The sequence below is a fragment of the Equus asinus genome, chromosome 25 (assembly GCF_041296235.1).
Source record: "Equus asinus isolate D_3611 breed Donkey chromosome 25, EquAss-T2T_v2, whole genome shotgun sequence".
NCBI lineage: Eukaryota > Metazoa > Chordata > Mammalia > Perissodactyla > Equidae > Equus > Equus asinus.
The window spans coordinates 29,095,475-29,239,653 of NC_091814.1; the positions used below are offsets into that span (position 1 = coordinate 29,095,475).

At 45.3% G+C, this 144,179-nt stretch overlaps 3 protein-coding genes and 2 long non-coding RNA genes across 5 annotated transcripts; all 5 read right to left on the reverse strand.

The window, feature by feature from the left end:
• Window positions 1-14,604: 14,604 nt before the first annotated feature.
• On the reverse strand, window positions 14,605-23,823 carry LOC123280817 (NBPF family member NBPF6-like). The gene is made up of 4 exons (XM_070497758.1): window positions 22,266-23,823; window positions 18,672-18,908; window positions 18,193-18,367; window positions 14,605-15,835 (listed from the first exon to the last, which is right to left on the reverse strand). Exons 1-4 carry the CDS (start codon window positions 22,414-22,416, stop codon window positions 15,814-15,816), a joined length of 585 nt encoding a protein of 194 aa, XP_070353859.1. The 5' UTR covers window positions 22,417-23,823; the 3' UTR covers window positions 14,605-15,813.
• On the reverse strand, window positions 22,797-37,060 carry LOC139042110 (putative NBPF family member NBPF5). The gene is made up of 6 exons (XM_070498093.1): window positions 36,920-37,060; window positions 28,295-32,807; window positions 27,985-28,194; window positions 25,917-26,019; window positions 24,897-25,111; window positions 22,797-23,035 (listed from the first exon to the last, which is right to left on the reverse strand). The coding sequence occupies exons 3-6, from the start codon at window positions 28,160-28,162 to the stop codon at window positions 22,797-22,799; spliced, it is 735 nt and encodes a 244-aa protein (XP_070354194.1). The 5' UTR covers window positions 28,163-28,194; window positions 28,295-32,807; window positions 36,920-37,060.
• A 913-nt stretch (window positions 37,061-37,973) lies between these two features.
• On the reverse strand, window positions 37,974-41,994 carry LOC123280858 (uncharacterized). The gene is made up of 5 exons (XR_011498161.1): window positions 41,644-41,994; window positions 41,417-41,565; window positions 40,422-40,518; window positions 39,246-39,423; window positions 37,974-38,571 (listed from the first exon to the last, which is right to left on the reverse strand). It is a non-coding gene; the product is annotated as an uncharacterized lncRNA (long non-coding RNA).
• A 73,372-nt stretch (window positions 41,995-115,366) lies between these two features.
• LOC139042056 (uncharacterized) lies at window positions 115,367-118,943 on the reverse strand. Its single transcript, XR_011498266.1, has 3 exons — window positions 118,780-118,943; window positions 118,301-118,475; window positions 115,367-115,943 (listed from the first exon to the last, which is right to left on the reverse strand). It is a non-coding gene; the product is annotated as an uncharacterized lncRNA (long non-coding RNA).
• A 4,172-nt stretch (window positions 118,944-123,115) lies between these two features.
• LOC123275676 (putative NBPF family member NBPF5) lies at window positions 123,116-128,561 on the reverse strand. The gene is made up of 5 exons (XM_070497781.1): window positions 128,417-128,561; window positions 128,106-128,315; window positions 126,026-126,128; window positions 125,007-125,221; window positions 123,116-123,938 (listed from the first exon to the last, which is right to left on the reverse strand). The coding sequence occupies exons 2-5, from the start codon at window positions 128,281-128,283 to the stop codon at window positions 123,883-123,885; spliced, it is 552 nt and encodes a 183-aa protein (XP_070353882.1). The 5' UTR covers window positions 128,284-128,315; window positions 128,417-128,561; the 3' UTR covers window positions 123,116-123,882.
• Window positions 128,562-144,179: the final 15,618 nt, after the last annotated feature.

Here is a 144,179-nt window from a genome sequence, read left to right on the forward strand (position 1 = left end):
AAAATCAGTTGCATTTCTATACACTAACAATGAACAGCTTGAAAAGGAAATTAAGAAAACAATTCCATTTACAATAGCGTCAAAAAGAATAGAATACTTAGGAATTACTTGTACATTGAAAACTATAAAACATTTCTGAAAGAAATTGAGGAAGACATAAAGAAATAGAAGGACATCTTATGCTCACGGATCGGAAGACTTAATATTGTTAAGACGTCAATACCGCCCAAGGTGATCTGCAGATTTAATGCATTCCCTACCAAAATCCCAATGATATTTCTTTTTCAGAAATAGAAAAACCATCCCGAATTCATATGGAATCTCAAAGGACCCTGATGAGCCAAAAGAATCCTGAAAAAGAAGAAAACAGGAGGACTCACACTTCCTGATTTCAAAACATACTACAAAGCTACGATAATCAAAATAGTGTGATTCCCGGGGCTGGCCCCGTGGCCAAGTGGTTAAGTTCGCGCGCTCCGCTGCAGATGGCCCAGTGTTTCGTTGGTTCGAATCCTGGGCGTGGACATGGCACTGCTCATCAAACCACACTGAGGCAGCGTCCCACATGCCACAACTAGAAGGACCAACAATGAAGAATATACAACTATGTACCAGGGGGCTTTGGGGAGAAAAAGGAAAAAATAAAATCTTTAAAAAGAAAATAGTGTGATTCTGGCATAAAGACAGACATATAGACAAACAGAATAGAACAGTGAGCCTAGAAATAAACCCTTGCACATGTGGTGAAATGATTTAGACAAGGATGCCAAGACTATTCAATGGAGAAAGGACGAGTTTTTCAGTTAATGGTGTTGGGAAAACTGGATATTCACACGCCAAAGAATGAAGTTGGACCCTTACATTACATTATATTCAAAAATTAACTAAAAGTAGATCCATGACCTAAATGTAAGGCCTAAAACCATAAAACTCTTAGAAGAAAACAGAGGGAAAAATCTTCATGACGTTGAAATTGGCCATAGTATCTTGGAAATGACACCAAAGGCATAGGCAACAAAAGAAAAAGCAGACAAATTGTACTTCATGAAAATGGAAAAATTTTGTGCATCCAAAGACACTATTAGCAAAGAAAAAGACAACCTATGGAATGGTAGAAAATATTCGCAACTCATATATCTGATATGTGATTAAGATTCAGAATATACAGAGAACTCCTAAAACTCAGCAACAAAAATCCAAACAACTCAATTAAAAAATGGGAGAAAAAATTTGTATACAAATATACAAAAGGCCAATAAGCACATGAAAAGATGTTCTACACAAGGGGCTGGCCCCGTGGCCGAGTGGTTAAGTTCGCGCGCTCCGCTGCAGGCGGCCCACTGCTTCGTTGGTTCGAATCCTGGGCGCGGACATGGCACTGCTCATCAGACCACGCTGAGGCAGCGTCCCACATGCCACAACTAGAAGAACCCACAACGAAGAATACACAACTATGTACCGGGGGGCGTTGGGGAGAAAAAGGAAAAAATAAAATCTTTAAACAAAAAAGAAAAAAATGCCTTTAAAAAAAAAAAAAAAGATGTTCTACACCACTAATCACTAGATAAACGCAGGTACCACTTCACATCCATTTGGATGGTCATGATTAAAACATACAAAAAGCAAGTGTTGAAGAGGATGTGGAGAAAAACACGTGCACTGTTGGTAGGAATGTAAAATGGCACAGCTCCTGTGGGAAACAGTAAGGCAGTTCCTCAAAAAGTTAAAAGTAGAATGACCATATGACCCAGAAATTCCACTTTGGGGGTATATACCCAAAAGATTTCAAAGCATGTCTTGAAGAGGTATACTTGTGTACCCATGTTCATAGCAGCATTATTCACAACAGCTAAAAAGTGGATGCAACCCAATGTCCATTAATAAATGGATAAGCAAAATATGGTATATACATACAATAGAATATTTCTCAGCCTTAAAAAGCAAGGAAACTCTGACATATGCTACAACATGGATGAACCTTGAGGACGTTACGCTAAGTGAAGTAAGCCAGTCACAAAAAGACAAATACCGTATAATTCCACTAATATGAGGTACTTAGAGTAACGAAATCATAGAGATAGAAAGTAGAATGGTGGTTGCCGGGGCCTGGGGCGGGGGAGAATGGAGATTCACTGTTTAATAGGTATAGAGTTTCAGTGTTGCAAGATGAAAAGAGTTACAGAGATGGATGATGGTGACGGTTGCATAACAGTAAGAACTTACTTAATACCACTGAATGGTACACTTAAAAATGGTTAAGATGGTAAATTTTATGTCATGTGTAGTATACCAGAATGAAAAACGTTGAGAAAGAAGCCCACTGTGAATAAAGCTATGTCTGGTTCAACAGTTTCGGATTCCCATTTTTCAGAGTCCTTCCAGCTGCCCAAGAATAGGGAATTTCTTCAGACCAGTGGCTCTCAAGCTGTACCGTGCATCAGAATAATCTGGAAGGCTTATTAAAACACATTGCTGGAGCCCACTCCCAGAGTTCCCGATTCAGCAGATATAGAGAGGGACCCAGGAGTGTGCACTTCCAGCAAGTTCCTGGGTGATTCTAATGCTGCTGGTCTGGGAACCACAACTGAGAACCACTGTCCTAGAAGTTCTATTTTCCACTTAGGATCTTGTACTAGTTTGCTGGAGCTGCTGTAACAAAATACCACACAGTGGGTGGCTGAAACAACAGAAATTGGTGTCACAGTCCTGGAGGCTGGAAATCCGAGATCCAGGTGTCAGAAGGGCTGACTTCTGAGGGGTGTGAGGGGGAGTCTGTCCTCGGCTCGCCCCCAGCTTCTCGTTGTTCACTGGCAATCTTTGGCGTTCCTTCGCTTGTCGATGCAGCACCTGACCTCTGCCTTCATCCTCACATGACGGTCTGTCTCTGGGCCCAAATTTCCCCTTTTCACAAGGAGACCAGTTACACTGGATTAGGGCCCACCCTAATGACATCGTCTGAACTTCTCCTCGCCAGAGACCCTGTTTCCAAATAAGGTCATCTTCTGAGGTACTGGGCTTGGCAGTTCAACATCTTTTGGGGCTCGATTCAACTGATAACAAGTCCCTTAGATATTTTGGTCTCCACTCGGCTGAACAATTCACAAAGCAGCACACTGAGCATTATCACGGGCAATTCTGTCCTTTCCTTCTCTGCAGGCCTGGCCTGGCCTGGGCCACTTGAATTATCGGATGCCTTTGTTCTCCTTTATACCGTAGGCTTGCAGTGGACTTTGGCTTCTCGTTCCACTTTCTTGTAATTTTAGAGGAGAAACCCTTCCATCCTTGTACATCTGTTCCTGCCCCTTTAGCACCAAGAGCAAACCCATCACAGTGGGCCATGAGACGCAGCACATACAGAAATCAATAACTTTCTTATATACGTGAATAACAAGCTAGAAAACAGAATGGAAGAAAAGATTCCATTTACAATAACAATAAAAGATGAACTATTTGGAGATAAATTTAACAAGTAATGTGTGAGATCTAGACGACAACCTGCAAACACTGAAAGATTCTGAGGAGGGCAGTGGCGCAGACCTGGAACAACCAAGATGAAGGTGCCCACGAAGCACGCTGACAGACGTTACAGGGAGCCAGCCTGTCACAGACTCCACAGTTAAAGACCCAGGTCTTCTGAGACTGTTTCCTTTCACAACCAACTCGACCGCCCAGAACAATGATAATGCCGTGTGGGATTTCTAGGAGTTCTTTCTATGTTCTGGAGACAAGCCTTTTGCTATGTGTTACAAAATCTTTTCCCACTCTGTGGCTTGCTTTTTCACTCTCTTTATGTATCTTTGGTGAACAGAGGTTCTTAATTATGATGAATTGCAACTTATTGTTTCTTTTTCCTTTTGTGTCTTATTGAAGCTTTCCTTATTCTTAGGTCATGAAGATATTCAGCTATGTAATATTCTAGAAACACTATTGTTTTATGTTTCACATATAAATCTACAATCCACCTGTAATTAAGTTTTGTATTTATTATGAGGTAAGAGTTGTTTAATTTTCTTTCCTATATTGATTTCAAATTGTCCCAGCACCCCTGTGAAGGAAAACAGTTATTTTCCCCACTTCTCTGTACGTTCCTGCTAGGTGGTTTGGCGCCCTCTTACTTTTTCCTCTTATTTCCTCTCCACACCCTCATTTCCTCGGAGGGTCCTATCCTTGGACAGTCAGGCTGGGAAGAAGAGGATGTCACATGACTGGGTGTGAGAGGAGAGACCACTTAAAGGAGTAACAGTAGAAGACTCTACCAGAGGCTCAGAAATGATCTCCCCAGGTCTGAAGCCCGCGGCATGCTGAAGGGTTTCTGCAGCTCAGAGACATCCACTGCGACCCAGGGTAGACCCTGCTGCTGGGAATATCTTAGCACAGCTCTGTTACCTCTTCTCCATTGAACCACTAACAGAAAGGAATTGCTGCTCCTAAGAAAGTGACTCATGGGCACTGACCCCTCTCCTGGCTAGGAAGAAAAATAGCAGAGAACACAATCTGGTCATCGTCATTGAAAAGATAAAACCGAGATGCAGAAAGTCATTGTCCTAATGATCACTTTTTATTCCCCTTCGAGCATTAAACCCCAAAGAGAAAGGGATGGGAGACTTAATCATCGACTTGATCACAGCCCCTGAATTCTCCTTCCACAGGGGTATAGGAGCTTTCTCTTACTCCTCCCTTCTTCCTCCACTGCCTGGAATGAAAAATTCACTGCTATGTGGGGATCCTGGGCTTGTTTTTCAAACTCTCTGAGGATTGCTGCTGAGTCCTGTATGAGGAAAGCCCAGCGGTGTCCTCTGTCCACATTCTTTGCCCAAAGGAGATGAGAACTTCAGTTTTCTCAGGGATAGCCTAGGCTCAACACAGAATCCTAGACTTAGAACTTATCATCAAGTTCATTTCCTTCCGTGGGAAACAACATAAAGTTACAAAATTTTAAAATTAGCCAACTAGAGGTTAAAAAGCAAAAATCAAACATCTATTATCAATATCATTTCACATGAAAGATATTTCAATGACAACAAAATAGAAAGGACACAATCGCAGACTAATTATAGTCCTTTAGCTTGAATATATCTAGTTTCAAGGAAAAGCCACACTTTCATTCTTCTATTTTTTTGTTGTTGCCAACCACAGGAATGTGTCATGACGTGCTGCAACCTTTGGATGGCAATTTGGGAACCTTCCATTCAGTACAAACCCCTCTGATGATTAAAATCTTTGACATCATTCCTACCCTAGAGTTAACGAGTTCTGTAAGAAATATTTGCCTCCCTCTCCCAATAATAGAATCAACCATTTCTTCCTATGTATTTTCCTATTTTGGGGGAGAGCTTTTATTATGCAACTGATAACATTGCATTTCAAAGGTCTGTCTTTTTTAGAAAGTCTTAGGAAAAATTGGGTGACTTCCTAAGTTTCCTAAGCTAATATTTTTTATTTTGAGAATGTCAAGGAAATGTCACCCAAACACTAGCGAGACAGGCTAATGCAGAGAATGACAGCTCATTGGGAACAGAGCTGCTGGAGCCAGCAACTGTTAGGGACACTTAAATGGTAACTGACCAATTGCTGGATGCCGAGTGTGGAATAGTTGAGAGTTTAAAACTCCTGGGGGCCCAGACTTGGGGCTGAGTCCCCACACTTCTGTGAGTTTTATCTCCAGGTGCTTGAGCAGATTCTTATGATGGAGATCAGAAAAACCCCCAAAGGACTGACACTAGCAACTTCCAGACCTGCTAGAAAGCTACGGTTATCCAAACAGTGTGGAACTGGTGAAAACACAGAAAATAGGTGAATGGAACAAAATCAGAAATAGATCTACATAAATGCAGTCAATTAATGTTTGCAAAGGAGCAAAAGCAATTCAATGGAGAAAGTATAATGATAGTCTCTTCCACAAATGATGCTGGAGCAACTGGACACCTACATTGAAAAAACAAGAATCCAGACAGAGACCTTCTTCCTTTCACAAGGTGGATTATAGTCCTAAACGTAAGGTGTAAAAACCACAAAAATTATAGAAGATAACATGGAAGGATATCTAGGTGACTTTGGGTTTGGTGATGACGTTTTTGATATAACGCTAAAAGCACAATCCATGAAAGAAAAGATTGATAAGTTGGACTTCATTAAAATTAAAAACTTCTGCTCTGTGAAAGACACTGTTAAGCTAATTAAAGGCAAGCCACAGACTGGGAGAAAATCTTTGCAAAACACATATCTGATAAAGGACTGGTATCCTAAATATACAAAGAACTCTTAAAACTCAACAATGAGACAGCTAACTTCCCAATTAAAAAATGGACAAAAGATCTAAAAAGACACTTCACCAAAAAAAGAAATACAGATGGCAAAGAAACCTCAGAAAGATGCATAAAATCATTTGTCATTAGGGAACTGCAAATTAAAACGACAGTGAGATCTCTCTCTATACCCATTAGAATGACTCAAATTCAAAGCACTGATAACACCAAATGTCGGCAAGGATGTGGATCAATAGGACTCTCATTCATTAGTGATGGGAACACAAAAATGGCACAGCCACTTTAGAAGACAGTTTGGCAGTTTCTTACAAAACTAAACATACTCTTACATTTGATCCAACAATCACAGTCCTTGGTATTTCCCCAAATGAGATGAAAAGTTATGTTCCTACAAAAATCTGCAGATGAGTGCTTATAGCAGCTTTCTTCATAATTGTCAAAAAGTGGAAGGGACCGAGATGTCCTTCCTTAGGTGACTGGATAAACAAGCTGGGGTACATCTGTACAATGGAATGGTGTTCAGCAATAAAAAGAAACGAGCCATCAGGCTGTAAATGACGTGGAGGAACCTTAAACACATAGTGTTGAGTGAACAAAGCCAGTCTGAAAAGTCTACACACTGTATGATGCCAACTATAGGACATTCCGGAAAAGGCAAAATCACAGAGACAGTGGAAAGGTCTGTGGTTGCCGTGGGTTTGTGAGGAGGAGAGGAGGGGTGGACAAGGGAAGCACCGGGACTGGTGAGCAGTGAAACTATCCTGTATGACACTGTGCTGGTGGATTCGTGACACGATGCATCTGTCAAACCCCATAGAACTGTGTGACACAAAGAATGAACTCTAATGTAAACTATGGGCTTTAGTTAATAATAAAGTATCAACATTGGTTCATCAATTGTAACAAGTGTACCACAATAATGCAAGATGCCATCATAGTGGACATTGTGTGAGGGAGAACAGGGGGTATGTGAGAACTCTATACTATCTGCTCAATTTATCTGTCAACACAAAACTGTTCTAAACAGTAACGTCTATATAGTAAAGCTGCAGGGTCCAAGAGCAACAGACAAAAATCAGTTGTGTTTCTATACACTAACAATGAAATAGCAGAAAGAGAAATTAAGAATACAATCCCATTTACAATTGCAACAAAAAGAATAAAATAGCTAGGAATAAATTTAACCAAAAGGGCGAAAGACCTAGACAGTGAAAACTATAATACATTGTTCAAAGAAATCAAAGAAGACATAAAGAAATGCAAAGAAATTCCATGCTCATGGATTGGAAGAATTAACATAGTTATAATATCCATACTTCCTGAAGCAATCCACAGATTCAATGTAATCCGTATCAAAGTCCCAGACACTTTTTACAGAAATAGAACAAAGAATACCAAAATTTATAGAGAACAATGTAAAACCCTGAATAGCCAAAAGAATCTTGAGAAAAAAGAAAGATGCTGAAGGTGTCACATGCCCTGCTTTCAAAATATACTACAAAGATATAGTAATCAAAACAGCATGATACTGACACAAAAGCAGCACACAGATCAATGGGACAGAACTGAGCTCCCAGAAATAAACCTGCCCATCTATGGACAGCTACTTTTCAATAAGAGAGCCAAGAAAACACAATGGAGAAAGGAAAGTCTCTTCAATGAATGGTGTTGGGAGAACTGAACAGCCACATGCAAAAGAATGAAAGCAGACCATTATCTTACACCATGCACAAAAATTAACACAAAATGGATTAAAGGCTTGAATGTAAGACCTGAAGCCATAAAACTTCTAGAAGGAAACCTAGGCAGTACACTCTTTGACATCAAACTTAGCAGTATCTTTTTGAATAGCATGTCTGACCAAGCAAGGGAAACAAAAGAAAAATGAACAAATGGGACCAAACTAAAAAACTTCTGCACAGCAAAGGAAACCATCAACAAAACAAACAGACAAGCCACTAACTGGGAGAGGATATTTGCAAATCCTAGATCTGATATGAGGTTACTATCCAAAATATATAAAGAACTCATACAACTCAAACAAAGAAAAACAAACAACGCAATTAGAAAGTGGGCAAAGGATCGGAACAGACATTTTTCTAAAGAAGAAACACAGACAGTCAAAAGGACTTGACAAGATGTTCAACATTGCTAATTATTAAGGAAATGCAAATCAAAACTGCAATGAGATACCACCTCACACTCGTCAGAACGGCTCTAATTAACGACAAGAAATAACAAGTATTGGAGAGGACGTGGAACAAAGGGAACCCTCACACACTGCTGGTGGGAATGTAAACTGGTGTAGCCACCATGAAAAAGCATGGAGGTTCCTAAAACAATTAAGAATAGAACTACCATATGATCCAGCCACTCCGTTTCTTGGTATTTATCCAAAGAACATGAAAACACAAATGCAAAAAGATATTTATACCCCTATGTCCATTGCAGCATTCTTCACAATAGCCAAGACGTGGAAACAACCTAAGCGCCCATCAATGGATGAATGGGTAAAGATGTGGTATATATATACACAATGGAATACTACTCAGCTGTAAAAAATGATGCAATCTTGCCATTTGTGATAACATGGACGGAACCTGAGGGTATTATACTAAGAAAAATAAGTCAGACAGAGAAAGTCAAATACTGTATGATTACCAGAGGGGAGGAGGGAGAAAGGAGTAATAGGCCACATGTGTAGGGTGAAAGATGGTAGTTAGTCTTTGGGTGGTGAATATGATGTAGTGTACGCTGAAATCGAAATATAATGATGTATATCTTAAATTATGCAATATTATAAACCAGTTACCTCAATAAAAATGACTATTAATTAAAAAACAAAAGTAAGGATGCCACACCCACAAATCTACGTGTGGGTGGCATCCTGTAATGGTGTGGTTAATACTAGTGTTGAGTGGCACCAACCTGGAGTCTGAAGAGCTGGTGATTCGATGCTTGTGCCTTCAGCCACTGGCCCTGGTAGTTCCCCTGGAATCCAGATGTTTGCATCAGGCAGGTCAAGTTGGCTTCGGTGCCCCAAATGTTGCAGCGAGACCAATGGCATCTGATAAGGACCAGGAGAAAACGCCGCGCAGAGCAGAACTGGGTGACTATTCAGGGCTGAGATCCGGCCGCTGCCCCACCTGCGCCCACGGAGCAAGGGAGAGCGAGGGCAGGAAGTGAGAGACAAAGGATTTCAGGTTGCTGCCTGAAAGGTCAAAGCACCACCTCTGAAGCCGCCTCGCTTCAGCTGAGACCACAGCCTCTTGCGCCGAAGTCATCCATTTGCCATTCTTCCCTGCACTTCACCTGTCACGCTCACCTGGATTCCCCCCAGGCCCGGGGAAGGGGAAGACACACGTGGGAAGGACACCAGCGGGCTGTGCCGCCAAAGCGCTGTTGCCCTCTCCTGGCCTCCAGAGGACAGCTCCACGGGGCAGGGACTGGAGTTTGCTCAGCATGCAGCCCCTGGCCTGCAGGAGGGCCTGGCACCCAATACATGCTCAGTTAAGGAAGGCATTCGCCACAGGGTGCCGGGAGGGACCAAACATTTCACTGTGGACTACGTGTTTTTAGTCCTAGAGGAACCCCGGGACAGGAGGATGGGAAAGGCTTTCCAAAGTGGCCGTTGTTTAAAACTTTAATGCTGGCAGCTGAATCATAGAAATGTTCCGATTGCAGAAACATCTAGAGGGCACCACCTGCAACCGCACTGAGCTCCCACCCAGGACCCTGCAGGGCCTCAGTCTGGGGGATGCCGGTGGGCGCGAGTGGGGGTGAACCCGGAAATTGAAGAGGAGAAAGAAGGGGAGGGAGGGAAAGTGACGGGGGAGAGAGAGAAACAGAGACAGTGATGCAGATACAGCCACTACGGAAAGAGCCCAGAAGAAAACGCTGTCACCTGGGTACACCCAACCACACCGCCGCAGGTCGTGGGTGGCGCTGTGCTCCCGGCGCGAGGTGTAGGGGCTCTGGCAGCTTCCGTTCGAATCCCGAATCCCATTCACAGTAGAGGAGGGCTGTCTGTCTCAGACAGAAGCCGGCAATTCCGTGTGATTTTGCCCTTTGGACTGGGAGCTCTCCCTTGGGCAAGGCGGCTCTTGGCGCGCCACAGGAGGACGATTCAGCAGTCAGAGGCACTGAGACTCCGCCGGAGGTTCCCGTACCCGGGAGTCGGCAGCGCCCCCGCTCTGGAGACCAAGCTCCCAACACCGCCAGGAGGGCAGTTGGAGACAGTCTCTTGGTGAGCCCCTCTGTCCAAGCGGACCTTCTCCGTCTAAATGGGGCGCTAGGATGGGTTTTCTTTGGACCAGCCCTTGCAGCATCCTGGGCGAGGCGAATCCCAGCACGCCGTCCCTGCGGAGGCCACAAGGAGGCGCCGTGGTCTTTCCACCGGAAAGGCTGGCCGAGGACAAGGTCTCCCACTGGTTTCAATGTCCCTCAGAGGCTGCCTATTTAAATAGGGGTCACCCCAGGCACGGGGTCACCTTGGATCAGCCCGTCCTCCCCAGGCCTCGAGGACTGGCTGTGGACGCTCCGCCACTCAGCTGGGGCCACCTCACTCTGTCTTCCAGCAAGAACCCCCAGAGGGCCCTCACCAAGGAGACATGTATCCCTCATCGCCCTCTCAGCCTGTGGTGGTCTGTGGTGGCCCCTTCCTACCTTGGTTTGGACAGCGTGTGCGGTGGGGGCGCAGGGGCGGTGGATCAGGGAGGAGAGGGAAGAGGAGCAGAGGGAGGAGAGGAGAGGATGGAGAGAGTGAGGGAAAAATGGGTGGTGAGGAAGACAGCGAGGAAGGGCGGGCGAGGAATAGAAAGGGATGAGAAGGACGAGGAGGAGGGGGGGGAGGGGGAGGGGGAGGAGGAGGAGGAGAGGTACCATGGAGGAAGGAGAGGAGATGGAGGGAGCTGGAGAAAAGGGGTGGTGAGGGAGACAGCAAGGAAGACGCGGGGGGTGCGCGGGCGCCAAGAGGAGGAGGGAGAGGCACTTCTAGGAAGTCCCAAGTCGTGTTCTGGGGATCGTCAGAGCTCCCAGGGCAGTGGGAAGAGGGCAACTGCAAAGAAAAGGAAAGGAACTTTTTCTTTCCTGCCAGATAATTTACCGCAGAGCAGGAAACTCTAGTGATCCAGGCAGAGCAGGTGGATTTCGGGGAAGCCTAAAAGCCCTTCCCTGTCGCTATGATGGATTTTATCTCGTTCCCCGACGTGCGAACCCAGAGAGACGGCAGAGAGCACGGGAGTCAGGGCGACCCCTCCGTCGCGGAGGAACCGCACTGGGGCCGGGGGGAGGGCGGCGCCCGGAGGCGCGGGTCCCGGGCGCGGGGCCTGGAAAGGCCGTGCGCTCCCCGGGCGTCCGCTCGGTGCCTTCGCCGCGCGCACTCAGGACTCGGCCTCCAGCGACCCGAGGGCACATCTCAGCGGGACTGTCCCATCAGGCCGAGCCCCCGCCACTTTTCCTCCAGCGGCCCGCAGACAGAGGGTCCCCTGGAAAGCAAACTCGCGCCTTAGACGCGGAGGGAGGGGGACGCGGTGTCCCGCCCTGTGTCCCCCTCCCTCCTGCTTTCGGGAGAGGAAGGTTCCGTCTCGGGAAGGGAGCTCCGCGTGCCGCCGGCCGCTCTGGGTCCCCGCATCCCTTCTGCTTCTGCCGCCCTTTGCGCCTCCCAGCCATGTCCCGGCGCTCTTCCGCCTCTTCCTCAGGCGGCGGGGACGCGGGAGGCGGGTTCTCTCAGTGGCGCCGTCCACAGGGACAATGCAGGCATATCAGGGTGACCGGAGCCTGGGGTGCCCCTGCGGCCCTCGTGCAGCTCTGCCCAGCCGCTCAGCATCGGAGGCCTCTGCATCGCCATCAAGGGACCCAGCGACCGAGCCAGTGCCACCCCGTCGTCAGGGTTACCCCGGGGCTTCAGGGTAAAAGGCAGAAGCTGCGTCCACTACATCCTGGACCACGAGGAGTGTTCACAGGACTGATGGTCCGTTCGCGAGGACATTGTAGGTACAAGAACCTGTGATCGCGCTAACTGGGTCATTACTGACTGTGTCTTAGTTTTGGGGTGGACAGGTCGAGACCTGAATTGGAAGTACTGTAGTTTATTCAAATAGTCTATTTTAGTCAGAATTTTAACATATTCTAGTCTAACTTGTTCAGATCTTATGCAGAATTTCTAGCTCCTGAGTCTCCATTGGACACTAGGACTGCTGTTGGGCTGAGCTTTGAAACCGACTCTGGGAAGTCTCATCCTTTCCTCCCAAACTCAGCCAGAGAGAGGAATCCTGGCTACAGACTCCAGCCTCTGTGGAGACCAGGAGTCCCTGATTCACCTCCCCCCGGGCCGTGGAGGAGTTTGCAGATCTGAGTGTCAAGGCTAGACTATTTGGAACATACTTTGTTTGGTTAGATATGAGTTGCAAACCATATAAAACCGAATTAAAGTTTTAACATTTGGCCTTTAGACACGGAAAACACAATGTAACAAATGAACCTAATTGTGCAAAAATGTTATAGAACAACCAAATGGATTAGAACTATTCCACGAGACTTTAAAACAATAATTTATCTATACCCCAGGACAGTAAGAAAACCAAAAGCTACTTTTCTCAATCGTGTTGCTAGTGGTGTTGCTGCTATCATCTTTATTCGTGTGTCTGTATAATGTGGGAAAAGCAAACGTTGTGGGATATTCTAATTCTACTACTCCCTGTGTCCTTAACGCACAATGCTTGGTGTTAGAGGAGGAGATTTAGATGAAAAACAAACGTTCAGTAAAAGCCCTGTGGTTCTCAATTCGAATTGGCAGTGTTTGCGAATCTATTTGAAGCAACTGGTGTGAATTAAAGGTCCTCCTGGAAGAAAATAGGACCTCAGAATCAGAACACGCCACGCCTATCCCCCCAGACCTTATGTCCGTTAGAATCGCCCCAAAGAGAGAGACCCAGACCTGAGAAATCAACTTAGCCACTCAAAGCACCCAACCTTCCTACATAGAACTTTGGTTTCTCGTTCAGGGAAACTTAGGCATGTTGACATGCAAATCACACAGCAGACATGTGTTCCAAGGTGACAGAAGAGAAGAACAGAAATAGAGAGTCAAAAATTTCAGCTCATGAAAGGATTTCTCTCCAGATCAATCACACAGCATAGGAAAACTCTAAAACGACATACAATGAATCTGAGTTAAACGTGCCCAACAAAGCATTTGTACACACGAACAAAACAAAACCACATAAGAAATACACAACTCAAAAGAGAAGTGGACAAGAAACAGAAAATGAGAAATTAGACTTGGCAGAAATTAGGGAAAAATGGGAGAAAAAGAAAATTCTCTGAAAAATAGGCTAAATGACAAGGTTCATAAGGGCAACATATCTGTCTAAAAATACTATAAGGGACACAGAATAAAGAAATGGAAGCATCAAACAGAAGAGAAATGAAGAAAAGATGCTGCAAAAGGATCAGAGAGAAAGTCTAGATCCCGGGGAGAAACAGAACTGGGGGGGTCAACACTAAGACCTCGCCTCCTGGAACTGACAGATTTAAAGGAAAGGAAACAACTTCCTGCGAAGCTCCAGACCCCTCTCTGCTCCTCAAAGAAGCCAATTCACACACAATAGAGAGAAAATCAATCTACGTCTACACCTCAACAGGACAACAATGCGGGACAATACCCTATAAAAACTCAGTGACAGTCATCGTGGGCAAGTACTTCATAGTCACCCAGCTGTCCCTGTGTCAAGGCAGCAGAAAAGAGTGTGGCACATACTACGCTCAGGGAGTCCTGCTTCCATCTTGAGGAGTCTTTTCAGGATGAACTCCACCCAACAAGAGAGGACTGAGGAAATTGGGACTTTCGAACAGCTGGTCATCATTGAATGTATTTAACTGTAGATCTAAAGCAGAAATCTGGAAGGGGCCAAGGGGAGAAAAACAGTGTGTCAATGGTATTCCTTTAACTGGGTTGAAATAATTCTATGAGAAGTGGCCAGGAAGGATGGAAGAAAAGAGAAAAACAGAACAAATGTCCTGGATGGTCACAGTGGTAAAAGTTTGCAGTTGAAAGATGTCATTTCAAACTCGTAAAGCAATTATTAGAAGTTTGACAAGTTAGTAAGGGACTAAGATATCAAAAACCCTTAGTGAAATATACAGCACTAGCTACGCAGTTCTTAAATATCAAATGAAACACACACACAGAAACATGGAAACAGAAAATAGTAAATACCATCTACTACAGGTGGGTAATACAGCCTAAAACGTATGGGAGACTGTAGGACGTAACTATGAAGAAGAGAGAGAAGAATGTTTATCTTAATTTATGTTTATATCCACCCAGTCAGTCACGATGATGCTGATTATAACACTGAATTTAAAAAATTCATGAGTCCACAGTGACAGTCAAAACAAAAATTTTAATAGCATACAAGGGGAAGGAATGTTCTTTTTCATGGCACAATGCCAACAAATACAAGGCTATAGGTATGAACGGATTAGAAAATTTCCAATGTATAAATGCAAATATGCTAATCGACATACATCAGGGATCATTAAGGATGGTAAAATATTTAGAGAAAGATCTTTAGAAAAGAGGATGTTCACACACTCTCAAAGTACCACTCACCAAATTACTTACTCATTATAGAAAGGAAAAAATGTGCCCTTACAATGAACAGATCTCGTAGGCCCCTCCATAACAACGTGACCCATGCTAGTACGGCAGTCACAGTGATGGACACACTGGACATTCTTAGTCTCCAGGTGGGCTCCACTAGGAAGCACCCAGCACTAACTACGTAGGGCTCTTGGCAAGAGGGTCGGCCTGAGCTTAGTCATGAGGAAGTGGTCAGACCAGTACACAATGTAGACCATTGAACCAGACAACTGTCCTGACCTCCACAAACAAGGCAATGTCACCACCACCAAAAACAACAAAAGGTGAGGAGAGGTTTTTGGATCCAAAGGACTAAAGAAATCTTTTTAGTCGTTTAGCAGCCCAAAAGTCTCTTCTCCTTTTTGTTATCTTACTTGTGGTGACGTTGCCTTGTTTGTAGAGGTGAGGCCAGTTGTCTTCTGCAGTGGTCTAGATTCTGCACTTGTCTCAGGACTACCTCATGACTGAATTCAGGCTAAACGTTGTCACCATAGCACTGCATAGTTAGTGCTGTCTGTTCCTCGCACAGCCCAGCTGGTGGCACAGAACGCCCGGTCTGTCACGTTGTCTTTTGCCAGTTGCTCCTGATTCTGCTGATGTGCAGGATGGGAACTGAGAGCAGCAAGGGTTAAGGTCTCTCATAACCGTGTGTGGGTCTAGGCGGTGGTCTCCTCAGTGACTTAGCGCAGTTGGAGGCCGAAGGGCTGGCCTTTTTCCCATCAAAGCAGGCTTTGCAGTAAAAACCTTGGAGAGTGCTTTGTGGTTGTGATGTTGATCTTCAGCATAGGATCCCTTCACTGTTCTGTTTGGGTTTTAAATTGATTTGCTGTTTCAGATTTTTTTCATCGAGTGAAAATGGTACTTTTTGTGATGCGGTTTCTTTCAAATCAGTAATATCTTTCCTTAGTTCCAGAGATCTTGGTATCTGAGAGACAGAAAGAGAAAATAAAAATGAAATGTGAGTCTTTGCAGGTCCCAATGATAGCTGAGCCTGGAGGGATGGCTATGTGGCGACAGAGGCCAGCAGGACGCTGAGCTCCTGTTGAGGGGAGGAGCTGAAGGAGGAGCACAGGCCGCTGAAGGGGAAAGTGAGAGCCACAAGGTAGAAGAAACACCTCCCTGCACTTCCATCCAGGCTGTGGTGCAGCATCGAGGGACACCCTGTCCTCACCCCACCAGGAGCCTGGTGACATCCCAGCTCAGAGCGGCTGCAGAGCCTTAGCCAGAGCCCTACCAGCCTTTCCTCAGCAGCCACTTCACTCCTGAAGCCCCTCAGTCTGGAGCAAAGTGATGGCTTTCCCACACCTCCCAGGGAGGGATGTGCTTAGCATCCACCCCCCACATTCAGAAACAGACTGCTGTCGGAACGAGAGGACCCTGGGCAGAGAAGCACACCCTCTTTAACTCCACGTCCCAGTGCTCTGAGGAGGAGGGGCACAACGCTTGAACTGGAACCCAGGCCTCAGGCCCTTTCCATAATTTGTGGAAGGTGAGAGCAAGGGCTCCGATCTGGAGGTGTCCACAGACCACAGACACTGTTGCATCACTTTGGCTCAACGGGAAAAAAGGTTTTACAGAGAAATTCTTCTCCAAAGAGACTGAGGAAAGAACCAAAAAAGGAGAAACTCAAAATGGAATTAACAAAAAGAGAGCAGGGACGGTAACCATGGCCTCATGCATTTTCCTTCATTCTTTAGCGTTGATTCCACACAGGATGCACCTTAGGGCATTTCTAGGAGTATTCTCAACATCTAGACCAAAAACTCCGAAGGGGAAGCATGAGGCACCTGGTTTGACTATGTTCTCTCCCACCCCACCCCTTTATTCCCCACAAAGCACTGCATAGGGCAAGATTCTCCTTTAGTCTTTTATGCCAGTGGAGAGAATGGCATAAGAAGCATAAACATGCAATCTTTTCCTGACTTTCAGCTGTTACTTACTATTACGTTCTCTTTAAGGGAATGAGCATAAAGATTCTCTTTGGGGCTTTTACTTAACGACAAAAATTGATCAATACTAAAATTCTCAAACTGGAGTGCTGAACGCATGGGACTTGAAATCAATTGGATGGAATAGGAACTTCTAGTTTTATATGAAAAATATTAAAGAAAATACTAAATTTTATTGTGCGTAATAAGGGAGGTATTGTTTTCTGTGCACTGGGTTTCAATGAAATGCTCGTTTCCTGTTTTATCTTGTCTTCAGAAAAGTTGGAGAAACTCTCCTCAAAGAAGGGCGGTCGGAAGTCTAATCCATTCATCTACCTCTTTTATCTTCTCACTTTTTTCCACGTTGTACAAAGAGTGCTGTTGAGAGAGGCATACAAATCCCCTCAATGGCTGATGGATATTCAGGCTTTTTAATGAAGCAGCCACACATTCTGGGCATTTCTATCCTGAACCTGAGATCATCGTAGAGGAATGGTCCTTGTCACGTCTAGCTGCATGTTAGAATCCCTGGGGAGCTTTTGAAATCTACTGAAGCCCAAACCCCACTCCTGACAATTTAAATGAGAATCGCCAGGTGGGAGGTCAAGGCACGGATCTTAATTAAATTTTCACCAGGTGCTTATTACAGGGCAGCGTTAATGCCAGCTCCAATGAGGCCCTGAGGTGAGGATGCTGAGTCCCTGGAAGCCCCATGCACATTAGCACAGGCCTGCACATGTGGGCCGAGGAGAAAGCTGGCTCCAGGCCAGTCCAGCACTCCCACCTGTGACCCAGGTTCTCATTTGGTTTTTGTCATCTGGGCTCTTTGTCCTCAGTTTTAACACTTCTTCTTCTTCTTCACATGGAGAGGTCCACGGTTAAGGGTTGTCCTAGGTCAGATTCCCAAAATGACTCAGGAGGAAGATCCATGTGTGAGTGATTCATTGAGAAGAAAGAGGCAGTGGAGTTGGGGAAGCTGGGAAGGGAAGGCAAAGAAATGAAGAAAGTGTGTGATTTCAGGCAAAGTGCCTTGTGTTCAGCGGCATCAATGATGCTCTTGTGATGAGGAGGACCATGGGCTCAGGCTTGCCCGTGGCTAAGATGAAAGCAGAGAGGGAATATCAGGACAGCAGCGGCAGGAACACAGCAGAGTTCAGAGAGCAAACGAGATGGAGCTGGCAGGGCCTGGCAGGGTGGCAGCCCCCATGGAAAACAGAGGGAAGGCCAGACAGAGGTCGCATCAGCTGTTGGAGTGAACAAATGAGGAAGAGAAGAGACAGCGGGAGATTGAGCTAGAATCTTAGCTAGAGAGCCATGAGGCATAAGTGCATCTAAGAGCCACCGATGTGATTACCTCAGTACCCTCAGCTGAAGGCTGGGGAAATTGCATGTTATCCTCCACTTGTTGAAGAGCAGTTTTCTTTTGATAATCTTCTGTTTCTGGGCACTTAAGGCAGCTGAGCCCTCAGGAGCATCACCCTCCAGCTTGGGAGGTTTCTTTCCTCTGAGGGAAGCATCGAAACCCAGTCCTGAAAAATAAAACCACAGCCAACAGGATCCATTGTTATTCCTGATCGTACTGGGACTTAATCCTCCACCCAGGAGGGACATCAAATAAGCAGAGTGGCCAGAACAAGAAAGGCCACTGAAAGTCCATGGGTGAGGTGAGGCCAATGGCGACACTTTCATATTTTCTCTTTCTTTGATCTTACTCACACTACCCAGTAGTGATGAGATTGCCAGGAGGTGTGGGAGAGGCCCATCACCTCCCCGCTCCCACCCTCTGACGACTAACAATGGACCAGAGCTTCGTATTCCCCTTTTCTCTCTCACCTTGGAAGAGCGGCCACTGATTTCTGAAGGGACCGTGGGCTCTAAAGCTCCAGGTGGTGGAGCAAAGGCCAAGCCTGGCTTTGCCGTCACCACAGTCCAACTGGTCCAGCTGCAGCAGCAGATAACTGGTCACCTGGGTGCCTGGCTGCAGCTGTGTCTGTGAAGCTTGCAGCTCTGGCCTTTGGAAACTCCAGTTTGTCCTCAAAGGCCCTCGGTGACCGGCCTCCAGGGTGGGAGCTGAAAGGAGAAGAGGGCTCAGTGGGACCAATCCCAGCTTTCCTTTCCTCAGCCCTGGGAGCCCACCCATTTCTAATGTCCATGCCTGTCAGTGAGACCACCCAGCGACCCAAAGAGAAAAGGCAGACCTCATGTGCATGAAGGAGCTGTCAGCTTCACGTGTGTCCCTGGGGATGCTGAGATGGCAGGTGACAGGATGCAGTGTCCCAGAAGTGAGAAACCCACTGAGTCCAGAGGACTTTGGATGGAGGATGAAGTCATGCCTGTGAATCTGTTCTCATTAACTTAGTCCTATGGCTTAGAGAGAAGGTTCTAGAGAGGCCTTAGGACATGGGGGAGAAAGCGATGCTGATGTGTACCCACAGTATAAAAGAACAGGGAGAGAAGTACGGCCACAAGTCTTCAGGTCCGGTAGAAGACACATTTGGGAAAACGTAGAACAGGGACCGAGTTATCCGAAGTTTTGTAAAGTTCTGCGGCCTTTTGAGCAGCTTTGTCTGTAATTTTTGACTGCCCTCCACCCACCCACACATGTAAATATCTATAGCCACGCAGGGCACCGGCAGCTACAGGACATGTAGTGGAGGTCTGAGTCCCCGATTGGAAACTTAGGGACAGAGAAGTGCCACAGAGTCAGACTTTGTGGTTCTTCAGGGAGGTAAGAGAGCGCTCAGTCCTGTGTCCCACACCCCTCGGTGGGGGCTGGGCAGTTCTCCCTAATAAACGTGTATATTTTGACTGTGCAATGAACACATACTCTCAGAAAGGGGGCTAACAAAGACTTCCAATAGCCTCAGGCCAGTCCAGGTCAGACTCAGGCGGGCTCCTGGCCCGCAGGGCCTGCTCTGCACTGCGTGGGCTCCCCTCTCTCCTGCCCTCTAGCCATCCTCATTCTCACCAAGGGTTCACTGTTCCATAGAAATGTCTCTGTGTGTCTGTTGCCATTTTGTCTTCCAGATCACAGACTCTCCTGACTCCTGTCCGTGCTCCATCCAGCCTCCCTCAAGGTGCGTTCCCTGGTTCCATCCTCTCTCACCAGCAAATGTCTCACCCGCCTTCTTACCCCAGATCCTGCCCCATCCTGTGCCTGCTCTGCTGGGGGAACTTCCTCTCCCCTCTCTGCTACACACCCTCAACTCTGCACCTCCTTTGCACTCCCTCCTTCTGTCTTCTGGCCCCTCTTTCTTCTACAGCATCGCTTCCCACACCTCCCTTAGATAAATCCTCTGGAATCAGCCTGCCCTCCAGCCCCCACCCCAGCCCTGCACCACATGCCTCTTCTGGCGTCCAGGTCTTTGTCCACAAGGACTTCTCTCGGGCTGTACCCTGTACTGCCTGTAGCCCCTCTGCTGCCATACACAGTGTTTACATGTTGTCATCAGCGAACCTCAACACAGGACGGGTCTGTGTAGAATTCAGGTGATCTCTTCACTTATCTCAGCCCATCTGCATGGGGCAATTTGTCCTTTCCTGCTGCATTTTGAACGATGGCCTGGCAAGGCCGTGCCCCATCACACACATCTCACTTCTGACGTGTGTCTGAGCATTTCTCATCCTCCTCATGGGGACCGAGACCTGGCTGTCAGGGTAACCGAGACACAGATGTGCAGCTTTACAACGGCGGCAGGACAACTCTAAGTGAGAGCAGAAAAGCCCCGAGGGCAGGGGCTGGTGAGACAGATCTCTCAGCCCTGGCTGATTTTCCATGGAGAGAGCTCCTCATGGAGCTGCAGCTCCCCTGGGAGGGCCTGGGTGAGCCGCTGGCTCTGCTCACAGGACGGAGTGCTCTGAGAGGGTAGGAGCTGGCAGATCGGCATGAGTGGAAACAGGAGTTCTTTGGATGAGTCTCCCAACTTTTCTGTTTACGTTTAAAATTGTTTGACATAGTTTGGAACAAAGCACAAGGAAGAGGGTGAGCACCATCCCCGCTTAGTCCCTGATGTTCCGACTGCTGAGAGCAGGAGACAGAGCCTGAGCAGGGGAGTCAGGCCAAACGGGGGCCACAGTCACACTGTGCACTGACTGGGGGTCTGGGGCTAGCAAAGTGACCTCGCTGAGCCTCAGTGCCCTCGGCTCCAACATGAGATACCTCACCTATTGAGAGTGGCTCTGTGAGGACCGAATGGGTTATAGTGTCCACGGAGCTCACTTGCTGAGGGGCGTGGCACACAACAGACACAAAAGGCCTGTGTGACATTTTCAGTCATGAATTGTTGTGATCCTCAGAAAGCCTTCGATTCTCTGCACCTCGGGAAGAACGGGAAACAGGAAAGAGGATGGTCCAGTGTGAAAAGGCACTTACTGACCCGAAAAGGTTGAAGGACCAATTGTTCATGGTCGATTTCACTATAAAATAGTCAGAGACAGTCAGGAACACCACAGAGTTTCTGGCTCTTCCTACAAGATGATTTCATGAGTAAAGGCTCCTAACAATCCAACCGCCTCGCCCAGAAGAGAAGTCCGGAAGATCGCCTCCGGGAGAGGAGATGAAAACTGTGTTTGAATCTCCCCGCTTGAGGAAATGGCGGCCCCAGTGGGATCTTGCTCACCAGGGAGGACTTTTCTGGAGATAATGGATAGGGAAGCTTGTGTGCTTTGCTCATAAATTAGGCCAATACCCCCATCAGGTACACAGGCTGTTGATAGTTTACATGAGATGATACCGCCGAGACTAGACACGTGATTGAAACTACAACCTCCACACGGAATAAATCAATGGTGTTGCACAAAGGACGAAACCCATGGCCATTGGTGGAGGATGAAAAATCAGAATGAGAGCTTTGGCTTCATTGAAAACACAGAAACAGGCAGGATTTGGTGTTCAGGATCTCGTATCCAAATGCTTCACAAGCGGGTTGGCACCCCAGGGGAAAAACTTTGAGCTTGGGAACCATGTAATACATGTTGCAAATATTGAGCAGACTGCAAACCTGTGTGGAAAGCCAGAGAGTTTGTACAAAACTACTCAGGAAATACAAGTAGCAACATCATTCCATGAGTATGAGAATTCTTAGGATGAAAAAGAGATGTTTTTCACAAATTCCTCCAGGTAACAAAATGATGGCTTAGACTTTTCCATTATCCCTCTATTTCCCCTCTTGAACCTGACTTGATAGGAACAGTCTGCAGTTGTGAGAAATGCCAGGTGACAGGAGTTGAGACTAGAAGAAGAAAACTATCCGACCACAGGATGCTTCTTAAAATTAACTTCAGGAGCACAACTCAAACTAGAAGGAGTCTACAGAACCCATTGGCAGGGATGCACCTCTCAGCCAATGCAGGGTGCTGGATTCAAAGAACATAGACATTACCAGAAAACCACAAGGAATTTGTGCCATTTACAGTGGGAGTACTCACCCTCTGCATCCAGGGTTTGGAAGATTTCGTGTCTGTCAAATGACAATGAAGAATCACTGTAAGGTCTGTAGGAGGAGGACACGTCATGTTCAATGGAACAAAAAACAAAATATTTATTCACGGCGTCCTTGGGGAATCCATTATCTTTCATATAGAGCAGATTGCTGCTGAGGGTGTTGGGGTACAGATGAGTGAAGATAAAAAAAAGGCATTAGGAAAGACAAAAACCAAGGGACGGTTTGGATGGGAAGGATGAGAGTGGGATCACCTAAAACAGAATTAAGGCACCCATGAAGAGAGAAAAAGGAAACTTGCCCTGTCTAGGAAGAGAGTGTGGTTGGCAAGTGAACAGGAGAGAGAGGGAGATCATTAGAGAGAAAAAGAGAAAGAGGGAAAGACAAGTGCAACAAGGACCCAGCAGAGATAGCTTAGAGGATGGAGGAAAAGAAAAGATTAGGAGAAAGAGGGAAAAAATGTGATGAGAAAGAGGATTGAGTATACCAGGAGACGACAGACATGAAAAACGTAAACTCAGAAAAGAAGAAGGGTGGCGTGAATAGTATTGGATAAAGTGGGCAGGGCATAAGCGAAGCAGCCAAGGGTAAACTGACTCTGGCATGAGGGTAAACGCAGAGAAAGCTGGGCTTTCGGATGTATTTTAGTGCCAATTGGGGCATGATGCGGACTTTGGTCACGAATGACCGTCTTGGCCGGGAAATAGCCGCCACCGTGGGAACGGCAACCGGGCAGAGGCAGACATGCGTCCTCCGCTGGGTGACAGAACAAAGAGAGAACGGGAGAGTGCACGCCATCCGCTGACAGATGAGCACACCTCCGGCCTCTGACTGCACGTGACCACACTGGAGCGAGATCACGGAATTGGCCCATCTGAGGACCACGGTGAGAAACACAGAGCACTCTGGGAAAGGGACACTTGGTGGTTGTCTGCATGGGGAAACGGGGATAGCGAGCACTTCCTGATGTCCCTATATCTGAGATCATCACATTTCCCCTTCAAATGAAGTCCCTTCTTGTTTCATTGTATAATCCCCTTGATGGTCTCCATTCTATGCTTCTTTCTCGACTGTTTACAGAACAGGTACATTTTTCTCATCTCACTGCATTTTTGTTGTTTAATGCGGTTAATCATCCCTTTAGTTTTTGCACTGCTAGTTTACTTCCTTCCAGAGACCATCATTAATGTGTAGCAGTTAGATATGCGTCTCACCCTGATTTTTGTTGCAGGAGAGAATAGACCTTTTCTCTATGTGCATGATTTCCTAAGGGTGTTGCGTTCTCGTGTGTCAGACTTACAGGTCCATAGAGACGAGTGACATTGAAGTTAACAGAGCCTTTTCCTTGTTGGTTGAGTGAATTAAATCATTACAACCTCCACGTTTCCTTCTCTTGCCTCTGGCACTTGTGACTTTGTTCCCCTCACTTACTGTTCTTTCTGAGACCGTCTCCACATTTTCCCCACCCATTACCGGCACCAGATTATTCATTGTCACCTGTGAGTGAGTGTGCCTTGTGTCTTTTCATCTTCCTTGTCTTCGTTATTCCCTGCAAATAAATTCAGAAATGTCCAGTTAGCTCTTTCCCACTTTAACCTCTATAAACGCAGTGACCTCAACAGCCATAGAGACATAAATATCTATGCAGGAGTCCGTATGGTCTTGAAGTCCTAGCGCATTGTCTTGAAAGCATTGCCCCAGCATGGATTTCTGATTTATCAGGCGGTGTGTCTGTGATCCGCTGGATCACCATCATTGCAGACTCTGCCTGAAATTGGGCAAAAGTTTAAGCTGTCTTTTGTTCCTCATATCACTGGGTACTTGTCCAGCTTCCATCTTGAATTCTGCGACTGCGTGCTCCATTCTGCCACAAATCCTGCCAAAGGCACAGGCCCTATATCCCTTCCCAGCTCTCACAGAGAACCTCGTCCTTTCTCTAAGGAGACAAGAAAGAACCCAAGCCAACATCCCTCATCTGGGGACTTTAAGGGCCCTCCAAGTTGGCTTCTGTGTGTTGTGGAGGGAAATTCTCTCTACGGAAAGGTCTCCAGTCTAAACTCTCTACCACCAAGTTCTACCACATCCAGTACCTTGCCCAACCCCACAGAGCGAGGGGCTTGCTTTGTTCTGAAGTGCATTCACAGACATTCCTACGTTTGATGACTACAGTTACCGTGAACAGATTATTGGATCCATTTTACTGCTGAGGAGATTGATACGGATGAAGTAAAAATCAATCTCTCACCCAGTGTTAGTACCGTCAGCTCTCAGGCTGGAGCCTGGGAAGGGCCACCCTTAGTCCAAGGCTCTTTTCACTCAAACAAGCTGCCTCCTGTCACGTCCTCTTTTGTGTCCTCTGACAGTAGGTAGGTGTGGCCTCCTGCCCTAAAGGTCACAGTCCATCAGGAAGGAAGCCGACACTTGCACCACTATGACCTCCACCCTGGGCATATCTGCTCTCTGCGCCCACCTAGCCAGTCCTGGTCCTACCACGGTCCCAAGTGCAACACGCAAACTGGGACAGCTTGTCAAAACATTATGAGGGGAGGTGTGGAGGGTCTTGTGAGCCAGGCACCTTGGAGAAGTTCAGTGCAGTGAGGGCCTGTGGCCACCTTACCTGGGCCGAGTATGTGGGCAAGGTGCTTGGCCAGCCTATATCCCTCAGCCAGCTGCTGGCGGAAGGCCTGCCCTTGGTGGTCGTCAGAGCCGTCGTGTGTCAGCAGGTCATTGAGGTGCTGACTCAGCAGGGCCCACACTTCTCGCCCTTCCTGTAACTTGTGCCGCAGATAGGCCAGTTGCTGCTCCTGCTCTTGAATTAGGAGATTGGATTCCCTAAGGTGGGACAGAAGAGAAAACTTGAGAGTCCAAAGGGATGAGTGACAGATTCTAAAGATTTTCAAGATTTCTGTGAGAACTGCCCCCAAGGAGTCCTCAGAGAATTCTGGCCGATGTGTGGCGACTTGCCTGTGGCAAAGAGAAAGAGGAAGGTAAATCACAGCTTTCCTCTGTATCAGAGAGAGCTCCTGTCAGATGCCTGGACATCCTAGTCATTGTTTCTGCTGTCAACAAAACCAGGTGTCTTCCTAAACCTGTTTTAAAAACGTGTCTCTTCAGTTAACCCCTTCAGCCATGCCCGCTTCTATGTTGAAATACACATGGTGCATTCTGCAGTGAATGGACACAAAGCCAGACACAGAAATGTGCACGAGCACAGCTGGGTTAGCTGGAAAGAACACGAGAATGACAGGGTCAAGGAGACAGAATTCTTTAGAAAGAAAACACAACAAGCCCTCGTGAGACAGGCGGTGATTGTGATTAAAGGGAAATGAGCGGGTGATGGCACAACACTGTCAACGTACTAAATGCCACCGAATTGTTCACCTCAATTTGTGCAAATTCGTGTTTGGTGAATTTCAGTTCAAAAATTTATAGTTTTGAAAAAAAAAGAGTAAGTGAGCCTCTGAATAACTGGAGTCCATAATTTTCCAATTACTTTTCCCTAGTTGCTTTATAAACATTTGAACACAAGTGCCTGCCATGTACATTTCTGCCTTCTCTTGGCCCAAAGTTGCTCCCTGCCCCACTTCAGCTTTTCCCACAGCTACCCACCAGCCTACCCCCACACAGCCCTCCTTACCTGAGCTTCTCGGCTAGCGCTGACTTCTCTGCCAGCTTCCCCTCCTCAAAAGGCAGCTTGTCCCCAAGCACGGATTCAATGATGTCTTTGCACTCTCCACACTCTGAAAAAGGACAGAGAGCCCTGCCTCAGTGGAAAGCTGGCCATGCTGCTGTGGTCACTGCCTTCAAGGGAGGAAGCAGGGTCCATGCCCAGTACCAGGCTCCACACTGGGATTTCCGCATCTTATTCCTCGGCCTCCAAACTACTACACAGCATTGGGTTACTCCCCATTTTAGAGCTGAGGAAAGAGAAGCTCCAAGGCACAGAAAGTAACTAGATACATTAACTTCTATTTGACGAAGGCAGAATTCCCATCCCCTGAGACTGACCCTGAGTCGTGGGCCTTAGTCACGTTACCAAGCCTCGCAGCCTCTTAAGTGAAACACCAAGCAGGCGCGTGCAGTAGCGATTGCCTGTGTGCTTGGGAAGGCCCGGTGGACTCTACTGACTGTTGGTTCCCTTGAGCTCAGAATTTCAAGGTCGAGTACATCCAAGATAAAGACATTTATATGGATTCAACCCTGTAAAATATTATGCATTTGCCCATAAATTTCTGAAGGAAACGTGCACAGATACTAAGAAAGTTTGTGTTAAATTAAAAGCAATAGAAGGAAGAACTAACAAATAGTGTTGACCCTGTGACAGGGACTTACAGAAATCATCCATGTGATGCATTGCAACAACTCAAACAAGTAGGTACCATGACAGCACCGTATTAACAGAGGAGGAAACTGAGGCACAGAAAGACACACAGCTTGGATTGGAGCCCAGAAAGACTGGCCCAGAGTCCATGCTCTTCACCACTGCACCGTGTTACATTGACACCCAGGTCTCAAGTGATATCTTTCTTCTTCATCAGCTTCAAAATGTGTTTCCTACAGTTACGCTGTGATTCTAAGGCAGGATGTAAATAAAACTTCGTTTGTCCTTTCCTGAAAGCTCATCTCTTCACTTTTTAAATGGCAGGCTTTGATTTTCTCTGTGTCAGTCATTTTAGTTACTCCCCCCTCAATGGCTTATTGAAAAGCAATTGTAGGAAATGACCCCAATTCAGGCTCCGAGTTGTCAAGATCCTTCTAAACACTCTGCTGTGCACATGCCCTGGTTGTCACGGTTCTTGTCGTCACTACAGCCCAGTCTCACTGAGCAGGCAATCGAGCTTCCAGTTTTGAGGCTGACTGGGGCAGGGAGGGGCCTGCCTCACACACTGGCTTGAGTTTTCCTGGGGCTAGTGGTCTCCCCCACCTACCTCACTTTGTGGCCTCAATTTGGCCACAGGTCTCATAGCCCAGACTCTCAAGGTCACCTGGACCTGTTGGTTGCCCTGCATCCCTGAGGGTTCACCCGCTGAGCGGGAGACACAGGTGGTGGGACAGATTCTCTGGTTTCCATAGAAACAGCCCCAACCTTACCACAGGGTGTCAAACGTCTTCCTCAGACTCAGGAAGAAGAGCCCGTGCCCTGGAAGAGAGGGCTTCCCTCTCACCAGGGCATTCCCTGTCTTGATGGTGTCACTCCTGGATAGCACAGTTTCGGTGAGGAGCATATTCATCTTTAAGCTCCTATAAAGCAGCTACTATCATCTGTTTTCCCACTGTAAGTAGCACAGTGCTTTGCCCATGGGACCTCAGAGAAGCTTGAACTGAGGGAGTTCACTTGTCCCAGACGACGATGCAGGATGTGGTAAAGGACAGAGAGGATGCTGAGAGAAACAGTGCAGCCCTTTCCTGAGAGGAAGACGCAATTGTGTGGCTGCACCAGCAATCGATGTCTGGGACTCGAATTCTAAAGCCGCCCTATACCACACTGCAAATCTGAAAAAGTTGCTAAACTCTTTGTGCATCAGTTTCTCCATCCCCAGCAAAATGAGGGCAAAATACCTACCTCTGACTTTCCTGGATTGTGGTCAGAATGAAAGTTATTTTGACAAAGGGACCAGAGGATAAAGTCTGGAGAAATTTTAGTGTCTTAGAGGGCAGACAGGGATCACTCACCCATCTGGGGAGCACGGCCCTGGGAGACTTACTGTGCTTCTGCAGCTCGGTGGCCAGGGAGTAGGCAGCAGCTTCGGATACAAGGAATTCCTCCATGAGGGCTTGGAAGTCCTGCTTGCTTTGTGCCAGCTGTGAACGCAATTCCTGGTTGGACTCCTGGAGGGTCACCTCTGCCCTCGGATCAGACAAAGCGTGAGGACACACGGCCATGGTGATGTTGGCAGAAGAGGTAGAGCCAGAGACTGGGCAGAGAAACCCAAACATATAATGAGTGAAAAACAGGCAAAGACAAAAAGGTTTCATCAGGCCAGAGGGGTGTTTACACAGGAATCCTTAACTTACCGTTGGGGACAACTAGATCAACACTCTACAACAGCTGAGGGTCCGGAACTGCCGAAACAAGGTTCAAGATGACAGAGCTCAGAGCCACAGGCACCGCCTGCAGCTCAGAGTCAGACAGGAGTGATGGAGAGAGGCCCCAGCGCGCCGGTTAATGGTCTGGTGTTGCAATAACAGAATTGGAAGGTGGAGGTGTCATGGAATCTTAGGAGCCCCTGCCTTCCAGTTGCCCAGGCCCTGCTGCTACCCCAGGCTGCCCGGCCTTTTCTGAAGGCCACTGCTGATGGGCATCACCCAAAAGCAGCTGTCTACTCTCGTGGTGACACTACCGACCTGTCTCTTTCCAGAAAATATCTAAGCATAGTTCTCAGTGCCCATTCCTGTGTGCATCTCAAAACAGAAAGAGAAACCAGTGTCCCAACAAAGTTTGTCTTCTGAAGCACCGTCACGAAGTCACCCCACTTTCTCTCTAAATGTAAACCGATCTGAAGGTTTTCCCATACGTGAAAGATGGCAAACTTTTAGACTCTCATGCTGCTATTCGCTGGGCTTTCTCCAGTTTTTTCTACATCCATTAAAAGGGACAAAAGCAGAGTGTAATACTAAGTGAATGAATACTTCGTTAAAAAGTTATTCTCTGTCCTGACTCACAATACTCCTCTTGCTGCATCCCTGTGTTGTGTCGACTTCTTGCCCCTCACTAGGGCAGCATGTTGGCTTATCTTCAAACTTAAGTCAGTGTGACAGCTCTACCTCCTAAAATCTTTCTCTATGTGTGGGCCGCTTTTGTGGTTGTTACTTTTTAAATGTCTGTAAACACTATCTTTCCTACTTGTTGCTTCCGGATATCCACATATTATGCCTTCTAGTCCCACAAGAGCTCTTTTCCAGCTCTGAAAATGATTACAGTGGTTTATGAGTATATCCTGAATACACGTAGTGGCCCTTTCTTTTGCAAACACTTGTCAACCTGATGCTATTTCTTGTCGTCATTCAGTTCACTCACGTTTGGAACAGATCAGGGATGCGGAGCAGTGTTGATGGATCGTTGCTGGACAGATCCCTTCGAGCTGTCGTCATGCTACTGACCTGCGGTTATATTCCTCTACCAGAATGTGGAATTTCAAAGTCATGGTTCAGGGATGGCGGATGACCCACAGTGTATGTGTGTGATGGGGTTCAGTGACAGAGAAGCTGAGGTTGACAAGAGAGGCACAGGCAGGCAGGGGAAAGTGGTGCCTTGAATGCCCTGCTCACTTTCTTGTCATCTCTTCCCACCCGGGTCTTGTGAAGAGGAGACCTGGGAGACCCCCTGTGGCATTGGTCTCTTCAGTTTAGCTGCTGCACTAGCCCGAGTTGAGGGCGCGATGGGTCTGGCCATGTACCACCGAGCTTTCATGTCAAGGTAAAGGACAGAGGACCGCATCAACCACTTTGGAAGCTCATCTCCTCCCAACGCCACGCCATCCTCCAACGACACTGTGGAATGGTATTGGTGTGTCAGAGCCATGAAAAGCTTTAAAGAAATCTCTCTTTTGGTGTCAGTTGGATGTGACATTCTTTTCTTTATGTTTCAAAGTCTGTGGTCTAGTGGGCCCAACTGTCCTGAACTGGAATGGACTTGCCAACTTTCTGGTGTTTTGTTAGGTGGCTAGAATATTTATAAGATTTTCTGACTTCAAAGCTCACTGTTGAAGTTTGAATGAATAATGACAGGACTTACTTTGTAAAGTGAGAGACTCAGAGAAGATTGGTCTCATCGATGAGCAGAAAGAGTAAATTTCACTTCTACTCAAAGCACGCTAGAATTTGAAATTATGGCTCTCACTGTTGTCAAGGTGGAGTGCTGGGTACCTGAGGCGTATGTCCCTAAGGCTTCATGTCTGTGCTATAAAATGGATGAAGTTAAAATGCAGTCAGATGGGCCAGGTCCCCTTCCATTCTAGAGTCCTCCAACAGTTTCTCCCCTGCTTTAGCGACTTGATTGAAAGTATCCTTGTTGTTCTGCTCTGTCCTGCTTTTGTCTTTTGCATAAAAGTTATACAGCTTCATGTTTCCTACCCCCAGGTCAATCATTATAATAAGCACCTGCATCCAAAGCAGTCCTGAGACAAAAGAAACAAAGCTGGAGGTATGGTACTCCCTGATTTCAAAATATACTACAAGCTCTATTAACCAAAACATTATGGGGCCAGCCCGTTGGCAGGCAGAGTGCTTTGAGCTCACATGTGCCACTTCAGCGGCCCAGGGTTCGCCAGTTCGCATATAGGGTGTGGACCTACTCACTGCTTAACAAGTCATGCTGTGGCACCGGTCCTACAGAAAAGAAAATAGAGGAAGATGTGCACGGATGTCAGCTCAGGCCCAATCTTCCACAGCAAAAAGGTGAAGATTGGTAGCAGATGTTAGATGAGGACTAAACTTCCTCAAAAAAAAAAAATCATGATACTGGAAAGAAAACAGACACAAAGATCAATGGAACTGAATGGAGAGCACAGAAATAAACCCTCACATCTATGGACAGCTAATCTTTGACAAAAGAGCCAAGAACGTACAGTGGGGAAAGGAACGTCTCTTCAATAAATGTGACTGGGAAATTGGACAGCCACATGCAAAAGAATGAAAGTAGACCATTATCTTACACGACACAGAAAATTAACTCAAAATGCATTAAGGACTGGAATGTAAGACCTGAAACCAGAAAATTAGAAGAAAACATAGGCAGTGCACTCTTTGACGTTGGTCTTCACAGTATCCTTTGGATTATCATGTCTCCTCAGGCAAGGGAAACAGAAGCAAGAAGAAACAAATGGGACTACGTCAAACAAGACTTCTTAACTCACGGTTGAGAACGACTTGATCAGCACTCCACAACAGCTGAGGGTCCGGAACTGCCAAACAAGGTTCAAGATGCCAGAGCTCAGAGCCACAGGCACCGCCTGTAACTCAGAGTCAGACAGGAGTGATGGAGAGAGGACTCAGTGCGCCAGTTAACGGTCTGGTGTTACAATAACAGAATTGGAAGGTGGGGGTGTCATGGAATCTTAGGAGCCCCTGCCTTCCAGTTGCCTAGGCTGTGCTGATACCCAAGGCTGCCTGGTCTCTTCCAAAGGCCACCACTGTTGGGGACCACCTTTCACCCACCTCTCCCAATAGCTGTCTGCCCTTCTGCTGATAGCGACCTGTTTCCAAAAAATATCGAAGCATAATTCTCACCGTTCTTTCTTATGTGTGTGTCTAAAAACACCGAGACAAAACTGTCCCCCTTTTATTTCTTGGGATATTAAGCATGGCAAGGGATACCATCAACACAATGAAAAGACCATTACCAACTGGGAGAAGATATTTGCCAATCATAAATCAGATAAGGGGCTAATATGCAAAGTATAGAAAGAACTTATACAACTCAACAACAACAAAACAAACAGGAAAAACCCAATTAAAACATGTGCGGAGGATCTTAGATAGTTTTCCAAACAAGGTATTCAGGTGGCCAATAGGCACCTGAGAAGACGTTCTACATCACTAATTCCTAGGGAAACGCAAATCCAAACCATAATGAGATATCACCTCATGCTTGTCAGAATGGCTATCACGAAAAAGAAAATAAGTGTTGGAGAGGATGTAGAGAAAAGGGAACCCTCATATGTTACTGGTGGGAATGTAAACTGGGGCAGCCACTATAGAAAACAGCATGGAGATCTCTCAGAAAACAAAAAACAGAACTACCATATAATCCAGGTAGTCCACTTCTGTGTATTTATCCAAAGAACACAAACTCACTGATTCCAAAAGATTTATGCACCCCTATTTTCATGGGAGCATTATTCATAACAGCCGAGACTTGCAAGCAACCTAAGTGACCATCAACAGATGAATGGATAAAGACGATGTGACACACACACACACACACACACCATGGAGTACTACTCAGCCATAAAAAGAGGGAATCTTGCCATTTTTGACAACGTGGAGGGAACTTGAGAGTATTATGCTAAGCGAAATAAGTCTGACGGAGAAAGTCAAATGCCATAGGATTTCACTCATACATGGAAGATAAAACAACAACAACAAATAAACATATAAACACAGAGAATAAATTGCTGTTTCCCAGAGGCGAAGGGGGGAGGGGAGAGGGCAAAGGGGTAAAGGGGCACATATGCTGGGTGACTGATGACAACTAGACTTCTGGTAGTGAATCTGATGGAGTCGATACAGAAGTTGAAATATAATGATGTACACTAACATTGATATAATGCTATAAACCAGTATTACTGCAATAAAAATTAATTTAACAGAAAAAGGAAATATATGTCAAGCAGAGATGGAATACCCGTTGCGAGAAATTAGAGGTCCTCTGCCGAGGCATACCCTTGCAGCGTCTAAATTTCTGCCATTAAAAATTCACCTCTTCGGATCAAAACATCCCACAGGAATACCCTGTTAAAATGTTAAGCTTACCTGGAATATTAATTCTATCAGCATCATAGGCTCACAACAAGTGGTAAGAAGATCACTGAAAAACCAAGAAGAATGGATTTGACCGAAGACTTATAACAATATTACAAAGATGAATGTTCTTGGCTGTACTCTTACCAATTTCTTAAGAACCCCAACTCTCTTCAAATTCCTTTGAAATAGCTCTGGGAATCCCCCAAGGGGACTGAAATCTGCATTCCACAAACTTCTCTGGTCACCAAGGTGCACCTGCCATTTGGTCATCTGGTAGCTGCAGATAACCAAGGGGACAACTATGCTCTGAGGCCACCAAGGACTCTATGATGAAGATCTCTGCCATCTCCGGTGCCAGCTCTCCTGCCAGTGCCTTCCACTCTGTGGCTGCTGAGGCCCGATGTGGAAGGAATTCCTGTCTCTCCCAGGAAGCCATCTTTCCTCTCAGCCCCAACTCTAGCCCACCGTTGCTTCTTATGTCTGGAGCCTTCCTGTATCGACATTTTACCACTTTCCTCACTATTTCATTAGAACTCGTGTGTATCAGAGTTCTGAGTTGAAACATTTGATTTTCATAGATGACTCCATGGTCAAATGCAAAAACAACTTCAACAACCTTGCATTTAGTTTTATTGGGTTTGGGGAGTTAAACCTATTTAAATTAAAAAAAAGAAAAAAAGCATCACCTGGGAGAGTTAGTACAAATACAAGTCCAGAGTCTTCATCTGTAGTGACTCTGATTCAGTGGGCTGAGGGGGCCTGGAATGTATTGTTAAAGTTGCTCAGATGTACAGTCAGGTTGAGGACCTACTGATAGCATCGACCTTCCTCACAGTTTTGGGGATGAGCATTTCACGTACATACTACTTCTAATCCTCACGATCGATCTGTGAGGAGAGCGTGGCCTTTCCCTGGTTTGCGGATGAAGAAACCAAGACACAGAGAGGGTCTGAGACTAGCCCAAAGTGCCCTCGCTCTAAGTGCTGGAGCCAGGTGTCAGGTAGAGTGCCCCTCCACCCCAAACCCCCTCCCACATTTTCCAGTTCACTCTGTGTCAGGTCTTTCCACGTACATGCTTCCTGCCTATACCTCATTTCTACCAAAAACTTCCTGATTTTAATGTTTCCATCCGATATATTTCCATCTGACATATTTCACAACAGGCTAACAGCATCCTATCCTGGCCACTGACTATTAACTTGGGACACGTTGCTAATGAAAATACAGGACGTGGGAATGTGCAAAGACACATTGCTTTACGATGATGATGTAATTTGCAGGCTATAAAATTCTCCGTTTTGTGTACAATTCAGTGACTTTTGGTCTATTTACAAGGTTGTGACACCATCACCACCATCTCATTCTGGAGTATTTTCTTTACCTCACAAAAGAAACCCCGTCCCTATTGGCAGTCACTCCCTATTCCTCACCTTCTTCCAGCCCTTGGCAATTGCTAATCTACTTTCTCCCCATATGGATTTGCCTACTCTGGACATCTATTCTCAATGGAATCATAAAACACGTTGCCTTTGGTGTCTGGCTTCTTCACTTGCCATAATGTTGCCAAGGTTCATCCACATTTTGGCAGGTATCTGTACTTTATTCTTTCTATCCTTGAATAAGACTTCATTTTATGACTATACTCCATTTTGTGCGTTCTTCAGCTGAGGGCATTTGGGTTGTTTCCACTGTTACTACTATGAGTAATGCTGCTGTGAATATTCATGTGCAAGTTTGTTTGTGACCGTGGGTTTTCAATTCTCTTGCTATGTACCCAGGAGTAGAATTGCTACATCTATGTCAACGCTGTATGTAACTTTGAGGAACTGACATGCCGTTTTCCAAAGCGTTTGCGCCTTTTTACATTTCCACTAGCAATGCATGAGGATTTCAATTTCTCCACATCCTCCTCCACACTTGTGGTTGCCCATCTTTTAATTACAGCCACACTAGTGGGTGTGAAGTGGTATCTCATTGTGGATTTCAGTTCTGTTTTCTTCATGATCCATGATAAACATCTTTTCATGAGCTTCTTGGCCATTTGTACATCGTCTATGGAGAAATGTCCATTCAAATCCTTTTCCCATTGATAAATTGGATTGTCTTTTTATTATTGACTTGTAAGAGTCAATACTAGACACATGTCAGATATCTGTTTTGCAACGGTTTTTTTCTGATTCTGTGCGTTGTCTTTTCACTTCCTTATTAGCATCCTTTGAAGCACAAAAGATTTCAATTTTGATGAAGTCCAATTTATCTATTTATTCATTGACTGTTCTTGCTTTAGCTGTCACGTCTAAGATATCATTATCTAATCAAAGATTACAAAGATTTACACCTATGCTTTCTTCGCCACATTGCTTTGAATAAGAACTTTCCTGGGTTAGGGTACAGGGATATTTTTGAATTTTGAGTCCTATAAATTGATATGGATCCCTCCTGACCGATATTCACAGGTCTGCCAGTCACTTCAAAGGAACATCCCTGTGCCATTGCAGAGATCTGGGAAATCGTATTTATGACTATCCTGGCTTTGACTCAGGTGAGAGTCCTGATCATGTGCTTCAGTTTCTCCTTGACCTCTCCTGGTTTCAAAATTTGTTCAATATCTTTGGAGTTGAAGAACTGATTGAGTGTCTTTCTGAGGAACACTCAAGGGTCCAGGTTATTCTGAACCTAGTGGACTTCCTCATTCCGCTCCAGACAGAGAAGACTGTGGGGGTTGGATAGGGTCTAGACTTCCATCTCTGGTCTTAGAGAGAAACTAGCCTTGCTTCCGGGTTTGGGGATGGCTGTTGAAAAGACTCTTGCCCCCCTCTAATTCTTTGTACTCTATACATGACTTCTTTCTAGAAATGGTGGGAAAATACTTATTTTAGAACATCTTGTCTGTTCTCTGCCAATTGCTTTCTGTCTACACATTTAAAGTGGGTAAAGGAGGATTCAGAGACAAATTTGTTCTTAGTGTCTATTATTGTTCAAGTGACCGTATTTAATCCTATGCACTGTCTTATTAGCCAGGTTTTATCCTTTTCCTTTTGAGGAAAAAAGCTCAAAAAGGTTAAAAAATACTCCAAGGTCACAGTCTAGGGAGGAGAGGAGTGAGCGTTAGAAACCAGTTTCGTTTGACCTTCAAATTTTCATCCACGGTGAGTGTCTTGGTGTTATGTCTAAGATTTCTTTGCTTATTCCTTGTTCATGAGAATATGTCCATTTTTCCTCCAAAACCTTTATAATTTTAACTTTCACATCTCCAATTAACTCAGTGTGTGGTAGAAGGTAGTTGTGAATATTAATTTATTTCTAAATAAATACTCATTCATTCTAGAGCTTTTTACCAAAAACGTCTTTCATTATCCCAGTGAAGTGTCTTGGTGACTTTATTTTAAAAAATCAAATAATTGTATATGTGGGAGTCAATTTCTTACACTCTGCTCTTTCACATGATACATTTGTGTGGCGTCTACTTCCACCGATACTATAGTGTGTTAATTACTGTGGCTTTAAAGTGAGTTTTGAAATCTAGTAGAGTGTGTCCTCTAATTCTTTTGAAATCTAGTAAAGTGTGTCTCCAGTTAATTCTTCTTCAAGGCTGTCTTGGCTATTACAGGTACTTTGATTTCCATATACATTTTAGAAATAGCTGGTGAATCCCCTCCCAATGCCTGCTACAATATTAACTGGAACAATCTTGATGTGACATTCTTACAATATGGAATCTTCCAATCTATGAAATTGATATATATTTTTCTCTTTATCTAGTGTTCTTTAATTTCTCTCAGAAACACTTTTCAGGAATCTTCACTATATGTGTTCTTAGGCATTTAATGACTGTGAATGTGTGAATGTTAATCTCTATTGTGTTTTATTGAATTTCATTTTCTAAATACTCAGTGCTAATGTGGAGAAATACAGTACACTGCTATATGAATGCCACTGAGGTACAACTTAGGTACAATAGACCGCACCACTTTAAAGTACACAATTCGGGGCATTTCAGCAGCCGTAAACACTAATGAAACTACTGCCCCAATCGAGGTGCAGGGCATTTCCATGATCTCACAGCATTCCTTTGTCCCTTTGCAGTCCGTCACCCCCTCAACCCTCAGCTCCAGGCAACCACTGTCCTTACAGATGGCTTGGCCCTTTAACAACTTTATGCAAATGGAACCATACCTGTATTCTTTCATGTCTGCGTTCCTTCATGTAGCATAATGACTTTAAAATCCATCCATTTGTATGGTAGCGAATGGAAACCTTTTGGTGGTGAACACGATGTAGTATATACAGAAGTCAAGTTATAATGATGTATACCTGAAATCTATAAAATGTGACAAAACCAAAGTTACGTCAAGAAAAAATGAAAAATAAGAAATAATAAGAAAAGGACGGATTAACTTGCCTTTTTATTTCTGCAGCTGGCCAGGACACAGTCAGTAGCTGTGACATCAGCTGTTTCCTGTGGAGACTTTGGTAGTGTTGAGGGCTTGGAGCTAACATGGAGTCCAAGCATTGGTTCTGAGAGGCTGCAATCTGGCTGAGGTTCAGGGTCGTGGGTCAGGACAGGTCATCCAGCTGTCGGAAAAAGCAGAAGGCGGTCCAGGAAAACCACTGAGGTCATCTCTGGGTAGCACTGGCCACTTCCTCCAAGGAATCCACCACCACTACACTTCTCATGACTTCCTGGTGCTAGACCGAGAGCTCCAGGAAGTTGGGATAATTTTGATTCATCTCTGCGTTCATGACCCCTAGCACCGAGTCAAGCACTCGAGGAGGCTCTCAGCAACATTTGTGCAATGGATTCAACAAAAGCGGCTGCAAGTCATCAATCATCTCAACAACACTCCTGTCCCCGATGTCCTGTCAGGGATGCTCTGCTTTCTCCCAAGATGTAGCAAATCACCTTGCTTAGGATGGGGTCTGCCCTACACTCTCCATGTCTGAGGACACTCACCTGTGGTGAGCTCTGATGAAGAACGGATTGTCCTGAGGGATTCCTGACAATGGTTCACTCTGTCATTAGGAAGAGATGGCCTTGGCCTACCCTCCCATCATCTGGGCTGCCGCAACTCCCCAGTTGAGGAGACCTAGCATTTTGTTGAAACCATCTGTTTGTGTTCTTCCTCTCACTGCTTTGATTTCCTTAGGGAAATATTACCAATAGGCGAACTCCCAGTCCTTATCACAGCATAAGGAAAATGAGGCACTCAACAAATATTTAAGAGATATTGTGGCTAAAGCTTTATTCAACTATAAATGCAAAAGAATATTACTATCACTGCTTCAGATGCAAGGGTCCCATTATCCTGGCCCCTCCTGACTCGAGGGCACAACTGCTTAAGGTAAGAATGAACATCTCCAACCCTTCTCCAAACACCATTTATCCCTCTAAGCCCACATTTACTTGGAGGGCGTCCACTGTGAGGGCAGCACTGAGGTCAGGGCCGGGGGGTCTGGCGAAGAGACTCGGGGGTGCCACCCTCCTCCTCTTGGAATTGGTGCTCCCCAGCAGGAGAAACCAAACCTGATCCATCCTTGGGTGTCCCTGGCTGTTGCACAGGTTCCCTGTGGAGTAAGTTACTCTCTCAGTCCTCACTGCTCAGCTTAGGTTGCTCCTTGAGGAGTGGAGGATGCTGTACTCATTCCTCAGTGTCCCTTGATTTCTCTGAACTCAACTTGTCCTTATTCTCACCTCCTTTGCCAACCACCTCCTCCACCAGCACCTTAATCTTCTTGGGGCTATCATCATCCTCCAAGCCTGCTGACTTTCTTTCTTCCATCTGCTCCCTCAATTCTGTGTTTTCAAGATGTGGTCTCAGCTCAGGCTCCTACAGGAGACACACAGAGAAGGGACCAAGGCCAGGTCTCACCCGCAGTTCCCAGGGCACATTCCACACGCATCGCAGTCTCCCATGCACTCAGAGAAAACTGAACAGGAAGGGACATTGGAGAATTTGACTAACAACCTTATCTTCCCGATGGGGAAAGTGAGGCCCGGAGGGAATAGGGGATTTTCCCACACTCCCTCAATGCTTGACAACAGCAGAGCCCCCACGTAAGCCTTGGCCACAAGCTTCCCGTCCAGAGTGCCTGCCACACCCTCCAGGAACCCACGGCTGAATTTCAGGAGCCAATGGATCAAACATGAGGATTTCCACTCTTCAAACAAAAATGGCTGAAGAACCTTTCCAGGGACAAATCTTTTACCACAGTTCTTTAGTCCTATTATTAACATTCAGTCAGTTTTCACACCTGGCTGACACCATGGGACCAAGGAACACAGAAATATTAAATAAAATTTATCACAGCCAAAATTAAAATCTATTGATATGATTATCTGTAAAATGTCTGGCTCTCGTGCCGGAAGCTCATCTTCCAGAGAGCGGGCACTCTGTCCACCCGTTCGCCCCATCTCCCCAGTGCCTCCACAAGGGCCTGACAGAGAAGCCATTCAGTAAATATTTATCAAATGGGTAAATAACAGTTTCCAAGAATAACTAACCCTCCCTGATGCCTTCTACTCCAATCACATTTCCACTCAAATCCTATTCCAGGTGTGAGCGGAAGCAATAAAGGCACAGCCTGAGGAAAGGCAGCGGAAGATTCAAACACCAGCTCCACCGTGGACCACACATGCTTCAGTGGATGATTTCATTGCCTGCTTTGAGCACGTCTATCCCCTGTACAATAGAGAAGAATGTATAATGTAAAGTACAGAAGCTGCATTGACCACTACAGTTTTGGATGATTGAACGTGATATCAAGCAGCAGACAGGGCTCTAACCCCTGGGCGCCAGCTGCAGAGCTAAAGAACCCCTACGTCAGAGTCAACGCGGTGCTTGTTCAAAACTTATGGGGACAAGGCCCAAGAAACTGCATTTCAGACAAAAATTCCAAGGAGATTCTCATACAAGGAAAAAGCCTCACCATTTAAAAATTTTAAAAAGCCTAGGATGGAGACTCTGAGACTCCCATTGGTAAGAAGAATGACTCAGCTTTGAGCACAGCAAGTCCCTTGTCCAAGGTCACCTTTCAATGGGAAACGTCCCCGTGTCCAGGAAGAGTTCCTAAGTGATGTGGGACGCAAAGAGGACTCTGCTTCCCAGTCTGGACTTTTAGCGTCTCCCTTGTCCTTTGATTTTCTCCTCTGCTCTGATCACTGGGGGATGTCAGCCCTCATAGGGGTCATTTCTTGATGAAGACCTCTGTTATTTTAGCCTCCTCTTGGAGAAACATATGGCAGAGGTCAATTCTGGGGCTCCACAGAGCTAGGCTTTCTCCTAAGCCACCTTGGTAAGCTGAAAGATGCCGTGACTGCTAGAAATCATATTAATAAAGAGGGACAGGGATAAACAGCGGATCATGAGGGCAGCCTCTCAGGTGACATAGAACCACAACATGATCAATATCAGACCTACTCAGGTGGGGAGGACATACCGACCAATTCTGTCAGCAGAGAGCACAGCCACATCATTCTAGAATGCTGATCCACAGAACTGTGAGACTACAAATGTGTGATGTTTCACACCACTCTTTCTGTAATCTGTTAATATGCATCAATAAGGAACTAATTCAGATACTTACCTCTACTCTCCTGACTTTTCAATTTTCAGAAACATGTATGCTAATCCCTATAAAGCAAAAAAATCAAAGACCACAGTAGAAATGGTGTGCTCACTTCAGGTGACTATTCCCAAGCCCTTGTAATGGGAACACACTGTGAAGGGTATTTCAGGCACTGGACGAACGTCTCTTTCACGTTACCAAGCAGACCTCTAAAAGAATAAAGAGGATACAACACTTAACTCCACGTAACATTGTCTACGAATCCATCAGCTGTCTCTGTTTCCTACCGCAGATTATTTTTAGCTCCTTGTTCTCCTGAACTCACCAGACAAGGTGTTCTAGCAAATGCCAGTTACCAGCATGGGCGAACCAATTCAAGGAGAGCAAGAGAGCCGCCGCTAGAGTAAGTTCCCCAGACAAAGTCCTTCGAATGCAACCTCCCCACTTATTTGGACTGGGAATACAGAAAAGATCTATCTTTTAAAGTCTCATTCTAATGAAAAATCAAACGTCTCTGTTTACCAATTTGTATTTTTCTCAAGCCCCATCGTGGAAACCTCACTTTTCAGAATGACTGAGTTCCCAATTGCTCGAGCCTGGCCTCTCTGTCAAGGGAAGTTAGGTAAGCCCAACCTCAAACCTCTCCTGTGAACCAGCCCCTCACCCTCAAAATCCAGAACAGCGTGTGAACCCACAGGCAGTAGCATCCAACAAGTAAGAGGGATATGTTTGCACTGCTCTTGGCCCAGATCATCTGAGAGAACACAGCAGTCAGAAAACAGAAGAGCATAGAGAAAAATCATATTGATTTCAGCTTTTCCAGGATGTCAGATAAGTTATGCCAATGAGAGTACTTACTGGGTAAATCTCTAAATAAGGGGTTAATTGTTGGCAAAAATAAGTGATAGGTGTTGGCAAAAATAAATGCTATCCAGTGTTGGCAAGAGGGTGGAGACAAGAATATTCTCCTAAATGATTCGGAATACGAATTGGTAAAGCTTCGCTGCAAGGTCATAGGGCAGGAATAAACAAAAATTAGGTATGTACAAACATATTTCTAAACTGAGCAATTCTCTTTCCAGGAGTATATACTAGAGAAACACTTACACAGGCGGTGATGGAGATGTATAAATACAGATCTACACAGGTCCACTGCAGCACTGTTTGTAAAAATAGACACTGGAACCAATTTCATGTTCCTCAGTTGGAGAACCTTGACTCGTGACGCTCCATCCGCACCCTGAAAGGGCCCGCAGCTGTTCAAAAGAACAAGGCAGATCAAAGAAATGCTGATAGGGAGGGAAGGTAAGAGCGACTATGTGCTGAGTACTCACTATGTGCCAGGCTCTGGGCTCCACGCTTCACCCGCACGTCTCCTGTAAACCTGGGACAAACCATGCAGGAAGAACTCCGATCCGACACATGTTCAAAGGAGAAATTGAGCCACAGACAAGTCAAGAAACTTCGTCAAAGTCACACTGTTACCCAGCCAGGTTTGCCCCTACAGCTTGTGAGACTGGAGTGTTCTGCCTTCTTCTCTATTTTAGGGATTTCCAGTGAGATAGAAAATACCAGCTTCTGCTGCTCAGCTGCACTGCTCTGACACACAGCCTGACTGTTTAGTTCTCCTGTCGGAAATCACCTCAGACGTAGAACATCAGCCTCACACAAGATTACTCCGAAATCTAGATAAAAATGAGACAAAACAATGCTACCTCATAATTCTGGCCAGGCACAGACAAAGGCAAGGTCACTGTGCAATCTACAAAATCCCAAATATCCTCCTCTTTCCATAGGAAATGACTGTTACCTCTTTACTCCAATCATAGAACTGCCCGTGCGGACCACACTATTCACTAGGGGGCACACTCTGCTTCCTCCCATCCTCTCCAAATCACCCAACCGAAGCCCAAGTCCTTTCATAGGTTAGACCACGGGGTGTGTTTTTTCTGGCTGCAAGGAATAAAAAATGCAACTTGTCCAATAAGACGTGTGTTCCCGATGATTTAACTTAAGGGTATTGACATCAGGTTTCCAGAAACGAGCAGCTGTAAAAACCCAGCCTCGGGAAGAAAGATTATTCAGTCTGTAAGAAACGTAGGCTCTGGAACTCCAAAACTTGCTTTTACCCCTAAAACAAAATTCTTTCTACCAAAACCCTTCAGTAACTAACATGAACCTTGCAAGTTCAAGCAGGATTTTTCCACGTCTGATTTAAAGTACGGAGATTGAGGATAAGGTTAAGAGACAAGCTAGTTAAGAGACAATGTGCAGCCCAAGCATATCTGAAAAGAACCTGGAATCGGTCAAAACCCAGTATGCCCAACTGGGCTTGAACCACCAACCCTTCAGTTAACAGATGAAGGAGCTCATGGATTACCCCGCTGAAGGCAGGCACTGATCCTCTAGACAACGTCTCTCTAGCCCCAAGCTTCCTCAGCCAGGGCTCTTCTGCCTTGGCACACTTGGCCAGCTCCAGAGAAAGAGCCCAAGAATCCTGTGGACATATCTGTAGCTACCATAACGTGATATCATAAGAATTGGAATTTTTTCTTGATGACAAAGTTACAGTACTCTCATGTACCCACATTCAAAAGGAAGTGATTTCACTCATATGTGGGAGATAAACTAACAAACTCATGGGTACAGAGAACAGACTCTTGGTTACCAGAGGGGAAGAGGATGGAGAGAGGGCGAAAAGGGTAAAGGGGCACGTGTGTATGGTAACGGACGGCGACTAGGCTTTCGGTGGTGAACACGATGCAGTCTATACAGAAGTCAAAATATAATGATGTACACCTGGAATTTACATGATGTTATAAACTAATGTTACCACAATAAAACAATTAATTAAATTGTGTTAATTTCTTAAAGAGATTAGTCAAAATAAAGATGTCATTATCCCACCCAGTTTAAATAGTGTTTTAGAATGTTTTTCTCTGGATCCTGTAGCAAAGGCCTTTACCTGGCTTTGGTGCCCAGCAGCCGAGGCCAAAGGCATGGAGGACTTGGCATGCTCTGTGGGGTCTCCTGCCACAAAGGTGTGTGGCCCTTCCCTCCCTGCCTCTTCCCACTAAACTGTGGGATGCTGCTCCCAATGCCTTCTCCGTGGTGAGCTTGTGACTGTGCTAACTGCTCTTTGTTCCTGGAAATCCTGTTCCTCAAACCTGGACTTACCAGACCCGCCTTTTGCGAGTAGCTTTCTTCCCCTTTTAGTCCCTTAAAATTTTTGCTCTGATCTCTAGCATACGTCCTCGGCATGATCCTGCAAATCTTTGTTGTTGTTGTTCTTACGCTACTATTGTGCTTTTCATTTTCAAGAGCTCGAGCCCGTTTTCAAAGTTTATCTCTGGATGAAGAGAAAACAACGGACACGAGGCCTTACCTTTCACAGGCAGCCTAAACCTGGAGGGTGAGGACGTCACTTCCTGTTATGTCTGCTGACCGCCATTGGCTGGGAGGGTAGAGTGGGCGGGGAAGTTGTGCGCAGGGGGCGGGGCATGGGCCGGAAGGAAATAACGCCGGCGCTGTCCTGCGTGGGGCGTGTCTCATGTGGATGACGCGGCTCCGGGGCCAGCTCTTTAGACGTCCGTTACTCCTGCTCTAGGAGACTTCCTGAGCCACTGGGACCGAGTCAAGGACTGTTGCATGAATTTGAGTGCAAGTTCTGTGTAGAGGAGCTCTGGGGGGCTCCAGGGGGCAGGGCGCTGGGGGTGGTTCTAGAGAAGGTGAGTGGACGGCGTAAGGAATATAAGGGTATGCCAGGCGGGAGAAGGCAAGTTTTCAAATTCCCCAGATATCCCCCAAATGGCTGTGCTTCCTCAGGGTAAGCTGGTTCGATTATCCCTCATATTTTCTTCTCTCTGCCATTTTCCTGACTCTACCACATTGACTTTGTAATATGTGGGGGGGAGTTATGGTGTATGGGTTTTATTCTATTTGGGAGTCCAGGAGAGCTGCCTTGATCCCGAGCTTCTAGCTCCGTTTTCTACTTTTTGGTTCTTCCCCATCTGTTCTTCCTTCCTTTCAAATTTACCACTCTAGCTCTTCCGCTGACTCCCTGCTGTGGACAGTGAGGTTCTCTCCTGTATGTCGCGCGAAGCCTACCACAGACTTTAAAGGAGGAACAGCCTTGGCTAGGTCCATTGTCTCCACTGTCTGCTGCTTTGCTACTGTTGGCGTCAGCTGTTGTTTTTCCCTTTGTTGTCGCTCCGTGAGGGAGTGTGTGTGTGTTTCTCCCATGTGCTTCCACGGAGGGTGAGCTTTTGGGGACACCTGAGAAAGTGGCTGCTGGGAACCTCAGGCCATCTTCTGTAGGTTCTGCCTCTTCTCTGGCTGTATGTTCTTTCCCAGGTTGTTGACTTCTGTTGGAGGCCACCATCCCCTCACCTCTGCATTTGGGCATTGCTTGTCTAAGGGCTCTGAGATATTTGGAATGTTCTGGCAATCCTGCCCTTGAGGAGCTCTGCCCAACGGGCCCACATAATCCCTGGGGGTAACTCGGAAGTTCCCTTCTCTGCCATGGTTATCACACACACTTCCTGCTTTGAAAGCCTCCTCGAGTTAGGAAAATTCTCTATTCCTACCTCTACCCCAAAAAGCTTGGCACTTCATTCCATGGCTCTGGAATGGACTGGGTTCCAAGCTCCTCAGAGATACCGCTGTTGGTCCAGGGACAATAGGTCAGGGCTGTGGTTGCCAGCATTGTCTCTGTCAGACGTGGCCTCCTCCAGTCCTGGTGCCACCACTGGTCTGGTTGGGACAAGGGGCTACATCCTATGATTTCCTCGTGGGTCACGTGGCTGTAATGGTGCCCCACACCTCACAGTGTTGTGCAGATGAAGATAACCCAGCTGCTCACTTAGCATAGTTTGCGCTTCCTGGCATGATGTACAGTGACAGAATGATATTTTTTCTTTAATTGTGAAACACAATATGCAGAAGGCTGCATAAAACATAAATGTATGGCTATAAGTTAACATAGCCCCCAACTAGATCAATACCTAGAACGTACGAGGCTTCCAGAAGCTTCCCAGATGCCTCTTCCTTGTCACATCTCCCTCCTTGGCCTTAGCAGTAACCTCAATCTTATCTTCGTGATGTTTCATTCTTTGTTCACGTATTTTATAATTTTGTTTATTACACACTCCTCACAGGTCTGGATTTTAATCTGTAATCATATAGCATATATTCTCTCATGCCTGGCTTTGTTCACTAAGAATTATGGATTTAACAATCATCAGTGATTCTTCCATTGTGGTTGCTAATGAAATAGACCACAATTTAGTTACCCATTCTATTGATGGTGGACATTTTGGTTGTTTACAGTCTGTGGATCTTTCACACAACAAGGCTATGGTCCTTCTTGTGCAGGTGTCCTGGGCACGGTAGATTACACAACAAAGAGTGGAATTCTGGGGTCCTGTGTTATGCCTACCCAAGACTTCTGAGGAAGAAAAGAAAAAAGAAAAGAAAATGTATAAAGCAAAGCATGCAGATTATCCAGTTCATATGAATGGAATAAAACAAAACTGAATGCAGGTGATGTATTGGATATACAGATGGAAGCTTACATGTTAAAGTACTCATCAGTGTGTTTTCTGTGTCCCTTCTCCCCGCTCATTCAGGGTTGATGTCTTCACAGATCCAACTGGAATGAACTGGGATGGCTGGATTTGGTTCAGCAGTGGGACCCATGACTCCATGAGGAGACCTGGCCCACACTTCCTTTTCTCCTGGGAGGTGTTTATGCTTCGGACTCTCCAGAACTACAAGACAAGGCTTGGCAAGTAAAGGCCTGGAGAGCCAGTGGTTGGGAGGGGACAGTCCTGCTCTGGGTGAAGGACTTGGGCCTAAGCCTGGGGAGACTGAGTGGAAAAGGAAAGAATCCTCAGGATCAGGGCGTGGGAGGAGGAATGAGAGGCTGCTCCTGTGGGTAGAAGGGAGGCTGGAGGAGGAGAGACCAGAGTCGGGGGTGTGTGTGCAGAATCTGGTAAGGGGGAGTTCCAGAGAGACAGGGGCTGCCATTCTGGGGCCAGGGAATTGCATCTCCTTGGTATTGAGCTCTCCATCCTCTTCTGCTTCCTCTTCCTTTCACCCCTCCTCCTCCTCCTCTGCCCTCCTACTCTTCCCACATCCTCCCCCCCCCCCCCCCCCCCTCCTCCTCCATCTCATGATGGCAAACAGGGGGCCATAGGGATCCACGCCAGAGGCACAGGAAAATGTTTGAATTTATTTTAAAATCAGATGAAAAGCAGTGTTCTTTTAGGTCAAAGACAATGTTTTCACATATAATAGTAATAATATATTTTTTTTTATACCAACAGTGGTAGAATATACTTTTTAATGGTTTATGCATGAAGGGACCCATGAAGACAAAGTGCCCAGGGCCCTCAAAAGTTATAATGTGAATTATGTACTTGGTGTGCATGTATAGTGAATTTTACCTGAAAGTAAAGACCTATACAGCAAACCAAACAAGGGAGAAGGACTCAGCAGTTGTAGTGCAAGTCCTTTGTCCCTGGTGGCTTCTGGCAGGAAGCTTCGCTCCTTCAGAGAAGGGATCCTACCAGGAGGGCCCAGAGTAGATTCCTCCATCTGAACCTTTAGCTCCTTCTGTCCAGCTCTGGTTTATCTCTTCTCCTCTTACTGCTGGAGGTTCTCAGCACTCAGGGGAGGATTTCTGTTGTTGTTGTTGTTGAGGAAGATTGGCCCTGAGGTTACCTCCACTGCCAATCTTCCTCATATTGCTTAAGGAAGATTCAGCGTGAGCTTAACATCTGTGCCAGTCTTCCTCTGTTTTGTCTGTGGGGTGCTTCCATAGCATGGCCTGATGAGTGATGTGTATGTCTGCACCCAGCATCCAAACCTGTGAACCCCGGGCAGATGAAACAGAGCATGCGAACTTAACCACTACGCCACCGGGCTGGCCGCCAGAATATTTTCTTGGAAGAGCATAGTTACTCCCTCTTCTATGGAAAGAGATGAAGAAGAGACGCATGAGGCATCTTATCAATGACCCAGTTTTCTCCAAATCCATGTGGATGAGCTGAATGGAAAGAATGGTTTAAATAGGTCAGGTCACTAAAGAGGCCCCATCTGAACATGGTCCCACAAAGGCAGCTCCCACGAGAAGAGCCGGCTCTACTGCATGGCGTCTGGTTAACCACTTCCTTAGTCATATGGGCCCTGGAGATGACTGTGGGTGGGAGGCAAGGAGAGATACAGCCTTGAGGAGGAAGAGGAGGGTCCTAAAGTGGGTGGGAGGAGAAATGAGTGAACAACAAACCGATCTATTGAAAACAAAGTTGTTCTTAATAACGCTGGAGGTGAGGAGGCTGCGATTCTTCTCTTCTGGTGGAAATAAGGTCCCCTAAAATGAGGTCATCTGGAAGTCAGGAAGCTTTATCAGACCCCACACCACCGTAGAGTCGCTGACCACAAAGCACAAGGCTCTCTATGCTGGAGCTCCAAGACTGCCCTGATCCTCTGTGAAGGTCTCTAAGGAAGGAGACCATCCTTCTCAGCCCCTTTCAGCTTTTGGCTTCCCTGTGCTGATCCGTCCAGTTTCTCAAATCTGAGAATTTCTCCTTGTTCAGGCTCGGAGGTGCAGAGAAAAACATTGAGGCAGCCACATTTCTCAGCATCTTTCTTTTACTGAGGCATCTATTGAGGTCATGCATCAATCTGTTTCAATTTGAATTGTCCTCCATGCTTTTCCTCAAAGAATTATGTAAAACTTTACTCATTTTTCTTTTACTCTCTACCAGTTTTTCATTCCCTTCGAAGAGTGTGGAGTCAATTTGAGAATATACTCTACTTAGCTTGTGATAAGTTAATTCGACCAAAGATATCTATCCCAACCACCTGTCAGTGTTATTCTTAACATATCCCATATAATGTTGACTCCATTTCCCCCCACAGCAACATTTTGGGTTTCATATAACTTGAAGTGAATTTTGGCATCTCTATCTACTTACTTCAACTTCCGTTGATATGTGTAGTTTGTTTTGATTTTTACTTTCTATAAAAATTGAATTCTGTGTATGTAACTTACGAGTTTCATTACAGTTCCATAGGATCTCTTCTACTTGTCAAAGGCATATAAAAATTTCACATATATCTGCATGAATACATGTAGTAAATCAGATGATGTAATTGTATCTGCCTTTGGACAAGCAATATATTCAACAGGAGTGGATGGAAAGGCAGTTTCTATGCAACAGTGTTGCCGGGTCTGCCTGTGTAGGCACACACCAGTGACCTATGTTTGTGTTTGTCTGAAGTATGTGGGAAAATACAGGCCCTGACCAGGCGCAGAAAGAATATACGCCACACATGTACAGTGGTGTTTAGTGGCACAGCAGCTGGGGTCAGGAAGAGAGGTGTGGCACGAGACAGAGTCATCTCCTAACGTATATCCTACCCACGGTTGGTGAGACTGAAATGTGGGACGTCCTCCTGATATGTGTGTCTCTGTAACTCTGCTGGGATTGTCTAGGCTGGTGGTTTCACGAGGGTGACGATGGCTACAACCTCCACGTGTTCCATTAAGCTTTCATGACTGAGTGAAGGAAGGACTGGGCAGATGACTTTTCAAAGTTGGGATCCCACCTCCATCACACCCCCATACAAACTGCAGGATGATGTTGCTGTGTGAGGGAGCTCAAAAGCATATTCTGTCGCAGGAAAAAAAGTTATCCAGATGCTTCTTAAACTGAGGTCATTGAAACCTAATAAAAGTTAAGAGACTAGCTTAAAGTCATATTGCAATGATTTCAAGTGCTATTAAAAATATCCTTAATACCAATGTCATACATTGAGTAATTATGTATCAAGCTTATTAAAAATCTCTGAGGTCCTAGCCAGGACTTCCTCAGTGGCGAAAAGCTAGTTTGCAGACTGATTATTTATTTTTGAGTTGCTTGTACAATGGGAACCATTTTCTCAATACAAATCAATTAAGATAGTCTATATTCTGTATAAAAACGTTACAATGAATCGAGAAATCACATGTTCTCTAGAAAAAAAAGGTAGAGAAAGAAATATAGTAAATACAATGTACTGTGCATGGTTAATATGGGCCAAAAGATATGGGTGAGTTTAGGATATAAATATGAAGAAGAGAAAGAATATTTATATTAATTTATATTTATATTCACCCAACGATTCATGATGATAATGATTTATAACACTGAATTTAAAAAATACACGAGTCCACAGTGATAGTCAAAACAAAAGTTTAATGCTATGGAAGGGGGAGGTAATGTGCTTTTTCAGGGCACAATGCCAGCAAATACAAGTTTATAGGAAAGACCGAATTAGAAAATTTTCAATGTACAAATATGATTATGATAATTGACACACAGGAGGGGTCATTAATGGATGGTAAAATTTTTAGGGAAAGATCTTTAGAAAAGAGGATATTCACACACTCTCAAAGTACCACTCACCAAATTACTTACTCATTATAGAAAGGAAAAAATGTGCCCTTACAATGAACAGATCTCGTAGGCCCCTCCATGACAACGTGACCCATGCTAGTACGGCAGTCACAGAGGTGGACACACCGGACATTCTTAGTCTCCAGGTGGGCTCCACTAGGAAGCACCCAGCACTAACTACGTAGGGCTCTTGGCAAGAGGGTCGGCCTGAGCTTAGTCATGAGGAAGTGGTCAGACCAGTACACAATGTAGACCATTGAACCAGACAACTGTCCTGACCTCTACAAACAAGGCAATGTCACCGCCACCAAAAACAACAAAAGGTGAGGAGAGGTTTTTGGATCCAAAGGACTAAAGAAATCTTTTTAGTTGTTTAGCACCCCAAAAGTCTCTTCTCCTTTTTGTTATCTCATTTGTGGTGACGTTGCCTTGTTTGTAGAGGTGAGGCCAGTTGTCTTGTGCAGTGGTCTAAATTCTGCATTTGTCTCAGGACTACCTCATGACTGAATTCAGGCTAAACGTTGTCAGCAAGAGCACTGCATAGTTAGTGCTGTCTGCTCCTTGCACAACCCAGCTGGTGGCACAGAACGCCCGGTCTGTCATGTTGTCTTCTGCCAGTTGCTCCTGATTCCGCTGATGTGCAGGATGGGAACTGAGAGCAGCAAGGGTTAAGGTCTCTCATAACCGTGTGTGGGTCTCCTCAGTGACTTAGTGCAGTTGGAGGCCGAAGGGCTGGGATTTTTCCCGTCAAACCAGCCTTTGCAGTAAAAACCTTGGGGAGTGCTTTGTGGTTGTGATGTTGATCTTCAGCATAGGATCCCATCACTGTTCTGTTTGGGTTTTAAATTGATTTGCTGTTTTAGAATTTTTTCATCAAGTGAAAATGGTACTTTTTGTGATGTGGTTTCTTTCAAATCAGTAATATCTTTCCTTAGTTCCAGAGATCTTGGTATCTGAGAGACAGAAAGAGAAAATAAAAATGAAATGTGAAAATGGACAGACAGCTGCCAAGTGAACCCTGCCTGGCTCTGGCACCACTGTCGACTCCTAGAAATCTGGAAGCTGCAAGGTCTGCTTCTCTCCCTACTGGGGCATGATGCAGACTTTGGTCACGAATGACTGTCTTGGCCAGGAAATAGCTGCCACCGTGGGAACAGCAACCGGGCAGAGGCATACATGCATCCTCCGCTGGGTGACAGAACAAAGAGAGAACGGGAGAGTGCACGCCATCCGCTGACAGATGAGCACACCTCCGGCATCTGACTGCACGTGACCACACTGGAGCGAGATCACGGAATTGGCCCATCTGAGGACCACGGTGAGAAACACAGAGCACTCTGGGAAAGGGACACTTGGCGGTTGCGTGCATGGGGGAAACGGGGATAGTCAGCGCTCGCTGAATTCCCTCGATCGGAGATGCCCAGATGGCCCCTTCCAATGGAGTCCCGGGATTCTTCCGAGTTACCTGCAACACAGGCCGTCTTGGACGCCCCCGTCGTCCTCCGGATCGGTGTGTTGGCCTGGAAGGAAATTCGCACGGGGCCAGTCACACTAAGCAGATCCCCACTCGACCCTTGGGAATCCAGTGTCCAGTCCCAGCCCAGGGACCTCCACATCCTCAGTGTGACAACGGCAGACGGGAAGAGCAATCTGCCAGGAGACCTCAGGCGGTGTCTCGTGAAAGCGCCGGCCTGGCTTTCCTGAGCCAGCGGGCCGCGTCTCCCCGATCGGGGAGGCCCTCAGCCCAGGATGCTCTCCCGAGTCTGGGAAAACAGCCAAAGAGGCATGGGGCTCACGCCTTCTGGGGCACCAGCCTAAGTGCCTGCTCGCACAAGTGCCGCGCTACTCAGCCAACTCTGCGCAGGGACACTAGTTGTGGAGGCTCGAGTCAAACTCATCACCTGAGGGGAGAAGGCCGGCTGCACTCTACAAACCCTGGCATCCAGAGGCATCGTCGCCCCCTGCTCCGCAGAAACACTGGCCACCCTGTGGGCCGGGAGAAGGCCAAGGCATGGTACTGGTACAAAAACAGGTGCACAGATCAATGGAACAAATTTGAAAGCCCAGAAATAAAACCACACATCTATGGACAGCTTATCTTTGACAAAGGAGCTGAGGGCATACAATGGAGAAAAGAAAGTCTTTTCAACAAATGGTGCTGGGAATACTGGAAAGCCACATGTAAAAGAATGAAAATTGACCATTCTTTTTCACCATTCACCAAAATAAACTCAAAATGGATTAAAGACCTAAAGGTGAGACCTGAAACCATAAGGCTTCTGGAAGAAAACGTAGGCAGTACACTCTTTGACATCAGTATTAAAAGGATCTTTTCGGACACCATGCCTTCTCAGAGAAGGGAAACAATAGAAAGAATAAATAAATCGGACTTCATCAGATTAAAGAGCTTCTTCAAGGCAAATGAAAACAGGATTGAAACAAAAAAACAACCCACTAACTGGGAAAAAATATTTGCAAGTCATATATCTGACAAAGGCTTAATATCCTTAATATATAAAGAACTCTCGCAACTCAACCACAAAACATCAAACAACCCAATCAAAAAATGGGCTGGAGACATGAACAGACATTTCTCCAAAGAAGATATACTGATGGCCAATAGGCACATGAAAAGATGCTCATCATCGCTGATCATCAGGGAAATGCAAATCAAAACTACACTAAGATATCACCTTACACCCGTTAGAATGACAAAAATATCTAAAACTAATAGCAACAAATGTTGGAGAGGTTGCGGAGAAAAAGGAACCCTCATACACTGCTGGGGGGAATGCAAACTGGTGCAGCCACTATGGAAAACAGTATGGAGATTCCTCAAAAAACTAAAAATAGAACTACCATACGATCCAGCCATCCCACTACTGGGTATTTATCCAAAGAGCCTCAAGTCAGCAATCCCATAAGTCCTGTGCACCCCAATGTTTATTGCAGCACTGTTTACAATAGCCAAGACGTGGAAGCAACCTAAGTGCCCATCAACAGACGAATGGATAAAGAAGATGTGGTACATATATACAATGGAATACTACTCAGCTGCAAAACAGAACAAAATCATTCCATTTGCAATAACATGGATGGACCTTGAGAGAATATGTTAAGTGAAATAAGCCAGCAAGAGAAAGATAATCTCTGTATGACTCCACTCATAGGCGGAATTTAAAACTATGGATCAAGAACAGTTTAGTGGATACCAGGGGAAAGGTGGGGTGGGGGGTGGGCACAAAGGGTGAAGTGGTGCACCTACAACATGACTGACAAACATTAATGTACAATTGAAATTTCACAAGATTGTAACCTATCAATAACTCAATAAAAAAGAAATTAAAGCTGAGAAAGGTGAAATGACTTGCCCAAAATCTTAGCAAACAGTTCACGTCAAGGCTGGTACTAAAAAAGGTCTCCAAATACCAGGGTCCTCCATCTTGCTGTGGCACAAATAACCAAACTCTCAGGAGCCCTGTTTACAGGTGGGTTAATGGTCTAAAAAGGTCCCTACAGAACTTGACACACAGGACAAAAGATGATTTAACCTTCTTTCTCTGTCTCCCAACTTTATCTTCTAATGCCATGTAGTACCCACAGGCCCCATCCCTAAGTCACTAATCAGTCTCCACTAAGAAACTCGAATAAGTCTTGATGCCACAGCTCCTAGAATTTTTACCGAAGCCTGCAGTGAGCTATGAAAAAAGAAAGTTAGGTCAGACTCACGTTCACAACATAAAACCCCTGCAGAATCCCATGGTGGAGCCTCAACTGGACTTAAGGAAAGCTGCTTCACACCCCTTCCTTAGGTCCCCCTTACAGCAAACAGACCATGTTCCCAGAAGCACTGAGAGCAGCAGCAGATGACCTGTAGCTGCCTCCCTCGTGCAGGATTTAGAGCTGGAATGGACAGCGACACCTGGCTCATCCCCACCCACACCTGGACAGCTGGAGCAGTTTGGAAGGGACCATAACAAGACAGAAGTCAAGGCTCAATCCCAAACCAGCTGTGTGATCTTGAATAAATCACCAAACTCATTCAAGCCTGGGTGTCAACTAAATCAAAAGAAAGGAAGAGACGGCCTCAAAATGTCCAAGAATCTGCCACGCGTTCACATCCACCTCCCGGCCAGGTTCAGGACAAGCCCAGGACACACCTAGAGACTCAGCTCAGATGCTCAGCGGATGTTTATTAAACCATCCATCCATCCACAAGACTGTGTTGATGGTTAGCCCTAACAAGCATGATTAGGGACTGGTTCTCTAATTCTGTTTGACGGGTTTTGTGGGCTCCAGGGGAAGAATGAATCAAGCAAGAGTTTACCAAGGCTGACTCGACACACTCCACCAAAACCTAAATGAGACCAGAGTCTGCAAAACAAGCAAATATCACCCTGCCGGCCAACCCATCTGCTGTCCCAGTGGAAGATTAGAGTCAGTGGAACTACGAGGACGAGAAAGAAGGAGCAGAACCAATCCATGTTTATGATGCCATCAGGGCCACCCCATCAGACAGCCAAGTCTGCCTTCAGGGTGAGGCAAGAGTAGGCCAAGGCCTTCCTCCCCTCCTGCGGGGTAACAACTCAGTCCCACCCATCAGCTGAGAGCCAAGCTACGTACTCTGCCATTGGCACAGGTCTCTCCTACGATACGTACACTGATATAACTCGCTTTGAGGAAGGTCAGGAAGGTCATGATGAGCACTTTACACCTACTGAGGCCTTAATCAGTCAGAGAATAACTGGGCTGCCAGAGGAATCTTAGAGTGCATCTTCTGGGTCACACTTAGCAGAAACACAAGTCCCAGAAGACAAAAAACTACACTGTGGGCCCCGTTCATATTGCATAACTCTGTACGGCTGCTTAATTTTTTCAGAAGTGTCCACAGTATGTGCTCCACTAATCTGTACATAGCCTGAGGGAGAGATTAAATGCCTAATACACACCTAAAGCCCTCGCCACCAAAAACACTGCCTGCACGTGAAAAAGTCCCCTTTGCACATCTGTTCCTGGATAATTCTGAAAGTCCACAGGATATACCAAGCTTGCAGGATACCACAGTACATCACATGACCCTTGCACCCAACAGGGTCTTGTTCAAGGCTGCAGCCCTAAAACCTCGCATGGGACCTGACGTGCCACAGAACTCAGTAAATTACCTACTGATTGCAATAATGAAATTATCTTTCAGGATCCTCTTCTTATCTTGGCACATCCCCACTTATCGTCTACTCAGAGGGGTTAGATATATTTTATCAGAACCAGCTCTGAGAGCTGGCATGCACGACAGCAGGGGCTCTAGAGCCCCAGTGGAACTGCCTGTCACTAGCCAAGGGATGTTATGACACTTAGAGACTAGGACCTAATTTCCCTACCTGTAAGTGGAAACAACAACTATCTCAAATAAAGGATCAGAAGACCAAATACAGTAAGGAAAGTGTTTGAGAAACCACAAAGGAGGCTGGGGTAGGGGTCACAGAAGTAAGAGATGAGAAAGAAGTAGATGAATATTTCCTTCTCTTCAAGGAACCGTTTTTCTCTGATGGCAAAATACACTTTTCCTACAGTCTTCCCCCATTTGCTGTTACTATCACAGTACTGTAGTAAAGGGCTTGTGCCCATGAGCAAAGGAGAAGAGGGCTTAGTACTCACACCCCCTCACCATTTCACCCAGGAAGGCTTCCCATGCTGCACCTTCTTCTCAGGATTTGTGGCGTATTACTCACTACTCAGCAATGCATGGTATTTGAGTCTGTTCAGCTTTTTATGTATTAATCCCATTTCTGCAAACAGATTCACTCAATGCAAATATATGTAACACAAATCATGTACCAGGCCCTGGGTATTCAAATGTGAACTACTATCTCCTCGGCCAAAGAAACAGGAAGACCATCAAGGGAATATATGTCTAGATGAATAAATGTCAATTTATTAAGTCAGTCGTAAACTATTATACAACGAATAAGAGAGTTTTCAGAGAAATACTTCCTTTTCTTGGAAATGTCAAACACACACTAGATTCATCACCTGGTGGCGTGAAAAGTTCACTGAGACTGAGGAAATCAGGCCTTCAGGTTCTGCTGTTGATTCTGCCCTGGGAGAGCAGTGCTACTGCTGATGAAATCCTCTGTTCTGCCCCTCAATTACTCCACACAAACACCCAATTATGTGTGCTTCTATTTTAAGAAAACCCACGAGCTGAAACAGTGAACTTCTTAAAACAAAAGAGTGAATACCCTTCAATTTACTCGACAAAAGCCCTCTTCACTTTATAATAGTCTGTTTGCTCATTACTCAACAGGGAGGCCCAGGTCTGAGAGACTAGAATGTGGCATGGAAGAGTTCTGACTGGTTGCAGGGCCAGTCCTACACTGGATCAACAGCCTTGAACAAGTCACTTTCATCTCTTTGTCCTTCAGTCCCCTCATCTGTAAAATAAGGGGGTTGACTTAGAACCTGTATCTTAGAGGATCTCTGAGGTCCCTTCCAACTCCAACACTCTAATTGTACTTTAGTTGTAGTCTTCTCATGTCTTCTGCAGACCATGCCCCTTTCCCCAGTGAAGTCACATTCCAATTACTTAATGCCCACATCCTGGTTGACAGATCAGTTAGAGCAAACAGCCAAACGCAGCAAGACTGCACGTGGCGCTCACCATGCTCCGGGCTGTGGAAGGTGCCCTCTCCCTTGGAGGCATGGGAGGAGCGGCCTTGTGCTCTTTCTTCCCTTAGCTGTTCATCGACATGTTGCTCAAGTGGAACCCATGTAAACAGAACTTATTCATTACTTGTCTCTGTTCTCAAATATTTACACATTTTGCTGCTCCATGCGGAAAAAAAAAAAAAAAACTTTTAATTCCCAGTCACCAATGTGCCCTATTGTGGTGAAAATAAGATGGTGATATCCCAATTCTTGGAAAATGGTAGCAGTATAATTAGTGGACCTTCTGCAATTCCTACCAAAATAGAGTGACTAAACAGAAAAATTTTAAATTCATGGACAACATTCAACAAAATTTGGTGACAAGGCATCCTCCCAAACCCCAGAATACCAGCAGATGGGGACAAATCTCCAACAGCCAGCACGATATTGGTGCCCACGTGGGAGGAAACAAAGGAAGCAATGGGGCACATGATGAACCTGAAAGAGGAGAAGCCAAAGGACCAAGGTGTTCCCCAAAGTGCACAGTGGGAAGATCGCAGAGCTGCAGCTGCAACTAGGAGGGCAAGGGGTCCACCGTCAGGTCTGACGGGCTGGAGCCCTAGCATCCACCAACTCTCAAATCGGACTCACCAGCATAGGATCCCACACTGAGGAGAAACCACTGGGAGTAGAACCAAAATTGAGGATAAGGAACAGAGACAGAGGAAAGAGAAGGCTGAGAAAGAAGTGGGAGAGGGAAACTGAGCCACCACATTTTTCTAATCTACATGAAAACAGATGAGGAACTGTCAAGTTAAAAATGCCACTGAACCTATCATCATTTTTAAAAAAGTCAGGAAAACAAGTTCACCTAAAAATTAACAGAAAAGTACCCAAGTCAACTCCATAAGCACTTCTATAAGAAAAAGAAGAAGGAGCAAAATATCATCTCTAGAGATGTGACAACGAAAGGATGCCAAAAAGATATATATTCAAAAACAGAAAAATATAACATGTGATTTCAAAATGAGCTAAAAATATTTTAAATTATGTAAGAAAGAATAACAAATTAGAATTATGAAACTTCAGAAATGAAGTGACAGAATTCAAGAAAGAATCAGAAATAAAATTTTAGAAATGAAAGCTAAACTAGAAGGAATGCAAGAAAAAATAAACCTAACAAATACTGAAAAGTAGGGAAGATTTTAAAATGAAAAAGAAATGTACAAAGAGATCAAAGGGATTTGAAAGTGACAAATACTGAAGATGGGCAGAGAAGAGCCAACATACGGTTAAGAGGGTTTCTTGAAGAACAAAACCAAAGCAAGAACAGAATTCTAAAAACAATTCATGGAAACTTTCCCAAAGAAGAAAATATCTGAAACCTCATGTTGAAAGAGCATATTGTGTACCTGAGAATACTGAGTCAGATGGATATCAAGATATACTCTAGGAAAATTACTGGACTTGAAAGAAAAAGATCATTTGGGCATCTAAGAAAAACAATATACAAATTATAAGGGAAAAAATTAGATTATCATCAGACTTACAACAAGCTTCATGCCAGAAAGAGATGGAGTAATAACATTTAAGATAAAGAAAATGTGAAGGATTCTGTATCCAGTGGTTTTGACAAAAGGTTGCCAACATGTGAAAAAAAAAATCAGGGAATAATGTTCCCGTGATCCCTTCCAAAAGATACCAGACAATGAACGTGAGATGACCAAAATGACTCGAGACATGCATATAAGTATTAGTCAGTATTAAATATGTAGTTATTGAGGAACTAACGGAGATTATTATACGTAATGGCCACATGACTATATTAGTTTCCCAAGGCTGTGATAACAAATTACCACAAAGTTGGTGGCTTAAAATAACAGGAATTTATTCTCTCACAGTTCTGGAAGCCAGAAGTGCAAAATGAGTTTCAGTAGACAGAAATCAAAGTGCCAGCAGGCTGCCCTCCCTTGGAAAGCTCTAGGAGACAATCTATCCCTTGCCTCTTCCAGCTTCTGGTGGCTGCCAGCATTCCTTGGCTTGTGGCTGCATCATTCCAATCTCCACCTCCATCACGCTGTCTTTTCCTCTTCTGCGTGTAACCTCCCTTTTATAAGGACATTGTGATGGCATTTAGGGCCCACTCAGATAATCCCGGGTAATCTTCCCATCTCAAGATCCTTCACTTAATCACGTATACAAAGTCTTCACCTTTTAAAGTAACATTCATAGGTTCCAGAGGTTAGGACCCGGATACCTTTTGAGGGGCCATTATTCAGCCTACCACAATCATCTAGTACAACCTTTTTTTTTTTTTTAAACGGTGGAGGATAGGGACAGCATATGCAAAGAAAGTTTGGGGACTGTTTTCAGTATCATACTTGATGCTGGTATTAGTGTTGTTATTCTGAGACTGCCAGTTGTGTAGTGTGAGATAAAGTAAATGAGTAATTAGGGGATATTCAATTCTGTCATTCCCTATGTACTTGAAAACCAGAAGTCTTGGTGTGAAAGAAAGAACAGATGATAGGAGAGGTTAAGTAAAACCCTTGTAGTCGTGAATTCTGGTTGGAAATATCAGTATGGATTCACCAGTACATTTAAATCTACCACATTCATTCTCACAGTCCCTCTTTATATGTAGTTTTCTCAGCTCTGTCTACTGAAAAAGGTCTAGAAACAACGGTCAACCCAATAAAGCTAGCATCCTAAGTGCCCAGATGGTGGTCTAGAAACACCATTTTGCATTAAAAGATACCATGTCTTTCTGGAGAAATGGCTGATTCAGGTCTGAGGCGGAAAATATCTGAGGAGTAGGAGAGAGGAGAAGGGCAAGAGAGAGCAGCAAGAGAGAGAGCAGGCAAGAAGAGGAGGAAGAGAGAAAATCTCCCAGGCCCAAAAGACACGCCAGGTACCAGAATGTGTGCACGCATAAAGGCAGAGAAAGAAGGAACCACAGGAAGGGGAAGGAGACATTGTTGAGCCCTGGACACGGTCACGCATGACATAGAAAGGCAAGCGCTGGCTGTGTCCAGCCAGATATTTTGTAGGCGGGGGACAGTCTGACCTGCAGACTTTCAACATTCTGGCCTCACTGGGGGAAACCATCACCATCATGTGGGTAAACACCTCAAACCCTCTTGGCCTGCTGCCATTCAACACACCAGCCAACCTTCGGGTGCAGATCTATGCTGCTCCAACCCCAACTCTCTTGCCCGGAGGTAAATGCTGGGTTCGCATCCACAAGTACATCCAGTCACTCATTCAATTACATATCTCATTTTAAATCCATAAAAAGGCATTCTGGCCTAAAATCAGGTTTGTCCATCTGAATATCCCAGAGCTGCTCATAAATGTCCCTATTGTAAGTGTATGTCAGTTCTCCTGGCTGCACACGACAATAACCTGGGAGCTTTTAAAATTACCATGATGGTGGGACCCCAGCCCAGACATGTGAAATAATCCCTAGGGGTAGTGGGCATCTACATTCTGTAAGTTATCCAGGTGATCCTAAGGTACAGCTGGGTTGCAAAGCACTGTCGCCATAGAAAACTAGGTTTCTGCGGCAGCAAGGCTAAGGGTTAACCCTTGAACAGTGGGCAACAAATGCCGCCCCTTAAGGCAAAGCCCCTAGCCTGCTGGACACCCCTGGCACTGTCAAGCACACGGAGGCCTCTTCCTGCTTGAATTTCTACAAAATCCAAGATTGCAGCGCATTTTGTTTTCTCCTGTGCCTTTCTGCAGAATGTGACCCTATAGGGTTCTACTGCTTTTCGAAACTCTCCTCTTTCGGCTGCAATAGGGAAAAATTGATAAATAAGACTTAAAAGATTTTTTTCACAGCAGCAAAAGGTGTAAACATTTGAGAACAGAGACAAGTAATGAATAAGTTCTGTTTACATGGGTTCCACTTGAGCAACATGTCGATGAACAGCTAAGGGAAGAAAGAGCACAAGGCCGCTCCTCCCATGCCTCCAAGGGAGAGGGCACCTTCCACAGCCCGGAGCATGGTGAGCGCCACGTGCAGTCTTGCTGCGTTTGGCTGTTTGCTCTAACTGATCTGTCAACCAGGATATGGGCATTAAGTAATTGGAATGTGACTTCACTGGGGAAAGGGGCATGGTCTGCAGAAGACATGAGAAGACTACAACTAAAGTACAATTAGAGTGTTGGAGTTGGAAGGGACCTCAGAGATCCTCTAAGATACAGGTTCTAAGTCAACCCCCTTATTTTACAGATGAGGGGACTGAAGGACAAAGAGATGAAAGTGACTTGTTCAAGGCTGTTGATCCAGTGTAGGACTGGCCCTGCAACCAGTCAGAACTCTTCCATGCCACATTCTAGTCTCTCAGACCTGGGCCTCCCTGTTGAGCGATGAGTAAACAGACCATCATGAAGAAAAGAGTACACTGCCGTGGGGAGGTGAGAGGAGTGACTGCATCTCCCACATGGCAGATCCAATGCATCAAGGCTTCTCCTGTAGAAGAGGTGAGTCAGCAGCCTCAAGTGTGTGCTTCAGACATATTTCTAATGAAAAACAACTGCAAGCTACTGCTGGAAAGAGGAAATAAGGAATCACTAGAAGGCATCACTGTCATGAGGCACCTGACAGTCACAGGACACTGAGAATGTCAGCCTCACCCTGACAAACCAAACCCTTGCTGAATTCCATGAACCCCACACGTGCTTACTGAGCAGCTACTATGGCTAGGCCCTCTGCCAGCACTGCAAAAAAGACAGTTCAACCGCCTGTTATGGGGCCTATGCTAAAACAAGTACCCAGTTAATGCTAAGATTACAAATCAAATGACGCTACAGCAATTGAAGGAAGAAGAACCCCGAGAGAGTTGGAAGACAGGGGCAGAAACTAGTATTTGATGAGCTAAGCCTCATCAAATGAGTATGGCGTTGACGTATTCACCGTAGGTGAATCGCACAACTACAAAGCCAGCTTCAGGCCACAGGCTAGCTCACCTTCAGTAGAAGAAAACTGAGACCAACACTATAAAAATCTTTATCATCTTGCCAAGGGAATGGCTAGGAGGGCAAAGTCATTAAACATCACATTCTCTCCACAAAACAGTTTTGTGAACTACAACCAACACGACTTGGATGACAATTGGGCTGGGCAAGAGAAGCAGAATACGGATCCCACTCCTAGCATTACCCCCAGGTAAATGTAATGAGTAGAGAAGCAGTGTATACTCAGTGACATCAACTTCCTTCATTCACTTATTCATTCAAGGTCAACGGTGCACCTATAATGTGTCAGGCACTATGCTATGTCCTGGAAATTCAAGTCAATCAGATGCAGTGTTTGTTTCAGGATCTCAAAAGCAAGAGGGTACCACCTGGGGTTGGGGGTGGGTTGTAGAAGACAGAAGTGATCACAATATAGGCAGTAAGCATTGACAGAAAGCCTAAGGACACAAAGGAAGTTGCTAATATCCCAAACAATCTAATTAGCCTCGGAAACCCATTATGAATTTGTCACCACTGACTGGTAGAATCCCTGCCTCAAGTTTTCATATTTCAGCAACTTCCATTTCCAAGAAGAGGTTGGGAGGGAGAAAAGGGCCTCCTAATCCTAGCTTGCTGAGACTGCCAATTATCTAGGGTCTATGTTTTCATAACCTTTACCAGCATCCCACTCAGCCCTTTTCTCATTTCACAGAGGGGCTCATATGGACACAGTTTCATTCTCATCATTTTAGACAAACAGACCTTAAAACTGCCAAAAATCGACAGCCTAATAATATGCTTCCTAAACTCTGAGTTAGTATAAGGTATCAGGGCTGCTCTAAAAAGGCAGAATTTCACATAGGACGTTAGGACATAGTGTAGCTAAGGGCCCAACCCATGATGAACAGCTTAGGACCAGACACAGAGATGAGGCAAGTTAAACTAGCTTTCAAGCTCAGGCAGTTGACATGTTAGAGTGTCCCTCGAACAGGCGGTGTTTAAAGCTTTGTCACATGAGATGCGATGACTCACTAAGACACAAGCTCCTTGGAAGCAAAGGCTATTTAATTCTGATGCTTTCAATTTCTGATTCTCCTTCCCAAATGCAGCCTGGCCCTAAGAACACAAGACAGATTGCTGTATCGAGTCTTTGTAATTTCTCCTACATCCATCCCTTCATTTCCACACCCGCCATCGTCGTCCTGGTTCAGGTCCTCACACCTGGACTTCAGCATTAGTCCTCAGCACTCTTTTCTATTTTTACAGCAGCTCTTATCCATTTCCTCTTCCTAATACACGACTCTGTGTGTGTGTGTGAGTAGACACATATATACATTATGTAAATATATATATTTATATCATCCCCTAGGAACACACATTTTTGTTCCCCACTATTGGCAAGATGAAGTCATGTCTCTCGAGCCTGGTATTTAAAGCCTCCTGGGGTACGGGTCGTCCTACCTCTCTGTCATTTCTTCATTATCTATAGTTCTCTTATCTCCTTCCCCCTAAAAAAAAAATACTAAAAGCCTACATATAAACCCTCCTCTCGCCCACTCACGTCACAAGACCACACTTTTCCTCCATTTCGCTTACCTCACAGCTGCCCATTCCCTTCTTTACTTACACATGTGCTCATTCCAAACTAAAAGATGCCTTATACCTCTTGGCAACTTCCAGAGTGGAAGACGGGCCCTAATTCCAGCGACTACCCTCCCTTGCCTGAAGTACAGGATGAGCTTCCCGAACAGTCTCTCCAGGTCTATTATTGCCCCCCACCCCACTCTCCACAGAATTACTACAGTGATATTTTTAAGTCTCAAGAATCATTTCAAGTCCCTACAAGGTCCATTCCAAAGTCACAGACTAAGCCACTAATAACAGCTGCCTCCAAAATTGTCCTGGGTCCAGGGAGAAATATAAATGGATGAGCTCAGCAGTACCCCCATGACACACTCATGAAGAAAGCTTAGTGGGACACGTCCAGGTGGAAAAAGCAAGGCCTCATTCCAGCGCCGAAGTCAAGGTCCAATTTTGTCCCTGAATTGGATATGGAGTGACCTTGGACAAGGCACTTAATACTGAGCCTTTGAAATCACAATGATGAAAGGGAGAAAATAACATCTATCATGCAGCGTAGTTGGAAGAATTAAATGAACATTTATAAAACACCTAGGAGAATACCCAGCACACGTGTGCTCAATACATAATACTATCATTGTGTTTATCTTTCCACATATCAGTATCTCCCAGCTACAGTGATCTCCTTCAAGTCACCATCTTGCCTCATCTCTCTCTGAACTTTAACACCAAGCACCGTGCCCTAAACACAGTAGGAGCACACTAAATACTTCCTCTACAATTAGACTATTTCTACACCTGCATTTAAGAATGTATACTCAGGGAACACAAGCCAGACTCAGGGCCATACAGAAAAAAAAATCTAAGTCTATGGAAGGAAAGTGACTAAGTGATAAGAATTTATGAAGGAGTACATAATCTTTCATAAAGACCACCACTTGGGGAAGATTCCAGGTCCTCTTGGTCCTTCCACCAGAACCACCTTTGCCTGCTCCAGTGCTCCAACCCTGAGATTCTCATATTCTGCACCTTGATTTGATTTGAATCACCTGGGGAGCTTTTAAAACTCCCAATCTCCGGGGAACTCCCATTTCCAGAAAGACAGAGTAGACATACTTTTCCCTGTTCCTCCTAACAACAAAAACTCCAGGCATTATCCAGAAAACAAGCATAAGAAGACTCAGAAAGACGGAGAGAAGAAGGCAGACCAGCCAGGAACCTCAGCATGCAAGGAACGACATGCAGCTGTGTTCCCTAGGTTTTCTTTTTGTCTCACAGATCCCAGACTGGTTGCTGGAGAAGCCAGAGACCCAGAAATACCCAGAGACACAGACAAAAAAATGTCCAAGGAAAGCCAGCCTTCTCTAGCCAAAGGACTAAGAAAGAGGCAGCCTCACACGACAGAAAACTTTTAGACAACAACAGCTCTACTCCAGCCAAACATCGCAGAAAAAAGCCATGCCCCCAAACCTCACCCCTATCGGCCAAGTCAGGAAACTAGACTTCTGCTCTCACCCGGTTGTAAAGAGATGTTCCAACCTTACCTTCATCCAGGTGGTGTCACAGAAGGCTGAATGGGAAGCCAGGACACTGGGATGTCCACCCAACCTGGGAGAGGAAAAGGCCTCCTCCCCTCCTTGCTGGGGTGTCAAGAGGAGGCCTAGTGCCAAGCTGGAACTTTCACCATCACCCAGCAATAATAAGTCAGAGCATCAGTGGAAGCTACGGAGCAATAGTAATGAGGCACTCCTGCCGCATCCCAGAGGGGTATCAGCTGACGCCATAAATAATCTGGACTCCCACCCACCACCCAACCGTAATGAGGCAGCACTCTCCTTCCCCAACCAGCGCACTGGCAGAGGAGTCTTCCTAAAACAGAAAATTTAATTAAGATCCAGAATCTCATAATACCCAAAACTTCCACGTTTCAATCAAAACCCATTCATCATTCCAGGAACCAAGAAAGTCTCTCCACATGAAGGAGAAAAGACAATCAACCAACGTCAACACCAAGATGACAGATAAATTAGAATCATCCGACAAGGATTTTAAAGCAGCCTTCATAAAAATACTTCAACAAGCAATTACAAATATGCTTGAAACAAATGAAAAAAACACAAAGTCTCAGCAAAGAAATAGAAGATATAAAAATTGTAACATGCAGGCTGCACCCCAGACTAACTGAATTAAAATCGCTGAGAGTACCCAGCCTTCGGTAATTTTTTTTAACTCCCGAGTGATTCCAATGAGTAGCCAAGTTTGCCAGCCAGTGCTCCAACTCCATTATTCTTACCAGAAAACACAGCAAAGACACAGATCCAGGCCCCATGTGACTTCAACAAGCCTGGGTTTCTGTATTTTTATTAGTTTCCAGGTGATTCTGATAGATGACAAAGTTTGAGAAGAGCTGCATTATCCAATCAAAGGAATTTGCCAGTGATTTCCCTCACTTGAGGATGCTGCAAAATTCTTGACCTGAAGGAGGAAAGAGCTGCATTTAAGTGACCTTGAAGCAACAGGTAAAGTTTCAATAGTACTGAAAAAAAAAAAGTTTCAATCATACTTTGGACATGGGTGAGCAGGATATAATGTGTTTAACTCAGGCTGCCAAATCTAAGCAGAGAAAATCCACACACATTGAGGGCCAGTTTGAAAATGTAGTTACAGTAAAGATTATGTGTGTTTACAGGAAAGAGCATGGGAATGAGATAATATGTTACCTGTCACTTGGCCTATGGGAGACATTAATCTTCCTCTTGGAAGAAAAAGAAAATGCTTCGTGTGAGTGCCTCTTCCCATCCAAAGAGACCAAAACAAAAAGGGAAGAGTTTATCCTCAAGATAGAAAAAAAAGACACAACCAAGGGGCTTTTCCACTGTGCAGTGTGGGCTGAAGTTTCCAACCCAAAAGGCGACATCTTCTGGGCTGGAAGTTTTTTAGCATTTCTACTCTCCTGGAGGAACCCTGGGGGCTCTGAGCAGAGAGAACTGGTCCTCAGAAATGGAGCTGGGAAAAGCAAGGAAGAAGGTGTGGAAGTTGACAGGAAGAAGAGCTGCACTGAGGGGGAGTGGAACGCCCCGCCACCGTTAGACAGGAAGGGCATAGGCGAGAGCCCAAAGAGAACATTCTCCAGGAAGGAAGGGCCTCCCCAAGCTCCCCTCCTGCCAGGCCTGCCGCTCTCTCACTTACTCACTATCGCCTCATCCCCCTATCTAGAGATCATCAACACGCCCCACCAGAGGGGTCTTCTCAGGTGGTCTGTTGCCCATTGGCCCACCACAGCAGACCAGGCTCTGGTCACAGGCATAACCTTGACGGGAGGGGCTAAGACCACCCCCTTTAATGGACCATTTGCCCATTCAATCCAACCAAGGAAGATGTGCCTCAATTTCCTCATCAGCAAAATGGGAACAAAAACACCTACCCTCACAGGGCCACTGTGAAGATTAAATTAGTTAACATGTAAAATGCTGAACACCACGCATAGACCATAGACTGCGGTGGGCACTTGATGAACATTAGCTCCTGGTGTTTTGAAAGACACCCAGCACAGTGGTTAAGAGTAGATGTCCCAAGCCAAAATGCCTGGCTTTGACTCAGCGAATCTACCGCTTACTAAATGTGGACTGTAAGCAAGTTACTATGCCTCGGTTTCCCCATCTGTAAAACTAGGATAGTGAGAGTACCTTAATTCACACGGCTGTTGGGAGGACTGATCAAGTCACAGAAAGAGCCTGGCATAGTGCCTGGAACATAGTAAGTGCTTTTTAAATAATAGCGATTATTCTGTTAGCTTTCTGTGACGTGGATGGCACGAGGCAGGTACGTGGGGAGTCCCCTTGGCCCTTGAGAAGCTTGTAGCCTAGATCAGGGACAAGAAATGCACACCCAGGACGAGCAGGAAGAGCAGCACAGGATACGGGACACATGTTAATTCTGCAAGCGTGCAAATAGCATTTCTCTCTAAGGTGCTCACGCACAGGCTAACGGAGCTCAGAATGTTCCGAATACAGGGTGCACCGGGTGGCAAGTGCCCTCTTCTTGCCCACCCCTACGTTCGGAGTCCCAGGTCTCATTCAACTCTCAAGGTTGATCATTTCAACAGTTCTCCTGGAAAGCACTGTAGCTTCAAGAATAAACGGGGTTAGCCACCGTCCATTCTCATGGATGGACCAGAAGGGTATAAGACTCACAAGTCTCGTTAAAGTGCTACAGAAAATCAACCGGGTCACACGCAGGAGCTAGAGGAGCAGGCGTTCTACAGTGTGTCAACACTTTGGGCTCGGAACTTCCTGGAAGGACCATTTTAAGTAACTTTTAAAGCCAGCTGCTCCAGTGCTTGAAAGGAAACATGATGCTGAATATAAAAATTGAAAAGGGAAACGTAAGCATCGCAAGGTATTAATTAATCCCATGATGCAAGATTTCTGCTGCTTAGATTACCTCTGCTTCAAGAAATATTTATCCAAGAAATTCAGAGAACGACAGGGAAGACAGACAACATACTGTACTTAACAAGATTCTGTGATTTTTAATCCTAACGAGGATTAAAGGGCTGGAACAAATGTGATGGGGGCATGCACCAGAAGCTAGTTAACCCCTTTTTATTCCTTCCCAACAAGGCTGACAGCTATTTTAAGCCCACAAAGTAGTCACGCTGTCTGACTTGCAACTTTGGGAATCAGACAGCTAGATTTTTTTAAGCAGGCATGTAAAATGAAGATAATACACTACTAGGCCTCTGATTTATAAAAGAACAGAGCATACGACAATTCCAGAGGTTAAAACCATGCACAGATGAAACAAATTGCAACTTGTAAGACTAAATAACAACAATAAGAACAGCAACGGACTCTGTGCCAGGCACTGTGCTCAGCATTTGCAAATATCACTCGTTTACTCCTCTCATTAACCCTAAGAGGTATGTGATACTGGTTTCCTCTTTTTACAGATGAGGATACTAAACGAGGGATGTTAAGTAACTGGCACAAGGTCACACAGCAAGTGCGAGACAGAGCCGGGATTCGAACCCAAACACAGTTGGCCTCCTGAATCCTTGCTGTTACGCTGCCAACCAAATTCATGTCCTAAAAACTATAAAATAGCAAATTAAAGGAAATAAAACAATGAATGGGGGGAAGGCATCAATTCATTAACCAGAACACAACTGGTTGAAAATGTTTTTCACTAATGACCATTACCTACTCCCGAAATTGGCCAAAGGTTCTATAATCAAAGATTCCAACTCTATTGCACGTCCATCACTGAAACCCTATTTAATTCAGGGAAAGTGCTTGCTCAACACTTCCTTTGGAAGGAAGTGGCTCTCTCTGAGGTAGGGGTGGGGATACCTCCTGGGATACCTGGAGAGTCCCTCAAGTCACCGGGGACTGAGAGTTGCAGGCCTAAGCATGAGAAAGGGTCGGGAGGAGACTGGAGCCAAATGAGGCATCCCCCCTCTTAGGTGACATAGAGGGCCCTGGCAGTCCGTGTAGGGAGCACCTTAGAAATTACGTTCATTCATTCAAAATACATTTTCCATATGCACTCAGCACTACAGAAGACACAGAGGCAAAGGGACAGGGACCCTGACAGGGACAGTGGGGGGTGAAAATCAGACAGGAGCAAGCAGCTCTAATCCATAGCAGGGTCTGGTCAGTCCCTTTGATGGAGGAGGGACTGGTAGCACCCACTTCACTGCGTGACATGAGGACTGGGTCTGAGAGACGGGTGGGAAATCACAGGATGGGTTTAGGGAATGGTGAATACTCCGGCTGGGTTGAAGCATAGGGCAATGAAAGGGAATTATTCAAAAAACAGAGAGCCCTGAACATCATGCTAAGAATTTTGAATCTAATATAGTAGGCTTAGCTTTTGAATTGGAGGATAACGTAATTACATTTCAGGAAAATTAACAGAGCAAAAGTTTATAGGATACTGAAACAGTATGGTGAGAGGTGGTGAGCATCTAAACTAGCCAGAGGTGGGAAGAGATGGGACAGGCAGGATGCATGGATGGATGTCACTGAGAAAATTCCACTGACTTGAATGTGGGGGTATGGGAGAGCAGAGCCCGGCCACCATAGGTACTCAGTTAACAGCTAATGAGTCTGCTGTTGTATGACCAGATTCAAGCACTGCTCCAAAATGTTAGGCCTGGGTGCCTGAGAGGATGGTGGGGTTGTTAAAAGAAGTATGAAGTCAGCAGAGAGATTTGATTTCAAGCTTGTTGAGAGATCGAGTCAGCAACGAGTTCATTGGGGTAGAGAGAGCCAGAAGGAAGCTGGAAATGAAGAAGCGGAGTCTGGACTGGAGCCAGAGACCCAGGAGCCAACCTGCATAACAGAAGAGGTGGGAGGGGAGCACTGGAGCACTCCCGTGAGAGGTCAAAGGGAGGGGAAAGAACACTCAGCATAGGAGGAGGAGGTGCTGCCAGAGGGGCTGGCCACGGCCAAGGGAGAGCCCCCACAGAGAGCCCAACGAGGCCTTCCAAGAGGACAAGGACAGGAGGCTCAGGAAGAAAAATGAAAAAAGATGAGGACAGAGAAGGGTAACAGAACGACTTCTAGATGGTAGCCAGGACAGAAGTCAGAAGGACACGGCCAGGGACTGAATGAGCACTGAGCAACTGCGGAGAACAGACCACGGTGACAGGAAGAGGACAACATGTGAAAGAAAAAGGTGGAGAGAAGAGTTTTCACGTAGGGAAGGCCAAGGCATATTCCCGGGAAGAGAGGAGTGAGCTGGTGGGGAGGAGGATGGAACAATGCAAAGGTGGGGGTGGGGAGCAATGGGGGTAGTGAATCAAGACTCAGGAGAGGCCAGCTAGCAGGGGATGGAGGGCAGATGGGTCTTAAAAAGAGGGAGAGAAAAAGAAAAAAAGTTAATTGGACTTCATCATACTTAAAAACTTTTGCGTTTCAAAGGACAATGTCAAGAAAGTGAAAAGACCACCCACAGAATAGGTGAAAATATTTGCAAATCTACAAAAGGGACTTGAATGCAGAATATATAAAGAGCTCTTACAACTCAATGATAATTAAAAAAAGAAGACAATCCAATTTAAAAAGGGGCAAAGGATCTGAACAGACGTTTCTCCAAAGAAGATAGACAAATGGCCAATAAACACATGAAAAGATGTTCTATTATGATTATTCGCCAGGGAAATGCAAATCAAAACCACAGTGAAATATGACTTCACACCCACTGGGATGCCTACAATCGACAGGCCAGATAACAAGTGTCCATGAGGACGGGGAGAAATCAGAATCCTGATACATCGCTAGTGGACAAGTGAAATGGTGCAGCCACACTGGAAAACAATCTGGCAGTTCCACAATGGTTAAATATAGTTACCATAGGATCCAGCAATATCACTGCTGACTACCTACCCATAACAAATCTAAGCATTTATCACACAAAAAACTTGTACACGAAGGTTTATAGGCAGCATTATTCACAATAGCTAAAAAACAGAAAGAACCTTAATGTTCATCGACTGATGAATGGATAAACAAAATGTGTTATATCAATACAACGGAACACGACCACAAAAAGGGATGAAGTCCTGCTACATGCTACAACACGGCTGAACCTTTAAAACGTTATGCTAAGTGAAAGAAGCTAGTCACAAAAAACTCACACACTACATGATTCCATTTATATGAAATGTCCAGAACAAGCAAATCTAGAGACCCAAAGTAGATTTGCGTTTGCTTAGGGCTGGGATGATGGGGAGATAAAGGGGTGATAGCTAAAGGGTATAGGGTTTCTTTTTGAGGTGATGAAAATGTTCCAAAATTGACTGTGGTGATGGTTGCACATGTATATGAATGTACTAAAAAGTACTTAATTGTACATTTTAAATTAGTGAACTGTATGGTACGTGAATTATATCTCAATAGTTATTAGGAAGAAGGCAGGGGAGGGAGGAAGGAAGAAAGTCCTTTTTCCAAAAATAGGAAGGAAGAAGAAAAGTAGCAGAGACCAAGTTTGCAGTGTAGGGCAGGAAAGTGGAAGGGACAGACAGGGTCATGGGCATGGCCCATGCTGTTCAGGGGGCAGGATGAGGACAACAAAAAGGTCACGGGGGTGCTAAGGGCAGCCTCAAGGCAATGTAAGTATGAGGAGGCAGGTGAAATAGAGAAAGCATTCTGAGACTTTGACTTCTTAGAAGTAGCAGCATTATGAGTAAGCAATAATAAACAATAAGTCTGATTAGGGTCTTGGACATAGATGACAGGCAAAGGTCAGTATTACACGTGACTGTGTGATTTTGACCATTAAATCAAGTGCGACCTTTCGGGTAAAGGAGATGTGACTGAAAGCCATAAAACCATGAAATGTACCACTAAGGGAGAAATAGACTTGCCCATCAAATCCCAAAACATCGGCTGTTGAGGAACGCCTTGGGACACCCATTTCAGACAGCACTATAGCTTTGAGACTCACTGTCCTCCCAAAGTGATCTGGGCAGAAGAGAACAATGGATTTAAAAGCATCTGGACAAATACATAATAAGGAGAAATAGACCTCCACGTCAAGGATAACATCAGCGAATACGCCAGATCCTCTATCTGAGGCCCTGCTGGTCCAGAATCCTGGAAAACAGGACCCTTGGTCTGGGGTGGGGTGAGGAGTGCATACACCCAGGATATAGTGGAGTCGGTTCTGAGAGCTCTTTACCACGGACTAGAAGCTTAGGCTTGAGTGAGAGTACCGCATTTATGGTGAGCCGATGTAGGTAACGTCCTAATCTGGAAGCCCTCAAGACAGTATATTCAAGAGACATCCACAGGCAGCCTGCCATGTGGGGTTATTAGAATCTCTAAAATCCACATCATGGAAACCATCAACCAGGGAAGTCATTTAGCAAAGAGGGAAATATGGCCAGAGAAGTCAGGTCAGATTTGACCAAGAACTCCCAAACCACGAATTCACTCAGCAATATGACAATATATTTACTGCTTTCAGATTTCTACAATTGGTCATTTCTTCCACTTGACAAATAATCGGTCACTGCTGACTATACATGTACCTGATGTTCACGGGGGGCGGGTTATACAAAGAAGCATAAGACAAAGTCCTCAAGAAACACTTAATATCGTCAGAGAAGGATATACAGAGGGGAAAGAACACACAATTTTGTGTTAGACTGGGATCCAAAGACGGCTTTGGCAATCTGTCTCATCCCATGTGCACTGTTGCAACGTGACCTTGACAGTCCCCATCAAGAAGTGAAATCTACTTCTCCTCCTTTAGAATCTGAGCTGGCCTATGGCCCGCTTTGGCCAACAGAATGCGGCAGAAGCGACCCTGTGTAACTCTGGAGGCCAGGCCTTAAGAGCTTCTGCCTTCACTGCTTGGAATGCTCCCTCTTGAAAGCCAGCTGCCAAATAAAATGGCCAACATGCTATGAGGAAATCCAAGCTACCCAGTGGAGAGAATCGCCACATGGAGGACCACCAAGGCACCAGCCATGTGAGTGAAGCTTTCTAGGACCTTCCAGCCCAGTCCAGCCACAGCTGAATGAAGCCAAGTGATCCAGTCAACACCACATGCAACAGAAGAACAACCCAGCCAAGCCCTGCCTGAATTCCTGATCCATGAATCATGAGCAAATTAAACAGATGTTGTTTTAAGTCACTGAGTTTGGAGGTAGTTTATGAAGCAGCAATAGGGAACTGAAACCAAACTGAGGCAAGAAACTTGGGAGGAGTCCTGAGTCTGCTCTTATCTAGCTGTGTGACCTTGGGTCAATGACTTCCCCTCTGGACCTCAATTTCCTCATCTGTAAAATCAAGTGAGCTACGGTGCTTTCCAGTTCTGACAGTCTGTACCACACGCGCAGGTATCAGCGAATGGGCCAGGCAGTGAGTGCTATGAATACAGAGGAAGCAACCACTTCAGGATCAGGGAAAAGAACCATGCACCAGGATTAAATGGGGCTGCACCTGGAACAATACATGGCTCATAATAAGTGTTCACTAAATATCAGCTATAATCATTATCTTCTCATCTTATCACTTCTGAGACTCTGGACAAGTTAATCTCTCTGCTCCCCAATTTTGTCATCTGAAAAATGGAGACAACGCTAATGTTCCTGCTTCCATACAAGGAAAATCCTTCATATGTGCAAGTCCCATGCAAATCAAAAATCACCTACAGGGGCCGGCCCGGTGGTGCAGCAGTTAAGTGCACACGTTCCGCTTTGCCAGGTGCGGACATGGCACTGCTTGGCAAGCCACGCTGTGGCAGGTGTCCCATATACAAAGTAGAGGAAGATGGGCATGGATATTAGCTCAGGGCCAGTCTTCCTCAGAAAAAAGAGGAGGATTGGCAGCAGTTAGCTCAGGGCTAATCTTCCTCAAAAAAAGAAAATCACCTACAAATAGAAGGCATCATCACCATGTTATTAATATTCTTACTGTCCTGTGCATCATCATTGGAAGTCTCCTTCTCATCCAGGAGTAGAGACAGTCAGTTGATGGCACCAGCCAGCAGGAAGGCATTCTGGCAGAGGGAGAGGCAGGTACACAGAGCCACACAAGCTTTCAAGCCAAGTGAGATTTTACCACCCATCTAACAGCAACCATCAGTGAGCCGATCCCCTTGCTGAACTTGGACAGTGGGTATCTCTTAGGAGCAGCTCCCAGCCCAAGGGGATATCTGGAAACAGCCCAGCATTAAAAGTTTGAATAACTTCCTGCATCAGAGTCCAACAGGCCAGCAACCTGAGGGTGCCCCACTGGTGAGCCAAGAATCAGACCACTGCCCAACACAGAGTGAACACTCCATAAAAATTATTAAATGAGCACTGGATTTGGGAGCCTGAAGTCAAAGCTCCCAGCTTTAACCCTGGCTTTGCTATACACAGCTGTGTGCACTAAAGCAAGCAGCAACTTCCCTGAGCCTATATCCTCGTTTAAAAGACATAAGGAGACCCACCTCCGGGGAAGCAGTGAGAAGTACATGAAATATGGCAGGTGAAAAACACCTAGGATGCTGCTTGATAATTAAACGCACAGAACCTCTGACACCCAGATGCCCTTCAACCAAACCTATACCCTTTCAATCTCTGCAGAACCCTGAAAATGAGCAGCATCCATGCAAAGAGTCATTCCATACAGTGTTGATTCTGAAAAACCGCCAGCCCTTGCGAGAGAAGGACCTGGGCTCATTTTCCAAGGCTATCTGACAAGGCAGCAATAATACATTTCTATTTTACAGCCTCTGCTTTTCCAAAACACTGGCCAAGTGTGGAGTGGATTTAACCCTGAAATCCCAGTGACGGCAGTTCCATGGGCGCTGCTCTAGAGGGATGTGGAAACCAGTCCGAGGAGTGCTCGCCGGGTACACATGGGACAGAAGAGCTTCTGCTTCCCTCTGCTCAGATCCTGGCTGACGTGGTTTGAATGTGCTGGTGTCCAGCATCAATTACAAAGAGCTGGGCGTCAGGAATCAGTCCTCAAAGTCAGCCCTGTCCTTTCCTCTCTACCTCGCCACTCTCAAAGCAGAACTCTGGGTCCCCTGTGTTTCAGATCTGCACTGGGAATGCTGCCTAGACCAACCGTGGCTCCCCTCCTCTTACCCAGCACCACTGTCTGTGAATTCAGGGAAGCTACTATAGGAACTCTATCCCGCAGCCCCCAGACATTCGCTTAAGCAAAGAAACTGCATGTTGGGAAAGGGAGGGTAAGCTCCAGCAAGTCGGAAGCAAGCCTCAGTACCAGCATTTCTCCGTCTGACGATCACCTGCATTAAGTCACCTGGAAGGTTCGTGAAAGGTATACAGCCCCCGACTCCCCCAAGATGTATCAAGTTAGAATTGTGGGTGGCAAGAATCAGACTTCATGCCCTTACCTGGTGAGTCTTGTGCATGCCAGGGTTTGAGACAAGGTTGGGACCAAATGCAGACTGTGAGAAAAGACTAAAAAGGCTTAAAAGCACTTTAATTCTGATCTCTCTTCTTACCCTCATTCTTGCAAAGCAGAGCACTGGTGAGCCAAACAAGACAAAAGCCAATTTCCCAGTTTAAGTATGCCCATGAAAATTAAATCATGACTGTGATAAAAACTCATACTTTAAAAAACCTGCTCACCAAAGCAACAGGCCCGGACAAAATTTAACCCAAACATCCCATCTCAGACCATCCAGATCTACTCTGAGAGAAGCAAGATAAGATCTTGGCTACAGCACCACTGGTCCCAGCCATACCCAGTAATTCAGCTCTGCATTCCACTGCAGGATTTGATGTCTAGGGGGACAAGGGGTGTCCTTCTAGCTCTAGCAAACATGGGTGGGGGAAGGCTATTCAGGAAAAAAAAATGGTAAGACTCACCAACTCACACATCTCCATGAGAAGGAAAAGATCTTAAGATAGCTAACCTCATTAGGCACACATCAGACACTCAAAAGATATGTCACAAATGGAAGGGAATAGCCACCTGATGGAATAATCCCTGCATGAGATGCTAACTGCCTGCATCTATACAGTCACGAAGGAGAAAAAGGGAACGAAGTGTAAAATCGTCTCCATACCGAAAAAACTTCCGTTCCAAAACCAGCAAGACACAATCGACTTGGAAGGGAAATATTTTCCATCACTTATCAGTGACAGGCACACTGAAGGTGCTCAGCGTCCCCCCCGTCTTTATGGCACCGGGGGAGAGGGGTGGTGTCAAGTGGCATGAAGGAAGAGCCCAAGCACTTTTCCCAGGGAATGGGCAGCATGAACCCCAGCTGTAATTTCAGAAACCATAAGTTCTCACTCTGGGAAGCGCATCACACGGGGCCAGCCTTATTCACACCTGATGGTCCAGCACTGAGGCTCCCGCCCCGCCCCCTCCCACAAGACCCGGAGCTCTGGTCTCAGCGCTGAAAATTCCAGTCATCCCTGCTAAATTCTCCAGCACCGGTTCCCTAACAACACTGCGCCACAAAACTAGCAAATGGGCAGCTTTCACTCCCCACCACCTTTCAACGACCGGCACTTGCAAGAGTCGTGGCCAATCAGGCATTTGGGAAGCGACTCTGACACCTAGACCTGATTACCTGGAATCGAAAAACACACCCCTGTATTATTTTCCTCAATCAGGAAGTGGGAATTTCCCCTTTTAAAAGACCTTCCTGAAAGCACCTCTCCCATGGGATCCCAGCAGGTAAATAACACCAGGGCTTCCCTAAACCTATTCTAAAGAACCACATCCAGGCTGTGCTCACTCACCAGCTTCTCCTCCTCAGAAAGAGGGACCCGGGAAGTAACTCCATCAGTCTCAGGCGGGCAAGGATGGGGGAGTCTGCAGGTGGGTGGAGGGGGGTAAAGCAATGCCGCTCAAACTTTGCAGGTGCTCTTTGGCAGTTCTGGGCAGGAGCCCGCGGAATTCTATACTGAGAAGGGCAAGTCACCCTCCCTGACAGAAAAGCCCCCAAATCAGCCTAACCCATCAGCTCTGCGTCCAGGATGGCTGTGCATCGCATCCACTCAGACGTGCCCCCTCCCACGCAGGACCTCACCGTGGCCCCCTCACCTTGGCCTCGAAGCAGATGCCGTGCTGGAAGGCGTCCTCGTTGTGCAAGGGGATCCGCAGGTCGTGCCCATCATCCACAAGGTTGTACTTGGTTTTGCTGGGCATGGTGACCCGCGGTGCACCCGTTCCTCCGGAGGCGGCGGCGGCAGGAAGGGGCTGGCGAGACCCCGGGGAGGGGAGGCGGGAGGCGGGCGCGACGGCGCGTGGAGGAAGCACGGGCTGAGTGAGGGGCGCCGGGCTGGGGACGCCCTGGCCGCACCGGGGCCGCGGGAGCCGGGACACGAAGCGGCGCCGAGGGCCGGGCGGCGCGGATGCGGGCGACGCGAGCGGCGCTGTGGCCGCGCAATTCCTGCCGGCGAGGAGGGCGGCGGGGGAGGCGCGGCGGGAGTGGGCGGCGCGGCGCCCGGCCGGGGGAGGGGACGGAGGGCGCGCGGCCCCGAGGGGGACTGGGCGCGGCGCCGGCCCCGGAGCAGCGGCGACGACGGCCCGGGACGAGGAAGAAAAGCCGGCGGCGGCGGCGGCGGCGGTGGCGCGGCTTGCCTGTCACGGAGACGCCGGATCGGCCGCGGGCGAGCGGCTCCTCCTGCGGGGCGGGCCCGGGCCGGCTCCTCCCGCGGGGCGCCGAGGCCCCGCCCGCCGCCGGGCCGCCCCCGCGCTGCCCGCCGAGCAGGTGAAAGTCCCCGCGAGCGCCGCGCCCGGCCGTGCCCGCGCCGCCTGCAGCCCGGCCCGGGGAACTTCGGCCTGGCGCCCGGAGGCCGGGCTCGGACGCAGCCGGGCTCAGTCCTGTTTTTGTTCGTTGCAGTCAAATTGTGAGCCGGGCTGCTAAGAGTTAGCAGCCGCAGCGCCTGGGCGTTTTTGTTTTTGTTTTTGGCGGTGGCGAGGGGCGGTGTGGATTGTTTTGGTTTTTATGTTTTAGCAGGAAGGCCCAAGTCCGGGCCCAAATATATCCAGATCATGAATTCTGAGTCTCATTTTTCTGCAGAATCAAGACTGCACCCAAATGGGGGACTATCGCAGGCGCATTTTGTTCCTTTGAGCATTTTGTGACTTGTGTAATAGCGGGTGGAGGGGATGCCTTTTGGGATGGTTTTAATATTTAAAAGCCTTCAGCCTTGTGGAAGTGGGGTAGGCAAAAAAGGATACCTAGGGACAAGAGAATCCAGAACCTTTTTATTCTGCTCCAACAACCTTCTGTACTGGGTATGGATACATGAGGTTCCAAGTTAATTCTGGCTGTTATAGTATTCTTTCTATCTTAGTAAGTGCTTGAGTTCAAGATGCCTGTTATTAAGAGACACATTCGCTTTTCTCCTTTACATCAAGAGTTTTTGAGAAAAGTTGCCTAATTATTTCAAACTTAAAAGAGATGGTATTAACTAAAGAGGGTTATAAACTATACGTTCAGTTTCTTAACTGTGAAAAATGTGCAAATGAAGGGGCGGTAGGAGGAGTTAGTGACCAAATATTCAGTATCTGTCAAAACCCCATAGAGAGAGGTACATGACGGCTATGATTTCCTTAATATTACCCCAAAGTCACCAAAAGCAACCAAACAGGCCGGTGCCAAAGCCAGTCCACCCTGATGTCACTGAACAAATGGTCAGCTCCTGTTGAATTCACCTTAAACCCGCTTTTAATGCCTTGTGGGCACATCCACCCAAGGTTTGCAACTTGCAAACCAAACATTGATTGCTTGTTGTATAGGCAAGGCTTGGGGTCACCAGGAAGCATCACCATGAAATTGTTTGCAAAAGGCATGTCTTCCTACATCATTTCTGTGATAAATTGATAGTATAAGAGAATGCTTTATTGCCATGATTGTGCTTCTCTTTTTGTCCCATAGTGCTAAAGTACAATTGTCCTTTCCTATGTATTGCCTACTCCCTATCTGCTGAAATTATGGGCCAAGATGCAGCATCTTCTGGGATTTGTCCTTAAATAAAAGCAAGCTGATGACTGGAACAAAGTAATCACATACATTATGCTGTACGGACTTTATTATATTCATAAATATTAGTAAGAGCCAAAAATAATTTGCACTGAGAAAAGGCACCGATAACCTTTTTATAGATACAGGACATGAAAGTCTAATCAGGCATGTTTGACTCTTTGAATGTCATGGGGGCTTTAGTATGCATCGTAATGGGCTCTCTGAGACCTGGCACAGGAAGTCAACTTAAAGGCAAGACCTTAAGTAACTACTTCATTTCCATTTCATATCCTCGCCTGAATTTAAAAAGCCCTCTGACTCCAGCCAGCCTTTTTTCTAGATTAACTTGGGTCCCACTGGACTGCTGAATTTACCAGAATTTCATATCTAACTCTGTAACACATTGTTTGCAGATCAGACACAAAATGCTGATGCCCCAAAGGTATTTCAGTGTCTGGTACAGAGATTACTATATAGTAGAAATCCAATAATTATTTATGGAATTGGGTAATAATAAATAGCTAATAGTCATTGAGCTTTCTCCATGTGTCAGGCCTTGCTCTTAGAGCCTTAGCTCAATCTTATTTAATATTCACAACAACCCTAAGGTTAGCCCCATTTTATGAAGAAACTGAGGCCCAGAGGGGTTCCATAACTTGCCCAAGGTCACACACTTAGAAAGGAAAGGAGCCAGAATTTGGATCCAATGCTATGTCAAGAGGTCTTTCCATCATGGCCTGGATTGCCATAAAAGGCTTCTCATTGCAAATGAGATGCATATCAACTTCAGGGGCGATGGTTGATTTAGGTGTGTATTGTTGCTAAACTGTATTCATTGCATTTTAGTTAGATGAAATGTTCCGAAAAGGAGAGGCCTGTTCTCTGCTTTGGCCTCCATCTAGTGTAACGTCAGAGGCACTCAGACATAAAAACACCTTTTTTTCAGAAACAATGGGCAACTAAAGTTATTTCCTTCTATTAAGCAGTGATTTCAATCTTATTTTTGTACCTTTAAATATAATTGAATTTCACCCGCAGCATTTCCAAATCATCTATTTTTTTTGGAAAATGAAGTTTTATTTCTTAAAGTGAATGACAGGTACATGCATCATTTTCCAAATCTTTCTGTATTTTAAATATTGCATAATGCAATTTTAATCTGAAGTACATTTCATTAACATATAAATTGCTAAAGCAGACAATACTTCCTGTGTTAAATTTCATTAAAACTTTGCTTAAAAATGAATTGAGGGGGCCGGCCCCATAGCCAAGTGGTTAAATTCGCTTGCTCAGCTTCAGCGGCCCAGGGTTTCACCTGTTCGGATCCTGGGCGCAGACATGACACGGCTCATCAGGCCCTGCTGAGCATCCCACATGCCACAACTAGAAGGACCTACAACTGGAATATACAACTATGTACTGGGGGGCTTTGGGGAGAAGAAGGAAAAAAAAAGATTGACAACAGATGTTAGCTCAGGTGCCAATCTTCAAAAAGAAAGGAAGTGAAAAGAATCCTAAATCACAGAACTTTAGAACTGAAGTTACTCAAAGATCCTCTAATCCAGCTCCTTCATTATAAAGACAAAGAAATAGAAACCTGGAGAGATTGATTAATTTGCCTAGTCATCACTATAGAGTAGAGCTCCTAACTCAGTAATCTTTTCATCACACAGCGATGGTTTATAAATAAGTTGACAGCAAACTGTATATGTAGCACATATTTGTAACTGAGGAAATTAATTGGCTTTTGGTCGTAAAATGCCTGCTGTGCTATGCTAAGCGCTTCCTGCGCATCGTCTCACTTGACTGTATGAGGTCGGTACTGTCAGTATTCCCACTTTACAGCTGAGGAGACTGAGGCTGAGAGAGGGAAGTAACTTGGGTAGCTCAACGCAATCAATCCTAGGAATCCTTGCTTGAGTATAACCAACAAAGAACGAGGACTTTGTCAGCTTTCTCAATACTGCTCAGATACACACATGGATAGAACTCACAACATCTTTGTGTAAATAATATTAAATATTAACAACATAATGATTTCCTCCCATGGCACCATTTTTACCTGACAGTGTCTCCCTGAGGCATACAGAGTTAGAAATTAGCCCATTTTACAAGGTGGTGATAAAGATATTAAGTGATTTCTTTGCAGAAAACAAAAAAGAAAAATAGCATCCTTTATCACTAATGGTCTCTACTCCAAGTTTGGCTTATTATGATCTTTTATCACATAAGTAATAAAGCAATAATTTGAGATGTTTGCCCCATAAGAAAGCTTATTCTAAAAGGTATTGCATATTCTGATGCTGGCCTGCATATTTTTTTCCCTTAATTGTAACTGACTCCCCCCGCTTACGCCCTATACTAAAGGCAAGCCACAATTCCTATTGAGGCGTTTATTTCTGTTTTAAAGGTAAGCTTCTCTGTCTACAAAATTATGCATATTATGTTTTTATAAATTGAGTGTTCTTTCAAATTGACTGCCAAATGGGAATGCCTTTTGGGTTCCAATCTTTCCTCAACAGCTTGTGAGTGCAGACAAAATTAGAGAAGGAAGGAAGCCAGTTGAGTGGGAAGCAGTCGCTGGGGCTCCTTTTGTACCTTTCCCCAACATCCCTGGACCAGAAAGGCAAACAAACAAACAGTATTGCAGGTTATGGCCATTTTCAGAGGGTCTGCAGGCTACCTAACAGCCTTCTTTCTCCTGAAAAACTTGTGAGGAATTAGGAGATGTAGAGAAAGGAGCAAGGTCTGAAGAATTTTGTGTTGGAGAAAGAAGACTGGGTTTCTGACAGGGTTCGAGCTCCATTTCTCAAGGAGATTCTTCTAATAATCTCTCCTGGATAGTGTAAACATCCCCTGCCTTTCTAATTCAGAAGATTATTTTTCAAGTTAAAGTTAATAGTTGTGTTCCTTGGCCCTGCTTAATATTTCAGGCAAGAAATATTTATTGATTCGACACTTTTGGTCAAAAAGCCTTTTGGTCAAAGACAATAAGATCATATTTAACGCATATTCTTGCTGTAATTCCCAGAGGCAGCAGGGCAAATAACAGAGGTATACACCCTTAATGGGATGAACACCTTTAAGCGCAGGAGGTAATCTAGGTATGATCTACGTATAAAAATCAAAGGCACCATTTGTAAGTGTCATGGGAGGTAAGGGAAAGAGAAAGATCGTAGGGACTGGCATAGTCCCGAAAGACTTCAAGAAGGAGGTGAGGCTTGAGTTGGGCTTGAGAAAGAGGATTTTACTAACACAGCAGGAGGAAGGCAGAAGACGTGGAGAATCTGCACAGTGCCTTCAGGGGACCGTGAGGAGGTAGGCTTATAGGCTAGAGCGTTCCTACTGGAGCGCAGTTGGTGATGAGCCTGGCAGCGAGTCTGGAGGCAGCAGGGGGATGCCTTCAACACCAGGCTGGGATGACTGCACTCCATGGGAAATGTTTGAACTGGGATGTGACCCAGGGTGCTAATTCAGAAAGATTACTCCCCTACCACCCCTCCCCCCAAAATAGAATAGAAAACAACATATGTTCCCTGACCCTTTTATTTAAGCTACAATTGAAAAATGTCTGGCGCTAAAGCAGACAATTGGATTTTCCATGTTCTAAGAGTATATAGTCTTTGCACTGTTCTCCTGTACCCGCAGATAGAGAGTGAAGAAAACAGATAAAGCTGCAACCAATTATGCCTCAGGATCATAGGTCCCAAAGTACCTCCACTTTGCTCACTTCCACATGCTTTTTAATTCTTGCTTCCAGCCCACTTTTTGGGGCCTTTTTACTAGGGGACAATTTGACTATTAGTTATGTGGTCCTTTGTTTGGTTTTGTTTGGTTCATTTGTTTGTTTGTTCATTTGTTTGAGTGCTCCATAACGGCAAAGAAGTTTAGCAGCTCTGCCAAAAATTGATTTTAAGGCCCTCACTTTTACCCCTGCAACCTTAGATCTCTAGTCCTAAAACTGGGACTATTTTCATTAGTTATCTATTTAAATCCCAAAGTAAGCCCAGCTATTAAAGTTTAAGCTTGTCTGCTCAACTAAATCTATCCTGTCATTGTAATTGATTTTGGTTCCTCTTTATAAAATGCGCATTCTTAAGATAAGATGACACGAGGGTTGTGAAAAGACTATGGAAACACTTGGAAATGCAATATAAGTAAATATTTTCAGATCTCTCTTTGGAGGTGTAAAGCTTTTAAGCAGCTTTGTTGCTGCTTAAAAAATAAGGCATCATCCAGACCCCCCACCAGTGTGTTTTCAAAAAAACCCCAAAAAACAAGGAAGAAGGGAAAATATAGATGTACAGTGCATCCAGGTGTGTTTGGGCATTTAATTTTCCCTGCCGGGTCCTGGATTGCCCACTTTGGGCTTTCTGTGTTCAGCAAGCTCAGTTTCAGTTACCCCAGACTTTGATTAGCATAACAGGTTCTTCTCACAGTACTGTAATGTTGTCTCTTGAACTACACACAAAGGGAGTGGCACAATATGCTTTTTAAAAATTACAAGCATTTCAGGATAACTAGCAAATTAAGTGTCGAGCGTTATCCAGATCCAGCTTTAGCAGTTTTCCATCATTAGTAACTGCCTCATTCCCTTAAAAGGTCTTGTAATCTCTTTTATAAATCCCTTGACATCACCAGCTGGCCCCTCTCCACACCACTCAGAGCATTTTTCCTGAAACAGTGCTGGAGGGGGCCTCAGAATTTTCCACCTCTCTGAGCAGCCGGCTGTGCCATTCACTGGCCAAGGGAGGCCTCTGTAATTTGAACTCCATATACATGATAACACTTTAACTGCAGCCAAGTTTAATTCAGAACAAATGTTCCTCAAGTTCGTACCTTTTTGGAAAAGCAGCCCAGTCTACCAGCTAGAACAGTGACATGGTCAGGGTGAGGCTGGGGATGGAGTGGAGTTTCTTAATGCAGATCTGACTGTCCATACTAATGTGCTGGGCACATTACTAATGTGCTACTGTGGCCCAGTCATCTGCCTCCTTGTGGCCCGTGTCCATCCGTGAGACAGAGGCGTCATTCCTATCGCTGTCTGTTGTGCATCCACCACATCTTCCAAGAAAAGTCCTTATCAAGCCTAATGGTGGAATGGCATATTAGTCAAATTTTCTGGTTAGTGGGAAGTTACCATGGATATCATGTTCACCTATGAGAATAAGAACAAGTCTATGATAAAAAGCATACTTCTGAACAGATATTTATACACCTGTGTTCGTAGCAGCATTATCACAATAGCCAAAAGGGAAACAGAGCTCAAATGTCCATTGACAGGTGAACAGATAAACAAAATGTGGTATATACATACAATGGAATATTATTCAGCCATAAGGGAATGAAATTCTGATACATGCTACAACATGGATGAACCTTGAGGACGTTATGTAAGTAAGCCAGTCACAAAAGGACAAATAGTATATGATTCCATTCATACGGGGTGCCTAGAATAGGCAAATTCGTGGAGACAGAAAGTAGAATAGAGATTACCAGGGGTTGAAGGGAGGACGTATGAGGAGTTACAGTTTCATGGGTACAGAGTTTCTGTGTGGGATGATGACAAGTTCTGGAGATGGTTGTCCAGCAACAGGAATGTTCTTTTTTTTTAAAGATTTTTTTTTAAATTTTTCCTTTTTCTCTCCAAAGCCCCCCCAGTACATAGGTGTGTATTTTCAGTTGTGGGTCCTTCTAGTTGTGGCATGTGGGATGCCGCCTCAGCATGTCTTGATGAGCGGTGCCATGTCTGCGCCCAGGATTCAAACCTGCAAAACCTTGGGCCACTGAAGCGGCGCGAACTTAATCACTCGGCCATGGGGCTGGCCCCAGGAATGTTCTTAATGCCACTGAATTGTCCATTTCCAAATGGTTTAAATTGTTCTTGAAAAGCATGTTTCTGAAGATATTGTAACACTTCTTTAAATGATGTATTTTGGTTTCTTGGAGGACTGCAGGGTCACTGCTACAAATATCAGTAATCATGCTGCTGATGAGCAGGAAATTTCCAATTAATCGGATGTTCTAATTGAGACTATCTTAAATCATCACACGTGGACTCCACCTATGAGCCTTCGAGGTTTTCTGGAGACCAGTTGGGATATTAAACAAACAGACAAAGAAAAAGGACACACTTTGGGATATTAGAATACCTGAAACCCCAATTGAGACCATCTCAGGTGCTCCCTCAAGCCAGTTTTTACAGTTATTTCCTTGGAAGTTTCGACAGATTTTAGAGCCTGAAAGGTTATATGAAACTACTTTCCATCTGAACATCAAGAGTAGGGTAAAAAGACTTACGTTTCCCAGCTATTGGGGATGGATGTTATTTCATTCAGCATGCATTTCCTGAGAGCCTACTGTGTGCCATTGTTGCGAGATACATCATTTATTCAACAGATTTTATTGGTTGCTGATGGTGTGTCCTGAGAACAGCTCAGAAGAGTACAAAGAGATAGATGAAATGATTCCTGATCTCGAGGAACTCACTTTGTTCCATCAAGGAGTTAAGACTGGTATTCAGGGAGTACAAAAATAAAGCAATAAAAGTGGCTCAAAGGGTATAAAAGTGATGCCACAGAGTTCAGAGTGAGAGAAATCACTCTGTATGGCAGCCAGGGATGGATGGGGGTGGGAGGTGAAAGGGCATCTAGAGAAAGCTTCATGGAGGAGGCAGTATATGAGCTTGGCATTAAAGGATTATGTTACTTCCATGGGCAAGATCCGAAAAGGGCATTGCAGGCAGAGGACACAGCCAGTCTGACTCTTGCTGACCATCACTTAATGTACTTGAGGCAGTAGTGCCCCTCCAGCCTCCTCTGCAGATGCATTTGGAGGTTACCTGAGACTTCTTTGTGGTCAGCCTGTGGGTCCTGCTCAATTGTCCACTGAGCTCTGCAGGCTCTCCCCAAATTAACCCAAAGGGCCTGGCCACAGAGGTTTACAAGGGGATGAGCTGGGCTTGCCAAGATCTGTCTGAGCTCAGACCTCCATCCTGTGGCTTTGTATCCTTGGGCCAGAAAAATGACAGGGGGTCCCAACAAAATACTTTTGATCCTGTTTTAGCCAAAAAGAGGAAAAGGAGATAGAAAAAGTAGTTACTTGTTTCAGGGTCACCATTCCTTATAGAAAAGAAAGACAGTGTAATGTTGTGTGCAGAGAATGAAGCCTGAACTTATCCAGGGGCCTGTCTTACACACTTGTGCACATACACATGCATGCATACACTCATTTACACGATTTCAGGGGCAAGAAGTAATTGCTTCACCTCTGTTCTGTATTCACTCGCACCCCGCACCACACCACAAGGCAAAAAGGTAAAATCCTTTATTTTACAACACAAATCCCCCAGCAGTGGTTACATATTGACATTTGACAGTTATTCTGATAGTACATGTTTTTTTTGAGGTCCACTTCTTTAGAGAGAAGGTGGGCCTGCCCCCCACCCGCACCCCCGAGGAGGGGAGAAGAATGCATTCATAATGATCTCCTGCACATGCTAGGAGGTGCCTGGCACTTTCACTGACTTTATCTCATATAATCCTCACAACAACTCTGGAGGCTGGGGATCACTGACTCTACTTGTGACTAAGAACTAAGACTTCAGACTCATGCCTATCTGTTGCAAATTCCACATGGCATCCAAGTGTGGGAAAAGATGTAGGAAGAGGAAAACTTTTCCAAATGTACAATTTTGCCCAAAGTTGACCTGATGCATGTGTGTGTATATGTGAACACACATCCACACAGCTGTAGCAAAGACTTAGGAGTATGGGCTCAGCTGTCACACTGCCTGAGTTTAAATCCTGGCCCCATCACTTATAAACTCTGAAAATTTGGTAAGATAATTCAGCTCTCTGTGCCTTCATTTCCCCATCTGTAAAATGGAAACAATAATGGTATATCTATGTTTGAGATATGCTTCAAAGTAATATGGGATGGAGGACTTAGGTGGGGCTATAGATGAAACAAGATTGGCCATGAGTTGATAATTGTTGATGAGTTGATAATTGTACATCGAGGTTCATTGTACTTTTTTTGTCTTCTTTTCTATATGTTTGGAATTTTCCATTAAATAAAAGCAAAAAGTTTTAAGCAGTGTTATTCACAAGAGCCAAAAGGTAGAAAGAACCCAAATATCTATCAAAAGATGAACGGGTAAGCAAAATGTAGTATATACATACAATGGAACATTATTCAACTTTAAAAAAAAAGGAGTGAAATTCTGGGGGCCGGCCCGTGACCTAGTGGTTAAGTTCAGTGCACTTCTCTTAGGTGGCCCAGGTTCATGGGTTTGAATCTTCAGCGCAGACCTACACCACTCATCAAGCCTTGCTGTTGCAGTAACCCACATACAAAATAGAGGAAGATTGGCACAGATGTTAGCTCAGGGTGAATCTTCCTCACCAAAGAAAAACACAAACAAACAAAAAAAGGAATGAGATTCTGCCACATGCTACAACATGGGTGAACTTTGAGGAATTATGTTAAGTGAAATAAGCCAGTCACAAAAGGACAAATATTGCGTGACTCCACCTATATGAGATACCCAGAATAGACAAATTTATAGAGACAGGAAGTAGAACAGAGATTGCCAGGGGCCAGGAGGAGAGAGTAATGGGGAATTATATTTTAACGGGTACATTGTTTCTGTTTGGGATGATGAAAAGGTTCTGGAGATGGGGCATGGTAGTGATTACATAATGCTGTGAATGTACTTAATGCCATTGTATTGTACACTTAAAAATGGAGAAGGTAAATTTTACGCTATATGTATTTTACCACAATAAAAAAAATAAAACTTTGAAAATGATGAGATCATGCGTGTGAAGTGCTAGTGGTTCCAGGCACTCTCAATAAAAATTGTGACCTCTCAATAAATATTCATTATCATTCTCAGATGCACATCCCAGTGGCTCTGGTGGTGCACTGAGACAAGACAACCCATCTAGCCTTTCAGAGACATGTTTTGGGACTGTGTTGTCTCGTCTGACCCCCAGGATTTTTCCTCCAGACTCTGCGTCCACACCTGTGCCTGTCTGTATTGCCTGGACCTACGACCATGGCATCGGGATTTCTTGGCACCAGGGAGGCATTCGTGGCCTTGTGGGCTACAAAGCAATAAAGTTTTCTTGTCACCACTGCTTTCTGTCAACTAAGTTGTGGGTCACCATGGCAAAATAGAAGTAGGTCTCCTGTGCTAATATACAGAATGAGCAGAACATTTGCAGGAACCTCGCCATGTCTCCTCCCAGCCCAGTACAAAAGGTGATTTATGCAGACCAGACCAGGCTTAGGGGTGGCAATGCAAGGATTCAGGCCACACACGGATGCTCTTGAGCCCACTCAGAAACTTACTTCCCTACCACCTGCAGTCACCCAGTAGAAGTGGTTCCGGCAAGCCTGCAGGGGTCTCCAAAGACCCACCAAGCAAGAATAGTAAGAATCCTGGTGCTCTGGGTACACACACACCACCTCTGTCTGTTGTGATAAAAATAGTTTATTTTCTTACCATGCCCATATAGTTTGCAAAGCCCTTTTGTTTACATCATCTCCCCTAATCCTCGTGTGAACCTTCAGAGGCAGGTTTGAGTATGGTTCCCATTGTGCAGGTAAGGAAACTAGGGATCAGTCAGGGAGGTTATGGGGTTTTCCCAAGATCATATAAGCATAAGCAGTGGAGCCAGGCCTGAAGGCCAGCCCTCCATGCCTACCCACGCCTTCTGTGCATTCTTTCCCTTTAGTCCTTGACTCTCTACCCCGTTCCACTGTAGACCTATCTGCCAGTGGCTCCCTTGATGGAAGGGGTTTTCTGGAAAGAGGCAAAGCCAAGAGCAAAGACAGGGTGCTTGCCTTCCTTGCCTTCTTTATGGCTCCTCGGGAGAGTGGGGAACTCTAAATTGGGAGGGCAGTGCCCTCTCAGCAAGGCATCCAGGGATCCACTGCCGTGATGCCTCTTGCTAAGTAATCCTCTTCCCCACACTGCCATCTTGCTTTACTGACCTACGTCCCACATGACATCCCTGCAAGACGAGGAGTGAAATGTTTGATATCGCCCCCAACAGAGTGATAATATGTTTTCCCTGCATTCAGAACATCTCATGCTGCCTCTACTTCTCCCTCTGGCATTTGCAACATAAGACACCACCTTTCCCCATTCCCCACTCGCCACAGTCTCTTTAGAGTCCTTTGTGACAGCCTGGAGTATGAGTTTAACCCACATACGAGCACCACTTGGGACAGTGGACTAAACCCCATTGACCAGCCACTGTGTTCTCTCTGCTCAGGAGCGAGAGACTGACACTCTGAAGAGCTGTGCGTGGATCAGAATTGCCTTTACTATCCTCACAGCCAAGACTCTCCCACTCAGTGCTCACTCTTTCATTCATTCATTGACTCATTCATTCATTTATTTAGGAACAATGCTACATATGTGCATTTCATCTCCCTACCCCAGTGAGTTGGTGTGAACCAAAATACCATGCACAACCCGAGTGTGGAAATGACTTGTCTAGGAAAGCTCATCTGTGCCTCAGAGTACTATCAAGATGACCACCCATGTTTCAACCAGGCTGGTGAGGGATACTGAACACTACCGAGCAGGTCTGGGTTATACTGTGCTTCATGGCTGTTATTTCATACACAGCTGGATAATTGGGGATGGTTACAGAAAGGTTACCCGATCTTCCTCCAGATCCTGCTCCTAGCATGGCCAGGATCCTGGATTAGGGAGACCTCATGAGATTTCCAACCCCAATTTATCTCCTGAGCTTCATTCTCCTCTCTTGTCATTCAGCTCTGACATTACTGCCATCCCAGCCATCTTGCCATGCCTGCTCCTGGTCACACTGAGGTCTGGGACCAGGACAGGGACATTTTCAAAGGTTCCAGGAAATGAGAATCCGTGCTGTTCTATCATTTCTCATTTTTTCTTACTCAGAGCAATTGAAAGCTCTAAAGCTGGAAGACACCTTTTGGGTCACCTCCTTCCACCTCATCTTTTTACATAAGAGGAAACTAAAGTTGAGAGAAGTTAAGTGACTTTTCAAAGCCACACAGCTAGCTGATAGCGGAGCTGGAGCTAGAACTCTGCCTTCTGGGTCCTGTCATCGTCCTGGTACCCCAGTTATCATCTACCTGCCGTGCAGAACTCTGCAGGTATATGCCCGTGGCTGGGCTTCCAGAGCTGGCCAAACGCTGACTCTGGCCATTGGTCACACAGCTGATTGCTGCCCCAGAACCTGTCTGGTTTCCATCTAGGCGCTGTTCTCTGTACAGCAAACAGTCTCTGGTGCCCTCTAGGGGCCGAAGTGAGTAGTGGTGAACTGCTCCACTGAGAAGACAACATCAGGAAGCAGCCTGAGAAATGAACCCTCTGGGCTGCCTCCAACCCAATCTTTTTTTTTTTTTTTTTTGAGGAAGATTAGCCCCGAGCTAATATCCGCTGCCAATCTGCCTCTCCTTTTTGCTGAGGAAGACTCGCCCTGAGCTAACCTCCATGCCCATCTTCCTCTACTTTACATGTGGGACGCCTGCCACAGCATGGCTTGCCAAGCGGTGCCATGTCCCCAACCCATATCTGAACTGATGAACCCTGGGCCGCCAAAGCAGAATGTGCGAACTTAACCACTGCACCACTGGGCCGACCCCGTCCTCCACCCCAATTTTACAGAATACTTTGGATTCACCTTTTTATTTTAAAGATCATGAGACATGTTTGAGTATATCAAAATGTGTTTTAAACCCAAACTCCCCCAAAGATCTCAAAGGCATTGACTCCTTGGACCCAGGCCTGACTTCTTGTGAGAAGCAGGGAGCCCACAGGCCATGCCAAATGCCTGCTCCCCAGGGAGCCTCTTCAGTGAACTTGAAAAGTGTGAGCAGAAGGCAGAAGTGGAGAGATGACAGTCAGCTGGAGAGAGGGGTGCTGGTTTCCTCCCTCTTGGTCCCAGGAGCCACAGTGCAGCCCTCTCATCAAAGGATGGAGAAGACAAGCACAGGGCTCAGAGGGCTTGGTGAGCAGTAGGGGCTGGCAGCCAAGCAGGGAAATAGGCAAGAACATCTCCCTGGTGAGGGCAAGAAGCCCCAGCCTTCCTAGAGCAGAGGTGCTGGGAGGGGCAGTGCGAGGATGCAGCAGGGGGGTAGAGGGGAGGAGGAAGGAGGAAAGGGGGCCGGCAAAGGGTGACTCGGATGGGACCACTAGCAGAAAAGTCAGGGAGGCCTGGGAATTCCCAGAGCAGCACTGACAGGAGGTGAGGCCCAAGCTGTGGGCTTCATTTCTACCCAAGAAGTATAAGGAATCCTGTGCTGTGTGTTTGTTCTGTAGAGACAGCCAGAAACTGTGAGCTTTTCTCCAACCACTGACATATGTAAGTGAAATTGTTCTATCATCTGTTCCCCTAGCCCTGCTTGGACACTTATCTTGTATTGTGAGTAATCGTTTCACATCTGACTCTCAAACTATCCAATTCAACAAACGTTTATCGAGTGCTTCTATTTGGCAGGCACTCTGCTGCCACAAGAAACTTAAAGGACCCTCACTCATTTGTCTCTAAACCTCTGTGCAGGCCTGCACACTGCAGCTTGATGAGTATTAGATCTGAGCACCGTGGTTTTAGGCAGGACAATTAGAGATGCTGATTCCACATATGAAGTATGGAATTCTAGGCACTTGGGTTTCTAGTTATCTGTGTTCTTCTTACATATGTGACCAGTGGGGCCGTCCTCTCCTTTACCCCATTGTCTTTTTCACCCTCATCTTCACTCTAAGGAAGAAAGTTTTCGAGTCAGAGTAACTGATTCTAGCTGCTGTAACAAACAATCCTGAATCTCAGCAACTTAGCGCAATTAACGTTTATTTCTCGCTCACGAAAATTTGAAGTGGATATTCCTGGTCAGGCAGCTCTTCTGGGCAGCTCTCTTCTGAAATGGTGACTCAGGATCCAAGCTCCTTCTGTCTTGTGATTCTACCTTGTCATCAATGCCGGATCCTCTGCGTGCAGACAGATGACAATCAAAGAGAGAGATGAAAGGCCATGTACTTGGAATTTCACCGGCTCAGCCAGAGGTGACACACATCACCTCTGCTCAAGATCTTTTGGTGAGGACTAGTCACATGGTCCCTCCCACGTGCACTAGACACTGAGACCCGGGGTCTGCGGCTGGACAGCTGCTTGCCAGCAGTAACTCTTCACCTTGGAAGGGAGCACAAATTTGGGGGCCAGTCATCCCTGCCAAGGCAGCACTTTAGGATAATTAGGCAGTAAAGTTCTGCTATGAGAGACAGAAAAATAAAAAGAACGATTGTTTGACTTATAAATACTTGATTCTGCAAAATGTAGAAAACAATTTGTTCCTGGGTAGGTTTGTAAAGAATTATCAATTGTAACCCCAAGGATCCTCCGCAACCCTCCCAGGATCTCCACGGTTGCTGGTCTGGGTCACCACCATGGTGCAGCTGGAATCAGAAGGTACAATTAGAGAAGAGGGAGAAAGTTGCTTTATGTATTTTGGTGGTCCTGTGTCGGGAGCATAGAGATTTATAAGTGTTATTTCTTCCTGATGGAATGTCTCTTTGATCATTATACATTGCCCCTCTTTGTCTCTCTTTGCCTGTCTTATCTTGAAGTCTACGTTGTCTGATATAAGTATTGCAACACCTGCTTTCTTTTGTTTGCCATTGGCTTAGAGTATCATCCTCCATCCCTTCACTCTGAGCCTGTGTTTGTCATTGGAGCTGAGATGTGTTTCCTGGAAGCAACATATTTTTGGGTCTTGTTCTTTAATCCAACTCACTACTCTGTGTCTTTTTATTGGAGCATTCAATCCATTTATATTTAGGGTGATTATTGATATATGAGGGCTTAATGCTGCCATTTTATCACTTATTTTCCAGTTTTCTTGCATTTCCTTTGTTTCTCATCCTGTGTATTTTGGTCTACCAGTCGAGATATGTAATTGTTTATGTTGTGTTTCTTTGTTTTCTCCTTATTTATTATTTGTGTCTCTGTTTTGCTTTTTTATTTAGTGGTTACCATGAGGTTTGTAGTCAAAATATTGTGGATGAGATAGTCCCTTTTCTGATGGCCTCTTATTTCCTTAGACTAAATCGATTCAGTCCTTTTCCTCTTCCCCCTAAGTTGTTTTTTTCACATCTTATTCCACCTTGTGTTATGAGTTTCTGCTTCAAATGACGAGATTATCTTTGTTTTTGCTATTTTCCTTCCCTTTCTCTTACATGCTGTACTTGAGTGCTGGCAACCCTGCTCTTATTCTGTCTGCCCATTTAACTCCTTACTCCGTGCTTTGTAACCCTCTTCTCCTTTTTTTTTTTTTTTTTCAGGTATGAGGACCTTCTTGAGGATTTCTTGTTGTGGGCGGGGGTCTTGTGGCTATGAACTCCCTTTGCTTATGTTTGTCTGGGAAAGTTTTTATTTCTCCATCATATCTGAGGATATTTTCACTGAATAGAGTATTCTTGGCTGAAAGCTTCTGTCCTTCAAAGATTTGAACATGTCATTCCAGTCTCTCCTAGCCTGTAAGTTTTCTGAAGAGAAATCTGCTGTAAGCCTGATGGGGGTTCCTTTGTAGGTTATTTTCTTCTGCCTTGCTGCCCTGAGTATTCTTTCTTTGTCATTCACTTTTGCCAGTTTCACTACTATCTGCCTTGCAGTAGGTCTTTTTATATTGACATATTTAGGAGATCTGATAGCCTCTTCCACATGGATTTCCATTTCCTTCCCCAGGTTTGGGATGTTCTCTGCTATTATTTCTTTGAACAAGCTTTCTACTTCATTCTGCTTCTCTTCTCCTTCTTGAATACCTATAATTCTTATGTTGCATTTCCTGAATCGGATATTTCTCAGAGACTTTCTTCACTTATTTTTAGTCTTAGTTCTCTCTCCTCCACTATCTGGAGCATTTCAACATGTCTATCTTTGATTATGCTGATACGCTTCTCTCTGATGTCCACTTGAGCATTCAGGGGATCCATATTTTCTTTTAGTTCTTTCGTTGTGTCTTTCACCTCTAATATTTCTGATTGATTCTTCTTTATAGTTTTGATCTCTTTTTGAAGTAGCTCCTAAACTTGTGGAATTGCTTCTCTACATTGTTTTTTAAATCATTGAGTTTTTGGATGATAGCTATTTTGAATTCTTAGTCATTTCGATTATATATTCTGTGTCCTCAGGACTGATTTCTGGAGACTTGTCATCTTCTCTCTGGTCTGGAGATCTAATATAATGTTTGATATTGCTAGAGGGAGTGACTGATTTTTTGCATCTTGGTGTTATTTGGTCACAGTTACCACCTATCGCCACTGGGTGGGGGTCAAGAGCCATGTATCCTGAGACTTAGCTGCCGGCAGTTGACCCTGAAGATCCTGTTTTTCTTTCCTCAGCCATCAGCTTGTCCCTCTCTCACTCAGGATGAGGCAGTTTTGCTGCCTAGGAGGACCTGGGATCCAATGGGGGAATGATGAGTGTGGGGACACTAAACAAGTGGGTCTCTGTGCCTTCCTTCTCTTTGTGACAACCTGGCTCTCATGGGTCCTTTCAACTGTGGCCCAAAGCATGTGTAATATAGTGTGTACATGTGCCTGCATGCACCTCAACAAAGCACACAATGAGTACCTATGCTGTGCTGCTGTGGGAGACATGAATATGGCATGTTCCTTGCTCAGTAGGTAGTAGGACAGGCATTCACACAAACACACAATTGTAGTCTGATGCATCCAAGGTATATAGAAATATTAATGAGGGGCTATAGGAGCCCTGACTCTGCTGGGGTGTCAGGGGTAGCAACTGCAGGAAAGGTAACTTCTGAGCTATGTCTTGAGTGGTGTCCAAAAGTTTAGGCTGTATCAGTGCAATTTAGGTTGAGGGAAGAGCACATTCCAAATCATTAATGTTAGAGAGAGCATGCCATGTTGTAGGAGCAGGAAGCTGTTTTGTAAATGTGGAGCATGGGACGTATGTCGGGTAGAGGCAGGAGCTGATGTTGGACATGTAACAGGAGCCAGATCATGGAGGGACTTTTTACATCATGACAATGATTTTGGACTTTATGCTGTAGATGATGGGAACATTAAATTATTTAAAGGGAAGACTGACCTGGTCATCTTTATATTTTACGAAGATCATGCTGTTTGCACAGTGGTGACGTACTCTAGTGGGGACAAGCAGACCAGTATTGAGTTAGGTTCAATAGTCCAGATAAAGCCTGAAGTAGAGCAGTGTGCTTGGGGATGAATGGTGGGTAATGATGAATCCTAAAGATTTTAAATTTGTGACCGGCTGAATACAGAAGATGGGAAGGGAATAAGTTTAGAATAACCCCATGATCTTCATTTGGGTGACTGATGGTCATTTATCAAGTCAGGATGTCTGCTTGATGAACTGGTTTTGTGGTAAAGAGGGATATGATGAACTCTCCTTTGGTCATGTAGAGCTTGAGGTACTTGTGTGGACATCCAGGTGGCAGCCGGATTTTGAGGTCTTCAGCACAAGAAATATTTGGATTGGAAGTAGAGAGTTTGGGGGCCATCAGTTAATTATTAGTAACTGAAGCCAAAGGGGTCGTGCAATCTACAAGGGAGAGAGAGATGTGTCCTCTATTAGGGAACAACACTTACGGAATTCATGAAGCAAGAACCCAGCCAAGGAACCTGAGGATGAATGTTCAGAGAAGTTGAAGAAAAGTCATGAGATAATGAAATCACTAGAGCTAAAGGAAGAGAGGTTTTTACGTGAGGAATAGATCAACACTGCCAATGGAAAGTCTGATGAGGACCAGAGATTCCCACTAAGATGTCATTGGCCTCACTGACAGATCTCTCATTACCATGTCTCCCTCTCTTTATTTCCCAGCACTGCATTGGTGGAGGAGGATTCTCCCCAGAGCTGACCCCTTGCAGTTTTGGGGGGATTTCTGTGGTTTTGATTGGCATAGATACAGAACTCATGCTAGTTTTAGCAACAAGCTGGAGACAACTGAGGCAGCTGTGCTTTTCATCTATCAGTGAGAGCTCCTTGGCATGGGACCCAGACGTCTTCTCCCAACCAGGGGATCCCAAGGATGGGGAACAACTTACCTAGTCAGTAGAATGTTATTGGCAGAGGATAGGAAAATAAATCACATTAATTCAAGGTGGGTGTTTTTGTGAATTCTTTTCCTGCAGAGGATGAAGCACTGTAACATAGTTCAAAAGAATGTCTACCCTTATGGTTGATTCTACTTTAACCACTTGTGTGCTTGGAATGTTAGGGCTCAGGAATCTTGCTAGAGGAGCAGGTCACCCCTCACCCCTCTTTCAAGTAGCCGTTAAAATAGCAGAGGAATTAAAGGCAGGGGGAAGCCTTTTATCCTAACCCTTCCTAACTCATCCAGATGGACTGATCAATTTGCATCCTTAACCTGAAGATCCTAAAAAAGAACGAGTTCTTTTAAGGGGAGCACTACATAAGGAAAGAGATACTCCCAGTAACCAGATCTGGTATATTCTAGCTGTAGTTGTGGGGCAATCTCCCTGGGGATGGATGGGACTGGGAGTCCTGTGATGATGGTGACTTTTCCTGGGCTGTGGTTTGACTGCTCCTGTGCTCCGATCGTCAGGTGCTTATACAAAAGCAGCCAAGTAGCCAAATCATCTCAAATGTGTTATCAGTGCAGATAGGATGTTGGTGACATCAGTCCTGACCCATGACTAAATCTTAGACATGTTATTGTGTTTTCCTCTAGGATGCAAATCTGATGTAACAAGCCCCTCCAGTTCTCTCCACCCCAAGTGTCAATTACTATTCACTGGCTAGAACATGAAGTCCACAGTCCTTAGGCCTTGGGGAAATTAGAAGAAGAGGAGGAACAGGAAGGAACAGTAGGAGGAGCAAGAGAAGAAGGGAAAGAAGAAGAAGGACAGAAATGGGAAGAAGGGGATGAGGAAGGGGAGCAAGTTTGCTGTGAAAATATCTGGGAGATTTATCTTGGTTTAAACTTGATTGATGTGGCCCTGGGTCAGAAATTGTTAATAGCTCTCTACCACCTTTCTTCCTCTATTTTTTCCTTTTGTCTGCATTCTCTATCCCCAAACACAGACATCTCTGCCCCTCATTGCTCTCAGCTGCCCTTCCTCCAAATGGAGAAGATGTCCGGGAACCTGAATAAGTTTTCAGCTCTGGTTGGTGTTCCCCTGTATGTGACTCACCTCCTGTGTGGGAGTGCACAGACCAGTGATGGGACAGATGAGGGAGCATTTCTTCTTTTTCACGTATTCTTTGATGCGTTCATTCCAACAATATTTATTGAATGTGTACTAGGTTTTAGGCTAAGGGCTGGGGGTCCAGTGATAGAGGAGACCCATGAGCCCCATTCTACAGCTGCCAGTGGTGGAATCCACAGGCTATTTTGGTGCAAGGTGATAAGCACTCAGATGAGGACATCTGGAGGAGCAGCCCAAACTCCAGAAAAGAATGTCAGGAAGGACCTTTCTGAGAAGGTGACTTTCCCTTCATTGTTCTCCCTTCTACCCTGGAGTGGCCACAGAGATCTCTCAACTGGGAAAGTTTTCAGCTGTCATTGTTTTCATTGTGCCTCACACCTGTGGAGTGAAGTGGTTAAAGATCTAAGCTCTGGACTTAGATGAAATTAGTCCACATCATGGCTCCCTAAAATCACCTGACCCTTGGAAAGCTATTCATATATCAGAGTCTCAGTTCCTTTTACTGAATACAGATAATAAAGATAATACTAAAATACAGATAATAATAGTAAACTCCTCACATGTGGTTTCCATAAAAATTAGATGAAATATCATATAGAGCCCTTAAAAGAATGCCTGACTTATACTAACTGCTTAATACCTGTTAGCTTTTATTATATTGCATTCTCAAGGGTTTAAAAAAGTCTACTTCAATTCTATTTCACACACTCATTAAAAAGAAGTTTTCAGGCACTTTTGCTGAAGAATCACTGCATTGTGGTAAACTCTGCAACAGATGTAAAGAAAACTAAGACACGTTCCCCGACTCAAAGAGTGCAGCGGGAGGGAGGGTGAAGTGAGGGGGATGGTGGGGGAGACACATATATATATGTAAATTATTCAAACACTGACAATACATTTTGTTTTCTATTTAAGAGAATAGTGCATTCCAAAATTATTAGCTTACGTGTTTGGACACATAAGGTATAAAGATGTAATTCTGTGACATCAACAACTGAATGGATGGGGACAGAGCTCTAAAGGAGCAGAGTTATTGTATGATATTGAAGTTAAGCTGGTATAAATTCAAATACAGTGTTATAACTTTAGGATGTTAAATATAATCTCCATGGTAACCACAAAGAAAATAGCCATAGAATATGCACAAGAGGAAATAGGCAAGGAATTTAAATTTTCACTACAAAAAAATCAACTAAATACAAAAGAAGACAGTAATGAAGAAAAGGAGGGACAAAAAAGCTATAAGGCATATGGAAAACAAAGTGAGTCCTTCCTTATCAGCAATTATTTTAAATATAAATCGATTAAATTCTCCAATTGGCAGAATGGATTAAAAAAACATGTTCCAACTGTTTGCTCTCTATAAGAGACTCACTTTAGATCCAAGGACACAGATAAGTTAAAAGTGAAAGAAGGGAAAACAATATTCCATACCAATAGTAACCAAAAGAGAGCAGGATTGGTTCTAATAATATCAGACAAAATAGACTTTAAGTAAAAAAATTCCAAGAGACAGAGGACATTCTATATTAATAAAGGATTCAATACAGCAAGAATATATAACAATTATAAACATTTATGCAACTAATAACAGCCCATTAAACATATATGAAGCCAAGATTCACATAATTGAAAGGAGAAATAGTTCTACAGTAATATTTGGAAACTATTATTCAATGATACTCTACTAGTCTGCTCTAATAGTCTACTAGTCTACTCTCAATAATGCACAGAACAAACAGAGAGAAGAGAAATAAGGAAAGAGAGGACTTGAAAACACAATAAATGAACTTTACTGAACAGATATATACAGAGTACTCTACCCAACAAAAACAGAATCCGCATTCTTCTCAAGTGCACATGGGTCATTTTCTAGGAAAGCCATAGGTTAGGCCACAAATTAAGTCTCAATAGATTTAAAAGATAGCTATCATAGAAAGTATCTTCTCCTACAACAACTGGGTGAAGTTAGAAGTTGACAACAGAAGGAAAAGTGGAAAATTTTTAAATGTGTGGAAATTGAACAACACACTCTTAAGCAAACAATTGATCAAGAATAAATCACCAGGGAAATTAAAAATACATAGAGACAAATGAAAACTAAACCACAACATACCAAAACTTATGGGACACAGCAAGGGCAGCACTAAGGGGGAAATTTATAGCTGAAAATGTTTACATTGAAAACGAAGAAAGGTCTGAAATCAATAATCCACCTTTACAACTTAAGGAACTAGAAGATGAATAAACTCAACCAAACTCTAGCAGAAGGGAGGAAATAAAGATTAGAGCAGAGATAGATGAAATAGAGAATAGAAAATGAATAGAGAAAGCCAAGGAAACCAAAGGTTGTTTCTTTGAAAAGGTCAACAAAATTGTCAATCTTTTAGCTAGGTGGACTAAGGAAAAAAGAGAAAAGACTCAAATTACTAAAATCAGAAATGAAATGAGGGGAATTACTACTGATTCTACAGAAAGCAAAAGGGCATAAGAGTGAACTACGAAAAATTATATGCTAGCAAGTTGGATAACTGAGATAAAATGGACAAATTCCTAGACAAACAAAACCTGCCAAAACTAAATCACCAAGAAATAGAAAATCTGAATAGACCTATAACTATAGGTCTTACTATAACTAGTAAGGAGATTGAATCAATAATCACAATCTCCTGACAAAGAAAAGCCCTGGATCTCATGGCTTCACTAGTGAATTCTACCAAACATTTAAAGAAGAAATAACATAAATCCTTTTCAAACTTATCAAAAGATTGAAGAAGAGGAAACACTCACTCATTCAATGAGGTCAGCAGCATCCTGATACCAAGGTCAGACAAAGGTGCTACTAGAAAAGAAAACTTACAGACCAATATCCCTATGAACATTGATGCAAAAATCCCCAGAATGTTAGCAGAATATTAGCAATCGAATTCATCAGTATATTAACAGGATTATACACCATGTCTAAGGGGGATTTCTTCCTGGAATGCAAAGATGGCTCAACATACAACAATCGATCAATGTAATCACCACATTAACAGAATGAAGGATAAAAACCACATGATCATCTCCAGCAATGCAGGAAAAGCATTTGACAAAAAATCAACACCCTTTCATGATAAAAACAAAACAGGAATAGAAAGAAACTCTTTCAACATAATGAAAGTCATATATGAAAAACCCACAGTGAGCATCATACTCAGTGGTGAAACTGAAAGCTTTTCCTCCGAGATAAGAAACAAGGCAAGGATGCATTTCTACTTCTGTTCAACATAGTACAAGAAGTTCTAGCCAGAGAAATTTGGCAAGAAAAAGAAATAAAAGGCACTCAAATTGGAAAGGAAGAAGTAAAATTTCTAAAATTTTCTACATCTAAGATGACATGATCTTAGATGTAGAAAACCTTAAAGACTCCACAAAAATATTGTCAGAACTAATAAATGATTTCTGCAAGGAAGTGGGATATGGAGTCAACACAGGAAAATCAGTTGCATTTCTATACACTAACAATGAACAGCTTGAAAAGGAAATTAAGAAAACAATTCCATTTACAATAGCGTCAAAAAGAATAGAATACTTAGGAATTACCTTAGCCAGGGAGGTGAAAGACTTGTACATTGAAAACTATAAAACATTTCTGAAAGAAATTGAGGAAGACATAAAGAAATAGAAGGACATCTTATGCTCACGGATCGGAAGACTTAATATTGTTAAGACGTCAATACCGCCCAAGGAGATCTGCAGATTTCATGCATCCCCTACCAAAATCCCAATGATATTTCTTTTTCAGAAATAGAAAAACCATCCCGAATTCATATGGAATCTCAAAGGACCCTGATGAGCCAAAAGAATCCTGAAAAAGAAGAAAACAGGAGGACTCACACTTCCTGATTTCAAAACATACTACAAAGCTACGATAATCAAAATAGTGTGATTCCCGGGGCTGGCCCCGTGGCCGAGTGGTTAAGTTCGCGCGCTCCGCTGCAGATGGCCCAGTGTTTCGTTGGTTCGAATCCTGGGCGTGGACATGGCACTGCTCATCAAACCACACTGAGGCAGCGTCCCACATGCCACAACTAGAAGGACCAACAATGAAGAATATACAACTATGTACCAGGGGGCTTTGGGGAGAAAAAGGAAAAAATAAAATCTTTAAAAAGAAAATAGTGTGATTCTGGCATAAAGACAGACATATAGACAAACAGAATAGAACAGTGAGCCTAGAAATAAACCCTTGCACATGTGGTGAAATGATTTAGACAAGGATGCCAAGACTATTCAATGGAGAAAGGACAAGTCTTTCAGTTAATGGTGTTGGGAAAACTGGATATTCACACGCCAAAGAATGAAGTTGGACCCTTACATTACATTATATTCAAAAATTAACTAAAAGTAGATCCATGACCTAAATGTAAGGCCTAAAACCATAAAACTCTTGGAAGAAAACAGAGGGAAAAATCTTCATGACGTTGAAATTGGCCATAGTATCTTGGAAATGACACCAAAAGCATAGGCAACAAAAGAAAAAGCAGACAAATTGTACTTCATGAAAATGGAAAAATTTTGTGCATCCAAAGACACTATTAGCAAAGAAAAAGACAACCTATGGAATGGTAGAAAATATTCGCAACTCATATATCTGATATGTGATTAAGATTCAGAATATACAGAGAACTCCTAAAACTCAGCAACAAAAATCCAAACAACTCAATTAAAAAATGGGAGAAAAAATTTGTATACAAATATACAAAAGGCCAATAAGCACATGAAAAGATGTTCTACACAGGGGGCTGGCCCCGTGGCCGAGTGGTTAAGTTCGCGCGCTCCGCTGCAGGCGGCCCACTGCTTCGTTGGTTCGAATCCTGGGCGCGGACATGGCACTGCTCATCAGACCACGCTGAGGCAGCGTCCCACATGCCACAACTAGAAGAACCCACAACGAAGAATACACAACTATGTACCGGGGGGCGTTGGGGAGAAAAAGGAAAAAATAAAATCTTTAAACAAAAAAGAAAAAAATGCCTTTAAAAAAAAAAAAAGATGTTCTACACCACTAATCAGTAGATAAACACAGGTACCACTTCACATCCATTTGGATGGTCATGATTAAAACATACAAAACGCAAGTGTTGAAGAGGATGTGGAGAAAAACACGTGCACTGTTGGTAGGAATGTAAAATGGCACAGCTCCTGTGGGAAACAGTAAGGCAGTTCCTCAAAAAGTTAAAAGTAGAATGACCATATGACCCAGAAATTCCACTTTGGGGGTATATACCCAAAAGATTTCAAAGTATGTCTTGAAGAGGTATACTTGTGTACCCATGTTCATAGCAGCATTATTCACAACAGCTAAAAAGTGGATGCAACCCAATGTCCATTAATAAGTGGATAAGCAAAATATGGTATATACATACAATAGAATATTTCTCAGCCTTAAAAAGCAAGGAAACTCTGACATATGCTACAACATGGATGAACCTTGAGGACGTTACGCTAAGTGAAGTAAGCCAGTCACAAAAAGACAAATACCGTATAATTCCACTAATATGAGGTACTTAGAGTAACGAAATCATAGAGATAGAAAGTAGAATGGTGGTTGCCGGGGCCTGGGGCGGGGGAGAATGGAGATTCACTGTTTAATAGGTATAGAGTTTCAGTGTTGCAAGATGAAAAGAGTTACAGAGATGGATGATGGTGACGATTGCATAACAGTAAGAACTTACTTAATACCACTGAATGGTACACTTAAAAATGGTTAAGATGGTAAATTTTATGTCATGTGTAGTATACCAGAATGAAAAACGTTGAGAAAGAAGCCCACTGTGAATAAAGCTATGTCTGGTTCAACAGTTTCGGATTCCCATTTTTCAGAGTCCTTCCAGCTGCCCAAGAATAGGGAATTTCTTCAGACCAGTGGCTCTCAAGCTGTACCGTGCATCAGAATAATCTGGAAGGCTTATTAAAACACATTGCTGGAGCCCACTCCCAGAGTTCCCGATTCAGCAGATATAGAGAGGGACCCAGGAGTGTGCACTTCCAGCAAGTTCCTGGGTGATTCTAATGCTGCTGGTCTGGGAACCACAACTGAGAACCACTGTCCTAGAATTTCTATTTTCCACTTAGGATCTTGTACTAGTTTGCTGGAGCTGCTGTAACAAAATACCACACAGTGGGTGGCTGAAACAACAGAAATTGGTGTCACAGTCCTGGAGGCTGGAAATCCGAGATCCAGGTGTCAGAAGGGGTGACTTCTGAGGGGTGTGAGGGGGAGTCTGTCCTCGGCTCGCCCCCAGCTTCTCGTTGTTCACTGGCAATCTTTGGCGTTCCTTCGCTTGTCGATGCAGCACCTGACCTCTGCCTTCATCCTCACATGACGGTCTGTCTCTGGGCCCAAATTTCCCCTTTTCATAAGGAGACCAGTTACACTGGATTAGGGCCCACCCTAATGACATCGTCTGAACTTCTCCTCGCCAGAGACCCTGTTTCCAAATAAGGTCATATTCTGAGGTACTGGGGTTGGCAGTTCAACATCTTTTGGGGCTCGATTCAACTGATAACAAGTCCCTTAGATATTTTGGTCTCCACTCGGCTGAACAATTCACTAAGCAGCACACTGAGCATTATCACGGGCAATTCTGTCCTTTCCTTCTCTGCAGGCCTGGCCTGGCCTGGGCCACTTGAATTATCGGATGCCTTTGTTCTCCTTTATACCGTAGGCTTGCAGTGGACTTTGGCTTCTGGTTCCACTTTCTTGCAATTTTAGAGGAGAAACCCTTCCATCCTGGTACATCTGTTCCTGCCCCTTTAGCACCAAGAGCAAACCCATCACAGTGGGCCATGAGACGCAGCACATACAGAAATCAATAACTTTCTTATATACGTGAATAACAAGCTAGAAAACAGAATGGAAGAAAAGATTCCATTTACAATAACAATAAAAGATGAACTATTTGGAGATAAATTTAACAAGTAATGTGTGAGATCTAGACGACAACCTGCAAACACTGAAAAATTCTGAGGAGGGCAATGGCGCAGACCTGGAATAACCAAGATGAAGGTGCCGCGAAGCACGGTGACAGACGTTACAGGGAGCCAGCCTGTCACAGACTCCACAGTTAAAGACCCAGGTCTTCTGAGACTGTTTCCTTTGACAACCAACTCGACCACCCAGAACAATGATAATGCCGTGTGGGATTTCTAGGAGTTCTTTATATGTTCTGGAGACAAGCCTTTTGCTATGTGTTACAAAATCTTTTCCCACTCTGTGGCTTGCTTTTTCACTCTCTTTATGTATCTTTGATGAACAGAGGTTCTTAATTATAATGAATTGCAACTTATTGTTTCTTTTTCCTTTCGTGTCTTATTGAAGCTTTCCTTATTCTTAGGTCATGAAGATATTCAGCTATGTAATATTCTAGAAGCACTATTGTTTTATGTTTCACATATAAATCTCCAATCCACCTGTAATTAAGTTTTGTATTTATTATGAGGTAAGAGTTGTTTAATTTTCTTTCCTATATTGATTTCAAATTGTCCCAGCACCCCTGTGAAGGAAAACAGTTATTTTCCCCACTTCTCTGTACGTTCCTGCTAGGTGGTTTGGCGCCCTCTTACTTTTTCCTCTTATTTCCTCTCCACACCCTCATTTCCTCGGAGGGTCCTATCCTTGGACAGTCAGGCTGGGAAGAAGAGGATGTCACATGACTGGGTGTGAGAGGAGAGACCACTTAAAGGAGTAACAGTAAAAGACTCTACCAGAGGCTCAGAAATGATCTCCCCAGGTCTGAAGCCCGCAGCATGCTGAAGGGTTTCTGCAGCTCAGAGACATCCACTGCGACCCAGGGTAGACCCTGCTGCTGGGAATATCTTAGCACAGCTCTGTTACCTCTTCTCCATTGAACCACTAACAGAAAGGAATTGCTGCTCCTAAGAAAGTGACTCATGGGCACTGACCCCTCTCCTGGCTAGGAGGAAAAATAGCAGAGAACAAAATCTGGCCATCGTCATTGAAAAGATAAAACCGAGATGCAGAAAGTCATTGTCCTAATGATCACTTTTTATTCCCCTTCGAGCATTAAACCCCAAAGAGAAAGGGATGGGAGACTTAATCATCGACTTGATCACAGCCCCTGAATTCTCCTTCCACAGGGGTATAGGAGCTTTCTCTTACTCCTCCCTTCTTCCTCCACTGCCTGGAATGAAAAATTCACTGCTATGTGGGGATCCTGGGCTTGTTTTTCAAACTCTCTGAGGATTGCTGCTGAGTCCTGTATGAGGAAAGCCCAGCGGTGTCCTCTGTCCACATTCTTTGCCCAAAGGAGATGAGAACTTCAGTTTTCTCAGGGATAGCCTAGGCTCAACACAGAATCCTAGACTTAGAACTTATCATCAAGTTCATTTCCTTCCGTGCGAAACAACATAAAGTTACAAAATTTTAAAATTAGCCAACTAGAGGTTAAAAAGCAAAAATCAAACATCTATTATCAATATCATTTCACATGAAAGATATTTCAATGACAACAAAATAGAAAGGACACAATCGCAGACTAATTACAGTTCTTTAGCTTGAATATATCTAGTTTCAAGGAAAAGCCACACTTTCATTCTTCTATTTTTTTGTTGTTGCCAACCACAGGAATGGGTCATGACCTGCTGCAACCTTTGGATGGCAATTTGGGAACCTTCCATTCAGTACAAACCCCTCTGATGATTAAAATCTTTGACATCATTCCTACCTTAGAGTTAACGAGTTCTGTAAGAAATATTTACCTCCCTCTCCCAATAATAGAATCAACCGTTTCTTCCTATGTATTGTCCTATTTTGGGGGAGAGCTTTTATTATGCAACTGATAACATTGCATTTCAAAGATCTGTCTTTTTTAGAAAGTCTTAGGAAAAATTGGGTGACTTCCTAAGTTTCTTAAGCTAATATTTTTTATTTTGAGAATGTCAAGGAAATGTCACCCAAACACTAGTGAGACAGGCTAATGCAGAGAATGACAGCTCATTGGGAACAGAGCTGCTGGAGCCAGCAACTGTTAGGGACACTTAAATGGTAACTGACCAATTGCTGGATGCCGAGTGTGGAATAGTTGAGAGTTTAAAACTCCTGGGGGCCCAGACTTGGGGGTGAGTCCCCACACTTCTGTGAGTTTTATCTCCAGGTGCTTGAGCAGGTTCTTATGATGGAGATCAGAAAAACCCCCAAAGGACTGACACTAGCAACTTCCAGACCTGCTAGAAAGCTGCAGTTATCCAAACAGTGTGGAACTGGTGAAAACACAGAAAACAGGTCAATGGAACAAAATCAGAAATAGATCTACATAAATCCAGTCAATTAATGTTTGCAAAGGAGCAAAAGCAATTCAATGGAGAAAGTATAATGATAGTCTCTTCCACAAATGATGCTGGAGCAACTGGACACCTACATTGAAAAAACAAGAATCCAGACAGAGACCTTCTTCCTTTCACAAGGTGGATTATAGGCCTAAACATAAGGTGTAAAAACCACAAAAATTATAGAAGATAACATGGAAGGATATCTAGGTGACTTTGGGTTTGGTGATCTTTTTTGATATAACGCTAAAAGCACAATCCATGAAAGAAAAAATTGATAAGTTGGACTTCATTAAAATTAAAAACTTCTGCTCTGTGAAAGACACTGTTAAGCTAATTAAAGGCAAGCCACAGACTGGGAGAAAATCTTTGCAAAACACATATCTGATGAAGGACTGGTATCCTAAATATACAAAGAACTCTTAAAACTCAACAATGAGACAGCTAACTTCCCAATTAAAAAATGGACAAAAGATCTAAAAAGACACTTCACCAAAAAAAGAAATACAGATGGCAAAGAAACCTCTGAAAGATGCATAAAATCATTTCTCATTAGGGAACTGCAAATTAAAACGCCAGTGAGATATCTCTCTATACCCATTAGAATGACTCAAATTCAAAGCACTGATAACACCAAATGTCGGCAAGGATGTGGATCAATAGGACTCTCATTCATTAGTGATGGGAACACAAAAATGGCACAGCCACTTTAGAAGACAGTTTGGCAGTTTCTTACAAAACTAAACATACTCTTTCATTTGATCCAACAATCACAGTCCTTGGTATTTCCCCAAATGAGATGAAAAGTTATGTTCCTACAAAAATCTGCAGATGAGTGCTTATAGCAGCTTTCTTCATAATTGTCAAAAAGTGGAAGGGACCGAGATGTCCTTCCTTAGGTGACTGGATAAACAAGCTGAGGTACATCTGTACAATGGAATGGTGTTCAGCAATAAAAAGAAACGAGCCATCAGGCCGTAAATGACGTGGAGGAACCTTAAACACATAGTGTTGAGTGAACAAAGCCAGTCTGAAAAGTCTACACACTGTATGATTCCAACTATAGGACATTCCGGAAAAGGCAAAATCACAGAGACAGTGGAAAGGTCTGTGGTTGCCGTGGGTTTGTGAGGAGGAGAGGAGGGGTGGACAAGGGAAGCACCGGGACTGGTGAGCAGTGAGACTATTCTGTATGACACTGTGCTGGTGGATTCGTGACACGATGCATCTGTCAAACCCCATAGAACTGTGTGACACAAAGAATGAACTCTAATGTAAACTATGGGCTTTAGTTAATAATAAAGTATCAATATTGGTTCATCAATTGTAACAAGTGTACCACAATAATGCAAGATGCCATCATAGTGGAAATTGTGTGAGGGAGAACAGGGGGTATGTGAGAACTCTATACTATCTGCTCAATTTATCTGTCAACACAAAACTGTTCTAAACAGTAACGTCTATATAGCAAAGCTGCAGGGTACAAGAGCAACAGACAAAAATCAGTTGTGATTCTATACACTAACAATGAAATAGCAGAAAGAGAAATTAAGAATACAATCCCATTTACAATTGCAACAAAAAGAATAAAATAGCTAGGAATAAATTTAACCAAAAGGGCGAAAGACCTAGACAGTGAAAACTATAATACATTGTTCAAAGAAATCAAAGACGACATAAAGAAATGCAAAGAAATTCCATGCTCATGGATTGGAAGAATTAACATAGTTATAATATCCATACTTCCTGAAGCAATCCACAGATTCAATGCAATCCCTATCAAAGTCCCAATGACACTTTTTACAGAAATAGAACAAAGAATACCAAAATTTATAGAGAACAATGTAAAACCCTGAATAGCCAAAAGAATCTTGAGAAAAAAGAATGATGCTGAAGGTGTCCCATGCCCCGCTTTCAAAATATACTACAAAGATATAGTAATCAAAACAGCATGATACTGACACAAAAGCAGCACACAGATCAATGGGACAGAACTGAGCTCCCAGAAATAAACCTGCCCATCTATGGACAGCAACTTTTCAATAAGAGAGCCAAGAAAACACAATGGAGAAAGGAAAGTCTCTTCAATAAATGGTGTTGGGAGAACTGAACAGCCACATGCAAAAGAATGAAAGCAGACCATTATCTTACACCATGCACAAAAATTAACACAGAATGGATTAAAGGCTTGAATGTAAGACCTGAAGCCATAAAACTTCTAGAAGGAAACCTAGGCAGTACACTCTTTGACATCAAACTTAGCAGTATCTTTTTGAATGGCATGTCTGACCAAGCAAGGGAAACAAAAGAAAAAATGAACAAATGGGACCAAACTAAAAAACTTCTGCACAGCAAAGGAAACCATCAACAAAACAAACAGACAAGCCACTAACTGGGAGAGGATATTTGCAAGTCCTAGATCTGATATGAGGTTACTATCCAAAATATATAAAGAACTCATACAACTCAAACACAGAAAAACAAACAATGCAATTAAAAAGTGGGCAAAGGATCGGAACAGACATTTTTCTAAAGAAGAAACACAGACAGTCAAAAGGACTTGACAAGATGTTCAACATTGCTAATTATTAAGGAAATGCAAATCAAAACTGCAATGAGATACCACCTCACACTCGTCAGAACGGCTCTAATTAACGACAAGAAATAACAAGTATTGGAGAGGACGTGGAACAAAGGGAACCCTCACACACTGCTGGTGGGAATGTAAACTGGTGTAGCCACCATGAAAAAGCATGGAGGTTCCTAAAACAATTAAGAATAGAACTACCATATGATCCAGCCACTCCGTTTCTTGGTATTTATCCAAAGAACATGAAAACACAAATGCAAAAAGATATTTATACCCCTATGTCCATTGCAGCATTCTTCACAATAGCCAAGACGTGGAAACAACCTAAGCGCCCATCAATGGATGAATGGGTAAAGATGTGGTATATATATACACAATGGAATACTACTCAGCTGTAAAAAATGATGCAATCTTGCCATTTGTGATAACATGGATGGAACCTGAGGGTATTATACTAAGCAAAATAAGTCAGACAGAGAAAGTCAAATACTGTATGATTACCAGAGGGGAGGAGGGAGAAAGGAGTAATAGGCCACATGTGTAGGGTGAAAGCTGGTAGTTAGTCTTTGGGTGGTGAATATGATGTAGTGTACGCTGAAATCGAAATATAATGATGTATATCTTAAATTATGCAATATTATAAACCAGTTACCTCAATAAAAAATGTCTATTAATTAAAAAACAAAAGTAAGGATGCCACACCCACAAATCTACGTGTGGGTGGCATCCTGTAATGGTGTGGTTAATACTAGTGTTGAGTGGCACCAACCTGGAGTCTGAAGAGCTGGTGATTCGATGCTTGTGCCTTCAGCCACTGGCCCTGGTAGTTCCCCTGGAATCCAGATGTTTGCATCAGGCAGGTCAAGTTGGCTTCGGTGCCCCAAATGTTGCAGCGAGACCAATGGCATCTGATAAGGACCAGGAGAAAACACCGCGCAGAGCAGAACTGGGTGACTATTCAGGGCTGAGATCCGGCCGCTGCCCCACCTGCGCCCACGGAGCAAGGGAGAGCGAGGGCAGGAAGTGAGAGACAAAGGATTTCAGGTTGCTGCCTGAAAGGTCAAAGCACCACCTCTGAAGCCGCCTCGCTTCAGCTGAGACCACAGCCTCTTGCGCCGAAGTCATCCATTTGCCATTCTTCCCTGCACTTCACCTGTCACGCTCACCTGGATTCCCCCCAGGCCCGGGGAAGGGGAAGACACACGTGGGAAGGACACCAGCGGGCTGTGCCGCCAAAGCGCTGTTGCCCTCTCCTGGCCTCCAGAGGACAGCTCCACGGGGCAGGGACTGGAGTTTGCTCACCATGCAGCCCCTGGCCTGCAGGAGGGCCTGGCACCCAATACATGCTCAGTTAAGGAAGGCATTCGCCGCAGGGTGCCGGGAGGGACCAAACATTTCACTGTGGACTACGTGTTTTTAGTCCTAGAGGAACCCCGGGACAGGAGGATGGGAAAGGCTTTCCAAAGTGGCCGTTGTTTAAAACTTTAATGCTGGCAGCTGAATCATAGAAATGTTCCGATTGCAGAAACATCTAGAGGGCACCACCTGCAACCGCACTGAGCTCCCACCCAGGACCCTGCAGGGCCTCAGTCTGGGGGATGCCGGTGGGCGCGAGTGGGGGTGAACCCGGAAATTGAAGAGGAGAAAGAAGGGGAGGGAGGGAAAGTGACGGGGGAGAGAGAGAAACAGAGACAGTGATGCAGATACAGCCACTACGGAAAGAGCCCAGAAGAAAACGCTGTCACCTGGGTACACCCAACCACACCGCCGCAGGTCGTGGGTGGCGCTGTGCTCACGGCGCGAGGTGTAGGGGCTCTGGCAGCTTCCGTTCGAATCCCGAATCCCATTCACAGTAGAGGAGGGCTGTCTGTCTCAGACAGAAGCCGGCAATTCCGTGTGATTTTGCTCTTTGGACTGGGAGCTCTCCCTTGGGCAAGGCGGCTCTTGGCGCGCCACAGGAGGACGATTCAGCAGTCAGAGGCACTGAGACTCCGCCGGAGGTTCCCGTACCCGGGAGTCGGCAGCGCCCCCGCTCTGGAGACCAAGCTCCCAACACCGCCAGGAGGGCAGTTGGAGACAGTCTCTTGGTGAGCCCCTCTGTCCAAGCGGACCTTCTCCGTCTAAACGGGGCGCTAGGATGGGTTTTCTTTGGACCAGCCCTTGCAGCATCCTGGGCGAGGCGAATCCCAGCACGCCGTCCCTGCGGAGGCCACAAGGAGGCGCCGTGGTCTTTCCACCGGAAAGGCTGGCCGAGGACAAGGTCTCCCACTGGTTTCAATGTCCCTCAGAGGCTGCCTATTTAAATAGGGGTCACCCCAGGCACGGGGTCACCTTGGATCAGCCCGTCCTCCCCAGGCCTCGAGGACTGGCTGTGGACGCTCCGCCACTCAGCTGGGGCCACCTCACTCTGTCTTCCAGCAAGAACCCCCAGAGGGCCCTCACCAAGGAGACATGTTTCCCTCATCGTCCTCTCAGCCTGTGGTGGTCTGTGGTGGCCCCTTCCTACCTTGGTTTGGACAGCGTGTGCGGTGGGGGCGCAGGGGCGGTGGATCAGGGAGGAGAGGGAAGAGGAGCAGAGGGAGGAGAGGAGAGGATGGAGAGAGTGAGGGAAAAATGGGTGGTGAGGAAGACAGCGAGGAAGGGCGGGCGAGGAATAGAAAGGGATGAGAAGGACGAGGAGGAGGTGGGGGGAGGGGGAGGAGGAGGAGGAGAGGTACCATGGAGGAAGGAGAGGAGATGGAGGGAGCTGGAGAAAAGGGGTGGTGAGGGAGACAGCAAGGAAGACGCGGGGGGTGCGCGGGCGCCAAGAGGAGGAGGGAGAGGCACTTCTAGGAAGTCCCAAGTCGTGTTCTGGGGATCGTCAGAGCTCCCAGGGCAGTGGGAAGAGGGCAACTGCAAAGAAAAGGAAAGGAACTTTTTCTTTCCTGCCAGATAATTTACCGCAGAGCAGGAAACTCTAGTGATCCAGGCAGAGCAGGTGGATTTCGGGGAAGCCTAAAAGCCCTTCCCTGTCGCTATGATGGATTTTATCTCGTTCCCCGACGTGCGAACCCAGAGAGACGGCAGAGAGCACGGGAGTCAGGGCGACCCCTCCGTCGCGGAGGAACCGCACTGGGGCCGGGGGGAGGGCGGCGCCCGGCGGCGCGGGTCCCGGGCGCGGGGCCTGGAAAGGCCGTGCGCTCCCCGGGCGTCCGCTCGGTGCCTTCGCCGCGCGCACTCAGGACTCGGCCTCCAGCGACCCGAGGGCACATCTCAGCGGGACTGTCCCATCAGGCCGAGCCCCCGCCACTTTTCCTCCAGCGGCCCGCAGACAGAGGGTCCCCTGGAAAGCAAACTCGCGCCTTAGACGCGGAGGGAGGGGGACGCGGTGTCCCGCCCTGTGTCCCCCTCCCTCCTGCTTTCGGGAGAGGAAGGTTCCGTCTCGGGAAGGGAGCTCCGCGTGCCGCCGGCCGCTCTGGGTCCCCGCATCCCTTCTGCTTCTGCCGCCCTTTGCGCCTCCCAGCCATGTCCCTGCGCTCTTCCGCCTCTTCCTCAGGCGGCGGGGACGCAGGAGGCGGGTTCTCTCAGTGGCGCCGTCCACAGGGACAATGCAGGCATATCAGGGTGACCGGAGCCTGGGGTGCCCCTGCGGCCCTCGTGCAGCTCTGCCCAGCCGCTCAGCATCGGAGGCCTCTGCATCGCCATCAAGGGACCCAGCGACCGAGCCAGTGCCACCCCGTCGTCAGGGTTACCCCGGGGCTTCAGGGTAAAAGGCAGAAGCTGCGTCCACTACATCCTGGACCACGAGGAGTGTTCACGGGACTGATGGTCCGTTCGTGAGGACATTGTAGGTACAAGAACCTGGGATCGCGCTAACTGGGTCATTACTGACTGTGTCTTAGTTTTGGGGTGGACAGGTCGAGACCTGAATTGGAAGTACTGTAGTTTATTCAAATAGTCTATTTTAGTCAGAATTTTAACATATTCTAGTCTAACTTGTTCAGATCTTATGCAGAATTTCTAGCTCCTGAGTCTCCATTGGACACTAGGACTGCTGTTGGGCTGAGCTTTGAAACCGACTCTGGGAAGTCTCATCCTTTCCTCCCAAACTCAGCCAGAGAGAGGAATCCTGGCTACAGACTCCAGCCTCTGTGGAGACCAGGAGTCCCTGATTCACCTCCCCCCGGGCCGTGGAGGAGTTTGCAGATCTGAGTGTCAAGGCTAGACTATTTGGAAGATACTTTGTCTGGTTAGATATGAGTTGCAAACCATATAAAACCGAATTAAAGTTTTAACATTTGGCCTTTAGACACGGAAAACACAATGTAACAAATGAACCTAATTGTGCAAAAATGTTATAGAACAACCAAATGGATTAGAACTATTCCACGAGACTTTAAAACAATAATTTATCTATACCCCAGGACAGTAAGAAAACCAAAAGCTACTTTTCTCAATCGTGTTGCTAGTGGTGTTGCTGCTATCATCTTTATTCGTGTGTCTGTATAATGTGGGAAAAGCAAACGTTGTGGGATATTCTAATTCTACTACTCCCTGTGTCCTTAACGCACAATGCTTGGTGTTAGAGGAGGAGATTTAGATGAAAAACAAACGTTCAGTAAAAGCCCTGTGGTTCTCAATTCGAATTGGCAGTGTTTGCGAATCTATTTGAAGCAACTGGTGTGAATTAAAGGTCCTCCTGGAAGAAAATAGGACCTCAGAATCAGAACACGCCACGCCTATCCCCCCAGACCTTATGTCCCTTAGAATCGCCCCAAAGAGAGAGACCCAGACCTGAGAAATCAACTTAGCCACTCAAAGCACCCAACCTTCCTACATAGAACTTTGGTTTCTCGTTCAGGGAAACTTAGGCATGTTGACATGCAAATCACACAGCAGACATGTGTTCCAAGGTGACAGAAGAGAAGAACAGAAATAGAGAGTCAAAAATTTCAGCTCATGAAAGGATTTCTCTCCAGATCAATCACACAGCATAGGAAAACTCTAAAACGACATACAATGAATCTGAGTTAAACGTGCCCAACAAAGCATTTGTACACACGAACAAAACAAAACCACATAAGAAATACACAACTCAAAAGAGAAGTGGACAAGAAACAGAAAATGAGAAATTAGACTTGGCAGAAACTAGGGAAAAATGGGAGAAAAAGAAAATTCTCTGAAAAATAGGCTAAATGACAAGGTTCATAAGGGCAACATATCTGTCTAAAAATACTATAAGGGACACAGAATAAAGAAATGGAAGCATCAAACAGAAGAGAAATGAAGAAAAGATGTTGCAAAAGGAGCAGAGAGAAAGTCTAGATCCCGGGGAGAAACAGAACTGGGGTGGTCAACACTAAGACCTCGCCTCCTGGAACTGACAGATTTAAAGGAAAGGAAACAACTTCCTGCGAAGCTCCAGACCCCTCTCTGCTCCTCAAAGAAGCCAATTCACACACAATAGAGAGAAAATCAATCTACGTCTACACCTCAACAGAACAACAATGTGGGACAATACCCTATAAAAACTCAGTGACAGTCATCGTGGGCAAGTACTTCATAGTCACCCAGCTGTCCCTGTGTCAAGGCAGCAGAAAAGAGTGTGGCACATACAACGCTCAGGGAGTCCTGCTTCCATCTTGAGGAGTCTTTTCAGGATGAACTCCACCCAACAAGAGAGGACTGAGGAAATTGGGACTTTCGAACAGCTGGTCATCATTGAATGTATTTAACTGTAGATCTAAAGCAGAAATCTGGAAGGGGCCAAGGGGAGAAAAACAGTGTGTCAATGGTATTCCTTTAACTGGGTTGAAATAATTCTATGAGAAGTGGCCAGGAAGGATGGAAGAAAAGAGAAAAACAGAACAAATGTCCTGGATGGTCACAGTGGTAAAAGTTTGCAGTTGAAAGATGTCATTTCAAACTCGTAAAGCAATTATTAGAAGTTTGACAAGTTAGTAAGGGACTAAGATATCAAAAACCCTTAGTGAAATATACAGCACTAGCTACGCAGTTCTTAAATATCAAATGAAACACACACACAGAAACATGGAAACAGAAAATAGTAAATACCATCTACTACAGGTGGGTAATACAGCCTAAAACGTATGGGAGACTGTAGGACGTAACTATGAAGAAGAGAGAGAAGAATGTTTATCTTAATTTATGTTTCTATCCACCCAGTCAGTCACGATGATGCTGATTATAACACTGAATTTAAAAAATTCATGAGTCCACAGTGACAGTCAAAACAAAAATTTTAATAGCATACAAGGGGAAGGAATGTTCTTTTTCATGGCACAATGCCAACAAATACAAGGCTATAGGTATGAACGGATTAGAAAATTTCCAATGTATAAATGCAAATATGCTAATCGACATACATCAGGGATCATTAAGGATGGTAAAATATTTAGAGAAAGATCTTTAGAAAAGAGGATGTTCACACACTCTCAAAGTACCACTCACCAATTACTTACTCATTATAGAAAGGAAAAAATGTGCCCTTACAATGAACAGATCTCGTAGGCCCCTCCATAACAACGTGACCCATGCTAGTACGGCAGTCACAGAGGTGGACACACCGGACATTCTTAGTCTCCAGGTGGGCTCCACTAGGAAGCACCCAGCACTAACTACGTAGGGCTCTTGGCAAGAGGGTCGGCCTGAGCTTAGTCATGAGGAAGTGGTCAGACCAGTACACAATGTAGACCATTGAACCAGACAACTGTCCTGACCTCTACAAACAAGGCAATGTCACCGCCACCAAAAACAACAAAAGGTGAGGAGAGGTTTTTGGATCCAAAGGACTAAAGAAATCTTTTTAGTCGTTTAGCAGCCCAAAAGTCTCTTCTCCTTTTTGTTATCTTACTTGTGGTGACGTTGCCTTGTTTGTAGAGGTGAGGCCAGTTGTCTTGTGCAGTGGTCTAGATTCTGCACTTGTCTCAGGACTACCTCATGACTGAATTCAGGCTAAACGTTGTCACCATAGCACTGCATAGTTAGTGCTGTCTGCTCCTCGCACAGCCCAGCTGGTGGCACAGAACGCCCGGTCTGTCACGTTGTCTTTTGCCAGTTGCTCCTGATTCTGCTGATGTGCAGGACGGGAACTGAGAGCAGCAAGGGTTAAGGTCTCTCATAACCGTGTGTGGGTCTAGGCGGTGGTCTCCTCAGTGACTTAGCGCAGTTGGAGGCCGAAGGGCTGGCCTTTTTCCCATCAAAGCAGGCTTTGCAGTAAAAACCTTGGAGAGTGCTTTGTGGTTGTGATGTTGATCTTCAGCATAGGATCCCTTCACTGTTCTGTTTGGGTTTTAAATTGATTTGCTGTTTCAGATTTTTTTCATCGAGTGAAAATGGTACTTTTTGTGATGCGGTTTCTTTCAAATCAGTAATATCTTTCCTTAGTTCCAGAGATCTTGGTATCTGAGAGACAGAAAGAGAAAATAAAAATGAAATGTGAGTCTTTGCAGGTCCCAATGATAGCTGAGCCTGGAGGGATGGCTATGTGGCGACAGAGGCCAGCAGGACGCTGAGCTCCTGTTGAGGGGAGGAGCTGAAGGAGGAGCACAGGCCGCTGAAGGGGAAAGTGAGAGCCACAAGGTAGAAGAAACACCTCCCTGCACTTCCATCCAGGCTGTGGTGCAGCATCGAGGGACACCCTGTCCTCACCCCACCAGGAGCCTGGTGACATCCCAGCTCAGAGCGGCTGCAGAGCCTTAGCCAGAGCCCTACCAGCCTTTCCTCAGCAGCCACTTCACTCCTGAAGCCCCTCAGTCTGGAGCAAAGTGATGGCTTTCCCACACCTCCCAGGGAGGGATGTGCTTAGCATCCACCCCCCACATTCAGAAACAGACTGCTGTCGGAACGAGAGGACCCTGGGCAGAGAAGCACACCCTCTTTAACTCCACGTCCCAGTGCTCTGAGGAGGAGGGGCACAACGCTTGAACTGGAACCCAGGCCTCAGGCCCTTTCCATAATTTGTGGAAGGTGAGAGCAAGGGCTCCGATCTGGAGGTGTCCACAGACCACAGACACTGTTGCATCACTTTGGCTCAACGGGAAAAAAGGTTTTACAGAGAAATTCTTCTCCAAAGAGACTGAGGAAAGAACCAAAAAAGGAGAAACTCAAAATGGAATTAACAAAAAGAGAGCAGGGACGGTAACCATGGCCTCATGCATTTTCCTTCATTCTTTAGCGTTGATTCCACACAGGATGCACCTTAGGGCATTTCTAGGAGTATTCTCAACATCTAGACCAAAAACTCCGAAGGGCAAGCATGAGGCACCTGGTTTGACTATGTTCTCTCCCACCCCACCCCTTTATTTCCCACAAAGCACTGCATAGGGCAAGATTCTCCTTTAGTCTTTTATGCCAGTGGAGAGAATGGCATAAGAAGCATAAACATGCAATCTTTTCCTGACTTTCAGCTGTTACTTACTATTACGTTCTCTTTAAGGGAATGAGCATAAAGATTCTCTTTGGGGCTTTTACTTAACGACAAAAATTGATCAATACTAAAATTCTCAAACTGGAGTGCTGAACGCATGGGACTTGAAATCAATTGGATGGAATAGGAACTTCTAGTTTTATATGAAAAATGTTAAAGAAAATACTAAATTTTATTGTGCGTAATAAGGGAGGTATTGTTTTCTGTGCACTGGGTTTCAATGAAATGCTCGTTTCCTGTTTTATCTTGTCTTCAGAAAAGTTGGAGAAACTCTCCTCAAAGAAGGGCGGTCGGAAGTCTAATCCATTCATCTACCTCTTTTATCTTCTCACTTTTTTCCACGTTGTACAAATAGTGCTGTTGAGAGAGGCATACAAATCCCCTCAATGGCTGATGGATATTCAGGCTTTTTAATGAAGCAGCCACACATTCTGGGCATTTCTATCCTGAACCTGAGATCATCGTAGAGGAATGGTCCTTGTCACGTCTAGCTGCATGTTAGAATCCCTGGGGAGCTTTTGAAATCTACTGAAGCCCAAACCCCACTCCTGACAATTTAAATGAGAATCGCCAGGTGGGAGGTCAAGGCAGTGATCTTAATTAAATTTTCACCAGGTGCTTATTACAGGGCAGCGTTAATGCCAGCTCCAATGAGGCCCTGAGGTGAGGATGCTGAGTCCCTGGAAGCCCCGTGCACATTAGCACAGGCCTGCACATGGGGGCCGAGGAGAAAGCTGGCTCCAGGCCAGTCCAGCACTCCCACCTGTGACCCAGGTTCTCATTTGGTTTTTGTCATCTGGGCTCTTTGTCCTCAGTTTTAACACTTCTTCTCCTTCTTCACATGGAGAGGGCCACGGTTAAGGGTCGTCCTAGGTCAGATTCCCAAAATGACTCAGGAGGAAGATCCATGTGTGAGTGATTCCTTGAGAAGAAAGAGGCAGTGGAGTTGGGGAAGCTGGGAAGGGAAGGCAAAGAAATGAAGAAAGTGTGTGATTTCAGGCAAAGTGCCTTGTGTTCAGCGGCATCAATGATGCTCTTGTGATGAGGAGGACCATGGGCTCAGGCTCGCCCGTGGCTAAGATGAAAGCAGAGAGGGAATATCAGGACAGCAGCGGCAGGGACACAGCAGAGTTCAGAGAGCAAACGAGATGGAGCTGGCAGGGCCTGGCAGGGTGGCAGCCCCCATGGAAAACAGAGGGAAGGCCAGACAGAGGTCGCATCAGCTGTTGGAGTGAACAAATGAGGAAGAGAAGAGACAGCGGGAGATTGAGCTAGAATCTTAGCTAGAGAGCCATGAGGCATAAGTGCATCTAAGAGCCACCGATGTGATTACCTCAGTACCCTCAGCTGAAGGCTGGGGAAATTGCATGTTATCCTCCACTTGTTGAAGAGCAGTTTTCTTTTGATAATCTTCTGTTTCTGGGCACTTAAGGCAGCTGAGCCCTCAGGAGCATCACCCTCCAGCTTGGGAGGTTTCTTTCCTCTGAGGGAAGCATCGAAACCCAGTCCTGAAAAATAAAACCACAGCCAACAGGATCCATTGTTATTCCTGATCGTACTGGGACTTAATCCTCCACCCAGGAGGGACATCAAATAAGCAGAGTGGCCAGAACAAGAAAGGCCACTGAAAGTCCATGGGTGAGGTGAGGCCAATGGCGACACTTTCATATTTTCTCTTTCTTTGATCTTACTCACACTACCCAGTAGTGATGAGATTGCCAGGAGGTGTGGGAGAGGCCCATCACCTCCCCGCTCCCACCCTCTGACGACTAACAATGGACCAGAGCTTCGTATTCCCCTTTTCTCTCTCACCTTGGAAGAGCGGCCACTGATTTCTGAAGGGACCGTGGGCTCTAAAGCTCCAGGTGGTGGAGCAAAGGCCAAGCCTGGCTTTGCCGTCACCACAGTCCAACTGGTCCAGCTGCAGCAGCAGATAACTGGTCACCTGGGTGCCTGGCTGCAGCTGTGTCTGTGAAGCTTGCAGCTCTGGTCTTTGGAAACTCCGGTTTGTCCTCAAAGGCCCTCGGTGACCGGCCTCCAGGGTGGGAGCTGAAAGGAGAAGAGGGCTCAGTGGGACCAATCCCAGCTTTCCTTTCCTCAGCCCTGGGAGCCCACCCATTTCTAATGTCCATGCCTGTCAGTGAGACCACCCAGCGACCCAAATAAAAAAGGCAGACCTCATGTGCATGAAGGAGCTGTCAGCTTCACGTGTGTCCCTGGGGATGCTGAGATGGCAGGTGACAGGATGCAGTGTCCCAGAAGTGAGAAACCCACTGAGTCCAGAGGACTTTGGATGGAAGGATGAAGTCATGCCTGTGAATCTGTTCTCATTAACTTAGTCCTATGGCTTAGAGAGAAGGTTCTAGAGAGGCCTTAGGACATGGGGGAGAAAGCGATGTTGATGTGTACCCACAGTATAAAAGAACAGGGAGAGAAGTACGGCCACAAGTCTTCAGGTCCGGTAGAAGACACAGTTGGGAAAACGTAGAACAGGGACCGAGTTATCCGAAGTTTTGTAAAGTTCTGCGGCCTTTTGAGCAGCTTTGTCTGTAATTTTTGACTGCCCTCCACCCACCCACACATGTAAATATCTATAGCCACGCAGGGCACCGGCAGCTACAGGACATGTAGTGGAGGTCTGAGTCCCCGATTGGAAACTTAGGGACAGAGAAGTGCCACAGAGTCAGACTTTGTGGTTCTTCAGGGAGGTAAGAGAGCGCTCAGTCCTGTGTCCCACACCCCTCGGTGGGGGCTGGGCAGTTCTCCCTAATAAACGTGTATATTTTGACTGTGCAATGAACACATACTCTCAGAAAGGGGGCTAACAAAGACTTCAAATAGCCTCAGGCCAGTCCAGGTCAGACTCAGGCGGGCTCCTGGCCCGCAGGGCCTGCTCTGCACTGCGTGGGCTCCCCTCTCTCCTGCCCTCTAGCCATCCTCATTCTCACCAAGGGTTCACTGTTCCATAGAAATGTCTCTGTGTGTCTGTTGCCATTTTGTCTTCCAGATCACAGACTCTCCTGACTCCTGTCCGTGCTCCATCCAGCCTCCCTCAAGGTGCGTTCCCTGGTTCCATCCTCTCTCACCAGCAAATGTCTCACCCGCCTTCTTACCCCAGATCCTGCCCCATCCTGTGCCTGCTCTGCTGGGGGAACTTCCTCTCCCCTCTCTGCTACACACCCTCAACTCTGCACCTCCTTTGCACTCCCTCCTTCTGTCTTCTGGCCCCTCTTTCTTCTACAGCATCGCTTCCCACACCTCCCTTAGATAAATCCTCTGGAATCAGCCTGCCCTCCAGCCCCCACCCCAGCCCTGCACCACATGCCTCTTCTGGCGTCCAGGTCTTTGTCCACAAGGACTTCTCTCGGGCTGTAACCTGTACTGCCTGTAGCCCCTCTGCTGCCATACACAGTGTTTACATGTTGTCATCAGCGAACCTCAACACAGGACGGGTCTGTGTAGAATTTAGGTGATTTCTTCACTTATCTCAGCCCATCTGCATGGGGCAATTTGTCCTTTCCTGCTGCATTTTGAACGATGGCCTGGCAAGGCCGTGCCCCATCACACACATCTCACTTCTGACGTGTGTCTGAGCATTTCTCATCCTCCTCATGGGGACCGAGACCTGGCTGTCAGGGTAACCGAGACACAGATGTGCAGCTTTACAACGGCGGCAGGACAACTCTAAGTGAGAGCAGAAAAGCCCCGAGGGCAGGGGCTGGTGAGACAGATCTCTCAGCCCTGGCTGATTTTCCATGGAGAGAGCTCCTCATGGAGCTGCAGCTCCCCTGGGAGGGCCTGGGTGAGCCGCTGGCTCTGCTCACAGGACGGAGTGCTCTGAGAGGGTAGGAGCTGGCAGATCGGCATGAGTGGAAACAGGAGTTCTTTGGATGAGTCTCCCAACTTTTCTGTTTACGTTTAAAATTGTTTGACATAGTTTGGAACAAAGCACAAGGAAGAGGGTGAGCACCATCCCCGCTTAGTCCCTGATGTTCCGACTGCTGAGAGCAGGAGACAGAGCCTGAGCAGGGGAGTCAGGCCAAACGGGGGCCACAGTCACACTGTGCACTGACTGGGGGTCTGGGGCTAGCAAAGTGACCTCGCTGAGCCTCAGTGCCCTCGGCTCCAACATGAGATACCTCACCTATTGAGAGTGGCTCTGTGAGGACCGAATGGGTTATAGTGTCCACGGAGCTCACTTGCTGAGGGGCGTGGCACACAACAGACACAAAAGGCCTGTGTGACATTTTCAGTCATGAATTGTTGTGATCCTCAGAAAGCCTTCGATTCTCTGCACCTCGGGAAGAACGGGAAACAGGAAAGAGGATGGTCCAGTGTGAAAAGGCACTTACTGACCCGAAAAGGTTGAAGGACCAATTGTTCATGGTCGATTTCACTATAAAATAGTCAGAGACAGTCAGGAACACCACAGAGTTTCTGGCTCTTCCTACAAGATGATTTCATGAGTAAAGGCTCCTAACAATCCAACCGCCTCGCCCAGAAGAGAAGTCCGGAAGATCGCCTCCGGGAGAGGAGATGAAAACTGTGTTTGAATCTCCCCGCTTGAGGAAATGGCGGCCCCAGTGGGATCTTGCTCACCAGGGAGGACTTTTCTGGAGATAATGGATAGGGAAGCTTGTGTGCTTTGCTCATAAATTAGGCCAATACCCCCATCAGGTACACAGGCTGTTGATAGTTTACATGAGATGATACCGCCGAGACTAGACACGTGATTGAAACTACAACCTCCACACGGAATAAATCAATGGTGTTGCACAAAGGACGAAACCCATGGCCATTGGTGGAGGATGAAAAATCAGAATGAGAGCTTTGGCTTCATTGAAAACACAGAAACAGGCAGGATTTGGTGTTCAGGATCTCGTATCCAAATGCTTCAGAAGCGGGTTGGCACCCCAGGGGAAAAACTTTGAGCTTGGGAACCATGTAATACATGTTGCAAATATTGAGCAGACTGCAAACCTGTGTGGAAAGCCAGAGAGTTTGTACAAAACTACTCAGGAAATACAAGTAGCAACATCATTCCATGAGTATGAGAATTCTTAGGATGGAAAAGAGATGTTTTTCACAAATTCCTCCAGGTAACAAAATGATGGCTTAGACTTTTCCATTATCCCTCTATTTCCCCTCTTGAACCTGACTTGATAGGAACAGTCTGCAGTTGTGAGAAATGCCAGGTGACAGGAGTTGAGACTAGAAGAAGAAAACTATCCGACCACAGGATGCTTCTTAAAATTAACTTCAGGAGCACAACTCAAACTAGAAGGAGTCTACAGAACCCATTGGCAGGGATGCACCTCTCAGCCAATGCAGGGTGCTGGATTCAAAGAACATAGACATTACCAGAAAACCGCAAGGAATTTGTGCCATTTACAGTGGGAGTACTCACCCTCTGCATCCAGGGTTTGGAAGATTTCGTGTCTGTCAAATGACAATGAAGAATCACTGTAAGGTCTGTAGGAGGAGGACACGTCATGTTCAATGGAACAAAAAACAAAATATTTATTCACGGCGTCCTTGGGGAATCCATTATCTTTCATATAGAGCAGATTGCTGCTGAGGGTGTTGGGGTACAGATGAGTGAAGATAAAAAAAAAGGCATTAGGAAAGACAAAAACCAAGGGACGGTTTGGATGGGAAGGATGAGAGTGGGATCACCTAAAACAGAATTAAGGCACCCATGAAGAGAGAAAAAGGAAACTTGCCCTGTCTAGGAAGAGAGTGTGGTTGGAAAGTGAACAGGAGAGAGAGGGAGATCATTAGAGAGAAAAAGAGAAAGAGGGAAAGACAAGTGCAACAAGGACCCAGCAGAGATAGCTTAGAGGATGGAGGAAAAGAAAAGATTAGGAGAAAGAGGGAAAAAATGTGATGAGAAAGAGGATTGAGTATACCAGGAGACGAGAGACATGAAAAACGTAAACTCAGAAAAGAAGAAGGGTGGCATGAATAGTATTGCATAAAGTGGGCAGGGCATAAGCGAAGCAGCCAAGGGTAAACTGACACTGGCATGAGGGTAAACGCAGAGAAAGCTGGGCTTTCGGATGTATTTTAGTACCAATTGGGGCATGATGCGGACTTTGGTCACGAATGACCGTCTTGGCCGGGAAATAGCCGCCACCGTGAGAACGGCAACCGGGCAGAGGCAGACATGCGTCCTCCGCTGGGTGACAGAACAAAGAGAGAACGGGAGAGTGCACGCCATCCGCTGACAGATGAGCACACCTCCGGCCTCTGACTGCACGTGACCACACTGGAGCGAGATCACGGAATTGGCCCATCTGAGGACCACGGTGAGAAACACAGAGCACTCTGGGAAAGGGACACTTGGTGGTTGTCTGCATGGGGAAACGGGGATAGCGAGCACTTCCTGATGTCCCTATATCTGAGATCATCACATTTCCCCTTCAAATGAAGTCCCTTCTTGTTTCATTGTATAATCCCCTTGATGGTCTCCATTCTATGCTTCTTTCTTGACTGTTTACAGAACAGGTACATTTTTCTCATCTCACTGCATTTTTGTTGTTTAATGCGGTTAATCATCCCTTTAGTTTTTGCACTGCTAGTTTACTTCCTTCCAGAGACCATCATTAATGTGTAGCAGTTAGATATGCGTCTCACCCTGATTTTTGTTGCAGGAGAGAATAGACCTTTTCTCTATGTGCATGATTTCCTAAGGGTGTTGCGTTCTCGTGTGTCAGACTTACAGGTCCATAGAGACGAGTGACATTGAAGTTAACAGAGCCTTTTCCTTGTTGGTTGAGTGAATTAAATCATTACAACCTCCACGTTTCCTTCTCTTGCCTCTGGCACTTGTGACTTTGTTCCCCTCACTTACTGTTCTTTCTGAGACCGTCTCCACATTTTCCCCACCCATTACCGGCACCAGATTATTCATTGTCACCTGTGAGTGAGTGTGCCTTGTGTCTTTTCATCTTCCTTGTCTTCGTTATTCCCTGCAAATAAATTCAGAAATGTCCAGTTAGCTCTTTCCCACTTTAACCTCTATAAACGCAGTGACCTCAACAGCCATAGAGACATAAATATCTATGCAGGAGTCCGTATGGTCTTGAAGTCCTAGCGCATTGTCTTGAAAGCATTGCCCCAGCATGGATTTCTGATTTATCAGGCGGTGTGTCTGTGATCCGCTGGATCACCATCATTGCAGACTCTGCCTGAAATTGGGCAAAAGTTTAAGCTGTCTTTTGTTCCTCATATCACTGGGTACTTGTCCAGCTTCCATCTTGAATTCTGCGACTGCGTGCTCCATTCTGCCACAAATCCTGCCAAAGGCACAGGCCCTATATCCCTTCCCAGCTCTCACAGAGAACCTCGTCCTTTCTCTAAGGAGACAAGAAAGAACCCAAGCCAACATCCCTCATCTGGGGACTTTAAGGGCCCTCCAAGTTGGCTTCTGTGTGTTGTGGAGGGAAATTCTCTCTACGGAAAGGTCTCCAGTCTAAACTCTCTACCACCAAGTTCTACCACATCCAGTACCTTGCCCAACCCCACAGAGCGAGGGGCTTGCTTTGTTCTGAAGTGCATTCACAGACATTCCTACGTTTGATGACTACAGTTACCGTGAACAGATTATTGGATCCATTTTACTGCTGAGGAGATTGATACGGATGAAGTAAAAATCAATCTCTCACCCAGTGTTAGTACCGTCAGCTCTCAGGCTGGAGCCTGGGAAGGGCCACCCTTAGTCCAAGGCTCTTTTCACTCAAACAAGCTGCCTCCTGTCACGTCCTCTTTTGTGTCCTCTGACAGTAGGTAGGTGTGGCCTCCTGCCCTAAAGGTCACAGTCCATCAGGAAGGAAGCCGACACTTGCACCACTATGACCTCCACCCTGGGCATATCTGCTCTCTGCGCCCACCTAGCCAGTCCTGGTCCTACCACGGTCCCAAGTGCAACACGCAAACTGGGACAGCTTGTCAAAACATTACGAGGGGAGGTGTGGAGGGTCTTGTGAGCCAGGCACCTTGGAGAAGTTCAGTGCGGTGAGGGCCTGTGGCCACCTTACCTGGGCCGAGTATGTGGGCAAGGTGCTTGGCCAGCCTATATCCCTCAGCCAGTTGCTGGCGGAAGGCCTGCCCTTGGTGGTCGTCAGAGCCGTCGTGTGTCAGCAGGTCATTGAGGTGCTGACTCAGCAGGGCCCACACTTCTCGCCCTTCCTGTAACTTGTGCCGCAGATAGGCCAGTTGCTGCTCCTGCTCTTGAATTAGGAGATTGGATTCCCTAAGGTGGGACAGAAGAGAAAACTTGAGAGTCCAAAGGGATGAGTGACAGAGTCTAAAGATTTTCAAGATTTCTGTGAGAACTGCCCCCAAGGAGTCCTCAGAGAATTCTGGCCGATGTGTGGCGACTTGCCTGTGGCAAAGAGAAAGAGGAAGGTAAATCACAGGTTTCCTGTGTATCAGAGAGAGCTCCTGTCAGATGCCTGGACATCCTAGTCATTGTTTCTGCTGTCAACAAAACCAGGTGTCTTCCTAAACCTGTTTTAAAAACGTGTCTCTTCAGTTAACCCCTTCAGCCATGCCCGCTTCTATGTTGAAATACACATGGTGCATTCTGCAGTGAATGGACACAAAGCCAGACACAGAAATGTGCACGAGCACAGCTGGGTTAGCTGGAAAGAACACGAGAATGACAGGGTCAAGGAGACAGAATTCTTTAGAAAGAAAACACAACAAGCCCTCGTGAGACAGGCGGTGATTGTGATTAAAGGGAAATGAGCGGGTGATGGCACAACACTGTCAACGTACTAAATGCCACCGAATTGTTCACCTCAATTTGTGCAAATTCGTGTTTGGTGAATTTCAGTTCAAAAATTTATAGTTTTGAAAAAAAAGAGTAAGTGAGCCTCTGAATAACTGGAGTCCATAATTTTCCAATTACTTTTCCCTAGTTGCTTTACAAACATTTGAACACAAGTGCCTGCCACGTACATTTCTGCCTTCTCTTGGCCCAAAGTTGCTCCCTGCCCCACTTCAGCTTTTCCCACAGCTACCCACCAGCCTACCCCCACACAGCCCTCCTTACCTGAGCTTCTCGGCTAGCGCTGACTTCTCTGCCAGCTTCCCCTCCTCAAAAGGCAGCTTGTCCCCAAGCACGGATTCAATGATGTCTTTGCACTCTCCACACTCTGAAAAAGGACAGAGAGCCCTGCCTCAGTGGAAAGCTGGCCATGCTGCTGTGGTCACTGCCTTCAAGGGAGGAAGCAGGGTCCATGCCCAGTACCAGGCTCCACACTGGCACTTCCGCATCTTATTCCTCGGCCTCCAAACTACTACACAGCATTGGGTTACTCCCCATTTTAGAGCTGAGGAAAGAGAAGCTCCAAGGCACAGAAAGTAACTAGATACATTAACTTCTATTTGACAAAGGCAGAATTCCCATCCCCTGAGACTGACCCTGAGTCGTGGGCCTTAGTCACGTTACCAAGCCTCGCAGCCTCTTAAGTGAAACACCAAGCAGGCGCGTGCAGTAGCGATTGCCTGTGTGCTTGGGAAGGCCCGGTGGACTCTACTGACTGTTGGTTCCCTTGAGCTCAGAATTTCAAGGTCAAGTACATCCAAGATAAAGACATTTATATGGATTCAACCCTGTAAAATATTATGCATTTGCCCATAAATTTCTGAAGGAAACGTGCACAGATACTAAGAAAGTTTGTGTTAAATTAAAAGCAATAGAAGGAAGAACTAACAAATAGTGTTGACCCTGTGACAGGGACTTACAGAAATCATCCATGTGATGCATTGCAACAACTCAAACAAGTAGGTACCATGACAGCACCGTATTAACAGAGGAGGAAACTGAGGCGCAGAAAGACACACAGCTTGGATTGGAGCCCAGAAAGACTGGCCCAGAGTCCATGCTCTTCACCACTGCACCGTGTTACATTGACACCCAGGTCTCAAGTGATATCTTTCTTCTTCATCAGCTTCAAAATGTGTTTCCTACAGTTACGCTGTGATTCTAAGGCAGGATGTAAATAAAACTTCGTTTGTCCTTTCCTGAAAGCTCATCTCTTCACTTTTTAAATGGCAGGCTTTGATTTTCTCTGTGTCAGTCATTTTAGTTACTCCCCCCTCAATGGCTTATTGAAAAGCAATTGTAGGAAACGACCCCAATTCAGGCTCCGAGTTGTCAAGATCCTTCTAAACACTCTGCTGTGCACATGCCCTGGTTGTCACGGTTCTTGTCGTCACTACAGCCCAGTCTCACTGAGCAGGCAATCGAGCTTCCAGTTTTGAGGCTGACTGGGGCAGGGAGGGGCCTGCCTCACACACTGGCTTGAGTTTTCCTGGGGCTAGTGGTCTCCCCCACCTACCTCACTTTGTGGCCTCAATTTGGCCACAGGTCTCATAGCCCAGACTCTCAAGGTTACCTGGACCTGTTGGTTGCCCTGCATCCCTGAGGGTTCACCAGCTGAGCGGGAGACACAGGTGGTGGGACAGATTCTCTGGTTTCCATAGAAACAGCCCCAACCTTACCACAGGGTGTCAAACGTCTTCCTCAGACTCAGGAAGAAGAGCCCGTGCCCTGGAAGAGAGGGCTTCCCTCTCACCAGGGCATTCCCTGTCTTGATGGTGTCACTCCTGGATAGCACAGTTTCGGTGAGGAGCATATTCATCTTTAAGCTCCTATAAAGCAGCTACTATCATCTGTTTTCCCACTGTAAGTAGCACAGTGCTTTGCCCATGGGACCTCAGAGAAGCTTGAACTGAGGGAGTTCACTTGTCCCAGACATTTAGGCCAAGAGCGATGCAGGATGTGGTAAAGGACAGAGAGGATGCTGAGAGAAACAGTGCAGCCCTTTCCTGAGAGGAAGACGCAATTGTGTGGCTGCACCAGCAATCGATGTCTGGGACTCAAATTCTAAAGCCGCCCTATACCACACTGCAAATCTGAAAAAGTTGCTAAACTCTTTGTGCATCAGTTTCTCCATCCCCAGCAAAATGAGGGCAAAATACCTACCTCTGACTTTCCTGGATTGTGGTCAGAATGAAAGTTATTTTGACAAAGGGACCAGAGGATAAAGTCTGGAGAAATTTTAGTGTCTTAGAGGGCAGACAGGGATCACTCACCCATCTGGGGAGCACGGCCCTGGGAGACTTACTGTGCTTCTGCAGCTCGGTGGCCAGGGAGTAGGCAGCAGCTTCGGATACAAGGAATTCCTCCATGAGGGCTTGGAAGTCCTGCTTGCTTTGTGCCAGCTGTGAACGCAATTCCTGGTTGGACTCCTGGAGGGTCACCTCTGCCCTCGGATCAGACAAAGCGTGAGGACACACGGCCATGGTGATGTTGGCAGAAGAGGTAGAGCCAGAGACTGGGCAGAGAAACCCAAACATATAATGAGTGAAAAACAGGCAAAGACAAAAAGGTTTCATCAGGCCAGAGGGGTGTTATACACAGGAATCCTTAACTTACCGTTGGGGACAACTAGATCAACACTCTACAACAGCTGAGGGTCCGGAACTGCCGAAACAAGGTTCAAGATGACAGAGCTCAGAGCCACAGGCACCGCCTGCAGCTCAGAGTCAGACAGGAGTGATGGAGAGAGGCCCCAGCGCGCCGGTTAATGGTCTGGCGTTGCAATAACAGAATTGGAAGGTGGAGGTGTCATGGAATCTTAGGAGCCCCTGCCTTCCAGTTGCCTAGGCCCTGCTGCTACCCCAGGCTGCCCGGCCTTTTCTGAAGGCCACTGCTGATGGGCATCACCCAAAAGCAGCTGTCTACTCTCGTGGTGACACTACCGACCTGTCTCTTTCCAGAAAATATCTAAGCATAGTTCTCAGTGCCCATTCCTGTGTGCATCTCAAAACAGAAAGAGAAACCAGTGTCCCAACAAAGTTTGTCTTCTGAAGCACCGTCACGAAGTCACCCCACTTTCTCTCTAAATGTAAACCGATCTTAAGGTTTTCCCATACGTGAAAGATGGCAAACTTTTAGACTCTCATGCTGCTATTCGCTGGGCTTTCTCCAGTTTTTTCTACATCCATTAAAAGGGACAAAAGCAGAGTGTAATACTAAGTGAATGAATACTTCGTTAAAAAGTTATTCTCTGTCCTGACTCACAATACTCCTCTTGCTGCATCCCTGTGTTGTGTCGACTTCTTGCCCCTCACTAGGGCAGCATGTTGGCTTATCTTCAAACTTAAGTCAGTGTGACAGCTCTACCTCCTAAAATCCTTCTCTATGTGTGGGCCGCTTTTGTGGTTGTTACTTTTTAAATGTCTGTAAACACTATCTTTCCTACTTGTTGCTTCCGGATATCCACATATTATGCCTTCTAGTCCCACAAGAGCTCTTTTCCAGCTCTGAAAATGATTACAGTGGTTTATGAGTATATCCTGAATGCACGTAGTGGCCCTTTCTTTTGCAAACACTTGTCAACCTGATGCTATTTCTTGTCGTCATTCAGTTCACTCACGTTTGGAACAGATCAGGGATGCGGAGCAGTGTTGATGGATCGTTGCTGGACAGATCCCTTCGAGCTGTCGTCATGCTACTGACCTGCGGTTATATTCCTCTACCAGAATGTGGAATTTCAAAGTCATGGTTCAGGGATGGTGGATGACCCACAGTGTATGTGTGTGATGGGGTTCAGTGACAGAGAAGCTGAGGTTGACAAGAGAGGCACAGGCAGGCAGGGGAAAGTGGTGCCCTGAATGCCCTGCTCACTTTCTTGTCATCTCTTCCCACCCGGGTCTTGTGAAGAGGAGACCTGGGAGACCCCCTGTGGCATTGGTCACTTCAGTTTAGCTGCTGCACTCGCCCGAGCTGAGGGCGCAATGGGTCTGGCCATGTACCACCGAGCTTTCATGTCAAGGTAAAGGACAGAGGACCGCATCAACCGCTTTGGAAGCTCATCTCCTCCCCACGCCACGCCATCCTCCAACGACACTGTGGAATGCTATTGGTGTGTCAGAGCCATGAAAAGCTTTAAAGAAATCTCTCTTTTGGTGTCAGTTGGATGTGACATTCTTTTCTTTATGTCTCAAAGTCTGTGGTCTAGTGGGCCCAACTGTCCTGAACTGGAATGGACTTGCCAACTTTCTGGTGTTTTGTTAGGTGGCTAGAATATTTATACGATTTTCTGACTTCAAACCTCACTGTTGAAGTTTGAATGAATAATGACAGGACTTACTTTGTAAAGTGAGAGACTCAGAGAAGATTGGTCTCATCGATGAGCAGAAAGAGTAAATTTCACTTCTACTCAAAGCACGCTAGAATTTGAAATTATGGCTCTCACTGTTGTCAAGGTGGAGTGCCGGGTACCTGAGGCGTATGTCCCTAAGGCTTCATGTCTATGCTATAAAATGGATGAAGTTAAAATGCAGTCAGATGGGCCAGGTCCCCTTCCATTCTAGAGTCCTCCAACAGTTTCTCCCCTGCTTTAGCGACTTGATTGAAAGTATCCTTGTTGTTCTGCTCTATCCTGCTTTTGTCTTTTGCATAAAAGTTATACAGCTCCATGTTTCCTACCCCCAGGTCAATCATTATAATAAGCACCTGCATCCAAAGCAGTCCTGAGACAAAAGAAACAAAGCTGGAGGTATGGTACTCCCTGATTTCAAAATATACTACAAGCTCTATTAACCAAAACATTACGGGGCCAGCCCGTCGGCAGGCAGAGTGCTTTGAGCTCACATGTGCCACTTCAGCGGCCCAGGGTTCGCCAGTTCGCATATAGGGTGTGGACCTACTCACTGCTTAACAAGTCATGCTGTGGCACTGGTCCTACAGAAAAGAAAATAGAGGAAGATGTGCACAGATGTCAGCTCAGGCCCAATCTTCCACAGCAAAAAGGTGAAGATTGGTAGCAGATGTTAGATGAGGACTAAACTTCCTCAAAAAAAAAAATCATGATACTGGAAAGAAAACAGACACAAAGATCAATGGAACTGAATGGAGAGCACAGAAATAAACCCTCACATCTATGGACAGCTAATCTTTGACAAAAGAGCCAAGAACGTACAGAACGTACAGTGGGGAAAGGAACGTCTCTTCAATAAATGTGACTGGGAAATTGGACAGCCACATGCAAAAGAATGAAAGTAGACCATTATCTTACACGACACAGAAAATTAACTCAAAATGCATTAAGGACTGGAATGTAAGACCTGAAACCAGAAAATTAGAAGAAAACATAGGCAGTGCACTCTTTGACATTGGTCTTCACAGTATCCTTTGGATTATCATGTCTCCTCAGGCAAGGGAAACAGAAGCAAGAAGAAACAAATGGGACTACGTCAAACAAGACTTCTTAACTCACGGTTGAGAACGACTTGATCAGCACTCCACAACAGCTGAGGGTCCGGAACTGCCAAACAAGGTTCAAGATGCCAGAGCTCAGAGCCACAGGCACCGCCTGTAACTCAGAGTCAGACAGGAGTGATGGAGAGAGGACTCAGTGCGCCAGTTAACGGTCTGGCGTTGCAATAACAGAATTGGAAGGTGGGGGTGTCATGGAATCTTAGGAGCCCCTGCCTTCCAGTTGCCTAGGCCGTGCTGATACCCAAGGCTGCCTGGTCTCTTCCAAAGGCCACCACTGTTGGGGACCACCTTTCAGCCACCACTCCCAATAGCTGTCTGCCCTTCTGCTGATAGCGACCTGTTTCCAAAAAATATCGAAGCATAATTCTCACCGTTCTTTCTTATGTGTGTGTCTAAAAACACCGAGACAAAACTGTCCCCCTTTTATTTCTTGGGATATTAAGCATGGCAAGGGATACCATCAACACAATGAAAAGACCATTACCAACTGGGAGAAGATATTTGCCAATCATGAATCAGATAAGGGGCTAATATGCAAAGTATAGAAAGAACTTATACAACTCAACAACAACAAAACAAACAGGAAAAACCCAATTAAAACATGTGCGGAGGATCTTAGATAGTTTTCCAAACAAGGTATTCAGGTGGCCAATAGGCACCTGAGAAGACGTTCTACATCACTAATTCCTAGGGAAACGCAAATCCAAACCATAATGAGATATCACCTCATGCTTGTCAGAATGGCTATCACGAAAAAGAAAATAAGTGTTGGAGAGGATGTAGAGAAAAGGGAACCCTCATATGTTACTGGTGGGAATGTAAACTGGGGCAGCCACTATAGAAAACAGCATGGAGAGCTCTCAGAAAACGAAAAACAGAACTGTCATATAATCCAGGTAGTCCACTTCTGTGTATTTATCCAAAGAACACAAACTCACTGATTCCAAAAGATTTATGCACCCCTATTTTCATGGGAGCATTATTCATAACAGCCGAGACTTGCAAGCAACCTAAGTGACCATCAACAGATGAATGGATAAAGACGATGTGATACACACACACACATACCATGGAGTACTACTCAGCCGTAAAAAGAGGGAATCTTGCCATTTTTGACAACGTGGAGGGAACTTGAGAGTATTATGGTAAGCGAAATAGGTCTGACGGAGAAAGTCAAATGCCATAGGATTTAACTCATACATGGAAGATAAAACAACAACAACAAATAAACATATAAACACAGAGAATAAATTGCTGTTTCCCAGAGGCGAAGGGGGGAGGGGAGAGGGCAAAGGGGTAAAGGGGCACATATGCTGGGTGACTGATGACAACTAGACTTCTGGTAGTGAATCTGATGGAGTCGATACAGAAGTTGAAAGATAATGATGTACACTAACATTGATATAATGCTATAAACCAGTATTACTGCAATAAAAATTAATTTAACAGAAAAAGGAAATATATGTCAAGCAGAGATGGAATACCCGTTGCGAGAAATTAGAGGTCCTCTGCCGAGGCATACCCTTGCAGCGTCTAAATTTCTGCCATTAAAAATTCACCTCTTCGGATCAAAACATCCCACAGGAATACCCTGTTAAAATGTTAAGCTTACCTGGAATATTAATTCTATCAGCATCATAGGCTCACAACAAGTGGTAAGAAGATCACTGAAAAACCAAGAAGAATGGATTTGACCGAAGACTTATAACAATATTACAAAGATGAATGTTCTTGGCTGTACTCTTACCAATTTCTTAAGAACCCCAACTCTCTTCAAATTCCTTTGAAATAGCTCTGGGAATCCCCCAAGGGGACTGAAATCTGCATTCCAGAAACTTCTCTGGTCACCAAGGTGCACCTGCCATTTGGTCATCTGGTAGCTGCAGATAACCAAAGGGGCAACTATGCTCTGAGGCCACCAAGGACTCTATGATGAAGATCTCTGCCATCTCCGGTGCCAGCTCTCCTGCCAGTGCCTTCCACTCTGTGGCTGCTGAGGCCCGACGTGGAAGGAATTCCTGTCTCTCCCAGGAAGCCATCTTTCCTCTCAGCCCCAACTCTAGCCCACCGTTGCTTCTTATGTCTGGAGCCTTCCTGTATCGACATTTTACCACTTTCCTCACTATTTCATTAGAACTCGTGTGTATCAGAGTTCTGAGTTGAAACATTTGATTTTCATAGATGACTCCATGGTCCAATGCAAAAACAACTTCAACAACCTTGCATTTAGTTTTATTGGGTTTGGGGAGTTAAACCTATTTAAATTAAAAAAAAAAAAAAAGCATCACCTGGGAGAGTTAGTACAAATACAAGTCCAGAGTCTTCATCTGTAGTGACTCTGATTCAGTGGGCTGAGGGGGCCTGGAATCTATTGTTAAAGTTGCTCAGATGTACAGTCAGGTTGAGGACCTACTGATAGCATCGACCTTCCTCACAGTTTTGGGGATGAGCATTTCACGTACATACTACTTCTAATCCTCACGATCGATCTGTGAGGAGAGCGTGGCCTTTCCCTGGTTTGCGGATGAAGAAACCAAGACACAGAGAGGGTCTGAGACTAGCCCAAAGTGCCCTCGCTCTAAGTGCTGGAGCCAGGTGTCAGGTAGAGTGCCCCTCCACCCCAAACCCCTCCCACATTTTCCAGTTCACTCTGTGTCAGGTCTTTCCACGTACATGCTTCCTGCCTATACCTCATTTCTACCAAAAACTTCCTGATTTTAATGTTTCCATCCGATATATTTCCATCTGACATATTTCACAACAGGCTAACAGCATCCTATCCTGGCCACTGACTATTAACTTGGGACACGTTGCTAATGAAAATACAGGACGTGGGAATGTGCAAAGACACATTGCTTTACGATGATGATGTAATTTGCAGGCTATAAAATTCTCCGTTTTGTGTACAATTCAGTGACTTTTGGTCTATTTACAAGGTTGTGACACCATCACCACCATCTCATTCTGGAGTATTTTCTTTACCTCACAAAAGAAACCCCGTCCCCATTGGCAGTCACTCCCTATTCCTCACCTTCTTCCAGCCCTTGGCAATTGCTAATCTACTTTCTCCCCATGTGGATTTGCCTACTCTGGACATCTATTCTCAATGGAATCATAAAACACGTTGCCTTTGGTGTCTGGCTTCTTCACTTGCCATAATGTTGCCAAGGTTCATCCACATTTTGGCAGGTATCTGTACTTTATTCTTTCTATCCTTGAATAAGACTTCATTTTATGACTATACTCCATTTTGTGCGTTCTTCAGCTGAGGGCATTTGGGTTGTTTCCACTTTTACTACTATGAGTAATGCTGCTGTGAATATTCATGTGCAAGTTTGTTTGTGACCGTGGGTTTTCAATTCTCTTGCTATGTACCCAGGAGTAGAATTGCTACATCTATGTCAACGCTGTATGTAACTTTGAGGAACTGACATGCCGTTTTCCAAAGCGTTTGCGCCTTTTTACATTTCCACTAGCAATGCATGAGGATTTCAATTTCTCCACATCCTCCTCCACACTTGTGGTTGCCCATCTTTTAATTACAGCCACACTAGTGGGTGTGAAGTGGTATCTCATTGTGGATTTCAGTTCTGTTTTCTTCATGATCAATGATAAACATCTTTTCATGAGCTTCTTGGCCATTTGTACATCGTCTATGGAGAAATGTCCATTCAAATCCTTTTCCCATTGATAAATTGGATTGTCTTTTTATTATTGACTTGTAAGAGTCAATACTAGACACATGTCAGATATCTGTTTTGCAACGGTTTTTTTCTGATTCTGTGCGTTGTCTTTTCACTTCCTTATTAGCATCCTTTGAAGCACAAAAGATTTCAATTTTGATGAAGTCCAATTTATCTATTTATTCATTGACTGTTCTTGCTTTAGCTGTCACGTCTAAGATATCATTATCTAATCAAAGATTACAAAGATTTACACCTATGCTTTCTTCGCCACATTGCTTTGAATAAGAACTTTCCTGGGTTAGGGTACAGGGATATTTTTGAATTTTGAGTCCCATAAATTGATATGGATCCCTCCTGACCGATATTCACAGGTCTGCCAGTCACTTCAAAGGAACATCCCTGTGCCGTTGCAGAGATCTGGGAAATCGTATTTATGACTATCCTGGCTTTGACTCAGGTGAGAGTCCTGATCATGTGCTTCAGTTTCTCCTTGACCTCTCCTGGTTTCAAAATTTGTTCAATATCTTTGGAGTTGAAGAACTGATTGAGTGTCTTTCTGAGGAACACTCAAGGGTCCAGGTTATTCTGAACCTAGTGGACTTCCTCATTCCGCTCCAGACAGAGAAGACTGTGGGGGTTGGATAGGGTCTAGACTTCCATCTCTGGTCTTAGAGAGAAACTAGCCTTGCTTCGGGGTTTGGGGATGGCTGTTGAAAAGACTCTTGCCCCCCTCTAATTCTTTGTACTCTATACATGACTTCTTTCTAGAAATGGTGGGAAAATACTTATTTTAGAACATCTTGTCTGTTCTCTGCCAATTGCTTTCTGTCTACACATTTAAAGTGGGTAAAGGAGGACTCAGAGACAAATTTGTTCTTAGCGTCTATTATTGTTCAAGTGACCGTATTTAATCCTATGCACTGTCTTATTAGCCAGGTTTTATCCTTTTCCTTTTGAGGAAAAAAGCTCAAAAAGGTTAAAAAATACTCCAAGGTCACAGTCTAGGAGGAGAGGAGTGAGCGTTAGAAACCAGTTTCGTTTGACCTTCAAATTTTCATCCACGGTGAGTGTCTTGGTGTTATGTCTAAGATTTCTTTGCTTATTCCTTGTTCATGAGAATATGTCCATTTTTCCTCCAAAACCTTTATAATTTTAACTTTCACATCTCCAATTAACTCAGTGTGTGGTAGAAGGTAGTTGTGAATATTAATTTATTTCTAAATAAATACTCATTCATTCTAGAGCTTTTTACCAAAAACGTCTTTCATTATCCCAGTGAAGTGTCTTGGTGACTTTATTTTAAAAAATCAAATAATTGTATATGTGGGAGTCAATTTCTTACACTCTGCTCTTTCACATGATACATTTGTGTGGCGTCTACTTCCACCGATACTATAGTGTGTTAATTACTGTGGCTTTAAAGTGAGTTTTGAAATCTAGTAGAGTGTGTCCTCTAATTCTTTTGAAATCTAGTAAAGTGTGTCTCCAGTTAATTCTTCTTCAAGGCTGTCTTGGCTATTACAGGTACTTTGATTTCCATATACATTTTAGAAATAGCTGGTGAATCCCCTCCCAATGCCTGCTACAGTATTAACTGGAACAATCTTGATGTGACATTCTTACAATATGGAATCTTCCAATCTATGAAATTGATATATATTTTTCTGTTTATCTGGTGTTCTTTAATTTCTCTCAGAAACAGTTTTCAGGGATCTTCACTATATGTGTTCTTAGGCATTTAATGACTGTGAATGTGTGAATGTTAATCTCTATTGTGTTTTATTGAATTTCATTTTCTAAATACTCAGTGCTAATGTGGAGAAATACAGTACATTGCTATATGAATGCCATTGAGGTACAACTTAGGTACAATAGACCGCACCACTTTAAAGTACACAATTCGGGGCATTTCAGCAGCCGTAAACACTAATGAAACTACTGCCCCAATCGAGGTGCAGGGCATTTCCATGATCTCACAGCATTCCTTTGTCCCTTTGCAGTCCGTCACCCCCTCAACCCTCAGCTCCAGGCAACCACTGTCCTTACAGATGGCTTGGCCCTTTAACAACTTTATGCAAATGGAACCATACCTGTATTCTTTCATGTCTGCGTTCCTTCATGTAGCATAATGACTTTAAAATCCATCCATTTGTATGGTAGCGAATGGAAACCTTTTGGTGGTGAACACGATGTAGTATATACAGAAGTCAAGTTATAATGATGTATACCTGAAATCTATAAAATGTGACAAAACCAAAGTTACGTCAAGAAAAAATGAAAAATAAGAAATAATAAGAAAAGGACGGATTAACTTGCCTCTTTATTTCTCCAGCTGGCCAGGACACAGTCAGTAGCTGTGACACCAGCTGTTTCCTGTGGAGACTTTGGCAGTGTTGAGGGCTTGGAGCCAACATGGAGTCCAAGCATTGGTTCTGAGAGACTGCAATCTGGCTGAGGTTCAGGGTCGTGGGTCAGGACAGGTCATCCAGCTGTCGGAAAAAGCAGAAGGCGGTCCAGGAAAACCACTGAGGTCATCTCTGGGTAGCACTGGCCACTTCCTCCAAGGAATCCACCACCACTACACTTCTCATGACTTCCTGGTGCTAGACCGAGAGCTCCGGGAAGTTGGGATAATTTTGATTCATCTCTGCGTTCATGACCCCTAGCACTGAGTCAAGCACTCGAGGAGGCTCTCAGCAACATTTGTGCAACGGATTGAACAAAAGCGGCTGCAAGTCGTCAGTCATCTCAACAACACTCCTGTCCCCAATGTCCTGTCAGGGATGCTCTGCTTTCTCCCAAGATGTAGCAAATCACCTTGCTTAGGATGGGGTCTGCCCTACACTCTCCATGTCTGAGGACACTCACCTGTGGTGAGCTCTGATGAAGAACGGATTGTCCTGAGGGATTCCTGACAATGGTTCACTCTGTCATTAGGAAGAGATGGCCTTGGCCTACCCTCCCATCATCTGGGCTGCCGCAACTCCCCAGTTGAGGAGACCTAGCATTTTGTTGAAACCATCTGTTTGTGTTCTTCCTCTCACTGCTTTGATTTCCTTAGGGAAATATTACCAATAGGCGAACTCCCAGTCCTTATCACAGCATAAGGAAAATGAGGCACTCAACAAATATTTAAGAGATATTGTGGCTAAAGCTTTATTCAACTATAAATGCAAAAGAATATTACTATCACTGCTTCAGATGCAAGGGTCCCATTATCCTGGCCCCTCTTGACTCGAGGGCACAACTGCTTAAGGTAAGAATGAACATCTCCAACCCTTCTCCAAACACCATTTATCCCTCTGAGCCCACATTTACTTGGAGGGCGTCCACTGTGAGGGCAGCACTGAGGTCAGGGCCGGGGGGTCTGGCGAAGAGACTCGGGGGTGCCACCCTCCTCCTCTTGGAATTGGTGCTCCCCAGCAGGAGAAACCAAACCTGATCCATCCTTGGGTGTCCCTGGCTGTTGCACAGGTTCCCTGTGGAGTAAGTTACTCTCTCAGTCCTCACTGCTCAGCTTAGGTTGCTCCTTGAGGAGTGGAGGATGCTGTACTCATTCCTCAGTGTCCCTTGATTTCTCTGAACTCAACTTGTCCTTATTCTCACCTCCTTTGCCAACCACCTCCTCCACCAGCACCTTAATCTTCTTGGGGTTATCATCATCCTCCAAGCCTGCTGACTTTCTTTCTTCCATCTGCTCCCTCAATTCTGTGTTTTCAAGATGTGGTCTCAGCTCAGGCTCCTACAGGAGACACACAGAGAAGGGACCAAGGCCAAGTCTCACCCGCAGTTCCCAGGGCACATTCCACACGCATCGCAGTCTCCCATGCACTCAGAGAAAACTGAACAGGAAGGGACATTGGAGAATTTGACTAACAACCTTATCTTCCCGATGGGGAAAGTGAGGCCCGGAGGGAATAGGGGATTTTCCCACACTCCCTCAATGCTTGACAACAGCAGAGCCCCCACGTAAGCCTTGGCCACAAGCTTCCCGTCCAGAGTGCCTGCCACACCCTCCAGGAACCCACGGCTGAATTTCAGGAGCCAATGGATCAAACATGAGGATTTCCACTGTTCAAACAAAAACGGCTGAAGAACCTTTCCAGGGACAAATCTTTTACCACAGTTCTTTAGTCCTATTATTAATATTCAGTCAGTTTTCACACGTGGCTGACACCATGGGACCAAGGAACACAGAAATATTAAATAAAATTTATCACAGCCAAAATTAAAATCTATTTATATGATTGTCTGTAAAATGTCTGCCTCTCGTGCCGGAAGCTCATCTTCTAGAGAGCGGGCACTCTGTCCACCCATTCGCCCCATCTCCCCAGTGCCTCCACAAGGGTCTGACAGAGCAGCCATTCAGTAAATATTTATCAAATGGGTAAATAACAGTTTCCAAGAATAACTAACCCTCCCTGATGCCTTCTACTCCAATCACATTTCCACTCAAATCCTATTCCAGGTGTGAGCGGAAGCAATAAAGGCACAGCCTGAGGAAAGGCAGCGGAAGATTCAAACACCAGCTCCACCGTGGACCACACATGCTTCAGTGGATGATTTCATTGCCTGCTTTGAGCACGTCTATCCCCTGTACAAGAGAGAAGAATGTATAATGTAAAGTCCAGAAGCTGCATTGACCACTACAGTTTTGGATGATTGAACGTGATATCAAGCAGCAGACAGGGCTCTAACCCCTGGGCACCAGCTGCAGAGCTAAAGAACCCCTACGTCAGAGTCAACGCGGTGCTTGTTCAAAACTTATGGGGACAAGGCCCAAGAAACTACATTGCAGACAAAAATTCCAAGGAGATTCTCATACAAGGAAAAAGCCTCATCATTTAAAAATTTTAAAAAGCCTAGGATGGAGACTCTGAGACTCCCATTGGTAAGAAGAATGACTCAGCTTTGAGCACAGCAAGTCCCTTGTCCAAGGTCACTTTTCAATGGGAAACGTCCCCGTGTCCAGGAAGAGTTCCTAAGTGATGTGGGACGCAAAGAGGACTCTGCTTCCCAGTCTGGACTTTTAGTGTCTCCCTTGTCCTTTGATTTTCTCCTCTGCTCTGATCACTGGGGGATGTCAGCCCTCATAGAGGTCATTTCTTGATGAAGACCTCTGTTATTTTAGCCTCCTCTTGGAGAAACATATGGCAGAGGTCAATTCTGGGGCTCCACAGAGCTAGGCTTTCTCCTAAGCCACCTAGGTGAGCTGAAAGATGCCGTGACTGCTAGAAATCATATTAATAAAGAGGGACAGGGATAAACAGGGGATCATGAGGGCAGCCTCTCAGGTGACATAGAACCACAACATGATCAATATCAGACCTACTCAGGTGGGGAGGACATACCGACCAATTCTGTCAGCAGAGAGCACAGCCACATCATTCTAGAATGCTGATCCACAGAACTGTGAGACTACAAATGTGTGATGTTTCACACCACTCTTTCTGTAATCTGTTAATATGCATCAATAAGGAACTAATTCAGATACTTACCTCTACTCTCCTGACTTTTCAATTTTCAGAAACATGTATGCTAATCCCTATAAAGCAAAAAAATCAAAGACCACAGTAGAAATGGTGTGCTCACTTCAGGTGACTATTCCCAAGCCCTTGTAATGGGAACACACTGTGAAGGGTATTTCAGGCACTGGACGAACGTCTTTCACGTTACCAAGCAGACCTCTAAAAGAATAAAGAGGATACAACACTTAACTCCACGTAACATTGTCTACGAATCCATCAGCTGTCTCTGTTTCCTACCGCAGATTATTTTTAGCTCCTTGTTCTCCTGAACTCACCAGACAAGGTGTTCTAGCAAATGCCAGTTACCAGCATGGGCGAACCAATTCAAGGAGAGCAAGAGAGCCGCCGCTAGAGTAAGTTCCCCAGACAAAGTCCTTTGAATGCAACCTCCCCACTTATTTGGACTGGGAATACAGAAAAGATCTATCTTTTAAAGTCTCATTCTAATGAAAAATCAAACGTCTCTGTTTACCAATTTGTATTTTTCTCAAGCCCCATCGTGGAAACCTCACTTTTCAGAATGACTGAGTTCCCAATTGCTCGAGCCTGGCCTCTCTGTCAAGGGAAGTTAGGTAAGCCCAACCTCAAACCTCTCCTGTGAACCAGCCCCTCACCCTCAAAATCCAGAACAGCGTGTGAACCCGCAGGCAGTAGCATCCAACAAGTAAGAGGGATATGTTTGCACTGCTCTTGGCCCAGATCATCTGAGAGAACACAGCAGTCAGAAAACAGAAGAGCACAGAGAAAAATCATATTGATTTCAGCTTTTCCAGGATGTCAGATAAGTTATGCCAATGAGAGTACTTACTGGATAAATCTCTAAATAAGGGGTTAATTGTTGGCAAAAATAAGTGATAGGTGTTGGCAAAAATAAATGCTATCCAGTGTTGGCAAGAGGGTGGAGACAAGAATATTCTCCTAAATGATTCGGAATACGAATTGGTAAAGCTTCGCTGCAAGGTCATAGGGCAGGAATAAACAAAAATTAGGTATGTACAAACATATTTCTAAACTGAGCAATTCTCTTTCCAGGAGTATATACTAGAGAAACACTTACACAGGCGGTGATGGAGATGTATAAATACAGATATACAGACGTCCACTGCAGCACTGTTTGTAAAAATAGACACTGGAACCAATTTCATGTTTCTCAGTTGGAGAACCTTGACTCGTGACGCTCCATCCGCACCCTGAAAGGGCCCGCAGCTGTTCAAAAGAACAAGGCAGATCAAAGAAATGCTGATAGGGAGGGAAGGTAAGAGCTACTATGTGCTGAGTACTCACTATGTGCCAGGCTCTGGGCTCCAGGCTTCACCTGCACGTCTCCTGTAAACCTGGGACAAACCATGCAGGAAGAACTCCGATCCGACACATGTTAAAAGGAGAAATCGAGCCACAGACAAGTCAAGAAACTTCGTCAAAGTCACACTGTTACCCAGCCAGGTTTGCCCCTACAGCTTGTGAGACTGGAGTGTTCTGCCTTCTTCTCTATTTTAGGGATTTCCAGTGAGATAGAAAATACCAGCTTCTGCTGCTCAGCTGCACTGCTCTGACACACAGCCTGACTGTTTAGTTCTCCTGTCGGAAATCACCTCAGACGTAGAACATCAGCCTCACACAAGATTACTCCGAAATCTAGATAAAAATGAGACAAAACAATGCTACCTCATAATTCTGGCCAGGCACAGACAAAGGCAAGGTCACTGTGCAATCTACAACATCCCAAATATCCTCCTCTTTCCATAGGAAATGACTGTTACCTCTTTACTCCAATCATAGAACTGCCCGTGCGGACCACACTATTCACTAGGGGGCACACTCTGCTTCCTCCCATCCTCTCCAAATCACCCAACCGAAGCCCAAGTCCTTCCATAGGTTAGACCACGGGGTGTGTTTTTTCTGGCTGCAAGGAATAAAAAATGCAACTTGTCCAATAAGACGTGTGTTCCCGATGATTTAACTTAAGGGTATTGACATCAGGTTTCCAGAAACGAGCAGCTGTAAAAACCCAGCCTCGGGAAGAAAGATTATTCAGTCTGTAAGAAACGTAGGCTCTGGAACTCCAAAACTTGCTTTTACCCCTAAAACAAAATTCTTTCTACCAAAACCCTTCAGTAACTAACATGAACCTTGCAAGTTCAAGCAGGATTTTTCCACGTCTGATTTAAAGTACGGAGATTGAGGATAAGGTTAAGAGACAAGCTAGTTAAGAGACAATGTGCAGCCCAAGCATATCTGAAAAGAACCTGGAATCGGTCAAAACCCAGTATGCCCAACTGGGCTTGAACCACCAACCCTTCAGTTAACAGATGAAGGAGCTCATGGATTACCCCGCTGAAGGCAGGCACTGATCCTCTAGACAACGTCTCTCTAGCCCCAAGCTTCCTCAGCCAGGGCTCTTCTGCCTTGGCACACTTGGCCAGCTCCAGAGAAAGAGCCCAAGAATCCTGTGGACATATCTGTAGCTACCATAACGTGATATCATAAGAATTGGAATTCTTTGTTGGTGACAAAGTTACAGTACTCTCATGTACCCACATTCAAAAGGAAGTGATTTCACTCATATGTGGGAGATAAACTAACAAACTCATGGATACAGAGAACAGACTCTTGGTTACCAGAGGGGAAGAGGATGGAGAGAGGGCGAAAAGGGTAAAGGGGCACGTGTGTATGGTAACGGACGGCGACTAGGCTTTCGGTGGTGAACACGATGTAGTCTATACAGAAGTCAAAATATAATGATGTACACCTGGAATTTACATGATGTTATAAACTAATGTTACCACAATAAAACAATTAATTAAATTGTGTTAATTTCTTAAAGAGATTAGTCAAAATAAAGATGTCATTATCCCACCCAGTTTAAATAGTGTTTTAGAATGTTTTTCTCTGGATCCTGTAGCAAAGGTCTTTACCTGGTTTTGGTGCCCAGCAGCCGAGGCCAAAGGCATGGAGGACTTGGCATGCTCTGTGGGGTCTCCTGCCACAAAGGTGTGTGGCCCTTCCCTCCCTGCCTCTTCCCACTAAACTGTGGGATGCTGCTCCCAATTCCTTCTCCGTGGTGAGCTTGTGACTGTGCTAACAGCTCTTTGTTCCTGGAAATCCTGTTCCTCAAACCTGGACTTACCAGATCCGACTTTTGCGAGTAGCTTTCTTCCCCTTTTAGTCCCTTAAAATTTTTGCTCTGATCTCCAGCATACGTCCTCGGCATGATCCTGCAAATCTTTGTTGTTGTTGTTCTTACGCTACTATTGTGCTTTTCATTTTCAAGAGCTCGAGCCCGTTTTCAAAGTTTATCTCTGGATGAAGAGAAAACAACGGACACGAGGCCTTACCTTTCACAGGCAGCCTAAACCTGGAGGGTGAGGACGTCACTTCCTGTTATGTCTGCTGACCGCCATTGGCTGGGAGGGTAGAGTGGGCGGGGAAGTTGTGCGCAGGGGGCGGGGCATGGGCCGGAAGGAAATAACGCCGGCGCTGTCCTGCGTGGGGCGTGTCTCATGTGGATGACGCGGCTCCGGGGCCAGCTCTTTAGACGTCCGTTACTCCTGCTCTAGGAGACTTCCTGAGCCACTGGGACCGAGTCAAGGACTGTTGCATGAATTTGAGTGCAAGTTCTGTGTAGAGGAGCTCTGGGGGGCTCCAGGGGGCAGGGCGCTGGGGGTGGTTCTAGAGAAGGTGAGTGGATGGCGTAAGGAA

Bases quoted from the DNA above. Each gene is read 5' to 3' on its own strand.
- LOC123280817 (XM_070497758.1), bottom strand. From the start codon at position 22,416: ATGAAAGATAATGGATTCCCCAAGGACGCCGTGAATAAATATTTTGTT. The intron at 18,909-22,265 runs GTGAGTACTCCC...TTCTCCTTTCAG, and splicing joins CCAAACCCTGGATGCAGAGG to CTCCCACCCTGGAGGCCGGT. The intron at 15,836-18,192 runs GTAATCACATCG...TCTGTCTCTCAG, and splicing joins CTTCAGCTGAGGGTACTGAG to ATACCAAGATCTCTGGAACT.
- LOC139042110 (XM_070498093.1), bottom strand. From the start codon at position 28,162: ATGGCCGTGTGTCCTCACGCTTTGTCTGATCCGAGGGCAGAGGTGACC. The intron at 26,020-27,984 runs GTAAGTCTCCCA...GTCCTTTTTCAG, and splicing joins CACCGAGCTGCAGAAGCACA to AGTGTGGAGAGTGCAAAGAC. The intron at 23,036-24,896 runs GTAAGGTGGCCA...TCTGTCACCCAG, and splicing joins TGCCCACATACTCGGCCCAG to CGGAGGACGCATGTCTGCCT.
- LOC123275676 (XM_070497781.1), bottom strand. From the start codon at position 128,283: ATGGCCGTGTGTCCTCACGCTTTGTCTGATCCGAGGGCAGAGGTGACC. The intron at 125,222-126,025 runs GTAAGGAGGGCT...GTCCCACCTTAG, and splicing joins GCGCTAGCCGAGAAGCTCAG to GGAATCCAATCTCCTAATTC. The intron at 123,939-125,006 runs GTAAGGTGGCCA...ATTTATTTGCAG, and splicing joins TGCCCACATACTCGGCCCAG to GGAATAACGAAGACAAGGAA.